We start from the raw sequence: 144,179 nt of genomic DNA, 5'->3' as shown, positions 1-144,179 counted from the left end.
TGAGCAATTGTGCATTGTCGGTTGCGATGACTGACCCTCTTATTTTGCAAGTTTGACACGTGAGCACCAAATTTTAAGTTCAGATTCGTGATTAGGAGCCCTAATTTAGTGAGTATGCCAAATTTCAAACAAAATGGAGAAATTCCCGGTATTGTAAAATCGCTCCGACATTTTTTACATGGATCGATTTTTATTTACGTGGTAACACTTTCGTATAGCGGAAACATATTCCTTACTTTTTACGTAAGAAAGTAATTATGCAAATCATTTTCTTTAGCGTTGTTGAAGTTCGGGAATGTAGTTTTGATCCATTTTAATGTGAAATCATTGGTTTATATGTGAAAATATTGTTGTTATTGCTGCTCCCGCCATTTGCTTTCTGCACGTGAGCACAATGTTCTGTATGTTAGCTACATGACGTAACCCCCAGTAAGCGTTTCAAACCTCGCCGTGTTTCCACTATAACATGAAGTGTCGAGTATTTTAATTTTTTTTTTTTAAGCTATGCTTGCCTAAACTTACCGAACCTAATCTAACCTTATGGGAAATGGTTTGCGAGGTATTAGCATAATTTCAAATCTGGGCACGACAGTAGGTATTTTTTGGTGAACAAGGTTGCAACACTGCATAAATCGACACAACTCTCTCACAACGTGCGATGAACCAGTACGCTACCGCCATAATGTGTTACAGAATCAAAATAACGAAGAACAGTAAGTACTCGTAAATGTAAGATATAAGACATTATTTTCGTAAGAAATTCATTATTACAGCTAGAAATGTTCTGCAATGCAGAATAGTACGTTAGCAATGTAAAAAAGTGTGAAATAAATGATTTATAGGTGTTTCACCTATACGAAAGTAGTACCATTTAGGTAATTATGCAATATCGCCTGAACACCTCTCATTCATTTATTTCAGTAATTTTGGCATTGATATTTACCTATTCTGCATTGCTGAAGATTCTTTAAGGTGAAGTTATGCCTTTTTCCATAAAATACTGTCACCTTTAGATATTACGAGTCATTATTTGTAGTCTTTGTTCCGCTTGGGTAACAGACAATATGGTGTGCACTCGTCATGGATCATCATGTGTCGTGCTTGTGTTTTGTAGATTTGGAGTGGGTATGCAGTATTTCAACCTTCATCACCAAAAACTACCTACTTTCGTGTTCATTATGTCATCATAAGGATAGCCCCAAAAACCATTCACGATAGCCCCATGAACCATTTCCGGAAAGGTTAGGTTAGGTAAGCATAGTTAAAAGAAAAAATTCTCATACGAAAAAGGCATGAATGGAGACACTGGCGAGACCACGTGACTTTCGACGCTTGCACCATCTGCAGGTACGTAATGGAAACAACATCATAACCTCAGAAAATGCAAGTTCCTTACATAAAAAGTGATTATTTTTTGTTCTGCAGCATTCTACAGTGAAATTTTCAGTTTCCGCAAAAGAAAATACCTCGAAGAACTTCGACAATGCTACAGAAACTGATTTCAGTAAGTAGTTTCTCCTGTAAATTTGAAGAAATCTGTCTGGGTGATATCGCATATTTACCATTATTAGGATTATTTTCTTCTGCTGGAGAATGGTTTTTCACTTCCGTATACTCACTTAGGTTATATTCTTGCCACCAGCCATTCATTTAAGATTGTCTTGATTATGGACTACTGCAACCATCTAGGTTGTGTGCATAGGGGTTTCTGAATAGGGTAGTTTAACATGAACTTAAGCTATTGTGTACATTCCAATACATTGAGAAATGTTTGCAGATTTAAGAGGTGTGTAATAGATACAGGCTGTGTGAAACTAACATTCCTAAATGCATTCATAATTAGGTTAGGCAGGTTGGGTTTAAAGCCCTTATCATTCAAATAATATATCAATGCTTTCACTCTTAGGCTAGGCAGTTCAGGTTTGCGGATCTTAGCATTCAAACGACATCCCTAAATGCTTTCATGGTTAGCTTAAGTGTAAGGGTTTAGGATTCTCATCATTACAACATGGTCCTAAATTAGCGCTAATCCAATACCACTTTAAACTGTTACTCTCACCGATGCTTGAAAATTGTGATAATTAAAAGTTGGTTAAAATATTGAATAATAGTAGTGGGTGAGTATTCTACTCCAACCTTAAGCATCAAATTACCTTCTCCGTCAAGCACCATACTTTGTCTTCTGATGTCACATTAAATGGTTTCATTGTTAAGGCTAAATATGGTGTATTGGTAAATGTCTGTTATATCAGACACACATTTCTTCCTTTTTACAGAAGAAACTACTTGTGGAAATGAGTTTCTGTAGCATTTTGAAAGTTCGTGGAGGTATTTTCGCACCGTAGAATGCTGCACAACAAGAAATAAGCACTCTTGATATAATAAACTTGCATTTTGTGCAAAGCGACAACATCATGCCGTTGTTTCCATTATGTACCTGCAGATGGTGCGAGCGTCGAAAGTCACGTGGTCTCGCCAGTGTTTCCAAACGTGCCTTTTTTTACAAGAATTTTTTTAAACTATGCTTACCTAACCTAACCTTGCCGGAAATGGTCCATGGTGCTATCGTGAATGGTTTTTGGGGCTTTCGTGAATGGTTTCTGGGGCTATCCGTCAATGGATCGTGGGGCTATCATGAATGGTTTGTGATGACATAATGAACACAAAAGTAGGTATTTTTCGGTTAAGAAGGTTGAAACACTGCATACCCACTCCAAATCGACAAAACACAAGCACGACGCGCGATGATCCACAGCTGTGCGCACCATATTGTATGCTCCGCAACGGAAGAAAGAAACCAAAAGAATTACTCGTAATGTGAAAAATTGAAGTTATTTTCGTGTAAAAAGCATAATGGCATCTTCAACTATGTTCCGCAATACATAATTGATAAGTACGAACCATCCGAAACACAAAATAACAGATTTTAAAGTGTCTCCGATATAACAGACATTTACCGGTGTATTTATGCTAACAGATTTAAACTTAACAAGCCTAACCTAACCATGAAAACATTCCGAGCTTGCGTCAAAATACATGTGACTTACGTGTGATAAGTCATACCTGTAACTAAGACAACAGTAAATGAATGTCTGGTGGCAAGTAAAGAATTATATATGGAAGTGAAAATCCATATTCAAGGAAACGCGCAGTAAGTAATCACTAAAACTGCAGTATGTTTTAACAGACATAATTGGAAATTTAAGGATGTAAAAAATGCATGCCTAGCATAATGAAATCACAAATAAACAAAATGAACTTGGGCCGCAAGTAGTCCTTAAGCTGAAACAAAAAGCATGAACAAAAAAAAAAAATGGTGCATACCATTAGTTCGGAATTAAACAATCAGAACAGAAAACCAGTTTGGCATGCTCATGGACAGGATTAAAATTTGAATTATGTAAAAAGCGTATATGTAGCATGATGTTATTAGAGTTACACAATCGTAACCTGAACCAGATGCACTTAGCATCCATAACATGTGCATGTATATATGTAGCAAATTTATATGTAGAGCAAGGACGATCATCAATCGGAAGCTAGACCTCCCGCATTTTTTTACGGATTATAAGCTTTCGACCCGAAATATTTTTACCTCGAGAATTTTCGAATTCTCTTTCAATAACATATAAGATGTTGAGTTTTTGTACCTTATATAACAAGAATGCACAAAAGATCAAAGACTCGCATAATAAACAATCGGCATGCAAAAAGAAAGAAAAAAAAAAGACATGCTTCTTATTAAACACACAGATAGTCGACTGTCCAACATAGGCCTACTTGGAAAAGTACTTGGTTACATTTCTTAAAAAAAGTAAAAACTATCCTTACATGAAATGTACACTATAATTACAAGACAACACGAATACCATCGCCACGACTAGCTTGCCTAGCTTTCCAATAAAGCACAATGATATTTCAATGCTGATGACTCAAGTTTTATGTCCAGTGAATTACATTCTAATTACTATTTTCAACACTCTAGTTTAAACACAATTGTAATAAATGAGGATATACAATATTTATTTGTACTTTTAACAGTAACTTTTATTTCACTAAGCATATATGCAATGATAAAAACTCAATGTAGAGCACACTATCATGCGTTATTTTTAACACCTTTCCAAGCGCGCAATTTTGTGAAACTACATTATACTTACATTCGACACATCGTAGGGTTTAGAAGATTGTGACTTCTTGATTTTTGTATTTATACGGTCTTTAGCCATTACGTGTACCTTACCAAAATACACTATTACAAATTTTGAACACACATCCTAAAATATTTCCTCGCGACTTTTCCCTTTTCTCCCCTGATTCTCCCTTGCCGAGAAATATGGCGACACTCTTCGTAAAATTTCGTTGGTTCCCGCATCCACGTGACACATGAGGACCATCATGCTTCAAGTATTGAACAAAGACAAGGCTCTGTGCAGACCGCAGGTCATAGTCAAATTGAGAATGAAGTAAGCCATTACACACCCATCGGATATGATGAAATTTTAATTTCAGTAAACGCCTGAATGATGTAATATTGTTTGGTAACACTCCATAAAATGATTGAATTTCCTTCGTCGCCTAACGCTGTCTACAGAGATGGCTTGAGAGTAGACATTTTCCCCGTGTCACACAAGGGTGACCATAGGATTTTTTTCTCGGGGGGGTGGGTAGTAAACTCACACTGGGGGAAACCTGGAGGATGCTCTCTCCAAGTAAAGGAAATCCTCATAAAGGATTTCCCACACATTCCATTTTCTCCATGTTGATATCTACAAGCATACCTATATGCCTATATCTTTTCCCGAACGGGGCAAAGCATCCTCCCCCTCACTAGGAATTTCCACTTTGAATGCTGGGAGGGGGCAGAGCAAGATTTCATATCTTTCCCTTCAGTCATAAAAACTTATATTCTACCTTATAGTATTTTCATTATTTTACAAATCATATAATTGAATTTAAAATACCTTGGCCTTGTTGTCGAGTTCAGACTCGAGTCCACTATTTAAATAGAAACTGGATTTTCCTTGCTTCCTTTTCATAAACATGTATCTAGGGCTGAGTCGATACCACTTTGAACCGATACCGATACTGATGCCCATACTCTCACCGACACCGATGCCGATACTTGTATAATTTCAATTTAAAATAAAAAATATATAATTATATATGTGTGTGTGCGCGTGAGCGCGCGCGTGTGTGTAATTTTTATTATTATTACATTTTATACGCATGCATTTGTGACGATCGGCCATGAATAAATTAACTCACCAAACGATGCTCTGTTGCAAACATGCATCTCAACTTTACAGTATTCTTTTTAGAAAAGTGACAATGGATCAGATGTTTCAAACATGTGAGAAATATTAAGTGCAGCTAAGAGGCAATCGTCGTCGTCGTCCCCATCTCCCCCAATGTTGAAAAATGAGATAATGCCTTTTCAACCTCCTCTAAACGTAAGGGATCATTCTCCCCAAACTAACATTAAATCAACCGTGAATACAAGAATATTTGGCAATTTACCAGCCGTGCACACGACGTCTACAACTAACAGTAAAATAACCATAGAACTCTTGTGCCTAACAATAAAGCTGTAATGTGAAACCAACCTCGTCTCTTCATTGTCCTTTATCAAAAATAATAAAAATTAGTAAACGAATTTTAAGGAGAGAATGAAAACTTGCCAGTTTCTTGCTTTTATATCAGGTGATCGAGGGGTGTAAGGGGTGAGCTTCCACGTAGTACACCCAAATGTCAACCTCACTTCCAAGTTAGTGCACCCTGGACTGAAGACTAACGAGGCTCTGGCGACTGGCCCCATGGCCAGTATAATTTTGTTTGTATTGTCTTGTTTTTTTGTCCTTATGTGTGCTGAGTGCCTCTTTACAGCCTCAGCTTTTAACAGCAGTCAGAACATTTTAAATTTTTTAGTTATGCAACGTTAGAGTTGTTATTTCTAATGGTAAGGGGCTGGCCCCCATATAATGTGACGGGAGCAAAATAGCCTAAGTGCTGACGCTCCCAAAATTTTAAATTCAAATTCAAATCAAATATCAGGTGATCGACTTCAGTACAGTGATATTCCGACGTGACTTTGCTTTCGATGAAAAATGATTTCTAAAGAAATAAATGCAATGTTCTATCGCTTGGAGCTGAAGGAAATCCAAACACGTGACTACACTTCCCAGAAAGTAAGTGCCATAAACTGTCGTTCAAAGAAAGTTATTCCCTTGTCGCCTTCCCTGTGCCGCCAAAACACGCCTGTTGAAATCCAGTTATCCAGGTCTGGACCAAAACAGAGTCTACAGTTGGAAAGGAAAAGGGGGTTTAGTCCAGGTATTTGGATTTCCACGAATATGCTATGTATACGAGGGTCACTATTTATATTTTGAGCCTAACAATGAAAAAACAGGAATTTGGCATTGAAAACTGCTTTATTGTTTTTCGAAGTATTCTCCTTTATAGTCAATACACTTTTGCATTCGTTCGAACCATTTGTCAAAGCAGTTTTTCCAATCTTGTTGAGACACCTCCATAATATGGTTTTTGAACACATCAACGGCGTCTTCCGCCGACGAAAATCGTTGTCCACGCAATTTATTCTTGACATTCGGGAACAAGAAGAAGTCATTGGGTGCCAAATCAGGACTGTACGGCGGATGACCCATCAATTCGATTTTTTGACTGTTCATAAAGTCGGTTGTTAGACGAGATGTGTGACAGCTGGCATTGTCTTGATGAAGAATGATCCGACGGCGTTTGTTTGTTTTCCGTATTTGACCGAAGACCTCTGGCAAACAAATTGTTGTGTACCATTCAGAGTTGACCGTTCTACGTTACTCTAAAGGCGCAGTTGCCACATGACCAGTTTTCCCGAAAAAACAGGCGACCATTTGTTTCGATGTGCTTCGAGCGCGAACAACTTTTGTTGGATTGGGTTCATCTTGAAACAACCATACAGTCGACTGCTGTTTACGTTCCGGCTCATATGCATATATCCATGATTCGTCACCTGTTACAATCTTATATACGTCTTTTGAAGCACCACGATTGTATTTATTGAGCATTTGTTTGCACCAATTGACGCGAGCGTCTTTTTGAGTTTTTGTCAAATTGTGTGGTCAATAATGCCATACGATTCCGTGCAAACGTCAAATCGCGCCTAAGTTCAATCAGTGTTGCCAAGGCTCAAAATATAAATAGTGGCCCTCGTATGTCTGAGACACGTCCACCACTCACGTGGCTGATTGCGGGAGGTCTCTAAAGAGAGAGATGTCCACAATACACCAGGTGCCTCGTTAGCTACCGGAACCTCATTGGGATTATTGTTACACTAGACCGCATCTGTAGGAACAAAGCTTGGTAGACTTCGAAGGAACTCCTATGGGTAGGGTGACCAGATGTCCTCTTTCTTCCGGACATGTTCTCCTTTTTAGTCGTTTGTCCGGCGTCCGGGCGGATTTTTTAGAAATCTTCAAATGTCCTCCTTTTTTGGAAAGAGTATAGCATCGACAGTAGCAAATGTGTTGCATGGAGAATGCTTCCACACATAACGAACATCGTATCACTTTGGACGCATTAAGTATTCGAGCAATGCTCACTTAGCATCTTGGAGCTGAACACTATTACTTTCCCGACTGAGTCATTAGTAGGAGTGTGCGGGATCCTGAAAAGTCAGTACCAGGATCGGTTAAAAAAATGTTCCCGTCCCGAACCCGACTTCAGGAAATGATTTCCAGCAGTGGTGACTCGTGGATTATTTTGGGTGTAGGAAGTTATGATAAACAGACCAAGGAAAATTTTCGAAGGCTCTCCCTGTCTGTCGTGTGTGAAATGAGTACAGTTTTGCCAATTCCAACCTCCTGACAAGATAAAAAGTACTCTTTTAGCTCATAAATTACGCTAAATACGATAAAAGTATGCTGGTGTCTATTATTATTATTATATAATTATTTTAAATTTATAATTTTCTGATGGTTGGAGTAGTTTTAAGTTCAATTTATGCAGTTATTTTGGAGTTGTTAACTGCGTTATTGATTATTTATTATAGTTAACAATATTAGGAATTTCGACCCTTTAATTAAATGGGTTCAGTATAGTGCTTGAAAAAAGTTGAAAAGAAATCGACGACTAGTAACGGCGTCCGTTTGTTTTTATTTGTAACTCACTACTTTCTCACGATTTCCTTTCATAAAATGTTCCTCACTTGTTAAAAGAAAAGAAGAGGCTGTACCGGGGACTGTAAAAGCTTGTCCCTTGGTCGGCATACTTCCGTTTGTTTGAAACAAGTCCGCTAGAAAAGTACAATCAAGATCTGTAGATTTATATATATATATATATATATATATATATATATTTATTTATTTATTTCCCCAAAATAGCTTCATTTTGATTCTACCATTATGCCAAACACAAAGTGTTAGGTGCGAACCAAGTTCAAATTTTGCTAAGTTTAGAACTATTATGCTAGGGTTGGCACCACTGATTTAGGAAGCGACGAGAGGTTCCTCGCGGACTGTATAACTTGGCAACTCCCCTCCCACCCTTGCTCTGCCCCTCAGCCTCACCCATCTGACTGTAGGATGACGAGAAAGCTTCCTCAGACGCTCAGTTGCAGGAAAAGACGGTCGTCTTTGGGCAGCAGAACTAGAAATGTTACGTGGTCCAAATACATAGAACGTATTAGAACGGAGAAAATTTTATAAACAGTATTTTTATTTGCATCAAATTTGAAGTTGTGGGCGGTAATTGACCCCTGTAGGTACACTTGGCAGTCAATGTTTGCCCCCTTCCCCCCACCCCCTAGGACTCATATCCGTCCAAGATTGAGGGCCAATACCACCCTGCCGCCCGCTGTGGTTGCGCCACAGCTTACTTCAGTACCTAACATTCGGCGCTCAATTTGACGACATGACATAATATTACGTTAGTGTTTCCAGTTGAACGTAGGGGGTGCTGAGGGGGGTGCGGAAGAAATTTAAGGGGCGCGCAAGCACCCCCTCGAGACCCCCTGGTTCCGCCCCTGCAAAGAACACCCATGCCCAGGCTGGAATTCGAACGCGGAACCTCTGGCGTTGTGGCACGGTGTACTAACCACTCCGCCACAGAGGGCGGCCAATTCATTTTCGAGTCATACGTACGTGGTACAGAAGCGCGTAGTGAGAATTTTGATTATTAAGTCATATTTACTTTTATGAAATAATGAAGCGAAAGTGTAAATTCACCAATGATCTTGCAAGCTTTTAAAGGATGGAAGAATCCAATATGAGGTAAAGTGTAAGGTGGCTGTCAGTTTCCCCTGCTGTTGAAAGAGCTAGAAATGTTCCTGGCATTAAAAATCATATTTCTTGACCCACTGTTTAAACTACCTAAAATTTAAATTTGGTGTTTGGAAGTAAGTTAAAGAAAGCGAACCTTACTTGTTACATTTGCATTCATTTATGGAGATATTGCATTCTAATAAAAGAATAACATTGATTGATTTGGTGTTTTAAGTCCATTTTATGCACAGTAATGCTAACCGAGACTGGACCTACAGTTTAAAGTGGGATCCGAACCACTTGTGCCTCCACCGGGTATCGAACCCGGGAACCCTTGATTACAAGGCGACGGCGCTACCACTGCTCCATTGGGGAGGCCCTTTTTGAATGTATGTGTCTGGTCACCCTACCTATGGGGATAATTTCACTCCACTAAAAGAATAACACTCTGTGCTTCAAACTATAGATATTCTTAGTTATGATTGTCAAGTGTTAAATAGTAGATTACGAGTTTGCTTTCGTTGCTTAAAGGTAAGAAAAAATTATTGAAAAATATCTTCAGAATTATCTGTGAACAAAGTATTTGTAGTTTATATTGTATATTGATTTAATTGTGAGTAATGGCGCAATGAGTTGCCATTTTTTGCGGTGTCCTCTTTTTTATGACTTTGTCCTTCTTTTTCACAATGCTCTATCCTCTTTTTTGAATGTATGTTAATTTTAATTTGTTGTTTTAAGTCCACTTTATGTACAGTAAGGCTAATTGGGACTGGACCTACAGTTTAAAGTGGGATCCGAACCACTTGTGCCTCCACCGGGTATCGAACTCGGGACCCCTTGATTACAAGGAGAAGACGTTATCACTACACCATTGGTGTATCTCAGGGTTGACAAGTGCCTCCTCTGTCCCCCCTCTGCGGGTGCTCTTGAGTCCCAGAGATCAAGACTTTCACTGGGATCCTGGTGGGAAGATAACGGTAAAAAAAAATCCCATTTCGATCTCCACTTTTCTATTTTCCAAACAGGTAAGTTTCAAAAGATCGCAATCAAAAGTCCATTCTCGATGTTTTCTGTTCCGTAAGCAGAACTGGAAATGGAAACAGACCGCATTACTTTGATAACATGGGGTTGTCCTTTTTTCTGTGATTGCTGGATGGTGTACACTCTGGCTCTGTCCGAAAGGTACAAAGTATAGACTTGATTTGATATATTTATTTCGTCCATGAATCACATTGTTTGCATTTACATGCAGTCATATCGAACATGTCAATTTATATTTACAGTATCATAACTAACTAACTAACACCCTAGCCTTCTTAAACCCGAAGGTTCATGGCTGCAGCAACACAGGCCTTCCATCTTTCCCTATCTTGAGCAAGTTCTATATACTCTTTTCCATCCCTACCGATTTCCCTTAGGTCCATCTCAACGTTGTCCCTCCATCTTCGTCTTGGCCTTCCTACAGGTCTCTTACCATCAGGTCTCCCAACAAGAATCCTGTAAACTCCTCTTTCCTCTCCCATTCATGCCACATGGCCTGCCCACCTAAGTCTTCTTGATTTAATTATTCTAATAATATCTGGACATGAATACAAATTATGTAGTTCTAAATTATGTAACCTTCTCCACTCACCTGTCTCCTCATCCCTTTTAGGTCCGAAGATTTTCCTAAGGATCTTATTTTCAAATACTCTCAATTTATGTTCCTCTTTCAATGTAAGGGACGAAGTTTCACATCCATATAATACTACAGGCAAAATTACTGTTTTGTATATTTTAACTTTTAGTTTCTTAGATATTAAACGAGCAGACAAAAGTTTATGAAGAGAGAAGTAACATGCATTTCCTGAATTAAGCCTACTTTTTATTTCCTCTTTAATATAATTTTCATTTACAGTATCATAGATATTTCAATATAATAGTACAATGAAATACAGTATATGCACACATGAAATATAGTAAAATACGATAAAATAGTCTAATGTGATGAAATACAAATACTGCAATGGAAATGTTACCAATTTCAGTTTCCAATACCATGAGCATTACGACAATAATACACTGTCAATGCAGTGCATGATTACAGTTGAATATAATGGACTATAACAATGAGATGCAATATATGTATACAGAGAAAAGTTATATATATATATATACGTATATATATATATATATATATGTACCATATGTATGTATGTATGTATGTAAAGTAAAGAAGATAAAATAATCAAAAATGAAATTTTATTGTTGCATGCTTAGATATTCATCAAGTATGGCTTGACGAAAGTGACGTCACCTGGTACAGTTCGAAAGCGCCAAGCACAGAAGTACACAAGTGCACAGTTCGTTGCTGAGTACTATCGGATTAAAAATTATAGATACTCGAGTTTGGACTCCAATTAAAAATTAACCAGTAGACTTACATAAAAACGAGTTACATCAAAATTTAGCTTATTCAATTCTGCGTTAATCAATGCTACTTAATTTTTTTCGAGTAGACCCTATACAGGGTGATTATAAAATCTCTATACATTTTAGTGATATCGTGACAAAATTCATTTCTTTTGCTGCTTATGTGAAGCAATGCTAACAGTAGAAGAAATAACAGCCGTTGTTTGTGCCCATCTGCGTGAAATGACGGACGGACTTCACCAGGCCAGACAAGGCTGGTTATCAAGAACCTGCTCAACAAATTCAAGCGAACTGGTTGTGTTGTGGATGAAGAACATCGTGGTAGGCCAGCCACAACACATCAAATTGTGTAAAGTGTACAGGACGCGATCACACGTAGCTCCACCGCATCGACCAGGAGACAAAGTATCCATAATCCCATCATCTACTAACTGTGGTTCATAGCACTGTAGATTGGGGCACACCACACTTACTACCAAACAGGGTGAGGGGCAACAACATTTTTCCATCATCGTTCGGGATCACCTAAACGAAGTTTTCTCTGGTAGATGGATTGATCGTGACTCGGAACGGGGAGTTGACCCCCCCCCCCCTCTCTTGACCTGATTCCCTTAGACATTTTCATCTGGGGGTTTATCAAGTCTAAGGTGTAGGAGGTGAAGTTCCACAGTATTGTCCAGTTGAAACAACGCATTACGGCCACAGTTGCTGAGATTACACCAGCTATGTTGGAGAAGGGGTTTCAGGCTGTGGAGGATCGCTAGCATCTGTGCCTAGAATGGAGGGGTGGTCACATTGAGTTATACTGATTTTGTGTCCTACTGTGATATATGTTTCAGTACATATTGTATATTGTGCAGAAATGTATAGTTGACTTTATAATCACCCTGTATTTTTATCGTTGTGAGAACAACAAGTTTTTAAGTTTTGCAAACTATCGCTCTCTTTGAAATTCTGTAAACATAAACGGTTTATCCGATAGTTGTGAAATTTTAATACGGTGGAGGCCCAATCCTTAATTTTCAGGTTTTCAAAATTTCTACAAAAAAAATATTCAATTTTACCCAAACAACTTTTTTCTTGGTATTGGGTAGTCCTACAAATACAATATTGGTTTTGTTTTGAATCTCTTTGCATCTGTTTTTAAAATGCATTATCATTGTCAATTCACATGGCGAAACCGATTTTATACAGATTTTTATTCAGTGGAGTAAAGCTGAACGCGGAACGTGACAACACGCAAACAGCAATATCCTTTGATCCACGGAAACTGCCGGTGGACACTACGAATCAATGTTCAACCAAACACGCTGTTTATTGTGAATCGTACTGGTTGTTTGCCGATAGGTTCGATAAACACTTTAATGATGCATGGCGTAAAGGGAAAATTAATGATTGGATAGGTTTAAGAAAAACAAATCAAAGAACGCGAAATATGCTGAATTCACTTGAATGCATGTAGTATGTGTGGCATATAGTGACTGGAAAAATCATAAAGATATTCAATCACTGTTGCAACAAGGTCTGGATAAGTGGAGCGAAATCATTAAGAGAATTTTAGATGTAATAATAACATAATCCACCTGTAGTTTGGCTCTCAAGGGACATCGACATTATACACTTGTTAGCGAGGTATGACCAGTGATGTGCGTTTACGCGTAAACAACGATAGTCTACATTCTACACGTAGACTATTTTATACACATAGATGACGTAATCTATGTAAACAACATGGCGAATGGTAATAACTTAGCAAAGGGCGCCGTGGAAGTAAAACAAAATTATACTGCGTAAAAGTTGCTGATGTGTAAGGAGAACTTTTCAAACGCTCCCTTCCAAATTCGAACAATTCCTCACCTAGGAAAGAACCTAACATAGGAAATATTCTAGTATTTTATGGGAGAAAGACTAATTTTGCCTCACGACTGCCATCTGTTTTTTTTTTTTTTTTTGTGCATACTATTCTTCCATAGTTGATGATAGAACAGAAGAGAAATTTTATTGTAAATAAGATTCTATTCAGTTCGTTAGGAACCAATATAGTTGAAAATGTCACTTTCCTTTCATGAAAGCCTTGAAAATTAATGCACTTAAATTGTCTACGTAGTCTATGTAAACTACAACCCAATGTAATCTACGCGTAGAACGTGTAGACAACGTATGTAGACGTAAACTTATAGTGTACAGCACATCACTGGGTATGACCCACTTCTTAAAACTCATGTATTTTCATATGTAATTATTTGCAGTTTGTCTGTTGTCTTAACCTTTCTTACCAGTTTCTGCATTGATTCAAATTACATGTATGTATTTTCATATTTGTATATACCTAATATAAATGTATGCGTTAATTAATATTTTAGAAAGGAGAGCATTTAAAAAGAAAGCGAGTAGGGGCGCACAACTGAAAGTTGCGGGTGGCAGGGGACGCAGAGCTTGTTAATAACGCTACTGGATTTAAACACAACTTTCTCTTGGCTTTATCAAGTTTGTTCAAGCAGTTATCGGTTGTAATTTTCCTTCAACATAATGTAGAGAAGCCGTGTTTTGGCTATTTAGGACATAACTGCTTTTGTTTGAAACAGCCAATGCTTGGAGGCAAGTCAGTCCAGAGTAGATCAGTCAACGTGGTACGGTATTTTGCAATGTTTCTCAACAGCCGGGCTCATATCAATTATATTGGGCGATGAGAAGTTCTGCTTAAAGTGGATGACAAAAAATATAATCCTAATTTGAGTTGTGAGTTTTTGTTTTTTAAAGTCAACTTTATGCATAAATTGACTAATCAAGACTGGACCTACAGATTCAAGTGGGACCTTCACTACTATATGCCTCCACCGAGTATCGAACCCATGATCAATTGATTACAATGAACGACGTTACCGCTAGTGACGGCGCCAGCCTAAAATAAGTGAGGGGGGGCGTACAGATTTCAGAGTCAAATATCGGTTAATAGGTAGTTACGTAATACTGAACTACGGTATAATTTTACCAATGACACACTTTACAGTCAGATCCAAAGATAAATCACTGAGATGTTATGTTGCATTTTGTTCCACAGGCACGAATATTTTATGTCAGATAAAATGCAATAATTGTATTGTTTTCTTCTCCTAAGCCATTATCGAGAGGAATAGTATCACATACTTACTAATCATATGAACAGTAAACAAAATACACCATAAAAATACACTCATTATCAACTCGCTGGATATAGCTACGTATAAATACTACACGTAACACTGTTTCTATGTAAAGTATGTGAGTACTTTTTTATCAAAATAAGAACATAACCACAGCAAGAAACTACGATAAGGTATGTCTGTTTTTATGAGCAGCTACAGCCTTCTTTAAATTCAAAGATTTTGCAAGCTCTCTCTCAAAGGACAGAATTGCCGGACCCTGTGGCCGAGTGGTTAGCACATCGCGCTGCACATCCTTTCTGCCTCAGTGTGCCATAACTCTAAACTGTTCAAATTACAACAGTAGGGAGCGGCGAAAGATTGTAGCTTTTTGTGCATCAGAAAAGCGGCACTAAATTAATAAAGTAGGCATCAAATAAACAAACCACCCTTGAATAGAAAGTATGTTAATGATACCATTTTCTCTGCCATGATGAAATATCTTACTTTTTCTTGTTCAACGACTGAAATTCAGAACTAAGGACTGAAAATGGGGAGGATGCCGAAATGCTGTCCACTTAGGAGGTGCCACTCACAAGGAACAAGAATATTTTTACAACAAATTCACTTCCACCAGGAGACAAATACATTGACATAAAAGCAATGAATAGAGTTGAAACTCTTGCACTGGGCATTTTTATTATTGAAAATAACTGCTGAAGATTTTAATTTGATTTCAGAATATATTGTTCATATATACTGCACAGAATTGAATTAATAGTTTTAGATGTGCTTCAAACATTGATTCTTCTGCACATAATGAAGTTTGTCCACTATTGTGGTACTGCAGAAATTATTTCTAACCTCACAAATTATAATTAATTAACATGTAGGACTAGGATTGCGAGCAAGAAAATTGTCCAAGCCTGCTGATATTCGCACCGTATTTCAATGATTACTTGATTGAATTTGTATTAAGGTCTGTTATATGGACAGAGGCTAATCGGGACGAGATCTACAGCCTCTAGTGGAATTGAATTGAATTGTTTATTGAAGTCCACTCTATGCACAGATACGTTAATCGGGACTGGACCTACAGTTTAAAGTGGGATCCGAACCACTGTGCAATGTGCCTCCACCGGGTATCAAACTCGGGACCCTTTGATTACAAGTCGACGATGTTTCTATTACGCCATAAGGGAAGCCCTTCTAGTGGAATATGAATGACTTAATTAAATGTTACCTCCACCGGGATCGAACCTGGGACCCTTTGATATCAAGGCAGTAATTCTATCGCTAGACAATGGGGGCTCGGAGGCCAATTTTAATAGTAGGTGGGGTGGTACGTTCTGGGCCTGCCCTTTGACCTACTTTCTCACCTTAATGGATTTCTCTCGTAAGGCATGAGCAGTGTTGCCAACTCCTCACTCGAAAAATCACCAAGGTTTTTGTTTTTGGGTATAACCTAACCTACAATGAGAGAAAAATGGATAGAAAAAAGCTCTGGCATCACTTTTTAAGCTATTTTTTATGCTACCTCGCTTTTTGACCTATATTTGAAATGACTTACGATATTTTCCTATAAGGCTGCCTCCCTCTTACTGTAAACCCCCCCTCAGTGTAATCTACTACGACCTGCTAATAGGCTTCTGCTCTCAGCGTAATTTGTTTTACGCACTAAACTAACCTACAATGAGAGAAAAATTAGACAGAAGAAAAGCTCTGACATCAGTTTTTTAAGCTATTTTTTTATCTTCTGCAAATTTTGCTTTTATGCTAACTTGTTTTTTGACCTACATTTGAAATGACTTACGATATTTTCCTATAAGGCTACCTTTTTTTACTGTAAGGCCCCCCCCCCTCAGTGTAATCTACTACGACCGGCTAATAGGCTTCTGCTCTCAGCGTAATTTGTTTTACGCACTAAACTAACCTACAATGAGAGAAAATTAGACAGAAGAAAAGCTCTGACATCAGTTTTTTAATCTATTTTTTTATCTTCTGCAAATTTTGCTTTTATGCTACCTCGCTTTTTGACCTACATTTGAAATGACTTACGACATTTTCCTATAAGGCTGCCTCCTTTTTACTGTAAGGTCGCCCTCAGTGTAATCTACTACAACCTGCTAATAGGCTTCTGCTCTCAGCGTAATCTGTTTTACGGGGCTAAACTAACCTACAATGAGAGAAAATTAGACAGAAGAAAAGCTCTGACATCAGTTTTTTAAGCTATTTTTTTATCTTCTGCAAATTTTGCTAACAATGTTTTTTGACCTATATTTGAAATAACTTACGATATTTTTCTATAAGGCTGCCTCCCTCTTACTGTAAGGTCCCTCAGTGTAATCTACCACGACCTTGCACTCTCAGCGTAATCTGCTACAATGTTTTGTTATTAAAAACTCTCAGGTGTGATCTTCTACAATGTGTGTGTGTGATAATCAAAATTTTATTTTTTTGTTAAGGAAATCCCTGGCCCCCAAAAAAAGAAAATATCCCGCCAGGGGTGCGTGGTGCCCAACACAGTTCTAATGGCCACGGCTAACAAAGCCATGCCTTTGTAGAGTTTCATGGGTTTTTTTTTTAAACCCCCCCATGACTCCCTACAGAGGACCTCCGTGTGTAATGTGTGTGTTTTATGATTGAAGAGAAGAAAAATTTTTTGGTTGAGAATAGAATGTGTAAGAACTAAAAAAAGTTTCCGTAGGGGGTGCACCATCTGAAAAAAAAAAAAATATATACTCAAAATAGTGTACATAATACAAACCCACAGGCCGATGTTCGTCATCAACACCACAAAAAGAAAACAGGTTGTGGTCAATGATCGCACCAACATCAAGGTCGTCTGCGAGTCCCACGACGCGCTGCCTGCCGATACTCTGTGCAGCGTCATCCTGATCGCCGAGAAGTCTTTCGCGTATGACGTGAAAAACGAGAGGGTCACAGAGCAGTTTTAAAAAATATCGCCAACAAGCAAGAATAGCTTTTCTACATTCCCAATTACAAAATTTTTAATCTAAAAACACATCCAAAGCACTCTAATAGGATGCAGAGTGTTTTTTTAGGATTAAATCGAATTTAAAAAAAAAAAAAAAAAAGGGGAGGGAGCACTTGCTTGTAGTTGAGTAGTTATCATCAAAACCTATCCAACAAACCCACAATCATCATCCTAGCTCAATTAGGAGCCGAGAAAATCAATGTCTTAGAAAACGTCTTAAGATAATTGTCTTAAGAAAATTTTCTTGACAGACCGGAAGTAACATCTTGACAGACCGGAAGTCGACTTTCTTAAAGATTAAGATATTTGTCTTAAGACGTTTTCCAAGACGTTGATTTTCTCGGCTCCTATGGGGCCTAGAACCATGTAACTTTGATCTATGTATATATCAGTACTTGCCCAACCCTGTGGCCGAGTGGTTAGCACATCGTGCTGCGACGCCAAGAGTCCCCGGGTTCGAACCCCCGGTCGAGCATGGTTGTTTGTGAATATCTATTCATCCATTTCATCACTCATCCCCAATCTTCGCAAATTAGCCAAAAGGTACAAAACGCAAAGTAAAATAAACTAAATCAATAAATCAATTAATATACCAGTACTTTTCCTACATGTTCACTCACCTTACAACCCCCCCCGATCAAAAAATAAAATTTACCCCCCTGCGCTCATGCGCACATGTATAAATTTAAATATAAGCTCGATATTGAAACAAAATATTATTCCTACAATTATTTGCAATCTTGGCCAGAGAGAGAGGAGGAGGAGAAAAATAATATTTTGGACTGTAGGTCTAGGTCACCCCGAACCGGACAACATTTAAGTTGGTATTTTTTTTTAAGTCCACTTTATGTGCAGTAAGGCTAATCGGGGCTAGACCTACAGAGTTTTAAAGTGTTATCCGAACCACTTGTACCTCCAGCGAGTATCGACCCCTTGAATACAAACCTACCTACCACTGCGCCATGGAGGAGGCCCCAGACAACATATTTGCACTACAACAAGCAAAAAATAAATTCATATCTGTGCATATGGGAAGTCCAATACATAGTTGGTAATGTGTGATGTGATCAGCACCAAACATTTAATTTTTATGTATGTCCGTGTTTGCCCCCGACCCTGTGGCCGATTGGTTAGCACATCGCACTGCGACGCCAAGAGCCCCCGGCTTCGAATCCCGGTCGAGCATGGTTGTTTGTGAATGTCCATTCATCCATTTCATCACTCATCCCCCAATCTTCACAAATTAGCCAAAAAGCACAAAACACGAAGTAAAATAAACTAAATCAATAAATCAATTATTAAGTTCCCGTGTGTTGCAATCATGAAATTAAATTTTTAATTAATTTTTTTTTCCTATCCATCTCTCTCTCAAATCTATATAGCCTGTTCATATTTGGCATGTCGGCCATTTTGTTTACGTGGTAAAAAAAAATTGCAAGACACTTTTTGCGAATGCTCGTTCTGTAGCCATAAGTATAATTGGATATAGTTGTCAGATTTGATTTAATTTGAGGTTTAATATCAATAAGCATGCATAAAAACTAAATATTTTAAATAAAATAAGATTCGAATAACTATGTACTTTCACTAGACTTTGCGATGGCGCAGCGGTAGCGTCGTTGCCTTGTAATCAAGAGTTCGATACCCCCACAACTAGTTCTTGAAACTGTAGGTCCAGTCCCGATTAGTCTTACTGTGCATAAAGTGGACTTAAAACATCAAATCAATCAGTACTTCCACTAGCCTCTGCGATGGCGCAGCGATAACGTTGTTGTCTTGTAATCAAGAGTTCGATACCCGGTGGAGGTACAAGTGGTTCTTGAAACTGTAGGCCCAGTCTCGATTAGTCTTACTGTGTATAAAGTGTACTTAAAACATCAAATCAATCAGTACTTCCACTAGATATCAAAAACACGCAACTCTCCTCTATTTTTTTTTCTTGCTTTCCTCTAACAATTTAACACATTTATTTTTTTTAAATATGCCCCCTTTCCCCCCACACATATTTCCTACCTACCAACAACAGCACACGGAACAAAAAAAAATATTCCAGCTACCAAGATGCATGCTTCAAATATATAAAAGCAGAGAGAGACGTGAAACATCTTCTATATTCTCTCTCTTTTTTGCATGTTTTGTGAGTATATTTTCTTCCACAATACATAAGAGCTATTTGGTTTTCAAGAAGTTATACATTCCTTCCACAATCTCTTATATCTGTTTTGGCTAGTTTCAAAAATCAACTCACAAAAGCAAAGTTATACTTATAAATCAAAGCCATCTCATGCAAGCTAAGAAACAAAGTTACTTACTTTTGGAAAATACTGCAGAAATACTCTTCACTATCGTTCAAAATAAAAACAGAACTTTCTACACCAGTGCTTTAAGTTTTATACGGTTTTCTAATAAGGTCAAAAGTGAAATGTTAGCCAACGCAACGTGGACCAATAGAAATCCGAGACAATCCGCTCTAGAAGATTCTTCCCCTACATTTCAGCCACATTATTTTGAATAATGCATCGCATTGCATTACTGGTATCTATGCTGCTAACTGACGTCACTATATATACTTCCGTCATCCCAAGGCCTACGTATTGTTGAATTTGTGTCATTGCGTCAATGTTGATAGCACGCGAAATCCCCTTTCACATTACAGGTATTTCAATGTAATAAAACAAGCTTTAGAATTTCATTAGAGATAAGAGAACTTGCATCACTGGTATCTATGCTGCTAACTGACATTACTATATATACTTCCGTCACCCCAAGGCCTACGTATTGTTGAATTTGTGTTATTGCGTCAATATTGATAGCATGCGAAATCCCCTTTCGCATTACAGGTATTTCAATGTAATAAAACAAGCTTTAGAATTTCATTAGAGATAAGAGGACGGTATTTCGAAACCAACACAATGCAATTTCCTGCTCATTCTCGTAACCTACTCCATATTCGAGTGAACACTCTCTTGTTCAACATCCGTCTGTCATTTGACAGACTTGACCGGGACTTGGAAAATTGCAATAAAATATATTCATTCTTCCCCCTTCACGCAGCACACTCGATTTCAAATATCGCTACAATACCAATTTTTACATCATGAGGAGAAAAATATCATAACAGGGGCTTAAAATATTGTAGGAGAAGTTTTGTTAGGTTGTAGTTTGTTAGGTTGTAGTAGGGATTTCCTTAACAAAAAAATAAAATTTTGATTATCACACACACACATTGTAGAAGATCACACCTGAGAGTTTTTAATAACAAAACATTGTAGCAGATTACGCTGAGAGTGCAAGGTCGTGGTAGATTACACTGAGGGACCTTACAGTAAGAGGGAGGCAGCCTTATAGGAAAATATCGTAAGTTATTTCAAATATAGGTCAAAAAACATTGTTAGCAAAATTTGCAGAAGATAAAAAAATAGCTTAAAAAACTGATGTCAGAGCTTTTCTTCTGTCTAATTTTCTCTCATTGTAGGTTAGTTTAGCCCCGTAAAACAGATTACGCTGAGAGCAGAAGCCTATTAGCAGGTTGTAGTAGATTACACTGAGGGCGACCTTACAGTAAAAAGGAGGCAGCCTTATAGGAAAATGTCGTAAGTCATTTCAAATGTAGGTCAAAAAGCGAGGTAGCATAAAAGCAAAATTTGCAGAAGATAAAAAAATAGATTAAAAAACTGATGTCAGAGCTTTTCTTCTGTCTAATTTTCTCTCATTGTAGGTTAGTTTAGTGCGTAAAACAAATTACGCTGAGAGCAGAAGCCTATTAGCCGGTCGTAGTAGATTACACTGAGGGGGGGGGGCCTTACAGTAAAAAAAGGTAGCCTTATAGGAAAATATCGTAAGTCATTTCAAATGTAGGTCAAAAAACAAGTTAGCATAAAAGCAAAATTTGCAGAAGATAAAAAAATAGCTTAAAAAACTGATGTCAGAGCTTTTCTTCTGTCTAATTTTTCTCTCATTGTAGGTTAGTTTAGTGCGTAAAACAAATTACGCTGAGAGCAGAAGCCTATTAGCAGGTCGTAGTAGATTACACTGAGGGGGGGTTTACAGTAAGAGGGAGGCAGCCTTATAGGAAAATATCGTAAGTCATTTTAAATATAGGTCAAAAAGCGAGGTAGCATAAAAAATAGCTTAAAAAGTGATGCCAGAGCTTTTTTCTATCCATTTTTCTCTCATTGTAGGTTAGGTTATACCCAAAAACAAAAACCTTGGTGATTTTTCGAGTGAGGAGTTGGCAACACTGCTCATGCCTTACGAGAGAAATCCATTAAGGTGAGAAAGTAGGTCAAAGGGCAGGCCCAGAACGTACCACCCCACCTACTTTTAATATTTCCAATGTTTTAGCATTTAGGAATTATGTGGTTTGGTACTCTTCCATCTTTTAACTTCGTATTTCTTCCTCTCGAATATTTGCAGTGATAAGGATAGGAAGGCTTGTGTTGCTGCAGCCATAAACCTTCAGGTTTAAGAATGCTGGAGAATTGGTTACTTAGGAATATATATAACGATGAAACCAATGAGAGAACATCTCTAACTCTCATGCACTTGTCGGCACTCCAATGAGGAACTGACAAACAGAAAGGAAACATAACGCTTCTTTAGATTTTGAACGTCATCCTACTTATAAAAATTCATTTGTCACACCTGTTAGACCTTTTCCGAAATATAGTGATACGATTTACAGAGGCTGCCAACAACAATCACAGAACAATCACACAGCCACTGAATACGTCCAGCTTCCAGGTAGGCAGATGATTTCGTAGCAAGTTTGGCGACACCTGATTGGCAAATTACTTAGTATCGAATGACCAGTGGCCCATCGATTTCAGAGCACTTCGTAATAAAGTAATTGCGATCTAAAGAACTAGAAAATGGACTTGAACATTGTACTTGTCCCAATGGAAGTTTCATAATGGAAAATGGAAATTTTACTTTTTAAGTTTTCGGTTGAAATGTGTGTAACGTCCTACAAAAATCTAGGGGGCTTCAGCCCCCCCCCTCCCTAGTCCGTCCCCTGTAGCGCCGTCCCGTAATCGAACTATAACTCTTTGTTATAATACAGAATAAATTTTTCAATATTTTATTTCAAGGGACATTTTAATTCATACATAAAATTCTAAATAAAGGCAAATAAAGGCATTTACGAGGAAAACCCTTAGAATCGGGGCATTGAGTTATAAAAAGATAATTTACTGGGCTACTGTCTCAAAGGTTTGAGAGTCACTGCTCTAGTGTCTAGGTCTTTGATTTGTCTAGGCTGGAAATAAAAGCGAAAAGTCTAGCGTATACAGTTTGAGGTCAATCCACATGGTTCATTCATTTTCTCATCGACAACATGCCTCTTCCGAGTTTCAATAACTTGCACAAATTTTACAACATGATTTACATATACCAATGTGTCTTCTTATCTTTTCTCCTGGTGACTAATAAATTGATTAGTGCAATTATATCGATATAATCTCCCGATACCATCATGCGGACTAAGCAGAGAAATAAGTGTCGCTTGCCGCGTGTCGCTTCGGTGTGAAACTCTCGTGTCGCTCGTCGCGTGTCTCCTGTCGCTAGTCGGTTCGGTGTTAAATCTCGCTTAGACAAAATCCCGGCCTGCGTATGAATGTTCTTTGTATGTATCCCGTCATCAACTTCATATCATCACTCATTCTCATCGCCGCGATTAGTCAAAGGAAGCAGAAAAGTGAGGCTTAATAACAAAATTTAAATCAAATTATGCAATAACAAACAAATTTGAAGAATACCGGAACCTTTCTTCCCAGAAAAAAACACTGTATGTGCTCGCATATTTGTGTGTTCAAATTTGCATTAGTAATAATAAGCATTAGTTTTGGCTTGAAATATACTTTACTAATAATAATGTCGAAAACACACACATAGTGATGTGGTTGTGAGTGTTGCATGCTCTCTCTCTCTCTCTCTCTCTCTCTCTCTCCTCTCTCTCTCTCTCTCTGTAAAGAGATGATTAACAGATCTGCACCAATAACAATATACGCACAATAGAAGTAAAGCACATATAACTATGTAATCTAATAAATTTACAAAACCATTTCAATTATTTTGTAATTTATTGAATCTTTTAACCAGTTAGTAAAAGAATTAGTTGGCTACTATATAAGCATCGGATATATATATAAGTAACACGTTAATTCCCTTATGTGTATTTAATAGTAATAAATGTATTTGTAAATATTTAATAATGTACTTTTATATTTAATAACATTATTGATTTATTGATTGATTTGGTGTTTTAAGTCCATTTTATGTACAGTAAGGCTAATCGGGACTGGACCTACAGTTTAAAGTGGGATCCGAGCCACTATGTGCCTCAACCGGGAATCAAACCCCGGGACCCCTTGATTACAAGGCAACGACGCTACCACTGCGCCATCGGGGAGGCCTTAATAACATTATAAATATGTGTATCCTACCTATATATACATACACACATACACATACGTACAATTCAGGGTGTGTCTGTGCATGTGTGAAGATTAATATCTTCCTCCCCCCATAAGTACTCAAAAAATTCGCACCCTGCTTACAAGCAACAAATGGCAGACGAAAGAAATATCGTTCGGTGCTGATGTGCGTGAAATCCGTTTTCGCACACTCCAACTTCCGCGTATGAGGACGATTTCAAGACTCCCCTCGCTCATTGCGCTGTCCATTGTGCGCAGAGGCGGTGGCCATCAGTCGCTCCCGTCCACCGCTGGGAGAAGGACCTTCACTTTCCGTTGCGTTCCTTGTCATCTTCGTCCATAATTATTTTCTACCATTTCGCGGGCTTGGCACGTGCACAGCAAAGCAGTAAGCCCTGTGGACGCCCTCCGCCTAAATAGGTAAGTACTCCTTGGCAGTTGTTACTAGTGCGTTCCATTCTCCCTTGGTGTCAAGTGTCAAGGGCTACTAAAACTTCAACAACGCGTTGGGTCATGTTCTTTCCTCCAAGCTTGAACCGAAATCAAATCAGCTTAAAGACATGGTAGTGTCCAAGTAACAGATAAATGTATTTCGTTTTAGAATAATCTCAAATGACATGAAACATATGTTCTCGCAACATGTTTTAGATGCCTAGTGGATCTGTGTGCGTAACGAAATTAATGAAATAACGACAACAACAGCATATCACTAAACGACCTTATCATCTCTCGGCATATTCTTATTCAAGGAGTCGATTTTCTTTTCTTCAGAAGAACTTCTAATTTTCCCAACGATGTTCGGAAGTGTTTGAAAAGTATAGAAATTAAACTCGAAATGGTATTTATTATGTTAAGCTTGAATAGGAAACTACCTGTAAGATAATGGCACTTGTTTAACAAATGATTGTGGCTTTATGAGCAGAGCGGGCCTCTTACATTGTTTCTGAGGACGTTTTAGTCTCCCCTTACCTTATTAATGTGTTGTTGTTGTATAAGTCCTGTGAAGGTCCCTTTATAACCTTGCACTTGTAACTTTTCTCAAGGGGCTCTTTACACGCCTTTTCATACCTTTAAGGTTAGGATTTTAGGTAAGAGAATTTTTCCTCGTATACTTTCAAAGGTGCAAAATGGCCATATGTGCGGACGCATCCCAAAATTTGAATTCATTCATTCATATATAAAATGCCCTCATCTCTTTCGAGTTTAGTTTAGCGTACCACTTAACCAATTATCAGACCATATGTAACATGACACGTCCTTTCCCATTGCACTAATATTTATTGTTATTAATTATATTTTCTCTTGTACAAATGTTTATTGAACTTTAATCTTAATTTTTGTAATTTACCTATCACTGATAATGTCAGGATAGTGACTAACCTGTATATACTTATCTTGTTAAGAGCTGTTGCCGTGGCAATTACGAGTGTGTTTTGTCTTGACTTTGAGAGTTCGGGCTCGGTTTTTGAATAGAGTGATCAAGTTGAATTATAGTTTAATTTCTTTGAGTGAAATGGATTTTATGTTAGGTATATAAGTATTTAGTTTGCAAAGTAAAATAGACTTCCTTTTTCTTAGTGCAAACTTAACTTTGATTTTTATTTGACGAACTAACAGAGAGATATTACCCATACCTGAGAGGCATCACGCGAATGCTTTCGAGTCTTTCATGTGAACTTATTATTTGCTCTTTTAGTTAAATCATGTTCTTTTGACTAAAGAACGTGTCAAACAACATAATGTTTTTGCTGAGAAAACGTATACTTTTTGACTGAACGCAAAACAGAACAAGAAACGACTTAAGAACGGAATATTTTCACATGTACTCCACGCTGGTGGAGAAAGGCAAATATAGCTGCTGAGAATTCGGGTTGAAGCGTCACGAAACTCCTTTCAACAGGTGGGAACAACGAGGAAAGGAATTTTAAATGGCGCGAGAAAGCAGCGTGTACGTACAAACGGATGTTTTTCTTCCTGGCAACCAGCCTTTACGTAGAAGCTTTAAAAACTACGGAACTACTTTCAACCTACATAGTTAGTCCAAGAATACGAAGGTTTCCAACCAAGGGCCTAAAATCTGAGAACCTACGAACATACAACATCAGATAAACGTAAAGGAAAGCTCCTCAGTGGTGTAAATTGTCTTGTAGGTAGTTTGTCAACGCCATGTTCGGGAAATATTATGTTTAATTATACCTACAAGCATACGGTTTGAAGACAAAAGAGGCACTGTTCCTAGGACCTACGAATAAAGCGGCTGCCTGCCGGGCCAATTATACACGAACAATAACTAGTCAATATATTTTCAATGTAGTTTTGACACTTTAGACTCGGAAAGTTAGATATGTGAAAATATATATGTATGTAACTTTCGTGGAATATTCGGTAACACTTTACTATACTAGAGACGGATTTCTTCAAATTTACAGGAGAAAGTACTTACGCAAATCATTTTCTGTAGCGTTGTTGATGTTCGGGAATGTAGTTTTGATCCATTTTAATGCGAATGCATGTGGTTTTATACGAAAATCTATTTCCGACGCGTTATTGCTGCTGCCGCCATTTGCTTTCTGCACGAGAGCACAATAAGCTCCGTATTGTCCGTATATGCTAAATTGAACGAAAGGAGTGCTAATGGAACCTAACCTAACAGGCCTAACCTAACCTAGTAGGCATACCTCGTCCCCGGGATGGTTTGTGGGGCTATCGTGAATTTTTGGGCTAATGTCAATGGTTTTTGGGGCTCACCGTGGATGGTTTGTGGGAAATAAGGAACAAAAGTAAGTACTCGTTAATGTAAGAAATAGACATTATTTTCGTTAGAAATTCATTATTTCACCTAAATAAATGTTCCGCAATGCAGAATAGTACGTTAGCAATGTAAAAAATTGCAAAATAAATCATTGATAGGTGTCTCTGGTATAGTAAAGTAGTACCGAATATTCTCCAAAATATTTCAAATTAATAGACCACTTGGCATTAACATATCAGAATATATATTTCCACATCAACATACATTTTTCATGCGTCCCTACCTTAGTCAAAACCATTTCAATCTTGACCAACCTTAGTGCCGGATCTACAAACCACGAAACCCCATAGTGAACGGGGGGGGGGGGCGGTTGATGAACAAGCCGTTAGGGGACCCTTACCATGCCCTTTACATACTCAAATATGTGCATGTAAAACAATAAACGTAGTAATTTGTCCAGCACCGCAGAGCAAAGAAGAAAAGGCCACTGCAACATTGTAAGGCGAAAGGATTTGTTGTTCATTTTATGTTGGTTAAGATACAGTAGCTTTCGGTTAATATCTTCTTTCAAGTGCTCCATACCACTAACTGAACATTCATTTCTTTATAACGGCAGCGTGGTGCGGAGCTAGGAGTAGAGATTCTACTGTGCGTACATATGACTTACAGGTGCGGACCCACGGGGAAGGCGATAGGGGCGATCGCCCCTCCCAACTACCAGGCTTTTGGATATATTATGCCTAATATTTTTTAAAACTCAAATATTCTGTCTTTTATCACAAAGTTTAACAGGCTAGATAATATTTTTTAAAGTTTGATTTAAGTCAGCTTTGTGTTCAAGGCACGCTAATCGGAACTGCACTTAGAGTTTAAATGTTGATCCGAACTTGCAATATGCGTTAAAAGGGGGATCGAATGAGAACCCCTTGAGAGAATAGGTTCTTGCTTTATTTGTTCATTCACTTTATTCCTCATATCTAGTCGACCAGTTTACGGTGGCAATAGGAGGAATTATGATAACAACATACACTATAATGACCATCTACTTGGGATCCCGCGTTCGAATCCCGGCCTGGGAATGAGTGTTCTTTGTGAGTGTTCCGTCATCAATTTCATGCTCATCTTCGTGATTAGCCAAGAGTGGCAGAAAAGCGAAGTAAAATGAACCAAATCAATCAAACAGAGTCCCTTCCTATCTTTGCATGCAAAACAATACTATAATCTCTGGACCAATTGATTCCTCTTTCGAGTGTGATATATTGTTCATATAAAACAGTTCAAGTGTAGATTAGAAATGATTCTTGGTGAGGTGAGGAACTCTACTGAAATTTGCCCCTCCCAATTGTAATTTCTGGATCCCCCACTGATGAGTTAAGAGGTGAGACGGGTCTTACTACATAGAAGTCCAAGACGGCGGAGGAAGAGACGAAAATCGCGTGGATATGACGAAATTATTACTTACTCTGGGGGCCCTCAAACCTCATTTACTTACCTAACCACAACTGCATACCCAACCCAACGGATAGCAAAAGCAGAGCAATTACTAAAACATTATGAAACTGATAATGGTCCAGCTTAATTGTTGTCCCTTTAAACAGCTCTGAAAAGTGATTTATCAAAAAGTTTCATCTGTACAATATATTGCAAAACTCCTGTATGAAAAGGACAATACAATTCTACCTAGCTCTCCAGAGTTATGCCGACTTATGTGGCGCAGTTAGCATAGCTACGACGGGGGTACCGAGCTTGAATCTGACCTGGGTATGGATATTCTATGTGAGTGTTCCTTCCATAGAAAAGCGACGCTAACAAAAATCAAATCACACAAACGCACACATACACAGAAGGAACTGAATAACAGCAAAAGCTTTGACATCTCCTTTCACAAGTACGTGCATTTTATATAGAAAGGGGCCTTCAGTAGTATTTTTCTGGAAGGCCCAAAATTTGTAGATCCGCCACTGACCACCCTAGTCAATATCCTTCAGGTTAATGTTTATCTTCTTTCTGTTCTTTTACCGCCATTATGACCTCCCCGGTGGCGCAGTGGTAGCGTCATCGCCTTGAAATCAAGGGGTCCCGGGTTCGATACCCGGCGGAGGCACATGGCACAGTGGTTCGGATCCCACTTTAAACTGTAGGTCCAGTCCCGATTAGCCTTTCTGTGCACAAAGTTGACTTAAAACAACAATTCAATCAATCAATTTTACCGCCATTACTTCCTAACAAGGATTTGATTCGACTTTTGTTATTTAGCGTTGCTTTTCTTTCACTTTTGGATAATCGCGACGATGAGGATGAGTGATAATTAATTAAATTTCGTGAAGGGGCACTTGAAAAGATCGCCCAGGCCGGGATCGAACCTGGGACCCCTGGGGTCGTAGCTCGCTGTGCTAAGAACTCCACCACCACTCTTTGTTATTTTTGTTATTTAGCGTCGCATTTCTTCAAATTGTGGTTAATCGCGACGACAAGGATCGGCTAACAAGTCTTCCGTAAACTCATCTGCACACATGCATGAATTAACGGACTACGTCTTCCTATATTCTAATATTTCGTCATGGATGTAAATTATGCAAGTTCACATTCATATAACGTTCCCCACTTACCTGTTCCTTCTATTTTAGAACCAAATATTATATTAAAGCTTTTATATTTAACACTTCTTGATTCGTGTTCCTATTTTGCAGTAGGGAAGCACATTCCACATCCAAATGAGAAAAAAACTCATGCAAAATTAATGTTTTGTGTAATCTAACCTTTAAATTCTTATAAAGGTTTTGAAATGCGTCTCTTGTACCTTTGAGTGAGGAAAGCAGATATTGTAGTTAGTTGTGTTATACATTAGTCAAATGATATGCCAGAATTATAAATTAACGAATAACAGGTATTGTATTTATTCAAGAATAATCTGTCTACGTATTTCAATATGACGGTAAAATCCCGATTTTACCTGGAGGAAGATCCATTTCAGGGTTTAAGCCGTGCTGGATCAGTTGATGAGCCGGCTATATTTCCTAATTCCAATTGAGTGTATGCTCTTACTAATCTCCAATCTTTTGCGTTTTGTCCCATTTTATATTTTATAGACTTTGTATCGGTTTTGACCATTTCAATCTCTTCTGATAAAAGTTTTACTAATGAACAAAACGCACTGCGAAATTTTTGGTTCCTAATCTTTTTGAAGTTTTGTACTATGCTTAAGAGGCTGTTTAAAATCTTCGTAACAGGAACCGTTTTCTTTTTATCAACAGTACCTTGAGGCATCCAGCAAAGTTTGTTTAAATTCTTTCTACCATACCCAAATTCTTGTCTGGACCCTTAAGGGCATGCGATACAATATCCACGGGAGTCTTCCCAAGCCCTTCCGTCCATGGCAGTGTGCCAACTTAGCTCTCTTGGAGCCAGATCTGGCTCTTTCGTGCACTCTAGCCGGACCCTGTGGCCGAGTGGTTAGCACATCGCGCTGTGACGCCAAGGGTCCCGGGTTCGAATCCCGCTCGGGCTTGATTGTTTGCGAATGTCCATTCATCAATTACATCACTCATCCCCATCTTCACAAATTAGCCAAGAGGCACAAAACGCGAAGTTAAATAAACTAAATCAATCAATCAATCTTTCGTGCACTCGTTCGGCTGTGAACTGGGACCCCCCCCCCCCCGTGCCCCACTATGATGCCATTTCTGGTTCCGACCCACATAGACCACCTTTCGTCATAATTATACATTCTGCACGTGACGTGATATTGGGGTCATTCCATGTCAAATCATCCAGAATTTTGTGAAAATGTCACCCACCATCTCCGATTTTGATGAAATTCGGTATACTTATAGAACATTTGATGCTAATTACAAAAATGACAACTTTTTTGAGATTGGTCAAGGGGTTCAGAAATTACGCGATTATAAAAATCTCCGTGTACGCCACATGCGGCTCCACTTTGAATGACACGCATTAGGTTATAAATTATAGTATCTTCCCTCACGTTTGCCGTAGAAACTTCAAGTTTGATTTCTTTTGCTCAGGATAGTGTAAGCTTTGATTTAAATAAGGTTTCTGATCAGTGTATCAATAATCATGTATTTTATGTATAGTTTCATGCATTTTTTTAGAAAAATAAATGACTAACTTCAAGAGCGAATTTCGTGCAATGCCCCCCCCTTCAATTTGACCCAAAATTTTATATACAGGTAGCTGAGAGTGGGTACTAATGCTTCATGGAAAAATTGGGATGGGCGGTTTAGAGACAGGGTGATAAAAAAATCATTTGCATTAAAAGTTAATCTTATTAAAAATACTTATGTATTTAGCACAAAGTCTGAAGTACAATATGTTTTGAGGTATAATATTCAAAATTTCTGTTTACTATGTGTGAAGGCAAGCATAGGCGTAACCTGATGGTGGCAAAAGGAATCATTTTCCCTATCTAAAATTTATAGATTAATTAAAACCTACAAGTTAAATATATTTTGTGAACCTCCTGGCACTTTAGGAACAAACAAAAAAAAGAGTAATTATTGTGATTTTTCAAATGTATTTAGCAAATAATGTTTGACACTATTTTTATGGGACTGAAAACTTTGATTCTCTTAACCAAATATAGTTCCCAAGTTCCCAAGATACGCCCAAGAAGATAGTACCGAAAAATACTTACTCGATTGTATTCTATGCATTGCCAAAATTTCATGCACTATAAATTGTGCCGTTCACATTTTCTGTTCCGAACTGTAAAAAAAAATATATCTGTACCTTCTCTGGATGCTACGTAAAAGGATTTTCTTGGAATTGCTGGCCTGTCAAGGAAGCTATGCTTTGTTGCATGCTAACTTCATCCACGCTTTACTTCAATTTATATCTACTTGTATGTGAAAACTTCAGTGTTTTAGGTGGACTGTCGAGCTAGGAAACAGTCATCGTTGAAGGAGTGGATCTTTAGATTTTGTTGAACTTGGAATGGAGGAGAAAGAAATAGGTGCAAGTGGAATCAATGACACCATATTCAAAATACCGTGGTCAGCATTCAAATGATTTCTTAATTAAAATCGTTCAAGCAAAGTTGATTCCGTGTTTCATCATGTATTTGCAGTAGTACTGTAGGTTTATGAAGACATACGCATTATGTACTAGAAACACAATTTGTAACTTTTACACAAATCAATGATCATTAACTGTAAGTTTCTTTTACACTAACTGTAAAGTAACTCAGTTACTTTCAAAGTACCAGTAACTGTAACAGAGTTACTTTTTAAATGAGTAACTGAAACTCGGTTACTTGTAAAAAGTAACTTACCGAACACTGTAAATAACCTGTAACCTAAGTTCAAAACAGTGCATACTTAATCTTCCTGGTGCTGTTGTATAGTACTTTGCAATCGCTGACACATTGTACTGCAGGTTGTTATCATTTCACCTTACGTGATTAATAAGAAATGTATGACTCTAATACTATTTCTATGGAATTGGTACTTCATTGCTGAACTTGTTACTTGATACTGTTGATGTCTATACAAGTCTTCTAAGTGTTCCAACCACCCCATCACAAGGAGATTTTCTCTGGTATGTGGCAAGAAAAGCTCCATTTGGAAAAACTTCAATAAGGACAAATGTGTATTATTAATTCTTACTTCATATTACGTATCTCCGTGAAGAGTATAAAAAAAATCCATATTGAGACAAAATGCACAAGAAGAAGAATGTTCTCGAAGAAAATTTGCTAAGCTTGGGAATGCTAATGACTATGATTATAATATTTTTAAAAAAATGAAGACAGTTGAAACTAACTTAGACAGAGTGGAACTTCGATTTTACGTTGTTCAGGGGACAAAGCTGAAAAAACTTAGAATGTGAGAAAATGTAAAACCGAGGAAAATTTGCTATGTTGGGACCACGAATATTGAATGTAAAATGCAGGGAAATGTAAAATCGAGGAACTTGAAATCGGGGTTCACCTGCAATTATTATTTGTAGGTTTTAATTAATCTATAAATGTTAGATAGGGAAAATGATTTCCTTTGCCCCCACCAGGTTACGCCTATGCTTGCCTTCACACATAGTGAACAGAAATTTTGAATATTATACCTCAAAACATATTGTACTTCAGACTTTGTGCTAAACACGTAAGTATTTTTAATAAGATTAACTTTTAATGCAAATGATTTTTTTATCACCCTGTCTCTGAACCGCCCATCCCAATTTTTCCATGAAGCATTAGTACCCACTCTCAGCTACCTGTATATAAAATTTTGGGTCAAATTGAAGGGAGGGCATTGCACGAAATTCGCTCTTGAAGTTAGTCATTTATTTTTCTAAAAAAATGCATGAAACTATACATAAAATACATGATTATTGATACACTGATCAGAAACCTTATTTAAATCAAAGCTTACACTATCCTGAGCAAAAGAAATCAAACTTGAAGTTTCTACGGCAAACGTGAGGGAAGATACTATAATTTATAACCTAATGCGTGTCATTCAAAGTGGAGCCCCATGTGGCGTACACGGAGATTTTTAAAATCGCGTAATTTCTGAACCCCTTGACCAATCTCAAAAAAGTTGTCATTTTTGTAATTAGCATCAAATGTTCTATAAGTATACCGAATTTCATCAAAATCGGAGATGGTGGGTGACATGGCCTGGATGATTTGACGTGGAATGACCCATTGTTATATTGGCTGCGTCGCCCCACTCTCTCTTATCTCCCCAGCTGCTTCTTTATAGCGCAATGTTAGACGTGAAATTGACATAATATTGTCGTCAGGGAATTCTTTACTTTCGATTTCATACCACCATCGGTGTATTATTGATGGGCGATGCCGCCGGATCTAGATGTTGAAAACTACGAATAAATTGTCATCAATTTAGAGTTAACGATAATAGCAGTGCCCCACCCCTTTGACAACTAACATTACCCTAGAAGGCACTTTATCCAGCCATCGTAAATCTAGCACCATGAGAGTCAGTTTTAACTCCATTTAAGGTAAAATTTAGTTATTTTATGCCCATCAGGTTTGGCAACACTGCCAGGAGGCAAGGGAAAAAGCATTGATCATATGGGAGTATGATTTGATTCGTTCTCTTGTGAATATAAAACTTCCGATGGAATAGAAAGAGATGTCAAACGAGAAGAAGGCAGTTTGAAGATGAATTTCACCAGCGGAAAAGTCGAAACTTCCATTTGATTAGCCGTAACTTCATGTTGAAGTTGATTCCCCATAAGGAATACATGGGATTCCGAAAATTATTATTCATCATATTATTCAAACATCGTGTCCAGCTTAATAATCAACATAACAAAATGTTTGCACTTGCAACATGGAGAGAAATTCATACTCTTGGATACACCCAGGGTTTGTTTTAGTAGCAGTGCCCATTCGGGAGATACTGAAATAAATGCACAATTGGTGCGTAATTGTATCTCCTCGCCTTAAAGAACTTAAAATAAATTCACAGTTACTGTATTAGTTGCGCTATAATGTGGTACTAAGTGCACTAAAATATGTAGTGTTGGGACGAGGGCGGTAAGTGGAAGCTAATCACTAGAGTGCGCGTCAAATTTCCTGGATATAGCGATAGCCAATAGCAGCGCACTGCAGCGGAGCCATGTCGAAATCTCGCACGGACAAGAGACAGCGTGGTTGAGCGAAACGCCTTGTTACGAATTAGGCAACGCCGCACGTCTGTGATTCGCTCGTGCTGTTCAGCCGTTCAAGGCCATATACAGGAGATTTGACGCGCACTCTAATATTGTGGCTGCGATAACTACGTAAATTTAAAGCTTTCTAACTGAAGTTTTTGTAGTATCTAGATATCTCTGAGGACCAGAGCCGTAGCTACGGGCTGCCGAATGGGTGGTAGCCCCGGACACTCAAGTAATTATAAGTAGGAGAAGAAAATTCGAAAACGTCTCTTTCCCCCCCCCCCAAAAAAAATATTTTGGTCCGTCCCCTAGAACATTACCATACCGAAATATTCGTTCTTGCCATTTTTACTGTCTGAGAAATGTAATGTGTGTTTATTTTTATTTAATGTGGTACTTATTGGTTGATTGATTGATTCAATTTATTTTATTTCAATTTTCGGACGCTTTTGGCTAATTGAAGATAAGGATGAGTGATATGATGAAATTGATGAAGGGGCACTTACAAAGAACACACATACCTAGGCCTGGATTCGAACCTGGGACCCCTGGCATCATATCGTGCTGTGCTAAACATTCCTTCACGGAGGTCGGCAGAGCAGTACGTGTATGTATGTACGTATTCATGTATGAAGGACGTACTTAGGGGGGTCCGAGGGGTCCGGACTCCCCCCGAAAGACTTATGAAGTACTAAAATTAAGTAAGTAATGAAAGTATTAGCATTTGTTGCATAATCGATGGTTATTAATTTCCTCTGAACTTTTTAGAAGTCAAGAATTATATTGTGATCATATTAATCAGAAACTTATATTTCTCCAACTACATATAACATCATTTTTGTTATACAATAAATATTCATCTATTTGACATTAACTTCATTGCCAGGTCACTTGTTTTTATGTAAATTATTCCGATCTTAACTACAGGTAAGCTACGTAATGAACATGCGCTGTTATATCTCTATTCTTATTGTCTTTTTATCTATTCGTGCAATAATAATATAATATTAATTTATGTATTGTAATTAGTATTAATTTGATTTAATATAATTATTTTAAATTAAACATTATTATAATTATTACTATTATTATTACTATTATTATTATTACTACTACTATTCCTGAGACATTTGGTTCGGACCCCCCTCCCCCCCGAAACATATTTCTAGATACGTGCCTGGCATGTATATAAGGGAGAGTCAAATTAAAACCTTCATTTGTTTTTGTTTCTTATCTAGTAGATTTCTGTAGGTAGGGTTGCACAAGTTTGCTACATTCTAGCACAGACCAATTGCTGATCTACATATATTTCGTCTTTGAGTTAGTGCCTGTTTCCTTTAACAAGAATAAATCTTTGAGGTCCACGTGCAGTCACTTATGAGCCACTGCAAAGACCTTTCCACCCATCTGCCTGCGAACTGAGGCTATTGTCGAACTTTCTTACCCATTAGTAAACTTACTGGTATGGTAAGCATGATTAGAGATAATGAATATTCATTTGCCGAGAAATTTCTCTAAGTTTTAGGCTGACAGAGGGCAAGAAACCACTCTTCTTCATTGGTGCAAGTGTGTGCAGGAGGTGTGATCAAAATAACAAAAATGGCGTTTTCAAGCTTACTTGACTAGTGGTGCAACCTTAGGTCGTTTTGTAAATAACAGTTGATACCTCATGTAAATTTGAACTCTTTACAGTCTGCCCAAAAATGTTTATTGGACTTTTAAGGTTTTTGATTTGACTCTTGTAATCTCTACTCTCTAGCCTTCTTAAACCCCATGGTTCATGGCTGCAGCAACACAGGCCTTCCATCTGTCCCTATCTTGAGCAAGATCTATATACTCTTTTCCCTCCCTACCGATTTCCTTTAGGTCTATCTCAACGTTGTCCCTCCATCTTCGTCTTGACCTTCCCCTTCCTACAGGTCTCTTACCATCAGGTTTCCCATCAAGAATCCTGTAAACTCCTTTTTCCTCTCCCAATCGTGCCACATGGCCTGCCCACCTAAGTCTTCTTGATTTAATTATTCTAATAATACTCTTGTATTATATATATATATATATATATATATATATATATATATATATATATATATATATATATATATAGGGCGTGTGTGTGTATGTATATACATTTACGCTCCAGAAACTGCTCATTTTAAAGCTACGCCCTTGTTCCCCTTCGTACTACGTCCAATAACTACGGCAGCGACCAAATTAAGAAAGTTGGCTACTTGAAAAAAGTGCCTGTTGCTAAGCTATCGTCTACAACCTACGATTCTTGACGGAATGACTCGCCCAATCGATCCGAGCTCTCATTGGCTCCCGAAAGTGAAGAAACGAGACCACCACTCGGCTACTGTTCATTGCTGACAAATTGCCCCTGCCACAGAAGAGCTCTGCTTCTCTAGATTTTACAGGCAGAGAGAAATCTCAACCAATTGAGAGAACCAAGAAACCCTTTTACAAAATGTATGCGCCTTGTAGAGCATTAATCTATGCTCAATTCATCACAATGTCCGTAAAAGGCTGCAAAGTAGAAGCGAATATACAGGGTGATTCATATAAAACTGGCGCATTTCATTATCAATGCATGTGAACAAGAATAAAGCTAGCAATACGTTATTACAAATGAAATGCAGCATAGATTGATTGATTCAAAATTCTTACGTGCGTCGGCACGCATGGCCATTTTGCTCTCTTCAGTGCATGCAGGGGAAAATACCCTTTTCTAAAACTCTTACCTCAAAATTTGGAGAGGTGTGTAAAAAGCCCTTGAGAAAGGGTTAACATGAAAGTTGTAAATGGACCTGCATAGGACAAACACAATACATTAACAAAGGTATGGATGGTTTAAAAACTACCTCAGAGACAGTGGAAAAGACCTGTTCTTCGAAAAAAAGCAAAAAACATTGGCTAAAACAATGTCATCGTCTCGAGAAGAATGTGCCGAACACTTTAAACAACGTTGCAAGTACGGCAGAACGGATGGTCCAGATATGTGAGTTTACAAGCCTTTACATTACATGCTGAATTTGCTCTTCTGCAGGCATAGTTTGGCATGTCGTGCTAAATCGGGTGATCTTGGTGCCCATACGTTTCAGGAAATTATCTGGTCATCTAAGAAATTTGGATCAGGCCCAAGGACTCATTTGATGTATGGCACGTGGCGCCATCCTGTTGAAATTACTATTGACGGAGCTCTATATCATTCAAATCCTGTATTGCATCTTCTCGACGACTGAGGCAATATGGCGACGACAACTACCAAACCCTGTACAGTTGCACTCTCTATGAATCTCCAGATGTCCCGCATCATCTGAAACTAACATGGAATAATACGATATATTCATGTTGAAATAAAACGTGTTAGTTTCATGTGAATCACCCTGTATTATCATTAAGTCAATCGCAAAGGTACGATTCATCCATCATTAGATTCAATCGTTTTGGATTGGTACATGAGGATGAAGAACCGAACCTTCAATGCACAGAATATCTCCTATAGACAAGCGGTTCTTAAACTGTGGTTCGCGGATCCCCAGTGGGTCGACATCCCTGCGAAGGGATCCTTGCAGCTTTGAAGGTACTTGTAGCGAAAATTAGAGAGAAATGAATGGCCAATTACTAAGTTAAGCGATTTAAAAATTATGTATGATTCACCCTTTGCGAGAGGTGAATAAGTGACAGTGAGAACCTTCGTGAAGTAGTGGTTAGCACAGCATGCTGTGAAGACAGGGGTGACTGATTCGAATTCCGTCCTTGGCATAGATGTTCTGTGTGACTGACCCTGCATCAATCTTATCATATCATCACCGATTCTCATCGTCGTGATTAGCCAAAATTAGCAGAAAGAGGAAGTTAAAATAACAAAAATCAAACGTGGCCGTATTTTTATGGTATTATTAATATTATAGATATAATATTAATTACAATTAATTTATATTATAATATAAAACCTAAAATACACAGATTATCGTTAAACTGAAAATAACACTGTAATAAAATGTATTGTATAATTGTAATAAAAAAACATTCATGAGCTATTTTAGATAAATACGCGTATTAAATGCACTTGGGACAAAAAATATTGAGTTAAATCTTGAAAGTACGCAACGAAGAAATATAATTTTAAAGAAGGTTCGTCGTACTAAGTGAGAGGCTACTAACGCCTATTCTATTTTTTATTTATTTCTTTATTTACGTTAAAGAACACAACAGGCTATTTATTGATTTCATTGGTTGATTTTGTTTATTTTTCTTCGATTTTCTGCCACTTTTGGCCAGTCGCGAACCTAAATATGGGTGATAATTTATTTTATACAGCGTCAGCCATTTTACATTGGAACGAATTAACAGAACATAAGGACAAAAATAATAACATAAAACAATCAATATGATGATATTGATGAAAGGATACGCACAATAAACATAAGGGAATCTTGAACGTGATATACAGGGTGGTCACAATTAAAGTTCCCCTACTCAGAGGCTTCTGGGGCCCGCCGTTAAAAACATCGGATTACTGTTAAATTTGGCATAGAGGCTATGGAGAAGATGGCGAATTCTGAGGAAAGAAATTGTTTAATTTTCCCCACCAGGTCAAAAATATGGCGCTCAAATTTGGTAAACAGTGAATAATATCCCAGGAAATGCTTCCAGCGACCAATGATCACGCTGTCTTACGTCTCGAAAGGGTCATTCGGAATGATGGCTTGCGTATTGAACACTTCTGTACTGACATAAACTTAAAATAAAGTTTTTCGTGTCTGACTTCTGGTTTGTGTTATTTAAGCGCCACATTTTCACCTGGTGGTGAAAATTTAAACATTTTTTATCAGCATTCGCTTTCCCATGATCTCCATAGTCTCTATACCAAGTTTCAACGCAATCCGATGCTTCGAACGAGCTCCAGAATGCTCTGAGTAGGGGAACGTCATGACCACCCTGATTTTGGAGACAAAGTGTGCTCCTGCAAGTTTATTCGTTTGAGTCCACTCTGTGTACAGTCACCGGCAATAAAAATGGGACACCTAAATCTTGAAATACTTGCTTCCCGGCAAGGTATTATGTGTGCTGCCTAACTCTACGGCGGTTGTAGAACTTGCCACTGAAAATTTGTTATTATAATCTACTTATCGCCGTATAGTCTACGAATGAATAGCGTAACCTGGTCATGAAAACCTACAACAACGACTGGGGTTCGTCGTGCTGACCACACGTCACCCCTTAACAGGTTGGATGATCTCCCACCTCCACAGGCAGTCGGTAGATAGGCCCTGGCCCTCACGGTCTGCTGTACCGAGTTATGCAACACACATAACGCCTTGATATGAAGGGAAGCAAATATTTCAGGATCTAGGTGTTCCATTTTTATTGCAGGTGACTGTACGTATACCTTAATCTGGAGTTGACCTGCAGTGAGATTTGAAACACTATGTGTTCGGAGGACTTGATTAAAAGGCGCGACAACTACCTCGCCTTCGTGAAGGGCTGGTGGGAAGTGTCAATGAAATTAAATTTCTCCTCCTCTCGCACTCCCGAGGAAGCCACACTTCAACTACGTTCGACAACTGCTTGGAAGAGAAGGGCGCAAGTTCCAAGAAGCTTTCAAAAATAATTAAGGCCATGTTTCAGTGTGTCAAGTTGGCTTGTAACAAACTGACTGAAATACTGTCAGGATCGATAGTGTAAGGAATTAAAGTCCCTCTTTGCTGTGACCTCTTTCGATGTGACTTATTTTCCAGCGAATGGTGGACAAGGAAATTCATGTATTTCTCTCCTTAATTTGCTTCGAGCTTATGGATCTAAACTCCAAGAGCATATCCAGTATGGAATATTGTATTTTCTTTTGTTTGCAAAGAAAAACAAAAACTTCATAAATACGGCCTTCCTATTTGTTTGGGTTATACTGTCCAACGTTGCCAATTGTTACCAAGTTGTGCTTTTGTTGTTTGTCTTTCCTCTTTCTATTTTCTGATCTTCTAAACACCAGTCGTTAATATCAAGTTCAGCTTCAGACAACGCTTTAATCTTCCCAGCTGCTTATCATCCATCTTTGGAGGTGGGGACACTGTTTTAACAAATGTTTCTAGCTTTTGGAGAAGAGCGAGCCTTCTACACTGCTTCTGAGGAAGTTCTTAGACTTGCACCAAAGACTAAGAATAAATGATTTTAATACTGGTAATACCGGCATTTATTTAAAAAAAAAAGCTTAACATAATGGTCGCACCCAATTTTTTTAAAAAATATGGCATAATATCTGCGACCATTATATGCTGAAATACGGCAACTTCTACAGTTCCTACTCTCTGTATGACGTCACTGCTCACATGGACCTGATCTGAGTGAAGGGAGAACAGACACAGCCATTGTTTTCTCCCTAACAGTTATTTAGGGACCTAAGTCTCCTAATTTAATTTACGGCATCATATTTAAGGAACTATAGTACCCTTAGACGTAAGCCGGAATTTGACCGTCTACACACCAAACCGTAGTCCAAACCGGACCCCACTGGAAATTAACATCATTCATTTATAGATACAAGAAAGTCGAAAGTTAGTTACTCTTATCGTTAAGAACAGAAATAAAGTTCATTTAGTTAGTATTCGAACAGAATAATCAAAGTAAAAATGCATTGGATCGAAAACATTGAGTGAAAAATAAAGCAACAAGATTATATTCTACCATTTCATCCAAAAACCAAATGGTTCCACAGTTTTTAAAATTCTAATAATTACAGTTGTAGGTGAGAGGTCACACAACAAATTGTGAAAAACAATTCCCCCTAACATTTAAAGACTTTTCTTGAACGAGACGTGCAAAAGTTAATATCAAAATGCATTTCAGATACTAACTGCATAAACTGCAAAGAAATAATGGAAAATAGTTCTTCTGTTTTTCATTCGTTTGGTGGATAGAGTCTCCCCATTTATATAATAATAATAATAATAATAATAATTATTATTATTATTATTATTATTATTATTATTATTATTATTTCGAATATAATTTATTTTTGTTAGTTCATAATATTTATTATTTTATTGTATAATAATATTTATAACAGTGGTAATAATACTTATTGTTTTCCTACTATTCAACTTTTATAATTTGCCTGAACCCCCCTGCAAAAAGTTTTGGCGACGCCCATGCTCTATAGGTGCCCGTAATTTGTAATACATGAACAAATTGTGTGCTAAACAAGAATAAAATTAACAATGATGGGTACACTGACAAGGCAGAACAATATTACATGAGATAATGACGGTTACCATGGACAGTTACATATATTCCACCAATTATAGATAGGGACGTGAAGTTTCATTTTATTTTCCCCTAAGTTTTGATGGTATATTTTACTGCTATTCAGTGTTATTTTTCGCGGTTTAGGGCAAAATTTGGTGTTATTAATTTAAAATCGGTTATTTATACATCCATTTGTACTGTTCCTTCTATTCTTAAGATTTTCACATTGTTTTAGTTCTGGAAAATTCAGACAGATTTTCGTTTTAATGACAAAAAAAATATGGCTTATATTTGTAGGAAATGACCAAATTTCTTCCATTTGGAAAACTATTTCATCTCATCAGACACTAAATATGAAATGTTTATTGAATGATAACATCCAGATCTTTGAATTCAATCATGCTCATCACATTTCCCTAACAATGCCAAAAAAATCCCTCTGCGACCTCATAATTCCGTTTTGTGTACACACACACATACACGCCTCCCCCCTGGAAACACAATAGGTGCTTCTCCCTGAAAATTTTCCTGCTTCCACAAAATTTCCCTTCTGGGAATATCCTCCCGAGCGAATTCAATTTCAGGACGAGGTTACACACTGTCAGTCATGTCTGCGGCAAACTGCAATAAATGAGGGGTGACAATCTCTCTTGAATGGAACTATCACCAGCTGGGCTACAAATGACAGACCTAATAGCGCTTGAGGTAGTTCTCTTTCAATGGAAGAAGTGTTATCCCCAGTTTATAATGCATTTTGCGGCGTTTCTCACGTTAAAGTGCAAAATTCAGAGTTATTCTGAAAAATGTCATAATTCGCGTTATTTCGTGATTCAGAAACACCGAAATCTAGCCTCCTTAACCTACCCAATTCATTTTAAACACTTCATATTGCTTTCATCAACTTTTAGGTGTTATCGACAAAACTAAAACATCACATATCTAATTATAGAACAAAAACTATACGTATTTTATGAAAGGGGATGATATAGCGCCAAGGCACATTGATTTTCACTACACCTCCGCAACATTTCAAATTAAATGAGAAGTAAGTCAATTACAGACATTATCAAGACATGATTCGAAGCACGAGCGGCAGAAGATATTTCGAAATCTTATCATGAAGTGGATATAACTATTTAATGCAGGCATTTTCCAGAAAAGGAGTCTCAGATTTGTAATTAGCCATTAACCAAATTGCCTCCTCGATGGCGCAGTGGCAGCGTCGTCGCCTTGTAATCAAGAAGTCCCGGGTTCGATAGCCGGTGGAGGCACATAGTGGTTCAGATCCCACTTTAAACTGTAGGTCCAGTCCCGATTAGCCTTACTGTGCATAAAGTGCACTTAAAACAAAATTAATCAACCATTAAGTAAATTAGCGAACATATTAGAAACTTTATAATTTCAGTGATATTATTAGTAAATTTATCATTCTACACTGGTCAATACAATGGTCAATATTCGATTGCAAAATAATAAATTAATGTTTTCTTAACTTTTATATTAAATATAAAAAAGATAAAGTGCTCCCCTGTGCAATGCACAACGCCATGAAGGCGTATAAGTGGTGTAGGGTTAGGGCCTTACACTTTCTTGATCACGGCCGAAGATGGGGTTGATGTGGCTGCCTTTACCCCCAAGAGTTTCCTCCAGGTACCCACTTTATATGACGCTGGGTGGGCGCCGGAGCAGCTTGAACAGGTTGAAAAAGTCCCGGTTCTCCCCCGCCGGAGATCGAACCCGGGTCTCTCGCATAGTAGCCAGACGCCCTAACGACTGAGCTACAGCGGCTACTTTATGTTAAAGGTAAAGTTCCATTTCATGAATACAAACATTTTCAACTGAGGAAGCGAACTTTTAGGTTACCACATTTGCATATATTATTTTTGTGGGTTTTCAAATTATCTCAGGACGCAGATCTGCAGTTAATTAACATCTGATAATTTTTTTGTAACGCCGATGGGGTTTTTACTAAAGCATACTTAAAAGGGATAAATGTTCTATAATTAGTAATCACATGAGCCTACCTCCGTGGCGTAGTGGTTAGCATAGAGCGCCACGACGTCAATGGTGCCAAATTCGAATTCCTGCCTGGGCATGGGTGCTTTTCGTGAGTGTCCCTTCATCAATTTCATCTGATCATCACTCATCGCCGCGAATAGCCAAGATTGGAAGAAAAGCGACGCGAAATAACAAAAATAAACAATCAATAATTACGTGAGCATTTTTCTCTGCACAATGCTTTTGTGCAAAATTAAACACTACGTTATACTGAGTGGAAGCTAACACTGAAGAAAATATTAAGAAAGGATGATACTTTAGTAAAGCTGACGACCTTTTCAGCTGATCTCTGAATAAACTTCAGATATGAACTAACCTGACAGGGAGTGATGAGTCTCTCTGCAGCGGAATTCCTAAAGACATTTATTACAATTTCCGTAAACCCTATTGAAAAAGCCAGATTAATTCACAAACTAGTCTTTGTTGCGTTAAATCTGTTTTTATCCCTCCAGCAGGTTTTATTGGGTTCTTGCTTTGTGCATCGCACGCTGCTCCCAACCTAATATTGAAATGAAACCGTCAGTCTTTAACGTTATTAAGGTTCCTCGACGTCACCTTTGCCAAAAGAAGAACAAGGGGGGAAACAAGAGATGCGAGGTTGATCGTTGGAGATTCTTGATACGAGCACCCAAGTACAATGCAGTTATTAGCATCCCCTCCCCCTTTCCTCACTTTGGACAACACCGCCGACGCTTTTGACGCGTGGCCTCAGTGTGCATCGTCGCCCCGTTGCCTTGGCGACCATAATCGCCTGTGCTGTTGTCACTGGACGCCCACGAGGTGCCTTTGCGCGTCCAACGGATGGAAATGTAAAAAGAACAATATACAGTAAACTCTCTTTAATTCGAACTCCAGGAGGACGCGAAAAAAATCGAATTTTCCAAACTTCCAATTAAGGCGAAGAGTGACAGTGTCGCACTAAAAACAACCAAATGAAAAAACTAAAAGAAAAAATAACACGGACTATACAAGAGAGTATGAAATTCTCCCCACGTTGCAAGAGAAGACGGAATTTTCGAGTTGATTATTAAGCTAGACACGATGCTTGAAAAATATGATTAATAAGTATTTTCAGAATCCCATGCATTACTTATGGAGAAGAAACCGCAACAACTTATGTTACGGCTCATCAAATGGAAGTTTCGACTTTTGCATTCGGAATAAACTCCATCACCCTGCTCGATGCTTACTGGCCTTGCGGTGTAGTGAACAGGCGGAAACCTCGCACCGTACGGAGCGCTCGCTGGCCTTCACAAGTGGAAGGGAGTTGCCCAAGCTTCTTCTAGAGCATTCAAGTAAATCTTTGTCTGGTTTTCTTTCGCTTTGAACTATTGTAGATATCTGTGAGAAAACAATGGCTTTACCTACCCCAGGAAACTATTATGGCAACAACCTATATATAATTCTAAAGCTAAAAAGAATTTCCATATAACGTCTGCTTGAACATTTTTCATGTCTTCAAAAAGCTATTCTCAACCTAAAATTATTTTCTATCACAAATATATTTTCCATTTTGTTCTGAAACTATTAGAAACCTAGAGAAAAGTGATGTTGACATTTTTATATTTGGTATAATATAAGAAAGAGAACCCGGGTTCGACTCCCAGGGTGGGTTATTTCAGGTGTTTTTAGCAATGTCCTTGAATGGAGTGCTCTGGAAACTCCCAGCCTCTAATGAATGGGTACTTGTGACGGCTGAAGCGTGATGCTCATCACATCATCTCTACACATGACTGGGATTGTGAATGAGTGGGTCCTACCTCCACATCCCCCCTCCTCCCTGGTATACATTCGCGGCATATTGTGCAGGCGGTACCTTTTGCAATATTAGGAAGATTTTTTAAAAATTAAAAAATAATGCAATAAGAGTTATGACGAAACATTAACTGAAATAAAGAGTACAAAAAAACTGAGCCATGAATTATGCTACGTGCTAAATTTAAATAGATATTTTTTTTCCCGGAGTGAGAAATCTTAAACATTTTCAGGATATGTGCAACGAAGAAGAACAAGAACATTGCCCACCTTATTAATTTTGTATGCCTAGAAAGAAGATAAACCCTGAAATATATGCAACCAACAATTCTTATGGCTCTTTTTGGTTGCATAAAACCTAGGATAAATTTAAGTTTTGTATAAAAGAGTCTGCTACAATTATTTTGCTCCAAATTTGTGTTTCGAAATGGCTCAAAATTTTTTAAAGTGTATTTTGTAGTAAAACCGTAAATTTTTTATAATTACTAGAAGTAAAATGTAAATAAATCTGGAGAGGGATTCGTGAAAAATAAAATACCCAAAAGAAAACAGGAGAAATTAATCTATTCTATTCCTATAAGAAATTTTGATAAAGCATAATTCGTCAACATAATATAAAGACCCACAACAAAGCAAATTAGTTCAGTTTATTTATTGTTACTAATTAATTAGATTAATTAAGATGTCGAATGTTCACTTTGACTGTTCGTTCTTTCCCTGTTGTTCTGCCAACACTAAAGCTATTTTACTTCTCTTTTCTGGAATTTTATTTCTTCCTAGCTTGACCTTGAACGAGGTGAGATATTTTTACCACGAGCGCCTCGTTACTCCAAAAATTACGTTCACTTTATTTACACACAATTCAGAACACATAAACCAAAACTTTCCAATTGCTTTAAAACAGTCGGGGTTATAGCGCTAAGTTTGGGCCATGTGGTATCTCTCTTTCTAAAAAAAAATAATAATAATAAATAAGAAAATAGAAAGTAAAGCTGGAAATACCTAAACTTCAGTGTTGCTAACTACATTTAAAAAATATGTCATCAAAACGTTCATCTTTCCTCTACCTTTGAAAAAATATTAAAAAACGATCAGAATGTCATGTGATTTCCGTGGACTATTGGTTAAAGAACATGTACTCAGATTCATGACATATCATTCGTGTATGTTTTAAAACTTCCTCTACTTTATTTGATCGTTCATTGATTAACATCATCTTGGATAACTCACTACTTTCGGATATACCGAAAACAGAAAAATACAAATCTTTGCCTATATTCAGAATCTGTAATAGTAAAGTAAAGTGCCCCCTATACTTTGCACCACGCCATGAGGCGTATAAGGGGGTGTGGAGTTAGAGCCCCACACTTTCTTGATCACGGCCGAAGGTGGGGGGTGATGTGATCAGCACCATGTCCGCCGGGGAGAATCCGAATCTCTCGCATGGTAGTCAGACGCCCTAAACGACTGAGCTACCGCGGTTCAAAATCTCTCCTACATACAATAATATTTCGACAGCACATGAAAATTTGGATTTCAGTGTTCAACGTGCTTGGTATATAAAAATATTAAGATCAATCCTTGAAATAGCATAGTTGTATATACGTCTAGTTTACTCTTTATTATTAACTTGTATTTTCTATATTTTGCTCTTTTTATATATTCATAGTAATCATGTCTGTTATACAGAGCATTCCCTGACATTCGCTACGAGACTCGGCGGGAAGCGGCCCGGCGTCAGAGATTGTCTTTCCCGGTGAACGGTGTCCGCGACAGTCGCACGCTACAGTCTGTTTTTTTTCGCTCTCTTTCCCTTTCTGTTGACGTTACAGACTGACGCCAGTATAATCCTCCCTCGGAAGTTGTGTTGTGTCGTGTCCGTGTGTTGAAGATTGAAGATTGTGGCTTAATATGGCACACAAAAGTTTACATTACAACAAAGGATTTATCTTGTCGATTGTTACTTCGGAAAGAGGAATTGTGGAGAAGTTCGACGACGTTTCGCAACGAAATTTCCTGGTGTTCCCGTTCCACATAGGACCACTATATTAAACCTCGTAAAAAAGTTTAGAGTAACAGGGTCAGTTCTGAATAAAAGTGGAAAGAAAAACCCACGTGTACTTACTGAGGAAAAACTCGATGAGTTAGGACAAAGGTTAGAACAGTCTCCTCGGAAATGTATCCGCCGCCTCTCACAAGAAACAGGTGTTTCAAAAACCTCTAGGTCCCATGATTTCTCAGCCTGCGATTTTTATTTATGGGGAAATCTGAAAAATAAAGTATACAAAGACAATCCGCACACCATCCGTGAGTTAAAAGAGAGTATTGTATGAGAAATCGGGAGAATTACAGTAGACGAACTTTCACGTGTAAATGCCAATTTCCTTCGGAGATGCCAGGAATGTGTTGCAGCAGAGGGATATCATTTTTAACACCTTCTGTGGTCAAGGTTAGTACAGAATATGAAAACTGTAATTTTAATAGCAGACTCTACCGACTGTCGCGGACCCCGTTCGCCGGGAAAGATAAAGGCTGACGCCGGCCGCTTGCCGCCGAGTCTCGTAGAGAATTTCAGGGAATGCTCTATATTCATTACATATTTTGTTATTATTTGTTTCCTTTCAATATTAAATGCTGTTACATCCCAACGATATATTGTGTCTCTATGCTTATGGTTGACAGTGTTTCATGCAAAGTTAAGGTTATGTTATAGGAATTCTTACACTCTGTATGTGCATCAGGATGGTCATGTTCTTTTTGTACAGTTATGTATGCTTACTTCATTATCGTATGTAAAAATATGTTTGTGTGTGCGTGTGTATGACTTTATGTATGTACATTATTTAAATACAAAAGTGTATAAATATCGCGATTGTTTTTAATATAGTACATACTAAAATAATATAATTAAGTAAATGATAAAAATTGCAAATATATTTTTTACATGCATTAATGTGCTTTGAAAAATGCAAAAGTTTTAAATATCTTGGAACATTAGTTACCATGGATAATAATATTAAGGACGAAATAAAAGCAAGAATTGCAGCTGGTAATCGAAGCTATTTCTCACTGTTAAGAGTTTTCAAATCTCGCAGCCTGAGTAGAAATTGGAAAATCAAAGTATATCAGCTAGTCGTAAAGCCAGTGGTGACATATGGAGCAGAGACATGGACTTTGGTGGAAGCAGATGAAGAACTTTTGCGAAGATGGGAAAGAAGGATACTGAGGGAAATATACGGGTCAGTAAATGAGAATGGACAATGGCGAATAAGGAGAAACGATGAAATTAGAGCACTCTACAAAAAACCAGATATAGTTTCCGATATAAGAAGCATGAGACTGAGGTGGCTAGGACATGTGGAAAGAATGCCTGAAGACAGAGCGGTTAAAAAGGTCTATAAAGGGACACCAGGAGGGAGAAAATTAAGAGGAAGGCCAAGGAAAAGATGGTTGGAGGATGTTGAGGAGGACCTTAGGAGGATGGGAGTAAGACGGTGGAGACGTCGAGCAGAAGACAGAAGAGAATGGGCTATCATTGTGAGAGAGGCCAAGGCCCTTTAGGGGCTGTAGCAGCCAAGGAGTAAGTAGTAAGTAAGTAATGTGCTTTGGTCATCTTCTCTCTTACACGATACAATACACCATTTCGTTCTTAATTTATTGGTAAATAAATATTTTGTACTTGATTACTTGTGAGCATACAGCATCGTGAATGGCTCACACCGATCTTCTCCAGATGGTATAAGAATAAATATGTAGCAGGACGTATTCTCTATATAACTTACGTGTGGTTACGATCGCCATTAAAAAGAACTGTCCTGGCAAGGAAATTAATGTCCAAAAGGTAAAGAACGAATATTTATTGAATAACAAAAAAATATGTTAGATCCAGTTGACGAAACTAATATTCCTGATCAATATTTTATTCATGGCGTAACAGTCCGTGGGGGCCAGTACCTACCTACCGAATGACCCCATTTCAAGTAGATGAAATCATCTTCCGGAAAGGAATTTAAAGGTTTACTAACAAAAAGATATAAACTTCTTGTCTTTCAATATATGTAACTGTGAGTGTAGAAAGTATTTTACCCAATTTGAAACAGGACTATATATCGTAATAATTTGGCATTTGATTCAGACCTCATTCTACAAAATTTTATAGTTTAATTTATTTATTTATTTTATCATCCAACGAGTTACGGAGTGACTTGTGGTGAGCACAGTCGTTGTTGTGGGTTTCCATGACCGGATTATACGTCTCTCAATTTCCTCGCGATGGTGGGTGGCCACCGGTCCCATACAGTGGCAGAAATCTCAGGGGAAAAGTTGTTACGGTTCCCCCAGGAGACTCAAACTTGCGCGTGTCCCATAGTCCGAGCCCAAAGCTTGCACTATTACATGGATATGTAAAAAAGTACGGTATTAGAATTTAGATATAAAAACACGTATTCTTTATGTAGCTTGCGTGTAGTTGCAGTAATATCTCTAATTTTTGTTGTAAAACAATTCCCTCGCAACGAAATTAATGTGAAAGAGATAAAGAATTGAACACATATTTAATAACAGAAAAGGGATAAGTAGTAGTGTGCATAAATATTTTTTGTTACTGCCGACCACCGTGGGGGAGTGGTTAGCACAGCACGCTGAGATGCCACGGGCCCTGGGTTCTATCATATCATATCATCACCACTTATCCTCATCTTCGCGATTAGCCAAAAACGGCAGAAAAGTAGATTTTGATTGATTGATTTGGTGTTTCTAAGTTCACTTTGTGCACATTAAGGCTAATCGGGACTGGCCTACAGTTTAAAGTGGGATCCGAACCACTATGTGCCTCCACCGGGTATCGAACCCGGGAGCGGCAGAAAAGTGGAATCATTCATCAATTAATTTTGGTACTGTCATTCAAAGCCGTATGATCCCATCGTAATCCTTGCCTTCCAGTAAGTTCGGCGGAAATAGCCCTCGATTATACAGGAAATGATAAACCAATAAATTTTCGTTATTTAATTTTCGTACTTGGTTAGTCTTTCGGCTAGAATCCCTCTACATACGTTCTTGGTTAAAAGCCTTTCAGCTGAATTCGTATGGTAGCTAGATACCACAAAGGACTGGTCTGGTATTGCACAAGAACGAAATTGGCCCAGTCGTTACCAGACGACTAACCGTAACAAAACTTGGGAAAATACACTTGGAGCGGTTGATGCGAAGAAGAGATATTTTCCTGTCAAACGTTAGCGTTTATTTTTACACGAAGCGAACGAGACTTTCTACGCATGCTGCACGTTTTCCTCGGAAATTCAGGATTCAACATGGCAGAGAAATTCCTCACATCCCTCCAGGCGAGGTTGGAGGTCCGAGCACATTACTTCGAGCGTTAGGCGATCGCCTGCACTTTGCCTACACGCCTGCTCTCATCCAAACAGGCCAACCCGTTATTCATGCGTGGAGTTACTTTTTCCCGGCGGACAGGGAAAACACTTCCTGAAACACCGTCTGCTCGCGTATTGACGTAGTTACCAAGGCAACGTGTAGCTTGGTGCCTCTAAATCGCTCGACCAAAGACGCGTTGACGTAAGCAAACACTACGCAACGATTTCGCAACGCAATATTTCCAATGGCGTTCGATATATATATTTTTTCTAGTAAAATAATAAAAACTCATGTCTGGATCGAACCAACGTTGTTTGTGAGCGTTGGAAGACTTTGCCATGAAAAGTTCAAACTGTATAATTTTAGGTACAGTCACCGGCAATAAAAATGAAACGCATAGCAAGGTGTTGTGTGTGTTGCCTAACTCTAAGACGATAAGTTATTGAACATTTTGTTATTATAATCCACTTATCGCCATATAGTTAGGCAACACGCACAACGCCTTACAGAAAAGCGAGTATTTCAGGATCTAGGTGCCCCATCTAAGAGATTCAGCCGTATGTACAGATACCAAAGGAAATTATGTATATTAGAGTATAGGGTTCAATCACTTTCTTAGGATAATAGCCAGCAGAAGTAAGAGAAAATACTCATGTCAGATCGTGTCCATCTGTTTCTCTGTTTACATGGATGTGGAAGCTTTGACTGTGAAATAATCAAAATTTAAGTTTAAGTAAGTGATGATGTAATGATATTGATAAAGGAACATTCACAGAAAACACCCATGCCGAGGAAGAGATTCGAACCCGGTACGCGCTGTGCTAACCACTACGGCACGGAGGTCGGCGCCCTTTGTTGCTTTGTCATTTCATTACTCTTTTTACTAGATAGACGAAAAACAATGCCTGCATTTGCTTCTTGCTTTATAGCTTCGTTGTGTACATATTCGATTTTCTCTTCCAAACGTTGTATCTATTTCACTTCATTTCCTTCTGCCATTGTTTATTGCTTTCTTTCCAAACACACTCTCTGGACTTTTATGTCCTGTATTTTCCATTATAGACAATGAACCCTTTTTCCGTGGCAGACAACAGGCTGTCCATAAAATGCATATCGCATTTCTTCTCTTTGTCTGTGGGGACCCTAATGGACAAGTTCTTCCGGTGAGTATATATGTTACAGTATAAGAGCTGGTGTCTTCTTCGTCGTATCATATTACAACTCCGAAAAATACAGGCGAAAGCGTGGAAATAGATACCGGGTGATCCGTTTGAGATGTCAGAAATGTAAACCTTTATATACAAGAGGTTAATGTACGTATCTGCGAGCAGCTTGTTGCTGACTTCAGCTGCGTGGCGGCAGTAGCATGCATGTAATACTCGATAATTTCGCATACCATACGACATACTGTGTGCACTGTTGTGACGTGATCACCACCTTTGTTACCATGCACATTACATGGCTGAAGTCTGTAAACCTCCACTCATTCGAAACTTACATCCTTCTCGGAGATACGTACATTAACCTCTTGTGTATAAAGGTTTACTTTTCTGACATCTCAAACGGATCACCCGGTATTTCTATGTAACCGAGAACATGAGCAGCGATGATCTGTTAAAAATTGTACCAGATCTAACTTGACATTTCCAAGTTAGATCAAAATGTTCGGTGTGGTATTCAGTTTTTTAAGCTAAGAAGGTACATTAACGAAACTAACGGATTCATATCTTCAAATATTTTCTCACCCGCCTATTACCCTGTGTGTGTGTGGGTCTCTCCAAGTCTCGGATACCAATTCGTGTTGTCTAGATTTTACCTAGGTCTGTCTCGTTTCGACAAGTCGTTCTCGTCTCCGTTTTGAGAAGGGTGTCTTGTTTCCAGGGCCGGCCGTAGGTGAGTCGGTGCCAGGGTTATGTAATACAATATTCGCGGGGCCTGTAATCAAAATTTATCAGATTTTTTATTCCTTAGTCTGAAGTACAGGTGTCCTATATAATCATAATATAAACATTAGAGCTGAGCCGACACCACTTTGAACCGATGCCGATACTCTTACCGATTTCCACCGATGTCCAATACCGATACTTGAAAATTGCAGTAATTAAAAATTGTTCAAAATGTTGATCAATATTGGTGTGTAAATAACCTTCTCCAATTACATGCATGAATTTAACAATAAATTTGCTTTATAATATTCAAGAATTACGTCAGAATACTAAAATAGATGTTATGTAATCAATGAATACAGTTTTTTCTTGCATAATTTGAGCAAAATAAAAAGAAAGTTTGAATTTTGCATGTTTCTCAAGAAAAGCGAAAGCGTCAAACGCCATTTTTGAGGAACTCGTGAAAGAGCAAAATGCAGGAAAAGTATCGGCTGGTATCGATAGATGAATTCCAACCGATACATCGGCATCGGCATCGGTTTCGGTTGTTTGTTTGATTGAGTGTTTTAAGTCCACAGTAAGGCTAATCGGGACTGGACCTACAGTTTAAAGTGGAATCCGAACCACTATGTGCCTCCACCGGGTATCGAACCCAGGACCCCTTGCATCGGTTTCGGCTCAACTCTAATAAACACCATTACATTTAATTTAAATATATATATAATTCGTATTATTATCTAAGAGCAATAAGCAGAACATGTTGAAGGTTAAAACTGAAAATAATGTGAGGCTAATAAAAGTTTCAAAATTATTGTTTCAAACCTGTTGTACTCCTGGTGCAATGTTCACTATATTCAATTACAAAACTGGGTGTGTTATTTTAACTATAAAAGTTGCAATATTTGATCACATCCAATAACATAATTCTGTTTCTTTTTACTTTTCATTGGTTTTTGACGCTGTAGTGAATTTACACTGATTCATTTCAAACAATATTGCCACACCATAATTTCATTCAATACATATTAACTATTTTTGATGCAAATATTTAAACATGATTTTCATGTATTAGCCTACTTTGTTTGGAAAATAATTTCAGTAATTTTGGATATGTTTAAGTATGTCAAAATAATCCATGGATGCAGGCTATATCACATTAGTTACTTAATTGGAAGCACCAGCTTCTGATAATGTACAGTTATTTTAATCTAGCGTGGGGCCCCCTGAAGCGCTGAGCCTCGTGCGAGTGCCAGAGTTGGTACCCCCTGGGGCCGGCCCTGCTGGTGTCTGTGCACTCGCCAATAATAATGTCGAGGTGATGAACCTATAACAAGAAACAGCTTCAGACGATGAGTAGTTTTAATTCAAACTGAAACTTAGAGGAGTTCTGCTGGCGGAAGTTGCAATTTCATCCATCGACGGAGACAAACATCCTTTGCAGGATACGTTGAGAAAGAGTCCAGCTCTTCATTAAACTCGAACCTTGGAGGACGGGAAAAAACATTATGCAATCAATTTTGAATTTTTTTCCTTCGTACGATATCGTGCACTCCCCATGGTCTGGCGAACTCTCTTTCCTCCTTTTTGGAGATGCTTTATTGATCTCCGGAGGCAATTACCGAACCAAAGAAGTGATTTCGTGCCGTCTGGAGAAGGGATGTTGATCCCGTGTCTCACAGGCCATGTTCTACGTCGTTAAGGCTTCTCCCCTTTCCGCAAACGAAAATGAAGAAAATGGTGGTCCGATGCCTCGCTTTATCAAAATCCACCATCTCAGGGATGTGCAAATCATAAACCCCTAAAGGGAGAGAAATTTCTGGATTTATCTGATTTTTTCCGAATAGACTGTAATTCTTCTTATCATCATGAACCCTTTGAGGAAATATCTCTTGAGTTAAAAAAAAAAACTCAAGTTGAAAGAAATTGGAAATATCCACAAAGTCAACATAAGAAATATTAACGGGATGAGGTTCAAAGACCAGAATTTTCAATGTTGTAGATGAAGTAATTATAAGTACGTTTACCATGAATTCAATACTACTTGTTGCAATGATGCCAAACGTCAAAATCCTAGCCAAGAGACCTTTCGAAAACCTTGGAAACGTCTGGCAATGGAAGTGGAAGTACTATAGAAACTTCAGAATGTTGCTTGAATATGTGAAACGTTTCACAATGTTCCTCACATTAGTTGGTAGATTGTTGTTGTGGTATGGCGATTTGTCGACGCCTATGGTTCGTGTCTTCCCTGTCATCGTTCCAACTATCAAATCTTAAAAACTCCATATTGTAGCTCAATAGAACACGAATTAATTAGTCCGTCCTGCCTTAAAAGACAACAATACATACATGGCAATCTGTCGTCATCTCGGAAACTAGCAAATCTGCAGACATGAAAAGTATAAAAATCATAATCTATCAAATGATATTTTAAAGTGCTACAAATTATTTCGATTCGTAATTCAGTCTAGCTATGCCAGTAACATAATTAAGTGTAAACAATCTAATTTTCAAAGTTGAGATACGTTTAAGTTGCAAATATAGACCTTATGGTTTGGCATAGACAGGGTCCACAGAAGCACACAAGCTCTGTAGCTCAGTTGATGTCAACCTCCGTGGCGGAGTGGTTAGCACATCGCGCTACGACGCCAGGCGTTCCGGGTTCGAATCCCAGTTAAGACATGGATATTTGTGTCCTAAATGAGAAAAAATGACAATTGACAAAAAACGATATGCGTGAAAATAGAGAAGAAAAAGAGGGTCGGGGAAGCTACCGCTCAGGGGCTTTCCTTTTATATATATAAAAAGTTGATATAGCAATGGCACGGTATGCCAAAGACCGCGGTTCGAGTCCTGATCGAGCCTGGATTTTGCACTTAAATTCCCACAAATGTAAAGCCTGACGAGTTGAAAGAATATGTATTTTATGTTAATTGATGCGATATCTACGTATCTTCCTTGGCCGATCCATTTGCCTGCTATGCTCGTAAACAATAGAACCAATAAATATATGTCCATTACTCAGGTATTACTCCAGACACAAATATGTGACTTAGTGGACTGATGGATGTATCTAGTACTCTCTTATTCGGTCGACATGTTCGTATTGCTATGGAAACCAAATAGTAGAAAGTTAACAACCGATATATCTTGATACTTTAACTTCATTGATCTGGTCAAGCCAACAATAAAACTATTCTAAAACCTGTTGATTACTCACATAATAGAACAGCTACATTTGACCTTTTATGGACTGAAGGAACTACGAAGTTTATGAATAATAGAATATTTACAGTCATATATCCATAGGTCTGCATATTTGTCTACAATTTCAATTCAGGAATTGACAGTAACAAGCTATACTATAATGACCTGTGCTAATAAATAAATAAATAAATGCAGAAATAGTTCTATTAGTGGCCGCGGTGGTTCAGTCGGTAACGCGTCTGACTACCATGCTAAAGGTCCCGGGTTCGATCCCCGGCCGGTTCAAATCCGGGAACTTTCCTAACGATGGAAGCGGCCCCGGCGCTCACCCAGCGTCGAATAACATGGGTACCTGGGGGGAACCCTGGGGGGTAAAGGCGGTCAGGGGCGTGATGCTGATCACATCACCCCACTCACGACCGGATCAAGAAAGTGTGGGGCGTTACCCCCACACCCCCTATACGCCTTCATGGCGTGGTGCTATGCACAGGGGAACACTTTACCTTTACCTTTACCTTTAGAAATAGTTATATTGCAGGGGTTGCCGATAAAATAATATGTACTTGCATTAGACATTAGTTTACCCGATTTAGCTATTTAGGAAATTACGTGAAATAAAACTATAAAATTTTGTAGAATGAGGTCTGAATCAAATTATAAATTATTACGATATATAGTCCTGTTTCAAATTGGGTAAAATACTTTATACACATTAAAAATATATTTAAAGACATGATGTTTATATTTTATTGTTAGTAAAGCTTTAAATTCCTTTATGGGCGATGATTTATTCTACTTCAAATGACTTCATTACTTTAGCTTTCTACTCTTCGATGATATAGCCACAAAATTGCATAATATGCTTAACCGAAAAGATGAGGTGCAACTATTGTTTACTAAGTGGCAACTTAATCCAATATTTGTGAATTTCAAGTGCCTTACACCAAACAGAAATGTATATGTGTCTTGACATAAGTTTCTGTCTGCAATTACTTATCCAAAAAATAATAATATTTTTGAACTTAGAGAACAATCTTGTACTTGAACATAATGTAAACTTTAAAACTTTTAATCATTTCTATAGTTAGATGTATCCAATTTTCATATAACATTTCACAGTGCATTTCAAAATTATCAACAGTTTCCTGTTTTGAACTAGTATGTGTGCCTATGTTCCCATGTGAGCTCGTTCTTCTTCTATGATCATAATCCATCTAATGGCTTCGAGATGTTGTCTTGTAACACGTGATAATTAGTGCAGGGTGTGGTCATGAATATAAAATCTTTATGTCCTCTGTAACGCATATTTACATGCAACAGACGCACATGACAACACCCACACATTGTTCCTTGTAATGAAACAAATTAGAAAAGCGTGACGAATTAATTTACTTCAACTCTTGTTGAAGTTCCACATTTCCTATTAGAAAAGTTCAGCAAATGAAATATTCCAAGAAAACATCGCATTACCTAGCGGCAACATCAAGGGAATACTGTGTAAGCAGTGATTTACACGTATCCACCCCCCCCCCCGCCAAAATCCACTCCAAATCGCCCAAATTTTACTCAACGCCCCATATTTTTTTTCACAAAAATACAATTCTTGATCCTTTTGGCTCTAATGTTACACTTACATACTCCTAGATATGAACTTACACACGCTGCTACATGAGAAATGCTGGAGATATCCCTGTGCGTAAAGGAAACGCACAAGAACGCTACTTCCTGGTTTATTTCTGCCAGGAGGCTGCTGTTGTGATCGAAATATTAGAACTATTACTGCACATAGGGTAAATGGTACGCACACACTAGTTCTGCGTTAAAGGAAGTGACGATGGTGAAATATATAGGTGCTTTTTTATATAATTACAGGAATGATGATTGAATAGAACAGTGGTTCTCAAACTGTGGTACTCGTACCCTTAGGGGGTACGCAATCAGCTCGGAGAGTGGTTTCTAATCCGTGGTGTACCTAAGAAAGCAAGTACCGAAATAGACTAAATTTGGATCCGAATCTCCGCTTGAAAGTTTCAAGTGCACAACCAGACATCAAGATACTGTGTCAGGCTATGCAGGCACATCATTCTCACTACTAACTCCGGGGATTTACAATAAAAATTTCCAAAATTGTGCTTGGCAGTTGCTTTACAAACTTAATCTTGTTCTTTACTTTTTTTTAAATAACTCTGGAGAAAAATGAAAATTAATGTTTTTTTATATTCTTCTTAGCATACACATTTTAATTTTTCTAACTAATCATAAAGATTATAAACGACAATAAAATAATAAACGTGGGATACTGATGTTTATCTCTTGACTATGTTTACACATGCAGCCCGAATGTCATTTTCCTCTATTGCAGATACAAGCCTCCAACATATGAAAAACGCCCATCAATCAAGCACCTAAAAACATTTCCTCAAAACCCACTATTCGGAGAAAACCCTATGGTGTGCATAATTTAGATGTTTAGTTAAAACTAAAGGGCACAATCAGAAAAAAAATTAAGAACCGCTGGAATAGAACAATGCACCCGTGGAATAGAATGTAAATAGTAGGATGTTATAAAATGTGTATTAATCTTCTCCTATATCGACGATATACTCCCTACTCCAAGATACAGCATTTGTCAATTGAGTTTTTTCTGTAATATGTTATTGTTGAATTTATACACGAAGAAAAATTGTATGTTATGACGTCTTTATGGAACCCTCCGGTATTAATCTTCTCTCAAAGGTACCGAAAGGTGGAGGTTTAAGCGTGGGGAGAGAGATTAAAGGATTAAGGTAGAAGGTTGGTAGCAAATATAAATCATCGAAAAGAACTAAGTGAAATGGACGAAAGATGCTACAAACTGAACTTGTTTCTTTAGACTTTTAATTCCTCCAATTTTTATCCTTCTTTTCTTTAAAACTCTTCACACTGTTTTCGAATATCGTTAATATAATTTCGAAATAATGGCCGACCTCCGTGGCGGAGTGGTTAGCACATGGCGCTACGACGCCAGAGGTCCCGGGTTCGAATCCTGGCCTGGGCATGGATGTTTGTGAGTGTCCATTCATCAATTTCATCATATCATCACTCATCCCAATCCTCGCAAATTAGCCAAAAGTGGCACAACAAGCAAACAAAATAAAGCAAATCAAAAAATAATAATTTCGAAATACAAACTGATCAAAATCTTGATCATTCTTCGTGTGATATAATAAATTTTTCATTCGCATTTTCATAGCGCAGGATCAATGTCGTCATCTTGTTATCAAGGAGTGACGGGTTTGATCCCGGTGGGGGATCAGCTGCAGACTCTCAGTCCCAACTGAGTATAAAGTGGACTTAAATCAAACTTTAATTCTCATTTTCGTTCCGGAAACAGATACTACTTGTCACTTGTCACTCAATCTAGTTTGTCTACATTACATACAGTACTTCTGACAAGGGCACACCACACCCAAGGTGAGTGGGGATATAGGTATCAGACGGCTCTGCGAGTTTCATTTTCATGAGGAGGACGTATTTAGGGAGGGGCAGGGGATCCGGACCCCCAGCCCCCGAAAGACTTATCAAGTACTGAAATTAAATAATGAAAATATACTTTTTTACCATTTGTTGTAATCGAATTGTTATTTATTTCCACTGAACTTATTGGAAGGCAAGGATTATATTGGGATCTTGGTTGTGAAGGGCAGTATCAAAGAAGATTTATGCGCACTGGTACTTATAATAACATGCATAAAATATTAATCAGGAACTATACTTTTTTTCTGCTGAATCTAACATCCGCTTTTGTTATTCAATAAATATTCAATTTTTTATCTATTTTACATTAATTTCCTAGCCAGAGCAGTCGTTTTTATACATTGTTTGCGTAAGCTAGATAATGAATATATGCTGTTATATCTTTATTCTTATACCGTCTCTTACCTATTGATATAGTAATAACAATACATTATTAATAAATTTACATATTTAATTAATGTAATTAATTTAATATATTATGATTATTATTCTCGAGAGACTTGTTCGGACCCACCCAGAAATATATTTCTAGGTACGTACCTGTGTGTCATTAATTCACTTCATTATCCTATTCATAATAGATATGCTAACTGTTCTTTCAGCGGTTTAGCCCCTTTAATAAAACTCCCACATGCGCATATGGCATCTGGTATGTGTCATCTTGGAACGTAGCCGAAAATTTGAAGAAGAATTGAAAAAGGAACGGAAAGAAACTCTACGAGAAAATGTCAGAGGAAAGAGCACTTTGGTACGACGTCGTCCATTTGAGTGCAAAAATGACAAGAAAATTACCCGCCATGCAGCAACAAGATTGTCTGCTCCCCGTGGGGGTGCTTCCTGAATGTGAAAGGTCGAAGCGGAGCGAAGAAAGAAAGCGGATGGCAGTTCTTCAACCACCGAAGCACACGACGCCCGTTCAGGAACGGCCATTTACCTCTGCATCAACTATTTCTCAACCAAATTACGCGAGTTTATGGCGTCGTCGCCGCAGGAGGCTGTTTAAGTGGATTTCTGCGTTTGACCGGTGCGAGAGTTCACAGTCCGTTAATTCTGGTGGCAAGAAAAATGGAGGAGAATCAACCTAGATTCGAATACAAGAGGAAACCACTGTACGCTTTATTACTTCTGCTTATATTGTGCATTACTTCTGGGTTTGGAGAGAAACGGGTCGTTGAATTAATATGATAGTCTGCTACTTTCTGTAGGGAAGAACTACAGGCGAGGTAATCTACATATTCAGAGTTGATATTAGGATAATCTAATATCACGCACACACACACACATATATATATACACCAGCAGCGTATACTGAGTCCAAGAACTGGGCTATCTCACTATGTCACGTGGTCCTAGGCTATGAATGGAAATAAGTGTACCAACTAATAAGAAATCAGGTTGCTAACTCATAAGAAATCAGATTGCCAACTCATGAGAAATCAGGTTGCCAACTCATATGAAATCAGGTTACCAACTCATAGGAAATCAGTTTGCCAACTCATAGGAAATCAGGTTGCCAACTCATAGGAAATCAGGTTGCCAACTCATAGGAAATAAGGTTGCCAACTCATAGGAAATCAGGTTGCCAACTCATAGGAAATCAAGTTGCCAACTCATAGGAAATCAGGTTGCCAACTCATAGGAAATCAGGTTACGAACTCATAAGAAATCTGGTTGCCATCTCCAGAATCAGCATCATGAATAATTATATTTACAATTTCTGATCTGTTTTCCTCCTGTATTTTTCTCTAGACTTCAGGCTTCGCAGATAGCCTAGCTAACGCTCCTGATACACACACACACAAATCTTCACCGTGCAATGAAGCCACATTTAGGGGATTTCGGGGTAGGGCCCCACACATTCACGAAGTCGGTAATTTTGGAGGTGATGTGATCAGCACCACGCTCCGGCCTCCTTTACCCTACAGGGTTGTCCCAAAGCACCCATTGATTTGAGGCTGGGTGAGCCCCAGAGACGATTTATGCGAGGACAAAGCCGGAAAAATTCCGACCTTAAATCACCCAGCCCGGGAATCAAACCCGGGTCCCCCGTCAGAATCCCTATCTACTAGACAGCCGCGTGTCATATTATACATGTATATATATAAGTATACCAGCTGTGCCGGTTAATAATTCTTATTTCGTCGCTGGATGGCGCTGGAAGCAAGGGTTGGTGCACAGTCTCAACTGTTACGTCAGTGTGTTGCCAGGACAGTACCTGTCAAAACGGCGTGGATGTGCAACCGAGTGCGAGTGATCGGTAAACATGTTGACCTTCAAACCAAATAAGGAGCATGTGCGGCACGTCCTGCTTTTCTCGTTCAATCAAAAGAAAAACGCGAGTGAAAGCCATCGTATCCTTGTGGAAACGTACGGTGACAATGTCCTAACGCAAGACGCGTGTGTGTGTTGGTTTCGACGATTCAAAAGTGGTGATTTCGACTTGAAAGACAAAGAGCGCCCGGGCCAGCCGAAAAAAATTCCAAGACGCCGAATTGCAAGCACTGTTGGACGAAGACGATATGTAAACGCAACAACTGGCAGAGAAGTTAAATATTGGTCGCCAAACCATATCTCATCGTCTTCATGCCATGGGAAAGATCCAGATTGGGCGACAAGACACGGAAAAGTTATTTTGCAGCACGACAACGCCTCATCACATACAGCAAAAGGCGTCAGAGGCACCATTTCTGCACTTGGCTGGGAATTCTTGCCCCACCCGCCATACGCACCAGGCTTAGCCCCTACGGACTACCACTTGTTTTCATCGATGTTTCACTCACTTTCCCAGCAACACTTCAACAATTACGAAGATGTCGAACAATGGCTTGTTGACTGGGTCACCTCAAAATGTCAACGATTTTTCTGGTAAGGCATCCACAATTTGACGGACAGATGGGCAAAATGTATAGCTAGCGATGGCGCATACTTTGAATAAACCATTTGTTACCTTTCTCCACAGATACACTTGTTTTCTTTCGGATCAATTACGAATTATTATCCGGCACAATTGGCATTAATTATTGTATGATATACATAGTGAGGCTTCCCCGATGTCGTAGTGGTAATATCGTCGCCTTGTAATCAATGGGTCCGGGTTCGATTCTCGATGGAGGCACATGGCACAGTGGTTCGGATCTCACTTTAAACTCTAGATCCAGTCCCGATTAGCTTATATGTGAGTAGTGTAGTTGGTGCTACTACTGGGACGAGAAATGATGAACCCCCCTCAGGCAGATTTGGCTACACTTAAAACAAGCTCAACATGCCCATATGAGCTTTTTGCTCAAGTGTGGAACCCTGTCTAATCCAAGATTTTTGTAAAAATGCCCTCGGGAAGTTCCTGTGAAATGATGAGCCCCCTCAGATTGATTTGTCCACACTTACAAAAGGCACTTCTGTCAGATTGTTGTCCATAAGCTTGTTAAAAATATGCCTCTTTTGATATTGTTTTGGTTACACTTGAAATTAAGCCAAGATGCTCATAAAACCCACATACACCCACACCCACCCACACCCACATATATTTACTTCCGGTTTAAGTTCAATTGAACACCAGCCTCAACTTGCATATCTAGTACTAAGACAATGTAATATGCAGAGACCCTCTAGAATTGCTCTGTGACTCTCTCATTTCTTACATCATAAATATATGATTTTTCACCTATAAGAATAACACTACATATGGTGTCATCAGGAAGTGTATCATGGAATTCGCAGATAATTTTAATGTTTGTCCTGTCATTAACCACAACTTGTTTCCTTTTTGAAGTGTTGATGACAAACATGGGTCTCTGTGCTTTGAATTCATCTGGTGTGTAATACATGTCAGTATTACCAGTAGTGACCCTTTTGTATGCTGTAAATGCCTCATATAATTTAAGAAAATCATCCTTGGACATGTCTAAATTATAGTTTTCTCTAGGAAACACCTCATTTCTGCCATTTTTAAGATATATGTTCTTGATGTTGCAGTTATCAAATTTACTTGAATCTTTTTCCTGATTATTGTGTCTTCCAGTCTGAAACAGTACCACCACAAAATCTGGCATGTCATATTGTATACTGGAGAATGAATTTGTAGCATCAAACTCATAATAGGTACCAGTGGCAGGCTTCTGTACACATTGATGTGTATAAAATTGTAAAGGTACCTGTGGATTTTTTAGGATATCAGCTTTGTATTTAAGAGCATAACTGGCTTCATATTCAACAACTGGAATTCTTAGCTCCATAGTCTGAATAATGCATTTGCCTTCATCAGGTAGGGTATTAGGCAGAGCTTCCCCGGTAGAGTTTAATGTACTGTACCTCATCAAAGCATTATTATCATTGGCAGCTCTTCTAAATGTAATTCTTAAACCACCCTTCCACATAATATCTTTGTAATCTGAGAAGAATCCTGGCAACAGGCGCATGGGAAATAGTACAGTGTGGCTTTTAGATAATATTTTATCACCAGCCTCAAATCCACCTATTTTGTAGTAAGAAGCCTCGGTCTTGGATAATTTTAATGTGGCCAAAGCTGTAGAGGTAATTCCGGGGTAATCTACTCTGTTTATAACAACACCATGTTTTCTGATCTCAATTTCAGAGAACATATGTGGCACAAAATTGTCTACCAATCTTATATTTGAATTTGTCGGATAATCTGTACCATCGAGCTTTACAACATCAAATTTGATGTATAGATCTGCTCTGTGGGGGTGTATAAAGCCATCCCCTACATCAAGATCAACCTCAATCTCTGTGTTGGGTTGATTTAAATTTGCAAATGTCCTCCTGTTTGGGGGGAATGATTGTAGCTCATAACTCTCAATATTTTCCATTTTTTTGTATGTATTTTTATTTAAATATTAATCTCTATGATAGCAGTTGTTGTGGCTCCAGCAAAATCAACTAATTCTTCTTTTTCATTAGTGACCATCAACTCAATGTAATCTATTCTATTATGGCACACAGGAAAATATAATGTTGGTGATGGAGTGTAGATGATCGGCTCCATGAATTCAGAGTTAGGTTTGAATGTTGCAATGATGCCAGTTTGTTTGTGAGTGCCTATGCCATTTGATTTGGTGATCATACCCTCCGCCACATTACAGTGAATATTCAGAGTCTCTATGGCTAAGAATTTAGGTATATTCATAGCAGTGTGTTTGATGGCTGGTTCTAGTTTTGTGTTGTTCTCAAATCCTAACAGCTCTCCTATAGTACCCAGATCCACTGTTTCTGTAGCAGATACAATCTCTACTCTGTGACTGACAGAATTTTGAGTTAATACTATACCTCTGGGTAATTGAGCATTTAGAGTGGACAGATTATACTGCCCTGGAGTGATGACAATTTTTTGATCACCAACTGCAATTTTGTTGTTGTGGTGTGTAATATTAGGGATCAAGTACATGCCATAAAATGCTCTGAGAGCTATTGTTTTCGGATATACTATATCATCATGTAATCTAAGTTTCAATATTGAATTTTGGCTGGTGAGATGGAATACCCCCATGATGTTTTAAATACCACAAGGCTTTTTGAAAATTTTCAATTGATGGTTTATTTATTTGAGACAGATATCTAAGAACAGATAAACACAAATGTCCACAATTAACATCTTTGAAATTTTGAACACGGGCATTATTGTAATAAAGATTAGCTGATTTTAGATATTTTATTAAATTTTCAGGTGGAACACCTCCAAATGAATCAAACACAAATGCCTCATTGTTTAAATATTTAAGATAACAGATCCAGTGAGTGCCCTGATTTTTGTACTTATCCAAATTAACAATGCCACACTCTTTGTTGAGTGGTTGTTCTGGTAAAGAATCAGACATGTACACACCTCTAAAATTTTTGATGCCCAGTGGCTTCATTAAAGCTTCAATATCTTGGTTTGTAAGCGGCTCTTGTTTTTTTTAAACTTATTCATGGCTCTCTTAACATCTTTGCCTTGTTTCTCAATGGCCAGGTTATGGCGCTTTAATTCATCTAATTCTGCCTTATTCTTTTTGGCATCTATTACTGTTTTTGCTATGGCAGCTGATCCCCCAGCCAAGCTCCCAACAGCCCCCAAAGCTGCTAAGATGGCCGGGATAGTAAATATAAAACCCCCTGTATGCAATTTTTTTCTAGATTGCTGTAATTTTTTTAATTGGGGGTACTAAGCAACAATTTCATACCATGGCCCTTGGCAAGACAAGAATTTTTTTTCTTGCGCTGCTTTTTGGTTAAAAGACTATCAATAGTTTATGACGACGGGAAGTAATAAGAATCAGTTTCCTTGACTTACTCTTTATTCAATACGAACACGTAATTACAGGTATTACGCCCCGTACAAACGTCAAGGCACTGCTCGGTTCCCAGTCCGACGTCAAGCGATCTGCCGTTTCAACTACTAGCACCGCCCCCTTTCCACCTCGCTCGAGCCACGAGGCATGAGGAGCTCTGAGGTAGTCTACCACGTCACAGCGACGATCCTACCTCAATACACTCGAGTACAAAATTAATCAAATAATACAACTGTCATAACTCCCCTCTCTTGGGAGAAAAATTTCCTTCAAGTGAAATTTTTACAAAATAAAATACCCATTTATAATTTACACATCGTTATGTTATCTACACTCATACTTTGTGTAGTTACAGTTAAACTGGTATACATCATGATCAAATATACTGGGTATAATCAATACAACAACATTTATGTTAAAGAAAATATAAATAATTTTAAACAAAATCTTTCTTTGATCTACCCAAAATAAATGTTTGTACAATTTTGGATTTAGTTTTTCCAATTGGCTTAAATAACAACTTCTCTTTTCAATGGTACAATTCCAGATTTTTAGATTATCACTGTGATGGTTACCACTGATATTGCCAGTTTTCAAATCTATTACAAAGTATACATTAGTTGCTTGTTTGTCAATTACCATATACGGCCCTTCATAGACCTCGCAGTACTTTTTAGTGCGATTTTCTAGGAGGCTGCTAAGATAATGGGTTTTTACAAATACCAGGTCTTTTATTTTAACTTCAGGTCTATTTTCTTGTTGCAAGTTGTACCTGTCATTTCTTTTTTTCCTTGCTTGGAAACCCTTTACAAAAGCCATGTATAGTTTATCTTTCCACAGAGAAATTTCACTAGGCGGTAAATTAAAATGATTCAAAATACATGAGTTAAGATCTCTATTTAGTTGTAACTCGGAGGGAGCAAATCCTAGCTGTGTGTGTACACTATCATTTAATAAGCTTACAACTACATCTATATATTTCGGCCAATCCTTGTGGTTGTTTTTACAAAACACACGCATAAGCCGGTTGAGTTCAGAATGAATTATCTCAACTAAATTAGAACTAGGGTGATATATTGGGGTATACGCCAATTTTATACCTAAGCTTGTTAAAGTGTCCACATATTTGTTAGAATGAAACACCGTGGCGTTATCACTAACCAACCTGTGTGGAATGCCAAAATGCCTGACATATCCTTCTAGCAAGGCTTTTACAATACTGTTGGCTGTACTTGACCTCATTGGATAAGCGAACAGATATTTAGTGTTAGCATCTTGTAAGGTTAGAAGAAACCTTTCTCCTTGCGAACCTTTAATTAATGGTCCTTGTATATCTAAAAACAAAATAGTTTCACCTTGGTTACAATGTTGTTGGAATATGCCCTTGGGCGGATGTCTACTCGGCTTCGTTCTCATACATAGTTCACAATCTTTGATATAACTCAGAATACCTTTTCTCATACCAGGCCAAAAGTACAATTTCCTAACTCTTCTGAGTACTTTTTCACAACCAAAGTGGCCCATATTGTCATGATAATTCCTCAGTATTACCGAAACTAAAGATTGAGGTATACATATTTTCCAGATGTTCTCAAAGTGAAAATCTCTTATCATCAAAATTCCATTGCATACTTTATAAAACTTTTTCCAATTTCTACACCTTTGAGGTAAACTTACATTTACATTTTCACAATTGTTCAAATAATCAATAATAGGTTGAAATAGCTTATCATTGTACTGTTCTTGGACTAACAACTCTACAGGTATATCTAATACTTCATTTTTAAACCTTACATTATTGTTGATGTGCATCAAAATCGGCTCTGATTCTGAAAATTGTCTGGACAATAAGTCCGCTAGACCATTGTCAGATCCTTTGCAGTATTCTACAATGAACTGGTATTTTTGAAGTTGAAGGGACCAACGCAATAAGCGAGGGTTCCAATTCTTCGAATGGTTCAGCCAAGTGAGACACTTACGATCACAAACTAAAGTAAATTCTTTACCCAAAAGATATTGATTACATTTCTCAATACAAAATAAAAGACTTAAACATTCTAGCTCGGTTATGGTGTATTGTTTCTCATAACCTTTCAGTGTACGACTTACATAACTTATTATTCTTTTCTCGCCATCAATTATTTGATACAAATATCCTCCGATGCCAAGTAAGGAAGCATCTCCCTGGACATAAAACCTTTGATTAAGATCAGGATGAAATAGTTTAGCATCATTAGAAATTTCTTGTTTGAGCAAATCAAAACTCTCTTGTTCCTTCTTAGTCCATATCCATTTCTTACCTTTCCTTAACAATTCATATAAAGGTGCACATATGGTAGCAAAGTTTGGAATGAATCTTCTCATCCAAGAGAAACAACCTATTATTTTTTGAAGTGTCTTTACATCCTTCGGAGTAGGAAGATTAAGAATAGCCTCTACTCTTTCTGGATTTACTCTTATACCTGTTTTGTCAATAATGTGACCCAAGTACAATAACTTTTCTTTACAGAGGAATGTCTTTTTGAGACGTACAGTCATACCAGACTCTCTTAATTTAGAAAATACACTTCTTAAATGTTCTATGTGACTTTCTAAAGATTCACTTCTAATGCATAAATCATCAACATAAATGATAACATTCTCTGACAGAATGTCGCCTAATACCTTGGTCATTGCCATCGTAAATGCTTGTACTCCATTACATGTACCAAATACTAAACGTTTGTATTGGTATTGTCTACCTTCAAACAAAAATGCAGTATACTTTTTAGATGACTCCGACAACAAAATCTGGTGAAATCCAGAGGACATATCGATCAGTGATACATATGGTCTACCAACAAATCCTTGTAATGCCTCTTCAATATTAATAGGTCTAATTTGACTAACTTTTTGGTGTTGATTAATATTCCTGAAGTCGGTACATACCCTTACACTTCTATCAGACTTAGGAACTATTACTAGTGGATTTAAATAAGGTGAATCAGAAAGTTCTATAATGTCCCACTCAAGTAATTTTTGAATATGATCTCTAACATTTTGTCTGTAATGATAAGGTATTCGATATGGCTTAGAAACTAAAGGTTCTGTTGTATCTAATTCAATATGATGTTCATATTTAGTACATAAACCAGGTTTTTCATCAAACAGCATCCTAAATTCAAGTAACAAATCAAACAGTTGCTTCTTTTCATCTTCATCGAGTATTTCAGCTTGCATAGCTTTTAATTTAAGATCTTCTACACTAGCAACAGTTATTTCCTCTTTTGACTTTTGGGTTACATTAAGACAACTACTCTCTGCCTCTTCACTCACATCAAAAGTTGGACAAGATATAGGTAATAATTTAACTAACCTTTCACCTTGTTTGGTGTGTAACAATAAAGAATTTTCCTTGAAGTTTACAAGAGCCTCTACATTATACAAAAAATCTAAACCTAAAAGAATTTCTACTGTCAAATCTTTGACGACAACAAACTGAACAAAAAACATAATATCTTCAATTTCTATATCAACACAAAATTTTCCAAGTACTTTCTGTTTTCTTTTTCCAGAATAGTCAACCAAAATAATATCTTCTATTGGCTCTAATTTAGGTCTGGTGACTTCGCTAGTAATACTTTTCCATTTGATCTCTGACATCAAACAAATGTCACTACCACTATCTACTAAGCATTTACTCTCTATCCCATTAATATTTGCAAAGATAGAAGTTGTATTCTTGACTTTGTTTCTGAGGTTTACGGGTAACATTAAGTTATTAGAACTATATTTCGCTTCATCTTCTAACAAGTCTTCATAAAAATTAATATCTACCCTACATACATTTTTAAGGCATGATTCACAGTTTGATTTACTAGAATTTTCATTACAAAGTTTGTTTCTTAAATCTTCAGTATTAAGATTGTCTACTGACACAATATTCTCATCTTCGTCTATGCTATTCTGTGTCACAATAACAATAGACTCACTATCTAGTTTAAAGGTTGTTCAGGCACAAACCAGGGCGCATTCACCCTAAGTGAAGACCCACCATTACCATTTTCTATTTCTTCCCTAGTACTAGATCTAGGTTCACTTCTTTGAGGATTGTTTTGAACATCATCGTGTGACACAGTGTTTGTACTAGTATTTCTATACCTAGGTCTACTATTATCAGCATTTATACGATTTTGGTTACTATAATTGTATCTACCTCGAAAGTTACTATTTCTATAGTTATTACCAGAATATGGAAAACGGTTTACTCTCCAAGATCTCTGACCAGATCTACTATCATTACTACTATTATTATCAGTGGCATATCTCCTGAAATTACCAGAATTCCTTACATTAGTCTCATGGCTTGCGTTAGAATTTTGCATATTGCTTACTCTAGATTGATTATTTCTTTTAGTTTCATTAACAACTTGTACTTGTCTAATACCAACAGGCCTTTCATCTCTCCTACTTTCACCTTCAGCACTTGCATACAAAGCTTCATGACGCGCAACCAATTCCGCAGCGGTACCAAGACTAATATTAGGTTGATTTAAGATTGCTTCTCTAACTCTATTTGGTAACTGTTGGGCTACTAAAATAGTTTTTTGCTGTTCTGGCATGTCTGGCTGAATGGAATTTAGTAAATTAATCTGTGACCAGAAATAATTTAACAGAGTTTGTCTACTTTCTTTGCTGTATCTCTTGCACAAAACATTTGCAAGACATGTTGACTTCCACGATGCACTTTCAAAGGCATTAAGGAAAAGAACCTTAAAAGAACTATAATCTACAATGTGTAGTTTCTCCTGAGAGAACCAATTTTTAGCAACACCTTTCAAAAGCATTAGTACATACTTCATGTAATCTTTTTTGGGAACATTTAACATATCCAAGCGATCCTCAACCTCTTGAAGAAATTGTGACGCCAAATAATCCATCCTAGTTGCAGTAAATTTAGGTAACCTATCTAGATCAGAGTACTTAAGTGTACTAGGTACAAACTTCCTTCTGTAACTACTACTTTTGTGATCAGTTCCACTTTCCGAACTACTATCATGAAATTTATCTCTTGACATGCTTTTTGTAACTCTACCTGTCTTATAGCTACTTACAGATTTACGTTTAAGCCCCCTTAACTGAACTTTAGTTTCAGAGTTAGAAGATTTTACATCTGAATCAGATTCTCCTTTACGTAATGGTCTTTGCTTTCTAAACGTGATATATTCAGTTTTTTCAATGGGTAAAGAAGCTTTCCTTGCTTCCCTTTGCTGTTCAGACAATCTAGGAACATCAGGACTAACTAAGCCTTGTACTCTAGTTTTTAATCCTAAAGAAGATTTTACCGGTTCAGCACTTACTCTTAAAATGGAAAAATCATTCGTTAAATCTCTAACTTGATACCGAATATTCTCCAGCTTATCATCTAGAACCTCATATTTGTTAGTAATCTCTGTAAGTTGTTGTAAGCAACCCTTAACAGTAATGTCATTACTAGATATTTTCTGTTGAACGGTTTGAACGCTCAAGTTTAGTTCTTGAATAGTTTGTCCAGACTTAACACTAATTTCGTTAAATTTACTATTCAACTCAGCAATAGCAACTTCATGTCCACTAATGTTATTAAACAACTCCTTCATACTACTTTCATTTCCATGTACAAGGTTGACTAAACTTTCAAACTTCTTTTGATTTATTTCGAGTGTTTTCTTAATTTCTACGCATTCATTTTCTACCTGTTTTACATGAGAATCGAAAACCTCTCTCAATTTTTTATGTTGATTTACACACGTAACAGAAACCTCGTTTATCTTCTCTTCCAATTTCGTGCTCAAGTTGACCACTTGTTCCTTTAGTTCATGGGCGCATTCCTTTGTTTCGACCAAATTATCAGACACCTTCTTTTCGACTCGTGCTTCCAATAATTCGAAGTCTTGCCTTAAGAGACCTATGCTGGTGCCTACATTACTTACACTGGCCTCAACGCTATTAATATCCGCTTTGACGTTACTTTCAACACTGTTAATATCAGCTTTGACATTAGCTTCAACACTATTAATATCAGCTTTCACACTACTAACTTGTTCCGCGAGTCTAGCTTCAAATTGTTTAAAGAGAAACTCCAATTCCTTTTTTGTAGCCATTTTCAATTTCCGTTACTGCTAGCTAAGAATTTTAGTCGCAGTATTCAGTACAACTATTTTATAGTTTCGGTGCTACAATCACAGCGCGATAAAGTTATTCGTCATTCTTCTTTTCCACATAGAAAAAGTTCAGTACTTACGTTCCAACATCACAGACGAAAAAGTTGAATTCTTCCATCTAACAGCTACAACCAGATTCTAACGACGTAGACGATCGAGTCCTCCTGTTCGTGCGCCATACTTATGACGACGGGAAGTAATAAGAATCAGTTTCCTTGACTTACTCTTTATTCAATACGAACACGTAATTACAGGTATTACGCCCCGTACAAACGTCAAGGCACTGCTCGGTTCCCAGTCCGACGTCAAGCGATCTGCCGTTTCAACTACTAGCACCGCCCCCTTTCCACCTCGCTCGAGCCACGAGGCATGAGGAGCTCTGAGGTAGTCTACCACGTCACAGCGACGATCCTACCTCAATACACTCGAGTACAAAATTAATCAAATAATACAACTGTCATAAGTTTTAAGAGATTTAAGACCTGCATAAGGTATCTGAAGGCCCCTTGGCCTTCATCCTAGGTTTATTATATACATATTCACAGCCCCCACCCCAGTTTTTGTTTGGTGTTCATAGCTATGGTGGTCCCCAATGCTGCTATTCTTTCACTAAAAGAAGCATCTTTACTTACAAATCTACCAAATGCAGCCTCTTCTAATTTCTTGTCTGCAACATGTCTCTTGTCAAGATCAGAATGTGTGTTGTATGCTATGTCATGGTCTCTACAAGCAGCATCTAGGGGATTAACACCAGGATCACCTCTGTTTAATCTATGGTCCAATTTTGTACCGGGACCACAATACTGATAGCCTGGAATATGTTGTTCAAATGGCAGCTTGTTTATGATGTCATTAACCAGCCCCCGACCCTCAGAGATATTCCAAAATTTAGGTGGTAGAGTATTAATAATTTTTATAAGATATCCAATCCCCTTAGTGTCATTCACTACAAAATTAGACAATTTTGTGCTTATCATGTCCATAATTCCAACCTTTTCATTGTAAAAATTGTGGTTGCCAGCATTTTCCTCCCCAGCTATCACCAGCAACCTATCTACAAGTTTCCTGACATCATCAACCCACACAAATTCTTTAGGCAGGGTGTTGTATTGTTTGATTCCACTACCTGTCTTGATCTGTGACCATATGGGCTTGATTAAATTGTTGTATTTTGCTCCACTGCTAGACTTGACTCTTTTTTGTGTGGGATCATTGTTCTGGTATAGAGCATCTGATTTTATTAATATTTCTTTGTAATGCTCATAATCTTGATCTGTATAGCTGCCAGGTCTCTTCCTAGTCATCAGTTCCCACAATCCAGGTGTGCCAGGATATTTAACAAAACCACCTTTTTCTCCAAGATGAGATTCTGAATATACAATTAGATCATCTCCCATAAATGTTACTCTGAAATTGCCAATTCTGTGTATGATGCTACCATCACGCTCTGTGTCAGCATATAAGCCAAAAACCTCATCTTTGTTGTCTTTAGGTGTGCTTAAATATTTTTGAGCAAGAAGACCCAATTCAATAGGATCCTGAGTAGCTTCAATTCTTCGAGGACCAACAGGACTAGGTGTATGAATACTAGAAAGTGGGGTGATTGGATAATCTAATATGTTCCTTGCAGCTACAGGTACAAGCTCTGTGATCAAATTTTGATTTTGCTCTGTAACAGTTTTGATATTTTTACCTAATTCACTAATAGCATCAATAATAGGCTGTTCTGTTTGCTTGTGTTGTTCATAGATTCCTCGGTTCTCTGATTTCCATCCCTTAAACCTTTTTACAAGATAATCTCTTAATTTAAGATCATCAATGATTGGCCTTTTCATGGTTATTTATATATGTTTCAATGTCTAGAAAATTGTTGATTTTATTTCTGTATTTGCCAGTATTGGCTTTCCTTGTCATATCAATTGTGACAAACCCATAGCTGTCCTGATTCCAGCACCTACTGCAAAACTTGGAAAAATCATTGTAGCTCAAGTCACCACCTACATATTCATCATGTATGTGTTTGAGGTTGGTATGATCTTGATGAAACACACATATAAAATTGCTGTTGTCTCGGATCAGCTGCTTCGGTATTTTAGAAAAAGTCTGTGCCAGGTAGAAGCAAGCAATGTTTTTGTGCCGCCCCTGTGTAAAGAAATTTCTAACCATGTTTTGATTATCCAGTATAATGTCATAAAACACAACAACAGAATTATCGAGACAGTCATGGAGTGGCTTAACATCTGGTTCAAAAGTGGCTATATCCAATCCATCATATAGCTTCATCAGCTGCTGATATTTTAATTGTTCCAAGCTCTTAGAGAAAACATACAAGTGCCTGTTTTTCCAGTCTAACCAGTTGGGTGCTAATAAAAAATTATCAATCATTAGTGTAGTTTTACCACAAGCTGATGGCCCAACAATAAGACATCTAATATTATCAGGCAGCAACTTGCCATTTCTCTTAATCTGCTGTTCAGGTTCTGGCAGCCTTTTTATAACATCCCAGGTGCTCATATTATCACTTTGTCTGCATCGATCCAGCTTTGTTCTGGAAGTCCTAGCCATTTCACCAGTATCCTGTTGCCTTTTCTGCGGATGATTTTTTCTATGAGATATGTGTCAGGCTGCTTAGTTTTGCTGAGTTCTTCTTCATAGAATCTGCCTTTGAGAATTTCTCCTCGGTGATCTTTTATTATATATGTGTTAAGGGTCCCAGGTTTAACTTGAACCACTGTAAATAATTCAGTGCTCCAGTTTCTTGTAAAGCCTCTTTTGAATAAGTGCTTATATTTGCTGATTCTTACTTGATCACCCACCTTGTATTTGGCTTTTCTTGTTGTTGGCTGGTATCTAGGATAATAAACAGTACTGATCAATTTTTGCTCATCAGATGAAGTTACTTCAGAGGGTTTCATGTTGATTGTGGAACGGACCGAGTTGTTATATTTATGTAGAAGTTCCGGAAGAATATTAAGCCATTTATAATTACCTTGCAGGGTGAATTGTTTATACATATGATTTTTTAGGGTTTTGTTGAATCTTTCTACAATTGAGGCCTTGAGATCACTGTAACTCGAGTAATGTTGTATTGACTGGCTTTTAATAAATTGTTGGAACACAGAATTATAGAATTCTTTGCCATTATCTGTTTGCAAATAGCGCGTTGATCTTCCACTCTGATTGATGATTGTCCTGAAGGCTTCTGTAACACATGCTCCAGTCTTGGATTTGAGTGGCACAGCCCAGGCAAATTTTGAAAATGTATCTATGACAGTGAGTAGATACTTGTAGCCCTTGTTGATTTTATCTAAGTTTTTCAGCTGTCCACTTGCCATTTCCACCAAGTCTCTCTGCCATAAATCATCTATGCCCTTTGTAACCACAGGCAATCTCTTAAAATTATGTCTGGTTTGTCTGTGTAATTCATCAACAATAATTTGTCTAGACATGGTATGTAAACAAGAATATTGCAACTATGGGATGTTCAGCAGCTGATACTACAGGATTTTCTAAATATAATTTGTCTCCTATTTGTATTTTAAATTCAAGAGAACCATCATCTTCAGCATAAGCTGTTTCTAATGTATTGGGGTCTGTAAAATCCTCTAACTCTACACTGGTGATTTTTGCTTTGTTCTCCGCATTTGTTATTGATAAGGTAGTTTAGTGGTGTGCCTGTGGTTGTAGCCAATATTTGATCTTGATTGGTCTAAGTGTGCCCCCAACAAAAAATTGGTAATAAAATTGTGCAGGGGACAGCATATATATTTTGCCTCCTGGTGTAAATGGTGAATCATATTCTTTGTTGGGGATACTGTTCAATTCAAGAATTACTGTATGTTTAGGATTCTCGATTAGGCCAGTTATTTCTTTTTCTGCTGTAAGCAATCTGCTTATTACAGATTCAAGGTGCTCATTGATAGTCCTAACAACATCATCATGGCCTGGCTTGATCTTTATGTCCACAACAAGTTTCTTGTATTGTTGCACAATCTCTTGTAGCTGGGTGGCAAAAACAGACAAAGCATTTGCTTGATTGGATTCCATGGTCCCTAGCTGTTGCTTGATATTAGCTACAATTTGCTGTAAATTTTCAACAACTGCCAATTTTGAATTTTGAGCAGTAAGATCATGGACCTGTCTTCTGATATCCTCAAACAGGGCATGCAGTTCATTAATATGTTGATTGGTTGGTAGAGTGGCCACTGTCTGAGTAAGGAGTTTGATCTCTGTTTGGATATTCTTGATATCTTCTGATTTCAAGATGCGATTCACAGCTCTCTTAATATTTTTAAGTTCCTGTGATGTAGGCAGATTTGATACAGTATTCTGCAAAGATTCAAGTGCCAATTTTACATTGTTTAATTCAGAACCATCAGCCACACTTTGCATAGCATCTTGGAGCAGGGCTATATCTGCCTGAGTAGGTGTTGATTGTTGTAAAATTTCAAGCTTTGTTTGGATATCATCGATCAAGTGATGAAAATGAGATAGCTCAGATTCAGTGTTGAGGTTTTCAAGTTTTGTGATCTGTTGCTGGACACTGACAAGGGTATCTACAATACCAGGCAGGCGGGATTCTAGAGATTCTTGTACATTTGTCAAATCACTTTGCACTGCTGCTATTGTACCCTCAAGATGGGTTATGATACTTTGAATTTTTCCAAAATCTTCATATGTTTCAAGTTGCAGCTTAATGTTGGCAACACTCCGAGTTATTGCACTCAAAGCATCAGAAGATGGCAAGTTGTTCATAAAATTTTCAAGTGTCTCAATTTTTTCTTTAACCTCGGCTATGGCATTGTTCAAGGGGTCCAGATTAGGTATCTGGAGTGATTGAATCTGTTCCTTTAGAGTGGAAATCACTAGATCAAAATCTTCTTGTGATTTTATGCTTTTGACAATTGTTTGGAGCTGTGTCTGGACATTATTTATCTGCTCTTCCAATTGCTGTTTCAATTGCTCAGAGTTGGTGGCCTGGGTCTTAAATTTGGCTTGATGAGCTGCCACAGCTTCTTCTAAACTTTGAAAATTATCCAATGTGGCCAAATCAGTATATTTCTGAAGCAATAATTTGAGTTCTGAGTCAATTTTAAGAAGAGGGTCCATGCATTGTGATTGTAAATTTGTAATTTCTAGTTGAAGACTGGCATTGAGTGTGGTTTGTAAAGCTTGTAAATCACTTCTTAATTTCTTGACTCTGACATCAAGCATCAGAATCTCATCACTGTGATCTTCATGTCTTGTATGGCCAAATATATCATTAGGCATTTTGTTTTAGTGGTTATTTATTATTGAATATCTGATTCTTAATTCTATAAAAAAAGGTATAAGCTTGTCATATGATCCCGGGACCTCAATATATAAGCAGTCACCAGCAGAAACAGTATATACAGTGCCAGAAACCATGTTTGAGTGCTTAATTCTATAAATATTTCTCCCTACTGAAATCTTGACATTACCCTCAGGGGTTGTAATAAATTGCAATTGACCACCTACAGGTAATTGGTAATAATTTAAATTATTGTTAAATATGTACAATGTTTTACCTGTTTCATCATCAACATCTGTAAGTATGCTGTTCAGATGAATAATTAACAAAGCACTTGGTTTAGATATTATATCAGAAGAGTGTTGTGGTGTTGGCAGGTCCATAAAAGCCTGTTTTTTGAACCCAAATAAGTTCATAGGCATGTTTATTTATTTCAAATCATGCTCTGTAATTGGGCATTGATTACCACTTTTCAAATCACAATAACCCCATGGTAGAGTATGTATGCCACATGATAAAATGCATCTCTTATCATCATGTGGGTCCAGAGCCACTTTTCTTACAATATTGCTAGTCAACAAGTGATTTTTACTCTGAATTCTATTTTCTGATGTTCTGATTAAACTCTGGGATTTGAGACAATCTTCATAATCTTTAAATTCAAGCTCTTTGTCAACAGTTACTTTGCCAATGCCCTTGGCCTTTTTTGCAACAACACCACTACATGTTTCAAAGCTGTACATCTTGGCCCTTAACCCAGCAAATGCCACAATAACATCACCAAGTGTCTCATCTTTTAACTTGCCAGGCACCTTTTTGTTGTGGGGTTGAATCTTTGTATGTTCACTGGTATCAAAATATTCAAGCAATGCAGGCTGGGACATATCTTTATAAACATCTTCTGTTTGAATATCAAGGATAAAACTATCTGTGTCCATGTACATCAGTTTTACACAATCACCATAAAAAGGCTTCAACACATCATAATACAATTTTAACATGTGTAATTTGGCCAATTCCAATATCACAGCCCCTACATAAATAGGCTTATCAAACTTAATCTTTGTTTTTTCATGTTGAAGAGTGCACTATTTTCATCATAAATTCTTCTATAATTGAAATTAGGCTTTGCAATCAATTTTTTGCTCCGGCTGGGGTCAGTAATTAATTTAACATCAGTATGTTTTCTGACATTTTCTATGGTTTTGCCATACACTGAATTTACCATCAATTTAAACAAAGTTTTATCAAATTGGCTCATTGCAGATGTTCGAAGCTCTGTGTTTGTATCAATATATGGTTTCAACCATCTTGAGTGCCTGAACCTCAAAACTTTTCCAACTTTGGTCACTTGAACACCATGATTCATCAGGAACTGGAGGTTTTTGTAATATATGACATAATCCTGTTTCGGCTCTAGAGTCATCATCAATTTCTTCTGTTTAGAGCGAGGTGAACACTTAACCTCAGGAATTGGGGGCAGATCAGAAAATGTGTTGTGTAAATCATCAGGAATTGTCAGATCAACTTCTAAGAACAGCCCATAGTCATTGTCATCAAAATCCTTAAGATCTTCAATGTTGAAATCTTCAACCCACTCAAGCCCTGCATATGGCAGTTTATCCATCATAGCATAACCATACAGGCTATTTGCATCCACATAAAGTATATAATTTGATGGCAGTGCTGGGTCATAATCGGGAATATACTTGTTATTTGCTCTGGCATATCTCTGAGAACATTGCACCATGCCTCCTCTTATACATTGTTCCATAAACAGATACATGTCCTGATCTTGGATCAGATCCAATTGCATTTTAGTGTTTAAAAACATTGCAGACCATGCTAGGCCCGGAGCACTGTAAAAATACATTGGATCCAGCTTATAATTTTGCATGGAAGATTTTCTGAATGCCTGCAGTATATCAGCTAAGAGGGTCACATCAAGTTTTAAATATGCCTTGTGATAATCACCAAATTTCTGGCATTTTAAATTGTTCCACATCAACTGGGCATGGTGATAATCTTCATCAGTGATTCCAGATGCTCTGATTTTGCTGTAAAACTCTTGTTGTGGTGGCAGAGAACACTCATCAAATTTAGAAAAATCTGTAACATAATCATATGGATATACACCCTTCCGCCTAATTAATTTCAGGTCCTGATTTGGAAACAAAGCACATGTGATTTTGAATTGATCATCAGATAATTGAGTGGCCAGTGTAGCCAGGCTAGCAGACAGAATTCTGTAAGAATCAAGAAATCTTAAGTGAATAGAAACACCATTAACTTTAATTATTTTGCTAATGGCAATATATTTTTCATTATTTTCTGCTAAAATATTTAAATTCTGCTTGTCAAACCCCTCGTACCTGATCAGATGATGAAAATCATAATTGGATGCACCATGGCAAAATATAGGGACAAATTTTGGTCTCTGGATCTTAATATTACAGCTATTACACAGGGCCATTAAGAATTTACCATCTGTATGAGAATGGTGTTTCACCTTGATATTTGTATCTGAAAATTCAGAATCACATACCGGGCATTTTTCTACATTGTTGAAATCTTCAATCTGTTTCTCTGTTAAAGGCAACATGGGTTTTGATTTTAATAAGATATTAGATGCTATGTCATGGCACTCATTTTCTATTCTATGTGCAAATTCTTTGATGGCATCTGCTCCCATGTATAAATATTCTTTACTAACAACACCATCCTGTACAACAACATAATAAAAACTAGAAGGTTCATGTAACTGGTATGGTGTAATTGAAGATTCGTCAGGATCTGGGCTACAGAATGCAAGAGGTTTGAGATTTGATTCAAAATCACACACTATATATGCTGGGTGTTCCAACAAAGCTTCAAATTTTTTGAATTTGGCATTTTCACTTGGTTTAGGCATCACCATATGAACAGGTTTATGGTTGCCACAGTATTTCAGATGCTCAATTAACTTGTCTTTAGCAATTTCTGTATTCATTTCCCGAACCCCTTTCACCATTTTTCTACCATCAAATACAGTTAAACATCTTCTACACAACTTGAATATTCTATGAGTTGTCTAGTTGTTTTCTGACTAAAGCTTCAAGATTATGTATCAGAGTATAATGGTGTGTATCATCCCCTTCAATTAAGAGCAGATCAATCGGAACAGCAGAATCATCATCAAATGTACTGATTCTGAGAGGTGCTATCAAGCAATTGCCACGGCCAGTAGAACAAATAAATACATTAATAGATAATTGTTTACCATTAATATCCCTGGCCTTTTTTTTCAAATTTATCAATATTCTGAACAGACATTGGATATTCTAAACCCTCCATTGCTTCATCAAAATCATTTTCATGTTGTTTATAATAACTTATTCGCTCAGGATGCCTTGAAACTGGATACAAAGCAGCTAAAATACACCACAAAAAGCATTTCTCATCATTATTTTTTATATTAACCACGGCTTGTTTGTTTTTAATATTGGCAGGTAATGGCAAATATGTAGATCCTTGTAATGGGCTGAATTCAGAAATATTAACATAGAGCTTGTGTGGAGATCCGCATAGGGTCCATCCAGACTCTTTTCCAGCAAATTCAGAGTGTTTAATATTCAATTGATCTATCAAACTGCTTATTATTTTGTCTGAATTTGTATTTGAATATATAGCTACAGTTTCTGTTATGTGGGGCTGTGTAAATTTTGTGCCATTTGGTTTCTTATATTGTGTAAACAATTTGAGGGACAGCTTATAAGAGCCATTTTGTGCATTTAGAATTTCCTGCACATCAGGATTTATACTGTTCAAAAAATTCTTAATGTCACATCTTGGCTCTGATACAAAACGGTGATCCCTTAATTGGCCATTAAAACTGCTATGGATGGGTTCATAGCGTGGCTGCTTTGCTGCTCTAGCATTAACAGGTGCTTCATGCTTTCTTTTCAGACCAGATGTAGATGGTTGTGGGGGCAATGTTGATGACTGTGCAGAACAAGTACCTTTATGTTTATAAGTGAAGTATTCCATGCTATATTTTCTATGGCATTTGGGGCATATTTTTGTGGGAGTTCTGCATTTGTCTGGATTACAATTCCTTTGATGCCTAGCCCAATTGGGGCTGGTTATATTCTTATTGCATTGATTACAATATTTTTGATTTGGCATTTTTGTTGTTTATTATATAAAATTTCTTGGGGTTCAAATCAAAATTCTATGCTTAATAAAAAATATCAGTTGGGTTCAGCAATGTGCTTTGTATACTTAGTGTGTGTGTGTGTGTGTATGTGTGTTAATATTTTTGGCTTTGGTATTTATATAAAATTTCTTGGGGTTCAAATCAAAACTCTATACTTAATAAACCTATGACAGGTTGTACAGGATAGCCTACATGCACAAAGATAGAATAAGTATTGATCCACTGAAGCACTGACCTTTCACAATTGCATGTCTGCACAGGCATGTCGTGATGTGCATGGAAAGGCATTGACCTAATACCATGTGTCATGTATTGATCTTGTATAACAAACTAGGGCAAATATAAACCCTTTGTTCAATATATTAGAAAATTCTATATATTGAATCAAACAAACCTATAATTCAATTTATACAAATCTGCTATATTTTTGTGCTTTTTTTAAAAAAAATAAGAGGAGCACTGCAACAACACATCTGTACTCCTCAGCCACTCTCACAATACTAACTGATATGTAATACAAAAACCTCTTGCATCATAATTTGTTGCACAACATAATGCAAAAGCTCTTGCATCATAATTTGTTGCACAATGCAAAAACTCTTGCATCATAATTTGTTGCATAATACAAAAGCTCTTGCATCATAATTTGTTGCATAACATGATGCAAGAGCTTAGTTTTAGGTGTAACCAAAACAATATCAAAAGAGGCATATTTTTAACAAGCTTATGGACAACAATCTGACAGAAGTGCCTTTTGTAAGTGTGGACAAATCAATCTGAGGGGGCTCATCATTTCACAGGAACTTCCCGAGGGCATTTTTACAAAAATCTTGGATTAGACAGGGTTCCACACTTGAGCAAAAAGCTCATATGGGCATGTTGAGCTTGTTTTAAGTGTAGCCAAATCTACCTGAGGGGGGTTCATCATTTCTCGTCCCAGTAGTAGCACCAACTACACTACTTATGTGCATAAAGTGGACTTATAACAAGAACCCAAATTCAAAGTCAAACTATGGGTTCATGAAATGGAAGATTTTAAAGAGCTCTCTAAACTAGCACGACGTTGAGAATGAATGATGAATTGATAAAATAGACAAGAGAACACGTGTGAGCTTTACCCAGATTCATTTAGTCTTCTGACTTCGCATACCGTTGCCTTAACCACTCCTCCTTCGAGATATAGCTCAACTGATGGAAATGCCAATTGAACCCAATTTTGGAACATTATTGTTCCTTCTGAAATAATGAGCGTTGATTTGTTTTCCTTCCAATGCAAACGGAAGTTGAAGATTCATCGTCAAAAGAACGCTAAATATAGCTACCCTTGCGTCATCCGTCCAGAGAAATTTCACCTATTGATCGTTTTATGATGTGCGACACTGCTCACAGTTGGTGCAGACTAGAGAAGAAGCGGGATGAGATTCTATGATTGCGTTACGCAGGTGGCTCACGCAGGTGCCGAAATCCACAAACCAGTAGCGACCATATGTTGCGGCTAGGCAGACGAATGTCGCGCCTATGAAACGTTATATCTTCAATTCTGAGAAATTTTGCTGCCCACATCTGTACAGAGAATAAGGTGATCTTTAGAATGTTTTGCGTGAAATAGAACGCTTTAACATAAGCTATTGTAAATCAAGGAGTTTACGATTCTCAGTCTAGCCGTTTACTATCACCGACCTACGCGGCGGAGTGGTTATCACAACGCACTACGGCATCAGAGGTCCCGAGTTCGAATCCCGGTCTGGGCATGGGTATTCTCGTGAGTGCCCCTTCATCAATTTCAAATCATTCATCCTCATCTTCGCGATTAGCCAAAAGTGGCAGAAAGGCGAAGTAAAATAAACCAAACCAATCAGATCTCTTCTATAGCCTATCACACACTTCCATTTTTATAATGTAAACTCGCGTACCTTCGACGTGGCCTTTGGCCACGTCTTGTACATTCGCATGCGTGACCTTCGGCCACGTTGTGGTCGCAATCATGTTATAGATGGGGTTCTTCATAGATCTTAATGACTTTGAAAATGTCTGCATGTTCTATTGGATGATGGGGAACATATGTATAAGTTTGAAAAGTTTAGAAAGTAACTTTATGTGTGTATGGGCTCTAATAAGGTACAAATATTCAAACTATTATTGTCTATTTTCTTAATAATGAACTGAGTAAGTAATAACCGTTTCAAGATAAGTAGTTGGATGTTTTGCATTTACGAATTAAATTGCGACACTAAATTGAAAATGTTATATTTACTTCTTTTGTCATTTTCACATTTTTGAACGTAATTGGATAATAACTGTTTTCCGTCATTCCCCTCTTTTGCCTACCTTGCCTCTGTCATAAATTCTGATGCTCGCATTTTGAAATTCGAAGAGTCTAGCATAATTCCCTTACAGTAGTTTTCGGGGTGAAAATAAACTTTCTTTAAGTTCCCTAGCAACGTCCGTTCCCATGGACAACAACAGGCGCGGCAAGCTCTAAGGAATTGCATGTCATTATACCCCCTAAACATTTAGTTGAAACAAGCACGATGTAGATATTTACGCATTGATTATAACAATATATACTTAATTGTATCTGGGCTGAAACTCCTTACTATGTAGATGTCACCCTTGTTTCACGCACCTTTTCAAAACCATGAGTTCATTCATCTGTGTGCTATTGATCTGTGAGAAATATAATGTAGCTAGACAATTAAGAATTGAAAGAAACAATGTGTGCTGCAAAAAATGTCCGTGGCAACGGTTGCTAAGGACGTGAGAAAAGGGCATTTTCACCCTTAAGGAAGGGCTAATTGAACGATTTTTTAATTTTCTCGGCTTTTTGGGACGATTTCATGGGGGGTCGTAATCGGGCGTTTTTTGCCTCCGGGGCTTCCTTCATGGAGAACATTTATGTCAGTGAGTCAGTGGGATTGGGGCTATATATATATATATATATATATATATATATATTGGATGAGAACATACGGGATAAAATGTATTCTATAAAAAGGACTTACGTAAACACGTGGCGAGTTTATTTTTACCTGTAAGGCTCAATAATTTGCCCCGTATTGTTATTATATTTTAGAAATAAAGTCTCCTCGTTTAACCAAACAAACGGTTTCACAATTATATACTTAAGAATTCTCAGAACTTAATTACTGTTTATAATAACTTGTTATGTCTCTAATTTGATAATTTGCCAGTGTTCTATATTATTTACACTGTCCGTGGTCATATTGTCATTGTGCAAATAAGAGAGGACAATGGCTTGTGGCACGGGGTATGTGGTTCATACATTTATGCACCAAATCTCTAAGTACAGCCCACTCACATTTTTTCAAAAGTTGGCGTCAATGTAGTTTAAAATTAATTTATTGTGCAGTTTCACTGTTATATAACTTCGTTTTAAATTTGAAATAGTCCACTATTTTCCCATCAAGTTTATTAGAGTGAAGAAAATTTTATAAACACAGGTACTATGAATTTATAGCTACAGTCCTAACTAACTAACTCTCTAGCCTTCTCGAACCCGAAGGTTCATGTCTGCAGCAACACAGGCCTTCCATCTGTCCCTATCCTGAGCAAGATCTAAATACTCTTTTCCATCCCTACCAATTTCCTTTAGGTCCATCTCAACGTTGTCCCTCCATCTTCGTTTTGGCCTTCCTACTGGACTCTTACCATCAGGTTCCCCAACAAGAATGCCGTAAACTCTTCTTTCCTCTCCCACAGTCCTGATACAAATTATCCTCATTAGTACTTCATTAAAAATTGTACAACGAATGAACTAATGTTCTGATTAGAAGGTCTACCCATAGAGTACATATATGGCGGTTTTGGAGTAAATTCAGTAGCAACTTGTACGTTTTTTTGTTCCTTGAAAAAATCCATATTCAATGAATTTGTTGTATAGTCATGGATACTTCTGGGTTGTAACGATTCCGTTGAAAGTCAACGGGTTATTTCCAACCCATTTGTGTCCATGAAGAAGCTTCTCTTAAACTAATCTGATTAATAACAGAACATACGAGACATTTGAATTCTAACAATAATAAGTTGTAAACGACAAATGTCAAATGTCTATATATATATATATATACTGGGTGATTTTTTAAACTGAATAATTTGAATATCTTGAAAAAAAAAATCATCCTATAAAAAAATGTTCCAAATAAAAAGTTGATCGTTTGGAGGGGGAAGTTTAGTGGTGCAACAAAAGAACACCCCCTCCCCCTCATGTAGGTGGGGCGGGGGCAACTTTGAAATTTCAAATAGAAACCCCTATTTTTTATTACAGATTCGGATTTTACGGGGAAAAATACATAAGTTTTGTCTGAAACATTTTTTTCGATTCGTGATAGATGGCGCTATAATCCACAAATTTTCATTTCTTGAATGTTTACACTTTAAAACCAATGTATTTCATTTCCCAATTAATTTAAATTCAAAAATAAAACATTCTCGTGCATGAACTTTGTACTAATTCTTGACAAATCTTTTGAGATTTCATTAAGCTGGTAATTCGCCTATTTACAACATTTAAAAGTTACATTCGATATTTGTTTATTTTTTTTATTGTTGTGTCAAAGATGCTTAACAAAGCTACAACAGAAAAAAATGAAAAAGAATAAAACAATGTCAAGAAACAGTTCCTTTTTAGACTTTTCCTGTTAAATCATTGTTTGTTTATCATTGTTTGTTTTTCATTGTTTTTTAGATCACAAGAATGATCTGCGACAAGAGCGATTAATTTGACTAAGCTGTTGATACTTTTTAATATCAATGGATGTATTAACTGTAGAAAGAAGAGAAAATAGAAATGGTTCTCGTGTATGGAGAATCTGACAGGAATCTCCGTCAAGCTGTTGTTGTTTATGCTCAGCGTTTTCCAGACAGGGTGCGTTCTTTCGCTTCGTTTCAACGTACAGTCAATCAATTTACTACTGAAGGAAGTGTTAAACCTAAACAAAGGACCCGTCGAAGAACAGTTACTGGAGAAGAAAATGAAATTAATGTGTTAGCTGCTGTGGCCAATGATCCTCATGTCAGCTCGCGAGAAGTAGCTCGAAATTCCGGATTGTCCTAGAGCAGTGTTTTGAAGATTTTACAGCGTCATAAATATCATCCATATCATGTGCCACTGCATCAAGAACTTCATGGCGATGATTTTCAAAATCGAGTGACGTTTTGTCAGTGGGCACGTGAACAAATACAAATAAACCCAAATTTCTTTCGTCTGGTATTGTTCTCTGATGAGTCATCTTTTACAAACCACGGAACGGTCAATCGGCATAATATGCATTACTGGAGTGTCGAAAATCCGCACTGGCTGCGCCAAGTTCAGCATCAGCGTCCACGGACTGTAAACGTGTGGTGTTGAATTATTGATGACAAACTCATCGGTCCCTACTTCATTGATGGAAATTTGAATGGTCAACAGTCAACAGACATTCTTCAAAATGAACTGCCAATATTACTTGAAGATCTTAACCTGGAACTGAGACAGAACATGTGGTTTCAGCAGGATGGATGTCCAGCGCACTATTCGAGAGCAGCACGTGAAGTACTCGACCCTGACTTCAATGGCCGATGGATCGGCAGAGCTGGTCCTGTAAATTGGCCTGCCAGATCACCAGATCTTACTTCACCAGATTTATTTTTGTGGGGCTACCTAAAAGATAAAGTGTATCTAGAATTGCCAACGATGGAGCGAATCCAAAACGCTTGTGCCATAATTAAAATATAAAGAGAGGTTCTTTATTATTACATAGTATGTATTATATTAAATTAAATTACTTTTGAGTTGTGTACATTCATTCGAAGCGCGGATCAATAAATGTATTGAAGTTGAAGGTCACAATTTTGAACACTTAATGTAATTGAGAAGTGAATGTAGTTTACTAGCCATCGAGATATCTAGAGCTAAGAATTGTAGAGTAATTTTGTATTTTCAAAATAAATTTATTTGTTTTACAACAATTTCAAGTCCTGGAACAAAAATGTTTTATTTTTTGAATTTAAATGAATTGGGAAATGAAATACATTGGTTTTTAGTGTAAACATTCAAGAAATGAAAATTTGTCGATTATAGCGCCATCTATCACGAATCGAAAAAAATGTTTCAGACAAAACTTATGTATTTTCCCCCGTAAAATCCGAATCTGTAATAAAAAATAGGGGTTTCTATTTGAAATTTCAAAGTTACCCCCGCCACACCTACATGAGGGGGAGGGGGTGTTCTTTTGTTGCACCACTAAACTTCCCCCTCAAAACTATAAACGTTTTATTTGGAACATTTTTTTGTAGGATGATATTTTATCGAGATATTCAAATGATTCAGGTTAAAAAAAATCACGTTATATATATATACAGGGTGATTCTAAAGGTATAGTACAAACGAAAACCACAGATACCTCCCATGAAATAGAGACGAAAGTTCCCCTTCCACTTTGCCGAAAGATGCCTCCGTGAGGAGCTAGACAACGCCGAAAACGTGTGAAAATGAACTTCACACCTCTGTACAGCCAGTACCAGTGAAGATAGAAAGGCGGAACAAACGAAGTCAAAAGGAACACCAAAGTCGCCCATCCGAAAAACACTAGGCGGCAGCTGCGCAACGCATGCGCATGGGGTTCCACAAAGGAAATAGGAGTGTCCCGCAAGACAAGTGAAGGGAAAGGGTAGCGATCGACAACGGTAGGGAGAAAAGAAGCAATGAAGCATGAAGTAACAATTGCACAGCGGGAAACAAACACCATGACTGAAGCAGTGCAGTCGAGAAAAGTAGTGCGGGGTTGCAGAACCACGGCAGGACGACGTAGGATGTAAAAACACACCGAGAATGCAAGCAAAGTGGTCCGTGACACTCGACAGGCAACAGACGCGTACATGGTTCGGGGCAGAAATGGCGGCGCTGGCGGTGCAGCGCAAGGGGAGTCCCCAAAACACAGTGGGGAGACACCGCAGCAAGAACAAAGCACGGTGCAACAAAAGAGAAAGAGGACCGGACGGGGAATGGTACCTGTCAAGGAGACAACAAATGCGGGACGAGGGATTCCCCGTAGCAGCACCGAGGGGATGTCACAAAGAGGTCGTGCGCCAGCAGGACAAACACAGCAACTACGGGCACAGTAGGTTATTGCTAACGAAAGGTGCACGTACAAATAGGACCACGTACCCCGTACTGACGTTGTAACAAACGTCGTGATGGGGCCCAATCAGCCTCTTAGAAATGAAGCCGGAGGCACATCGCTGGGTGGGAGCGGGCGAAAGGCTGCTGGAGTGTCGTACGGACCCCACCACTCCGTACGGTGGACGACACTAATGGACGAGGTCGGAATGTTTCCATCCCGATCACCAGGTACACCGTTCCCAGACCTGACGCGGCTGCTTGCTTCCGAGCGCAACCCCAGCCGAACAACTCGAGTCCCTCCTCGGCCGCAGCCTTCCGCTCCGAAACCAAGCGTGGCCTCACACCACCGCAGCCGCACTCTGCCGCGTGTGTGTGAGACCGGGCCGAGCAAGGCTGGACAGATAAACTGCGTGGGACATTCGTGTAATGAAGCTACGTGGGGGTATGCACGTCTGTTCAACTGCTGGGTTACCCCACATTGGTGTACACAAACACCACACGATCGTACGTAGTGCTCCCCGCCGGCTCGAGCAAGACGGACGAAGTACGTGTTGTGGGTGAATGGGGCAAGAATGAAGGACGCTACATGTGTTCCACGATGACAAGGCCCCAGAGTACATGGCCCCACCTGACGGCAGTGGTCAGGTAGTGAAGAGCACAGGCACGGGTGGCTCAGGAACGTCAGCTGATTGTACCACAGCGCCGTGCGGACGTGTGGGCTGATTGGAAGTGCAGCGTCAGGGAGCGTGTCAGTGAAAGAGCCGGTGCGGTGGTGGTGTGCTTGACGTACGACAATTGAGTACGTTGTTTCGAAGCCGTTGTGACCAGTGTGTGTGTGTGTGCCACCTGTGCACTGCAGTACAGTATTCCATAATTGGCACTATCCTCACCGTACCATGGAACGCTACACATTTGTAGAGCTGAGGGACATGCATTTTGTCTACGGCCTTGCAGATGGCAATGGCCGAGCAGCTGCACGCCTTTATCGCGGACGGTATCCGGAGAGGCGACAACCCGACAGCAGGTTGTTTTCGAACGTGCACCGTACCCTTGGTGAATCGGGTGTGTTACGTGCAGGCCATCATGTCGGTCACCCAAGACATGTGCGCACCGCGGCGGTCGAGGAGGACGTATTTGCTCGCGTGAACGACACACGTCCACTAGCACCCGTAGCATTGCACGTGCAGTGGGAGTATCACAGTCGAAAGTGTGGCGTGTCCTTCATGATGATCTGCTGTATCCCTATCACCCACAGCGAGTCCACGCGTTGCAGGCTGGGGATTACCCACGACGTGTGGAATTCTGTCAACGACTGTTGCAGTTTTGTACCGACGATCCCCGTTTTTTGCGCCATGTGCTTTTCACGGACGAGGCAACATTCACCCGTGAGGGCATCTTCAATTACCGAAACAGCCATGTGTGGGATTATGAAAATCCACATGCAGCAGTCGAGGTGCACCATCAGACCCAGTTTGCACTGAATATCTGGGCAGGTATCATCGATGAACAGATTATCGGTCCATACCTGCTGCCACCACGTTTAAATGGCCGCCTCTATCGCACCTTTCTTGCATCAGTCCTTCCAGAGCTGCTAGAAGATGTACCCCTCAACGTGCGACATCGTATGTGGTTTCAATTGGATGGAGCGCCTGCACATTTTGATGGCACAGTGCGAACCCTTTTGCACCGTACCTACCCACAGCGCTGGATCGGCAGAGAGGGCCCCGTCCCCTGGCCCGCCCGTTCGCCTGACCTCACACCAATGGATTTCTTCTTGTGGGGCCATGTGAAAACACTCGTCTACGAGACCCCGGTGCCTGACAAGGAAACATTGGTAGCGCGGATACTTGCAGGATCGGCCGAGGTGTGTACCATGCCAGGGATTTTTGATAGGGTTCGCCAGAATTTCCTGCGACACTGCAATGCCTGCATTAAATGTGGTGGTCGTCAATTTGAGCAACTTTTGTAACAACGTCAGTCCGGGGTACGACTACGTACTACGTACTATTCCTATCTGTAAGTGCACCTTTGCGTGGCAATAAACCTCCTGTGCCCGTAGTTGCTGTGTTTGTCCTGCTGGCGCACGACCTCTGTGTGACATCCCCTCGGTGCTGCTACGGGGAATCCCTAGTCCCGCATTTGTTGTCTCCTTGACAGGTACCATTCCCCGTCCGGTCCTCTTTCTCTTTTGTTGAACCGTGCTTTGTTCTTGCTGCGGTGTCTCCCCACTGTGTTTGGGGACTCCCCACGCGCTGCATGTGTTTGTTTCCCGCTGTGCAATTGTTACTTCATGCTTCATTGCTTCTTTTCTCCCTACCGTTGTCGATCGCTACCCTTTCCCTTCACTTGTCTTGCGGGACACTCCTATTTCCTTTGTGGAACCCCATGCGCATGCGTTGCGCAGCTGCCGCCTAGTGTTTTTCGGATGGGCGACTTTGGTGTTCCTTTTGACTTCGTTTGTTCCGCCTTTCTATCTTCACTGGTACTGGCTGTACAGAGGTGTGAAGTTCATTTTCACACGTTTTCGGCGTTGTCTAGCTCCTCACGGAGGCATCTTTCGGCAAAGTGGAAGGGGAACTTTCGTCTCTATTTCATGGGAGGTATCTGTGGTTTTCGTTTGTACTATACCTTTAGAATCACCCTGTATATATATACTATAGAACTATGTGACGTAAGTCATTACAAATACCCTACACAATATATATCTTTCTCTTCCAGAATCCTTCTTACATCTACTATGATGCAAAGGGGCTGAAGACAACCTGAGTGATAATTCGGGATGAGAAAAAGGTGAGAATAATTATAGTTAAATAGCAGCTGCTGTTGTTCTTGTTGTTGAAATTGTAAAGGTTGGTATTAAGGAGCTATGTTCTAGTGAGAAGGGGCACGATACTCAATAACATATTTCGTAATTACCATTTTTAGTCTTAGTTTTAAGGTCATTTTAGGGTAATTTTAAGCGGGTTGTATTTATCATTTTGTTTCCGCAGATCTTTACTGCCTTCATTTGGAAATTTTGATATTCTCAAAACTTTGGATAGGGCTGTAGCCCCATCAGATCCCCCCTTGCGGACGCCAGCTTATGTACAGTCACCGGGAATAAAAATGGGACACTTAGATGCTGAAATACTCGCGTTATGTGTGTTGCTAACTCTACGGAGGAGGTGGAAGTTCCATTGAAAATTTGCTATTAAAATCCACTCATCGCCGTGGAGTTAGGCAACACACATAACACCTTCGAGAGAAGAGAGTATTTCAAGATCCCATTTTTATGGCCTGAGACTGTACATTAGGTAAGGTAAAGTTCCCCGTACACTTGCACCATGTCATGAGGGTGACGTAGGGGGAGGGCTCCACACACATTCTATCGATCTCGAACATGTTGTAGGTGAAGTGACCAGCACCACGCTCCGGCCGCCTTTAACCCCCCAGATACCAATTTAATTGAAACTGGATGAGCCCCAGATCCGCTTTATGCGGGGACAAGGCAGGAAAATTCCGAAGTTAGGTCACCCACCCAGGGACTCCCGCGTGGTAGTCGGACGCTTTATGACTAGACTACCGTGGCTCACGTGACTGTACACTCACCGTCAATAAAAATGGGACACCTAGGTCTTGAAATACCAGCTTCCCAGCAAGGCGTTATGTGTGTTGCCTACGTCTCCGGCGGTGGTACAAGTTGCCATTGAAAATTTGCTATGCAAATCCATTTATGCAGCACACATAATGCCTTGCAGAGAAGCGAATATTTTAGGATATAGGTGTTCAATGTTTATGGTCAGTGACCGTACATACTGCAAATAAAATTAACTTTCCTCCCACTAGGTGAGAAGTTATTCTCTGTTGAAAATGTAGTAGTTCCTTGCATCTTTGGTTTGGTTTGAGTTAGTGTTTTAAGATCACTTTATACACAGTAAGGCTAATCGGGACTGGACATACAGTTTAAAGTGGAATCCGAACCACTATGTGCCTCCACCGGGTATCGAACCCGGGGCCCCTTGTTTACAAGGGAACGACGCTTCCGCTGCGCCATCGGGGAGGCCCTGCTTGCATCTTTCCAAGTGCGTCATGAAGAATTTCCCTGTTTCCCAGAACTCTCTCTCCCCATGGAGTTAATATGAATCCTAAGAGAGAGCATTGGATAAACCTCTCCATCTGCATCAGAATCTTCCGTTCGTCCTAACAAGCTTCCTCGTCTCCATTTAAACACTTTGCCATTTGCTTCCTCGTTGGCAACAAGCGAGGGTGAAAATTCATTGGGATCCTTCTTCCGGGGAATATCCTGGAGGATATTGTGTCGTCGTGGATGCTGGAGGTGAGATTTCCTCGAGTGTTATTGCCCCTCACGGCGCTCTTCTCCTCAGTGTTGCCATCTCATGTTTTCACAATAACTTTGGTAACGCCACTGTAACCAACTACGTATAATTACTAAACAAATAAAATAAAATCCATTGATTTGAAGAATACAGAATGTTTGAAATGTTGTGTAAAGTCCACTTTATGCACAGATAGGCTAATCGGACCTACAGTTTAAAGTGGGATCCGAACCACTGTGCAATCTGCCTCCACTAGGTACCGAACCCGGAACCCCTTGATTACAAAGCGACAACGTTATCACTACGCCATCGGGGAGGCCCGAGAATGTTCTATGTGGAAGAAAGGTTGACATTTAGGTGATTAGGTGTGCTACGGTGCGAGGGATTTGTGGTTCGAATGCAGGCCTGGGCGTTTTCAATTTAATCATATCATCATTCACCCTCATCACCGGGATTAGCCAAAAGTGGAAGAAAAGCGACGTAAAATAAAACGAAGCAATCCATTAAACGTGAAACTAAAGACTAATCGTAAAATGAAAGATACATTTTAAAACTTTACTGGTTTTATAGGCTCAGTCGGTAACGCGTCTGACTACCATGCTAAAGGTCCCGGGTTCGATCCCCGGCCGGTTCAAATCCGGGAAGTTTTCTAAAGTTGGAAGCGGCCCCGGCGCCCACCCTGCGTCGAATAACATGGGTACCTGGGGGAAACCCTAGGGGATAAAGGCGGTCAGGGGCAAGAAAGCGTGGGGCGTTACCCCCACACCCCCTATACGACTTCATGGCGTGGTGCTATGCACAGGGGAACACTTTACCTTTACCTTTTACTGGTATAAAGACTCAAAAGTATGAAAGGATAAGCAAAGAGAAGTAGCAGAATCTATGCTTAATCGCACCTGCTCTATGCCTGCTAACCAGTAACTTGAAGTTACGATAGTCGAGGCATGTCTCGAGCACTTAAAATGATTTAATCAATAAATCAATGTTATCACCCCTAGCTACTCTAGTATGAATCGGCGAAGAAAGCAGATGAACGTCCGAGCACGACTGGAAAGAAAAGGCCTCATGTTCCACTGCACACAAAGTTTAATGACAAATAATCGAAGTTGGAAACCCCTCTCTCACGAGCCACCACTCGATGGCGATAGGTGCTTTCCTGGCAGGGGGCGAGGGCAGGGAAGGAGGGTACGGCTGTCGTCATGGCAACGGGGCCTTTGATGCAGCTGCTCAATCCAAATACAACTTTCATCAAATGTTGGCTCGCCTAAGTCGTGGCCGACGCATTCCGTGAACATGATGGGCACTCGGTGAGATGCTAGGGAAAGGTTTCCGGAGAGAGGACAGACGTAAAACTGCGGAGTCTTTCACGCAAATCTGTTCTAATGTTGAGTGGCATCCAACAGGATACCACTCATACGAATGGGGCAGGGATCACCCCTCAGTAGCCAAGGCAATTGCTTCCTCTAGAGGCAATCCGAATAATGGACTCCATAAAAGCTTTCTATTGGAGTCAAGTAGAGGATTTAGCAACGACGTCGATAATCTTTATGAACTCCTGTTGTCGTTGGGTGTATCTCGAAATGCTTGTCTGATGTGGGTTTGATTTGGTTTATTTTACGTCGCTTTCCGCCACTTCTGGCTAATTGCGAAGATGACAATGAGTGATTTTGTTGTTGTTTTAAGTCCACTTTATGCACAGATAGGCTAATCGGGACTGGACCTACAGTTTAAAGTGGGATCCGAACCACAATGTGCCTCCACAGCGTATCGAACCCGGAATCCCTTGATTATAAGCTGACGACATTAACACCACGCCTTCGGGGAGGCCCAAGGAGGATGAATGATTAAATTGATGAAGAACACCCATGGCCCCTGGCGTCGTAGTGTGCTGTTCTAACCACTCACTCACGGAGGTCGACACAAAATGCTTGTCATTTCCCACATATAACAAAGGGCGTTCCGAAAGAGGGAGGGTTGGGTTCAAATTCGACCGAAAAACCTTAGAAACAATAATGTTAATTATGATTGATGGAAAATGAACTTCGTGGATTAATGATCTAGCAAGAAAGAATTGCAAAATCTTTCACGTTTTAAATGTCTTTTCAAGAAATGCACTGTTACCTTTATATGCAATATTATTCATCAGTCAACACAAAGTAACAACATATAGTATACTATACAACTAGAGACAAATACTGCGTTTGTAGAGATTTAATCACCACATCAAGCCTAATAATGAAAAAGCTTTCTAACTTTCAGTAGAATGACAGCATTTTGTTCCTACGCGTCAGCAAAAATTTGATGCGCCTGGTGTTAAGTTACATCCGGTTGTAGCGGGCCACGAGTGATTTTATTGTTGAGTCAGCAGAACGTGTCTGATCACCTTGAAGACATCGGAAGCGGTGGGGGGAGGGGGGTCAATGGGTTTGTCACGTTGTTTCTTGATGTATGCTAAACTAACACGTGCGTATGTTTGTGTGTGTGTGGAGGAAATGCGCGCGCAACCATTGCGTATGATTCAAAGACATGAAGAAATGATTTAAAGATGGCGCCGAAGGTGCTTTACCCCCGAAAGTTTAGCGGCTAAGGTTATTGCTCTGTAAAACAAGAGGCGTCGAGGGTTCGATTCCTGGTAGAGTCAATATTGATTGGTTGATAGATTGAGTTAGTTTTTTTTAAGTCTGTTTTATGCACGGCAAAACTAATCAGGATTGGAGCTACAGTTGAAAAGTGGTGATTCGGACCACTATGTGCCTCCACCGAGTATCGAACCTGGGACCCGTTGATTACAAGGCGACGATGTCAATATTGAATGGTCTCGATTAGCCTGTGTGTAAATAAAGGCAACAAAATGGTTGAGTTCGAAAATCGAGTTGGGTTAGTGGTTAATGTTGTCACCTGGCAATGAAGAGGTCGCGGGTTCGACTCTCTAGGTAGTTAAATTAGGCCAATTGTTTTGCCCCGCCATTATAGGTCCCGATTAGTCCATCTGTGCATAAATAGTATTTGAATAAAATCAAAATGGCGGCCGCGTTTTGTGTTTAGCGGCGGCGGCGACCGGGGCGCGGGGCGGCGCGGGGCGGCGCGGGGCGGGGGCGGGGCGGGGGGTGTTTTTTATTCCGCGAGATGTTTTAACCAAGTGGTTGAGGGTTCGATTCCCAATGTTGGTGAAAATTGGATATTCAATTGTATTTGTTTAAAAGTTCCGATTAGCTTTTTGTGCACAAAGAGAAAATGAACTAATTGGAAATAGGATGTTTATGCTGTAATGAAAAGGTCCCCGGGTTCGATTCACAATGTCAAATTGGCTGATAATGATGTTGTTTTTAAAATAAAAAAAAAAGTTGTGAATAAATTAGAATCTGTTGTTTTGCCGTGTGGGGCCCCAGTACCGATTAGCTTAAATGCATAAAGAGTAGGTAAAATAACCAAGATGGCCGTCACTATTGTTTTGTGATCAAAGAGGAGTCACAGGTTCGATTCAATCAAAGGAGGCAAGATTCTATGTTTCAATTCCATGTAAAAGTCTAAAGTTATGTTTCGATTAACCTCAATGCATAAAGAGGAATTAAACAAAAACAAGCAAAATGGCGACAGATGTGATAAAAGAAAAATTGAATTAGTTTTTTATAGTGACAAGAAAAAATAGCGAATCATTGTTAGAAATAGAATGAAAATAAAGATATTTGCCTTTGCGTGTCCAGCGCTGTGCAGAAAAGCTCTCAGTGGTTAGCACATCGCGCTGCGACGCCAAGGGTCCCGGGTTCGAATCCTGGTCGGGCTTGGTTGTTTGTGAATGTCCATTCATCAATTTCATCATTTCATCACTCATCCCCATCTTCGCAAATTAGCCAAGAGGCACAAAACGCGAAGTAAAATAAACTAAATCAATCAATCAATCAAGAAAAGCTCTCATGCTTTATCTCCGACAAGTCCACAATACACATTTTTTTTTTATTGTATAGTTAATTATTAATGTTGTTATTAACACAGATTCTTACCAGTGTGAAGAAAAGCTCTCATGCTTTATCTCCGACAAATCCACAATACACACTTTTTCATTATATAGTTAATTATTAATGTTGTTATTAACACCGAGTTTTACCAGTGTGAAGAAAAGCTCTCATGCTTTATCTTCGACAAGTCCACAATACACACTTTTTCATTATATAGTTAATTATTAATGTTGTTATTAACGATTGTTACCAGTAAAAATATAAACCATGAGGATTTTTAAAGGGGGTGCTAAGTGAAAAAAAAGCCAAGACATATATTTTATCCCTGTTTATTAACAATATTTACAAAATTCAAAAGAGCCGCACACACACACACACACACACACACACACATACATATGTAAAATGTTTATATTGTGTCACCAGTTTATCAGCATGTTATTTAACAAGTTTTTATTCTTCAAGTTTGTTCACTCACCCACATAAGGAATTGTGTCACTATCATATCCATTTTCTGCTGCAACCACTGAATTAAAATGTTTCACTATTTTTTCCACAAGCATGTTCTCGCAAAAAACAAACACTTCTTTGGAAAGTCTTTTTCCGTCGATGTTTTGTATAGACAAAGGCTCAGGTTTTGTACATCCATGTAGATGGGAAAGCACAAACTTCTCCTTATGACATGCATGGACAGGGGAAATATCTGTGCAACCGAAACATTGTTCGCGAAGGTCGAGAATGCAAGATTCCACACAGTTTCCAAAATATGATTTCAGATACGGCGACACTGTTTCACACATAACTTTCGCATGCTCGATGCACACAAATATCTTCATAAAGTTCCGCCACGAACTTTCTGCGATGAACACTATCTCCAGGGAACCGTAAGCTGGTTTCTTCCTTATAATGATCTGACGGCGATTGTACAGTGTGGTTATCAGCAATTCATGTTGCTCACTTAGTGGGTAGGAAACACGAGGCTGCTCACCTGGAATAGCGATGTAATTGTCGATTACTGGAAACAATTCCTGAAGAGCGTGCCACTCCTGCAACTGTAGTTCAACACCGGCCGCCCCGCTTCTGTGTAGCCTGACCACAGGTTGGAAATCCAGATGAGAGGAAAGTCCGATTGAGATAACTTTTGTTTTCGAAGCATTCAAATAGTAGACGTGATCAAATAATAGCGACTGGCGTATAAGACTAGTTACTTGTTTTTGTTCTTCAGGTAAATGCTGATCGCTCTCTTTCTGAAGAACCCCCTTGAAATTAGTGTACGGTTGAAATCTTTTTTTTCAGCGGCATCGAAATAGAGGATTCCATGACTAAGAACTGCGAGATACTGCATGTCGCAGCGTGCAGGTATACATTTGAAGAAATGCGTGGGTGTGTTTTTGAGACGCATGCGCGCGTAGCAAACCAAGCATGTGCTGGACAAAAAAAGGTGGAGGGGGCGGGGCATTACAAAGATCAATGGTGAGAGAAAAATCAGCAGAATATCATAAACGTCATATTGAGAAAATATTGGATAACAAATATTAATTAATTTAATTAAAACATCAACCGCATTGTCGATCTGAAATTAGGTTTATAGACAGGGGGCAAAATGGAAAATATCGACGATGTTCTAGTATTGGATTGTTTCTGTATTTCCATCGGTATAATCCTCCACCACATTTGAAGCATACTGTTTTATCCTCTTTTTGAATGTAAAATAATCCTGCTTCGGACAGAGCTTCTACAAACGGGAATTCTTTTGATTGCCAGTTTCTGAAAGAGGACAATCTAGCATTGAAAGATCCCATCTCTGGATATTGCGTCATTGTTCTGTAAAGACACAAAACAAGATAAATATTATAAGTAAGCTGTTGTAAACTGTAACGCTACAAAATTATTAATATACTATTAGGACTATATGTAACTTGTATAAAATTTCAAACAGTATTTACTGTCAATATTTTCTAGTATACGTACCGAGTATTATCAATTTAATTTACGAGTCAGCAAATAAGTTGATATAATATTGTCGTTTTTTATCGGTACTGGGAATAAAATTTGAAATTTATGCATGGGTTTACCAGAGGCTCTATGGAATAAATACAGAAAACAGTAATGCCCACAGTACACAGACCCGTAACTTTGTATCTGATGAGTGTTGTACGTATAGAATTTAGAGTTATTTTCCAAAAATCGCAAATGGTTATGCACATGTGGAGGTTTTCCGTAACTATCAAAAAATTCCCCCCGGGAGTTACTGTCTATGTAAATTGCTACCCAGTGCTTCCCGGGGCTATCTTTGGGATCTGTATTTACAATCAACGCTGCTGGTAGTTCCACATGTACAGGTAATTCATTAGCTGCGAAAACACCAACATGATGATTGTCAAAGGCTCTATTTGATATTAACCCGTGAAGCAAATTTAAAGTCGACAGCATTGCTGGACACTAAATAGTAATATTGTGCAACTCACCTTTTTATACTTCAAAGTAGACGGTACACGTTACAGTAGATTCCAGAACCAATTTGATCTGGGTCACCAAGCTGTTTATCGTTGTTGAAACAATGGAGAGCTATCTAACACAACGCAGATGCTCGGAATATGTAGGCGGGGTTTACAAACGCGCATGCGTACAATGCTATCTGGCATTTGATGTGCTGTTGTAAAATGAATTTTGTACTATAAGAAAATTGTCTGTATGTGTGTGTGTATATATATATATATATATATATATATATATATAATACAATACAATATAATATATATATGTAATTTGAAGATACAACATATCAGTAAAATCTAACAACTAGCAAAATATTCATAACATTCGACTTTTATATTATATGTAATTTAAAACATTCTTCACAGTTTGAGAAATGGAGTGCTTGTGGAAACACCCGTTCTCTGCAATATTGGCTGGTCCATCAGGATGTGGAAAGACATATTTTGTGAAGCATTTTCTCCAGTGTTTACCCCAAATGGTAAATGTAAAATTCAACAATATTTTGGTGTGCTACGGGGAATGGCAATCTGCATACAATGATTTCCCTGGTTTTGTACAATTTCGGGAAGGAATGCCTAATATTGACCAATTTGTGCCAAATTCTGGACCTCATCTTATTATTATCGATGATCAGATGAGGGAATGCGATCAAAGAGTCACAGATTTATTTACAAAAGGGTGTCATCATCGTGATATTAGTCTTTTCTTTATCACTCAAAATCTATTCCATCAGGGAAAAGGGAATAGGGATATATCTTTAAATAGTCATTATATTGTATGCTTCAAAAATCCAAGAGACAGAGCCCAAATTAATTATTTATCTAGACAAGTATACCCGGAGAATCCAAATTTTATAAAAGATGCATATTACAATGCCACCGCTGAACCCCATGGATATTTGCTGTTTGATCTGAAGCAGAACACTCCGGAAGAAGTACGTTTTCGGTCGCGGATATTTCCCGACGATGATATCAATTATGTATATATTCCTACAAAAAAAGCAAGCATAATCACTAGTCGTTTATTCTGTCATCATGGCTCCAAGAGTGAAACACGCTAAAGTGCTCCAACTTTTGTCGGATGCTAAACCAGCTCTTCGCACAGCTATATTACAAGCTGCTGATTCTTCCTTAGTTAATTCAATCTGTGAGTGTTGTTACAATGTTCTAAAAGGGAATGTTCCTCTTTCAACACCTCAGAAAACAAGATTGAGCCGGTACAAGAAGGTGATACGTAATCTCTCTGCCAAAGGACACTCTACAAAGCAGAAGAAACAGATACTAGTGCAACACGGAGGATTTCTACCTGCGTTATTAGCCCCTTTAATAGGAGGTGTGTTATCAAGTTTATTTAAGTGAAAAAAAATCTGAACATGGAGCATGCCAAAAAAATGGTTATAATACCTCAAGAATTTATGGATAACATGAGACATCCTGTTATGTCTGCACCGTCTACATCCTTATCGCAATTGGATCAGGATATGCAAGTAATTTTGAATCTCAAAGGTCTTTCGGATGATGAAAAATGGAATCGTTACAGTATTGTGCTCCAAAAATTTCTGTCTATTACTCGAAAACAAAGAGAACCTGTGTCGCTACCGATTACAGAATCTACTGAGAAGTTGACTGATATGAAAGAAGAAATTCTAGCTGCTACACCTAGCATGTATCGTAGAAAAGCCGAACTGTTGTATGAACGTCTTTTACATAATAGTAATATTGATTGGGATAAATATGGGGCAGTTTTTATTAACAATAATAAAATTGAAGGCTCAAATATTGTCGATCTAGTATCGGATATAATTCGACCACGAAAAACAAGCAATCCTGTTGGGTGGCAACTATTCAATAGAGTTCTGGCGTTATCTAATATCCCTCAAGAATATATTGGAAACCCCCGGAGACAGGAGTTTATTCAACAGATTGTTTTTGGCAACCCCGGACGCCATGTTCCGCTGTCCGGAGCTAACCAAGAAGAGGCACAAGAATTAACAGAAGCAGAAGAAGAAGAAGAAGAAAAGGAACCAATTTCTTTTGTATCATCATTTCCAGGGCACAAACGTAAACGTACTGTTCCAGTTTGGTCAAGATACAAACCATGAGCGAAAAAATATTAGAGAATATCTGGTACAATCCATCTCATCCAGCATCCTATTCTACAGCTTCAACACTATGGAAAGCTGTAAAAAAATCCATACCATTGTCAACAATCAAACATTGGCTGACAAAGCAAACTGCATACACTTTGCATAGACCTGTAAAGCGTCGATTTCCGAGAAACTTTTATTTTGTGCATAATATCGATGACCAATGGCAGGCTGACTTGAATGACATGCAGAGTTTGCGGAATCACAACAAAGGGTACAGATATATACTCACAGTTATCGATATTTTTATCAGGCATGCTTGGGCTGTCCCTGTAAAAAATAAAACTGGTGTATGTATAAAAAAGGCTTTCCAGCAAATTTTCAAACAAAGCAAAAGAAAACCTTTGCAATTACAAACTGACAAAGGCCGTGAGTTTACCAACAGTATTGTGCAGGAATATCTCAAAAAACAAAATGTAATTTATTTTACAACAAAGAATCCTGATATTAAAGCTAGTATTGTTGAAAGATTCAACAGAACTTTAAAGGAACGCATGTGGAAGTATTTTACTAAGCAAAGAACCAGCTGTTATGTTAATGTACTCCCAAAGCTTTTGAAAGCTTATAATCATAAAATTCACTCGAGTATTAAAATGGCACCAGCAGATGTTACTCCTGAGAAGGTTCTGAAAGTATGGCACAATATGTATGACAAAAAACTCAAATCTGATTCATCTCCACTATTGTCATTGAAGATGCCATTCAAAATAGGAGATACAGTGAGAATAACAAAAACCAAAAAACGCTTTGACAAAGGTTACATGGAAAATTGGACAAGAGAAATATTTGTGGTGGAACGTATTTTGAAAAGAAATCCTCAAGTGTATGAATTAAAAGATCTACAAGGACATAAAATCGATGGAACATTTTTTTATAAGGAAGAGTTGCAATTGGTCCGCTTACCGGATATGCATGAAATTGATAAAATCCTTGCGACCAAAGGTAAAGGAGCCAGTAAAAAGTTGTTAGTTCATTGGAAAGGTTACTCCAGATTATTTGACAGTTGGATTAGCGCATCGTTTTTGGAGTCAAAAAAAGAGAGAGAGAGAGGCATAATTTTTTGTAGGTATTCTCATCAGTGGTACAAATAACCTTCATAACACATCATGAGAAAAGCAAACGCTTTCTACCTTACTTTGCCTAGTAACAGTTCCATGAAATATTTCCCAAGTAATACTCTAACTAATTACACCACAAAGCTTCAGAACCGTGTGGAGTTGGACACCAACAAATGGGAGATGGCATTGGTAGAAGTGCATTATCCTTATTCAATACTAAACATTACAAGATTTAACAACTATATTCAATATAAATCTATGGATGATGTCAAATGGAACGAACTTCGAATATCCGAAGGCTATTACGCATCTATAAACAGCATTGTTGCAGAAATCAATAAATATTCTGAAACATTAAATTTTAGTCTCCGAAATCATCCTGCGTACAAACATGTGACTGTTGATATATCTACCAAGCAGAGAAACATAAATGTACGATTGTCACCTCAACTGGCTCGGATATTAGGTTTTAAACCGACCGATGATCTATCAGAAGTAAAAATTGGACGCTCGCCTCCAAATGTTGTGAGAGAAATTCCTTCCCAGATGTATATTTACACAGATATTGCGGAATCACATATGGTGGGAGATGCTGTCGCCCCTCTATTATGTATTATAAACATTAATCCTATGGAACATACTTTTGGAAGTGATGGTGTGCAAATTTTCGATTCACCACATTACATCCCAGTGCAGAAACATAATTTCGAACAAATAGAAATTGACTTAAGGGATAGCACTGGTGCACACATCCCATTCTCCTTCGGACTAGTGTGTTTGAAACTTCATTTTAGACGTTGTGGTGAAAAGCTCTGATTATGAATGACCCATATTTTCAATACTACCATCAACAAGCTGGATCTGGTGTGGGTAACATATATTACGGTGCTGCCTATCAAAAAGGACATGGCATTGGAAGTTTTCTTGGAGGACTTTTTCGGTCAGCTTTGCCTCTTATCAAAAAAGGAGCGAAAGCTGTAGGGAAAGAAATGTTAAAAACAGGGGTAAATGTGTTAGGTGATGTAGACAAAACACCCCTAAAACAGTCACTACAATCCAGAATTTCGGATGCCAGATCAAATCTTAAAAGAAAAGCTGAAACAAAGCTAAAGGAAATGATTGGTTCAGGTTATCAGGGGCATAAACATTTCAAAAGGAATCACTCTGCTTCGGGACAGCGAACTGGAAGCATCGCTCAGAGAAAGAAGAGATCCAGTGCCAATACAAACACCAAGAAAACAACCAAGCGCAACCGTAAAAAAAATTCAAATAACATCAGATATTTTTGATTAGATATGGCGCTAATTAGGGAGAAATCATGTGAGTGTTTTAAAAGTGAATTGGATATTTTCTCGGTAAAACCTACTCAGACAAGCATCTTAGAACACCACACCATCGGATACAAACCTGTTAGTTCTCTGGCAGATAATGCCCCCACCGAGTTTGTAATACCTGGACATGGTGATGATTATATGGATTTAGCACACACAATGTTGAATATAGATGCCAGAATTGTAAAAGCGAATGGTCAGTTATTGCTACCCACAGATAAAACAATTGGACCTGTCAATGATTTTCTCAATGCAATGTTCAGCGAAGTACAAATCTACTTAAATAACAAACTCATCTCGTTTCCATCTCACATGCACCCATACAGGTCTTATTTTGAAAAAGCACTGAACTATGACATATCTGCAAAATCATCTCATCTCCAAAGTGCATTGTGGTACAAAGATACAGCAGGCGCTTTTGATAACGTTTCGGAAGACAACAAAGGCTTTACAAAACGTAACCAACTAACAAAACAGAGTAAAACATTTGATATGATTGGTTACTTGCATTCTGATATTTTCAATCAAGAGAAATTTTTGATCAATGGAGTGGAAATGCGAATAAAACTGATTCCTTCGAAAAACACTTTCTGCTTGATGGGATTAGATGACAGTGAAGGCAAAGTGGAAATTCTGGATGCTACACTATATGTGAGAAAAGTATCGGTCAGTTCATCCATCAAACTTAGTCACAATCGCATATTGCAAAAACATACAGCAAAATACCCTCTAACAAGAGTACAACTTAAAGCTGTAACTATTCCAAAAGATATTGTTTCAAAAACAATTGACAATGTGATACTTGGACGTCTTCCGAAACGATTAGTTGTGGGGTTTGTTACCAACGATGCATTCAACGGCACTCTGTCTACAAACCCATTCAATTTTCAACATTTCAATTACAACTTCTTTACTTTATATGTTGATGGATTCCAAATTCCCGGCAAACCACTTCAACCAGACTTTGAAAACAACAAGTACATAACAGCATATCACACATTATTCTCTGGAACAGGGATACACTATATGGATGAAGGAAACAATATATCGCGTGAGGAATACCCCCAGGGATACGCATTACTTGTTTTCGATATAACACCAGACGCAGCTGCAAGTGCCATATCCCACTGCAGTCTTCAACGGCAAGGGGCTGTTAGCTTGGAAGTCCACTTCAAATCGGCTTTGGAATCTACTGTGACTTGTGTTATCTACTCTGAATTTGACGCTCTCATGGAAATTAATAATCAAAGAGATATTCATCTGGATTAATTGTATAACAAGGTGAGTTGCACAATATTACTATTTAGTGTCCAGCAATGCTGTCGACTTTAAATTTGCTTCACGGGTTAATATCAAATAGAGCCTTTGACAATCATCATGTTGGTGTTTTCGCAGCTAATGAATTACCTGTACATGTGGAACTACCAGCAGCGTTGATTGTAAATACAGATCCCAAAGATAGCCCCGGGAAGCACTGGGTAGCAATTTACATAGACAGTAACTCCCGGGGGGAATTTTTTGATAGTTACGGAAAACCTCCACATGTGCATAACCATTTGCGATTTTTGGAAAATAACTCTAAATTCTATACGTACAACACTCATCAGATACAAAGTTACGGGTCTGTGTACTGTGGGCATTACTGTTTTCTGTATTTATTCCATAGAGCCTCTGGTAAACCCATGCATAAATTTCAAATTTTATTCCCAGTACCGATAAAAAACGACAATATTATATCAACTTATTTGCTGACTCGTAAATTAAATTGATAATACTTGGTACGTATACTAGAAAATATTGACAGTAAATACTGTTTGAAATTTTATACAAGTTACATATAGTCCTAATAGTATATTAATAATTTTGTAGCGTTACAGTTTACAACAGCTTACTTATAATATTTATCTTGTTTTGTGTCTTTACAGAACAATGACGCAATATCCAGAGATGGGATCTTTCAATGCTAGATTGTCCTCTTTCAGAAACTGGCAATCAAAAGAATTCCCGTTTGTAGAAGCTCTGTCCGAAGCAGGATTATTTTACATTCAAAAAGAGGATAAAACAGTATGCTTCAAATGTGGTGGAGGATTATACCGATGGAAATACAGAAACAATCCAATACTAGAACATCGTCGATATTTTCCATTTTGCCCCCTGTCTATAAACCTAATTTCAGATCGACAATGCGGTTGATGTTTTAATTAAATTAATTAATATTTGTTATCCAATATTTTCTCAATATGACGTTTATGATATTCTGCTGATTTTTCTCTCACCATTGATCTTTGTAATGCCCCGCCCCCTCCACCTTTTTTTGTCCAGCACATGCTTGGTTTGCTACGCGCGCATGCGTCTCAAAAACACACCCACGCATTTCTTCAAATGTATACCTGCACGCTGCGACATGCAGTATCTCGCAGTTCTTAGTCATGGAATCCTCTATTTCGATGCCGCTGAAAAAAAAGATTTCAACCGTACACTAATTTCAAGGGGGTTCTTCAGAAAGAGAGCGATCAGCATTTACCTGAAGAACAAAAACAAGTAACTAGTCTTATACGCCAGTCGCTATTATTTGATCACGTCTACTATTTGAATGCTTCGAAAACAAAAGTTATCTCAATCGGACTTTCCTCTCATCTGGATTTCCAACCTGTGGTCAGGCTACACAGAAGTGGGGCGGCCGGTGTTGAACTACAGTTGCAGGAGTGGCACGCTCTTCAGGAATTGTTTCCAGTAATCGACAATTACATCGCTATTCCAGGTGAGCAGCCTCGTGTTTCCTACCCACTAAGTGAGCAACATGAATTGCTGATAACCACACTGTACAATCGCCGTCAGATCATTATAAGGAAGAAACCAGCTTACGGTTCCCTGGAGATAGTGTTCATCGCAGAAAGTTCGTGGCGGAACTTTATGAAGATATTTGTGTGCATCGAGCATGCGAAAGTTATGTGTGAAACAGTGTCGCCGTATCTGAAATCATATTTTGGAAACTGTGTGGAATCTTGCATTCTCGACCTTCGCGAACAATGTTTCGGTTGCACAGATATTTCCCCTGTCCATGCATGTCATAAGGAGAAGTTTGTGCTTTCCCATCTACATGGATGTACAAAACCTGAGCCTTTGTCTATATAAAACATCGACGGAAAAAGACTTTCCAAAGAAGTGTTTGTTTTTTGCGAGAACATGCTTGTGGAAAAAATAGTGAAACATTTTAATTCAGTGGTTGCAGCAGAAAATGGATATGATAGTGACACAATTCCTTATGTGGGTGAGTGAACAAACTTGAAGAATAAAAACTTGTTAAATAACATGCTGATAAACTGGTGACACAATATAAACATTTTACATATGTATGTGTGTGTGTGTGTGTGTGTGTGTGTGCGGCTCTTTTGAATTTTGTAAATATTGGTAATAAACAGGGATAAAATATATGTCTTGGCTTTTTTTTCACTTAGCACCCCCTTTAAAAATCCTCATGGTTTATATTTTTACTGGTAACAATCGTTAATAACAACATTAATAATTAACTATATAATGAAAAAGTGTGTATTGTGGACTTGACGAAGATAAAGCATGAGAGCTTTTCTTCACACTGGTAAAACTCGGTGTTAATAACAACATTAATAATTAACTATATAATGAAAAAGTGTGTATTGTGGATTTGTCGGAGATAAAGCATGAGAGCTTTTCTTCACACTGGTAAGAATCTGTGTTAATAACAACATTAATAATTAACTATACAATAAAAAAAATGTGTATTGTGGACTTGTCGGAGATAAAGCATGAGAGCTTTTCTGCACAGCGCTGGACACGCAAAGGCAAGTATCTTTATTTTCATTCTATTTCTAACAATGATTCGCTATTTTTTCTTGTCACTATAAAAAACTAATTCAATTTTTCTTTTATCACATCTGTCGCCATTTTGCTTGTTTTTGTTTAATTCCTCTTTATGCATTGAGGTTAATCGAAACATAACTTTAGACTTTTACATGGAATTGAAACATAGAATCTTGCCTCCTTTGATTGAATCGAACCTGTGACTCCTCTTTGATCACAAAACAATAGTGACGGCCATCTTGGTTATTTTACCTACTCTTTATGCATTTAAGCTAATCGGTACTGGGGCCCCACACGGCAAAACAACAGATTCTAATTTATTCACAACTTTTTTTTTTATTTTAAAAACAACATCATTATCAGCCAATTTGACATTGTGAATCGAACCCGGGGACCTTTTCATTACAGCATAAACATCCTATTTCCAATTAGTTCATTTTCTCTTTGTGCACAAAAAGCTAATCGGAACTTTTAAACAAATACAATTGAATATCCAATTTTCACCAACATTGGGAATCGAACCCTCAACCACTTGGTTAAAACATCTCGCGGAATAAAAAACACCCCCCGCCCCGCGCCGCGCCGCCCCCGCCCCGCGCCGCCCCGCGCCGCCCCGCGCCCCGGTCGCCGCCGCCGCTAAACACAAAACGCGGCCGCCATTTTGATTTTATTCAAATACTATTTATGCACAGATGGACTAATCGGGACCTATAATGGCGGGGCAAAACAATTGGCCTAATTTAACTACCTAGAGAGTCGAACCCGCGACCTCTTCATTGCCAGGTGACAACATTAACCACTAACCCAACTCGATTTTCGAACTCAACCATTTTGTTGCCTTTATTTACACACAGGCTAATCGAGACCATTCAATATTGACATCGTCGCCTTGTAATCAACGGGTCCCAGGTTCGATACTCGGTGGAGGCACATAGTGGTCCGAATCACCACTTTTCAACTGTAGCTCCAATCCTGATTAGTTTTGCCGTGCATAAAACAGACTTAAAAAAAACTAACTCAATCTATCAACCAATCAATATTGACTCTACCAGGAATCGAACCCTCGACGCCTCTTGTTTTACAGAGCAATAACCTTAGCCGCTAAACTTTCGGGGGTAAAGCACCTTCGGCGCCATCTTTAAATCATTTCTTCATGTCTTTGAATCATACGCAATGGTTGCGCGCGCATTTCCTCCACACACACACAAACATACGCACGTGTTAGTTTAGCATACATCAAGAAACAACGTGACAAACCCATTGACCCCCCTCCCCCCACCGCTTCCGATGTCTTCAAGGTGATCAGACACGTTCTGCTGACTCAACAATAAAATCACTCGTGGCCCGCTACAACCGGATGTAACTTAACACCAGGCGCATCAAATTTTTGCTGACGCGTAGGAACAAAATGCTGTCATTCTACTCTTTCAATTAGTAATTTTCTTCAAATTAATTGAATCTGTCTCGTCTCGATACAACTCCTGAAATATAAAGGAGTAGAAATCCTGAGAGTACTTGAATCCCATTTTAAACTGTAGGTTCGGTTACGATTAACCTAACTGAGCTAAGGAGTCGTATATGAGGGCCGTATTTTCAAAGAAGAGATGTGCAAAAAAAAAAAAAGTGCGTATTGCGAGCTGTGTCACTGTCATTTCATAATTTTCTATGCAACAAAGTCAATATCAGATACGCTTGTCATTCGAAATGCAACTTACATCCCCGTGTTGTTTCAGAGATAGAAAGAGAAAATCACGGAATACAGAAATGCATATTAGTAGACAATACTTGTCAACTTCAGGTAATTCACCTTAAAAAGTACAACTTATCCTTCATTTGTCCGCCAGTAATATTTCATTTTGGAGTCAGGACGACAGGAATTGAACACGGATCAGAATCATAGCGCAGATGTACAGACACCGGTATAAAATGGGACACATAGATCCTGAAATACTGGCTTCCCTGCAAGGCATTATGTGTGTTGCCTAAGTCTCCGGCGATAAGTGGATATTAATAACAAACGTTTAATGGAAACTTCTGCCACCGCCGTCGTGTTAGACAACACACATAACGCATGCCAGTGAATATTTCAGGATCAAAGTGTCCAATTTTTATTGACGGTGACTGTACTTGCAGTCAGATGCGAGAGATACTGCAGAAGTTTCTCACCGCGTTGATTGTAGTGTATATTATATTTCATTGCAGACGCGCAAGTTGTAATCCCCAAGAAGTGTTCTTCATAAAAAGAGTACCAGTCGATTCAAAGTACGTATAATACAAAGAAGGTGGGTGAGGCGCGAAAGAAAGCTGCTGTTTCTCAGGCTCCGAGAGCTTCAGCTGGCATCTGCCATACATCCCGGCAGCCATAACAGGGCGATAAATTTCAGTTTACAGACAACGAGCAGAGATATAAACCCTTTCTCTAGGGAGCTTATAACCTTCAGGAAAAGTCATATCAGGATAATCGCAGCAATAAGCAAGCCAGATTCGTCCAGCAGTCGGAAACAGATGTAGAGAGAACTGAATGTGCGAAGATTCCTCAGAAGCGAGAACCGTTTGTCTTGCCTGAAATGACTAAATACAGAAACATTACTTTACACTTACATTACCGGAAGAAACTAGTGTACCTTTTACCACCACGAAATCTTTAGCAACCACTTAAGACCCACTTTCAGTGGAACATCATGGTGTTAAGGCATATTGGGCTTTTATTTGGTGTGACTACCAGTCCAACAAATTTTAAATTTAATCTTCTGATACTTCCTGAGATACCGATAGTTGACACGACCGTTGCATTAGGATACTTATAGTATCCTAAAATGTAGTTATCAAGTAATTACATAATGAATTAAGCAAATTCCATGTCCCTAACATTTAGGAATAGGAGAAAATTTTCGATTTATTCTCACAGGTAAGCCACAGAACCAATGAAGACGCAGAATTGTGAAATAATTAGTTTATTTACGTGAGTTATATTTGTGAATCATACAATACATAGCCTATATTAAAATTCACTTCATGTTAGAAATACGTGCGTAAAGTTTATGTATGCTCTTGTGCACCTTGTATGTTTACTATCATGAAATGCTGAACTGTTAAATGCAGAACATTCAGGATACTTCTTTAAATTAGGCACACACACGAGATGTACTCGTAAAAATGCAGGCTCGACCAGGACTCGAACCCGGGTTCTCTGGCATATCGTGCCATTGCTCCAGCACTGAGCTACCGAGCTGGCCTGGCCTGGCCTCGCCTGATTTTTCGCTATCGCTGTTTTACCTAGGTGGAATCGTCTCTGTCTACGATTCAGGATACTGTTCATAAATGATCACGCATCAACTGTTTTTTATACATACCTAGATACGTACATGGAAAAAAGTAGTGTGGATAATCCTCACATAGAACGGATTCTAATTGTTTAATTTTGACAAATTCTGGAATAATGAGAAGCAACTATATGAGCGTGTGTGCGTATATCAATGCGAACGCAAACTACATGAAATCGGTGAGACATAACAGCGGATGATGATGATGTCTGTACTTTTTAGACACTAACACCGAAAAATTAATTTTGTAGTCCATTCAGGCCCGTAGCTACAGAAGGTCGTTCGGGATCTCTGAGGACAATTGTGGAAGGGTGATAAGTTCATGAAAACCCATGTCGCCACCAACATTCATGCTCAATTGGAAAACCAGCATTCCGCGCTATAGCCCGGCAAAGTAATTTCCATTGCAACAGACTTTTCCGAAGAGTTATCATGTCCAACTTTTCCCACTCCTCCTGACAGGTTTTCCAGAGGCCATTGAGAGTGCGTGGACGTCTCTTTCCTAAGGCCCGTTTTAAGAGTTCAAATGCACAGAAGTCCATGGGTGACCCATCTGGCGCCTTGACCGGAATGTCGCTGTAAGGAATTCCATGGATGACAGTTTCCACCTCCATTCGCTGTAAGAACAGACGAGTCGAACGGGAGGTATGGCTGGATGCTTTATCTTGATGCACCCAGACCTGGTTTTTGGGCCCCCCATACAGTGCCGGGATATCTATGTCATAAATGGGTGTTGAAACCTCATTCTGATAGTACGTGGAGTTCACCTTCACATTATTAGCTACACGGCGAATTGCTAGCTTGCCATTATAGCAGTATCCAGCGATGATCATGAAACCCCGTGGAAAACTTTCCTGGCATTCTCGATACAATGTTTGATAATTGTTTTTTGTCGCGAAGGCGATAGTAAATCGCATGGGGTTTGTGACAGTCACTAAGGTAGACATATGCTTTGTCTAATGTCACCACATTTTTCCGTCTCTCCCCTGCGAGATAGGTCTCATAGAGTTTTCTAGCGTTCGTGCGACGTTCCGCAATGTGACGAGGCAACAGCTTGTGAACTCGCCGCTTATGCCGCATTTTTATTTGCAGGTCCTTCTTGATTATGGTGTTCACTGTTGACACAGACATTCCCAACTTTTGTGCGATACTCCTTTGGGGGCAGGGTTACCACCTGACACGAGGGCCTTCACTTTTCTCACTACGTCCGGTGTACGACTCGTAGCTGCTCGTGGATTTGCCTGTTTCTTCCCCTGTGGAATTAGGCCCAGTCGGCCTTTGCCTTTTTTGATCAATACCGCACCGATCCCGTTCTTCGATATCACAAAATTACACTTCTTGCACATTCCTTTGATTGCCGAATAGCTATATTTAGCATCGGAAAGGGCTGTTATGTAGCCCTCCCAGTATGGTTCAATTTTCTTCGGCATCGTTGTTGGTAAATGGCACAACACTCTGCACACGCGTTCTCGGTACTGACGTGACTTAGCATGCACCGTTTGGACGGACTGATATTGATAACAGCGCCACCAGCGGCTTTCAAAATCGTCACCAGAGATCCCGAACAACCTTCTGTAGAATTGATCTCCGGGGGGGGGGGGGAGGGGGTCACGAGTTATCAGGGGGGGCTTTGTAAACAAAGTCCATTTTTTAAAAAAATATTAAATGAAGGTAAATTATGTGTGGGGGGGCGCTCATTCATTTATAAATATCATATACTACACAAATACTACCTTTTTCTACATCTTTTAAAACATCTCTTGAAGTGTTAATTGACTGATACTGAAATTATCCCTTACACACCCCATACTATTTTAGATGATACAGATATCTATATCACACAAAAAACGCACAATATTTAATCACAGTGCCTACAGTATATTCCACCCCCGCCCGAAGCAATTAAACTCCCCTTCCTTCCCAAAACTTGGGAGCTGCTGTTGACCTTTGAGGCAGATGAGGAGGGAACTTGCATGATGACATCAAAGTCACAGATTTCTGTCTAAACGGGAGGTTGCAACAGGGACAGTGAAGGTACAGATAAAGAAGCTCCCCTATGACAGAACTTTCTGAAGTTTAGAGAATATTCTAAATACTTGCAGCTACTTCTGCTCATGAGCCAATGTAATAGATACTGCTCATATTCTGTGGATTTATCCTTAAAGTTGTGAGTTGTCTACATTTTCACTCTTCACTGCAAACAAATTATGCAAGATAGTTTACCTAATGTACAGGGGGGCTGATGGCAGTGCCAGGGGGGCTGACGGCAGTTCCAGGGGAGGTTGCCTGGCTACGGGCCTGAGTCCATTTATCAACCTTCTACATAAGAAGTGAGTCCCCCACTATGGTCCTGCGGTCTAAGCTCTAAGGCGTCGTGCTTTGGGCTAGCACGTAAGTTAACTGCAAGTTAAATCGACATTCTATTTAACTTGCAGTTAACTTACATGCTATATATGGGCCTCCGGCAGGTTCGAGTCTCCTGGGATAAGCGTAACAACTTTTCTGAGATTTCGGCCTATGTAGGACCGGTGGCCCTCCACCATTGTGAGGAAATTGGGAAGCTACGAATGGGTAGCACAAGCCGGTCACGGAAATCTACGACTGGGGGTTCGTCGTGCTGACCACGTCACCCCGTAACTGGTTGGATGATCTCCCACCTCGACAAGCGGGAGAGAGGCCGGTAGTCGGTAGGTAGCCCCAGGTCCTCTAGGGCAGTTGCGCCACTGGTTATTAACTATATGTTAAGTTAGAAGTTATTACTGCAGGAATCGTTACGAAACATAAAAATTATTGCATTTGTTAATTATAATACTTTCACCTTGGCTGTACAAATCTTTAGTTAATCCTTTAAATATTTTGCCCTTGTTTTCTTGCTTAATCTTATATATTGTAGTACTAATGCCAAATCCCAGGAATGTGCAAAATCTTACTTTTGAGATGAAATAATTATAATATTCAAGATCTCGGACAAAACAGGTTTTAAAATTGGATAAATAACGTCATCGATAAAATACGTACCTACGTATGGCCGTCTATTAGGTCATATAAGTTAGCATAGGAATCTATCAACAGAAAGTAGTTAGAAACTGCACTGGATGAAAAAGCCATATTTTCCACATTCGTGGTTTCGGCATTGGTACACCGAAATACTATACATATATGCAGCAACTTTATACACTGGTTAAAAAAAATTAGGGGAGCAAGCAAGAAATCCCAAAACCAAAGTTGATAAGTCAAAAGTAGCAATGTATTTTGATTAGGTGAGTGTGTCCTCAACCAGTACAATACATGTCTATTGAGTCATTAGCACAACAGAGTTCTAGGGGTGCTTTCTGCAAGGATCTGCACAAAATCAGGAGAACAGCACGGTGATAAGACAACAGAAATGGACAGATACGCAACAGATCCATACCTCTAATAAGGCGTGTGGTCGCCATGAACTGCTATGACAGCTGCACATTTGTTTTGCATGGAACCAATAAGGTTATCAACGACAGCCTGCGGGATATTCACCCATTCCTCCAGAAGGGCCATTTCCAACTGTTGCAGAGTTGTAGGCGGCGCTGGCCGAGCAGCAATGTGTCTTCCGAGTGTGTCCCACACATGTTCAATGGGATTCAAGTCTGGAGAGGACGCTGGCCATACCATTCGTTCGATACCCTCATCCCCTCATCCCCTAGCATGGCGTCAACCAGACGTGCTCGGTGAGGTCGGGCATTATCGTCCACAAAAATGAAACGATCACAGATATCTGCAGCCATTGGGACAATATGAAGCCTGAGGATCTCATCCCGGTACCGTAAGGCTGTCAAAGTACCGTTCCGGATAATGTGCAGGGGGGTACGTCGACCAACACTGACCCCTGCCCGTACCGTTAAGCCACCGCCACCATACTGAGACACTTCGCGCACATGTGCGGGATAATTGCGAGTCCCACGTTCCCTCCAGATGAGAATGCGTCGATTATCTGACTGGAGACTGAAACGCGACTCATCCGAGAAGAGAACTGAACTCCACTCTCCATGTCCCCACTCACGATGTTCCACAGCCCACTGTCTGCGGGCCCTACGGTGTTGGGCATTCGGAGGGACACACACCATTGGTCTTCTTGCATAAAGACCCCTTTCCCGCAGGTGATTTCGTACAGTTTGGCCCGAGACTCTTCGTCCTGTTGCCAAAACAAGGCAGCGTTGCAAGTCAGTTGCAGTTTGCTGCCCATTCCTGCGAGCCGACAATGCTAAGTACCGGTCTTCCCTAACTGTTGTTGACCGCGGGCGACCTTGCCCAGGCCTCCTTCGTACTGTACCTGTCTGTTGAAATCGTGTCCACAACCTGGAAATGACACTGCGTGACACACCAAGGGCTGCAGCCACCTCACGTTGTGTTTGCCCTGCTTCCATCCTCCCAATGGCTCTCCATGTGCTAGATTCCCCTAAATCGTGTTGTTCTGCCATCGTTCCTATTCAACACTACTCAACTGAATCCCACCTGCACTTACGGTCTGCCAGCACCAAACAACCGGTGTTCCCAAGTGACCTCGTGATTGCTCCTCATATCACAAATTCTGCCACGTGCCTTATCGTGTCACTAGAGCTCTTCATGCTGATGATTCATCACAGATGAACTGTACTGGTTGAGGACACACTCACTTCATCAATATACATTGCTACTTTTGACTTTCCAACTTTGGTTTTGGGATTTCTTGCTTGCTCCCCTAATTGTTTTGACCAGTGTATTTGCATATTTTAATGGACCATATATATATATATTTTTTTTTTTTTTTACAGATCCGTGCAATGTCATGCAACAAAACCCTATTTGAGGCCTTTAGTACAATGGCAGGAGATTCAGATTCTGTATCCCCGGTGACATTGAGTTCAGACTGGAGCCTGATGGCTCGTCTCCTACTTCTATCAAGTCTAGCAGTCATTGGTAGTGTAGGAAACGTATTTATGATTAGTGCAGTTATGATTGAAGATTACTTAAAGAAAAGGGGTAAGGTATACATTTATATTGTGTTAATATATCAAAGATTTGAAACTGAAATATCATAATGGGTAGAGTCACAAGAATCTTTCTGATTAGAGGGATATAACGAGGCATGTACTATGTGTGTGTGTGTGCATGCATGTCTGTGGTATTCAGGATATGAGCTGAATTAATTGAAATACTGATTGATATAAATATTTACTTCAAATTTCAGATAGTGCTCCAACTCACTTCGAACCAGTTTCCAACTTCCACCTCGTAATATCTCTAGTCACAAAGCAAAAACAATTACAATGAAGAAACTCAACTTCCCCTTCCTTCACTCTCTCTGTATCAATTACAGTCAAAAGCCATTAAATCCATGTTTGGGATGAAAGCCTCCTCCACCAAAACAAAAGACAAATATGTATATTTCAGTTACTTTTTGTATTGTCATAAATTCCAACAAAGACCCAGGTTAAAATATATTATTAGGCTGAAGTTGTCAACCATAAAGGTTTCAATTCATTATTTTCCTCACATTATATGAAATACAGAATAAAGAGAGACTCTTGAAATAAGAGTAATTGGCAATAGTAACAGAGAAAATGAATAAATGATGTCCAAATGTCCCATTCAAATCAACATCTCATGAATAATATAATTGACAATCACTTCCACTAATTTTTTTAGATTGAATGTTGTTATATATTCACCTCCTTCGCCTGACCCAACCTCACTTCACCACAGAACAACTATAATAGAGGTATTCCATGTGAAAGAGCCTCTGAACCTCAGTTTTTAAAATTAAATGCAGTGGTGTAACTTTATCTATCTTATGAGCGAACAATCTAAAATTGTCATTTGGATAAAAAATTCATTATACATAATCAAGTTAGAAGGTATTTTAAATATTGTTCTTTTATTTTAACTTTTGTTTTATAGGTTTATATTGTGTCCCACCCATGACACCAAAAACCAATTATTTTCTCCTTTAACTGTACATTTCCCCCTAAACTCCACTAGAATATTCAAAGGTAAATTACATTCTCTCTTTGTCTTAAATATCGTTTGAAAATTCACAGAAATTAAAATAAATTTCTATTCAGTGAAGAGGCAGTGTTTCGTCTGTCCCACCAGTGACACAAAATTGTTCACTTATACTCTATGTGATCAAAAATATCCGGACACCAGTCAAAATGTGTGTTGCACATAGTAGGCCACTCTGTGGTGCCATCTACAGCGAGGTGAGGCAAGCAAGGGACCACTGCAGGCAGTATAGTGCACGAGACAGCAGAATGGGTCGGTCGAAGGAACGTACAGACTTTGAACGCTGGTGAAGTGATTGGGTGCCACAGGAGTAACAAGTCAGTGCGCCAGATATCCATCCTCCTAAACATCCCGAAGTCCACTGTCGCCAATGTGATAGTAAAGTAGAAACATAATCAGACGTGTACAACCGCAAGACGTTATGGCCGAGCTCCCATGTTGACAGACAGAGACCGCCGAGTGTTGAATAGGGTAGTACGAGAGAACCGGCAATCAGCGATCGCCACCATCACACAGGAATTCCAAACCAGGGCAGGATGTAATCCTATCAGCATGACTGTGCGACGTGAGGTACGACGACTCGGTTACCATGGACGAGCGGCTGCCCATAAGCCCCACATCACCCAACGAAATGCGAAGTGCCGCCTCGCATGGTGTAAGGAGAGGCGCAACTGGTCATTAGAACAGTGGAAATCCGTCAAGTGGAGTGAAGAATCACATTATACCATGTGGCGATCCGATGGTCATGTATGGGTGTGACGAATGCCTCATGAACGACATTTAGCATCCTGTGTTGCGCTGACAGTGAAATTCGGTGGAGGTGGGGTGACAGTGTGGGCATGTTTCTCCTGATAGGGGCTTGGTCCCCTCGTTTCTTTGCACGGTACTGTCATGGCGCATCATTACGTTGACATTTTACAAACGTTCATGCTGCCTACCATCGAAGAACAGTTCGTGGATGATGATTGCGTGTTTCAACACGACGATGCACCCGTCCACACTGCGGGCCGTGTGGGACAGTGGTTTGAAGAGAACAACGTCCCACTTTTGGCCTTGCCTGCGCAAAGCCCCGATTTGAATCCAATTGAACATCTCTGGGATGTTTTGGAACGCCGACTTCGTGCCAGACCATGAGGACCAACATCCACTGCTCTTCTCATCTCGGCACTCCGCAAAGAATGGGCCTCCATTCCCCAAGATACCTTTCGCCACCTGATTGCCAGTATGCCTGCGGGAGTGGAGACTGCCATCAAGGCCAAAGGTGGCCCCACATGGTATTGATTGCCCGTGCATCCGATGGAGGATGCTTCGAACTTCACGCCCTAATTCCAGTAAGTGTCCAGATACTTTTGATCACATAGAGTAGCTACAAATCTGGGAAAGTATTTTAAGGGTAATTATGTTGAATCAACAGTGTTAAGTTTCATATTTCATTGCACAGAAACTGTAACAAAAATGTCGCTTAACTAACAGTAGAATAGTTACTTTAATATCAAAAATGTAGTCCATGTGTCACACCCGTGACAATGAAATGCCCCAATAAATGTTTACTCTCATTGACCTTAAATAGTTTTTTCTAGGATATTGCAGCAAGAGAATTATATCTTCAAATTCAACTCATATCAATTCCAATCATCATATCATCACACATCCTCATCTTTGTGATTAGCGAAAAGTGGTAAATAAGGAAAGTAAAATAAAACAAATCAAACAATAAATTTTGCACTAAATTCATTATGTTTGTTCTCCTTTGCGAATCACCCAATTTGAAATCCATGTAAAAAGGTAAAGGTAAAGTGTTCCCCTGTGCTTAGCACCATGCCATGAAGGCGTATAGGGGGTGTGGGGGTAACGCCCCACACTTTCTTGATCCGGTCGTGAGTGGGGGTGATGTGATCAGCATCACGCCCCTGACCGCCTTTACCCCCCAGGGTTTCCCCCAGGTACCCATGTTATTCGACGCTGGGTGGGCGCCGGGGCCACTTCCACCGTTAGAAAAGTTCCCGGATTTGAAATCCATGTTCCAAATAGTAAGAGAACCTAAACATGAATAGTTTTAGGTGAGAAAAGTGTGATATTGAAAACAGTACAATCCTGTAGAATACTCAAATAAAAAGAATGACATGTTCACTGTCACTTATGAAATGTACAAGGTAATTTATGAATAAGTGTCAAAAATTTAGCTATAAAAATTTTTATTTTGTTTTATGTATCACTAATTGTAATATGAACTTTTTAACTAGCTAAAAGCCTGTGAATTCACTATAAAATATAAATAATAAGTAACTAAAGAATCTTAAGACTGAATGCCACTATTAATTTCATTATTGTTTAAATTTTTTGAATAATTTTAATAAATCATTCTTCAATGTTTTTCAAACTTGAAATTACTATTATTTATTGGTCTAGTATACATTACCGTCTGTCTAGTAAGGAAAATTTGTTTTCCTTTGCAGGAAATGCATTTCTTGTCAATATTGCACTTGCTGACCTATTGATCACAGGAACTGTGATCCCTGCATGCATCATAGTCATCCTAGCTAATTTACAAGATGCCATAAGCAACGTATGCTACTTCCAGTGGTTTATGGCTATCCTTTGCTGCTTTGTCTCCATCCTTACATCCACTGCTACAGCTATCGAGAACTACATCCGTCTTTGTCACCAAGAAAGCTATGTATATCTTACACCAACACGTATCACTATTACTTTGTTGTGTATATGGCTTGTAAGTGGATCTGTCGTGACGATTCAATTTGTGTTTAATCTTGGAACTGATTACTGTAAGCGAGAGTTTAATGGGAGTATACCATATCACATTTCAATTGGTTGTGTGCTGGTGCTTCTCCCGGTTGTGACTACCCTTACTTGTTACATAAAAATCATATGTAATGTACGTGATGCAATGTCACGACCAAGCTTTAAGCCGTCAGCAGCCTTCATTTGCGATTATGAACTCTTAAAGAGCAATCTCACTAGTTTCATAGCTTTCATTGCCTTGTGGTTACCATTTGGAATAATTTTTGGCATCGGAACTCGGCAGCATGTACCTTCCAAGCTGTTCTATAACTTTTCATGGCTCGCATTAAGTAAATCATGCATTAATAACTTTATTTACTGCATCACAAACCGCCATTTCCGAGAAGCATACATAAGCCTTTTCCATTATTGCTGTTGTAAAACGAGTGTTTCCTTTTCTCGACGCCAGAGGGCAATGACCAACAGACCAACAGCTGATGTCAGAGTTCATATCATTCCGGGATACAATATGTACTACCATACACGTCCATCATGTAAGTTTGCGAACAGGCCAATAGACAAATCTGCACCCAGAGAAGGAGATATTTACGAGCTGTGATCAGTCATTCTATTGTGTATATATTGATGAATTTTGAACACCACAAAGGAACACATAAGCACAAAGAGGAACTACCTCTTGCACATCACAATTATGTGCATCTTTTTAAGAAAATTTCATATTTGGGGAAACTGTTATTTGTTCATCTAGAGTGACTTAGTTAGAATTTTTGTCACCCAGTGTCACCCAATCCTGTGTTAGAAATGATAATTATACTGTAGAAGTCTGATCCAATTTTGAGGCAGACAGAAGAAGTTTCTACTACCACAGAATTGCCAATTATAAACATTAACAAAGCAGTACATGTATGAGTGGTTAAGTACCCCTCTCTTCAAAATTGTATAATACTCTTTTACAAACAAGGCTGGTATTCTAGGGATTCTCTAAGGTATCCTCCAATCACAATTTGTCACAATGTGCATTAGTTGGGAGCATAGGTATTGTTCCTACGTCATTTGTTCTAGTCAGAGGGTGCTGTGCCCCTGTTCTATGTATTTTGATTTCAGAGTGTCAAGTATTTACTTTCTAATATTTTTTACAAAAGTGAATAAATAACAGATTAAGGAAAATTATGTAAACAAAATAAGAACCATACATTTTGCTGAGTAATAATAAAATAATCATGAAATTATGAGTGAACATGTTGCCAGCCATGTGGGTAATGGCGTTACAAAAATATGACTTGCACGACAGAATAAAACAAGCAAACTGGTGGTAATGCTTTTAAAAATATAAAGTAAACAGTACAATTGTTTAGCTTAACCTTCCATTAACTACACAATAATTTAGTCTTGCTGCTGAAAATTAATGCAACATACATCATGTGTCAGAGAGCACAATGCTGGCTTCACATGTAATGATAAGGCACAAGTGGCTCGGATCTCAATTTAAATTGTAGGTGCAGTCCCGATTAGCCTTCCTGTGAATAAAGTTGACTTAAAACCAAAACTCACACTCGAACTTAAACATGTAATGGTATTATGAAAGGAGAGCATGCATGTACTGCAGTGTTAAGCAAAAGAAACAAATTGTAAATATACTTATGAAATATCAATTTTCATATCTTTTGATTTTTTGCAAATGAAAATAAAAAATTATGTCCATTTCAATGTTAACATATTGGAGCTGGATCTGCAGAGTGACCACAAAGTGGGTGTACCCCCCCTTTATTTTTGACACTACAATGGATGCTTCATATGGACACATACATACCTGATGGTTTAAGAGTATGGAACATCGCTATGGAAACAGTCATTTTTGTAGCATAGTCGAATTCTGAGCCACATTCTGGCACACTTCCTGTTACAAGTGTGTAATTATCTAAAGACTTTTCCTGGGCAAGAAGTTTTGAAGATCACCTAGCTCCCTTAACATAACTTCCAAGAAGTTCCGACTGCATCTCTGGGGGTTCATCAATTACAGTGTCTGAAATAACCAGTATCACACAACACAAGAGTTACAAGCAGCTGTGAAAGATGGGTGCGTTTCGAAAGTCATAACGAAACGAACGAATCGAACAAAAGTAACTGGGCTCGTGAACCTGGTGAAACCAGTTATTTTACAGATTTATGTTCCGCTCTAGACGAAAGCGCAGGCGCAGCGTTAAGATTATAAAAATTTTCCGCATGGTGTCCAGCGGAAGGCATTTCCTTCTGACAGAAATAAACTCTACTGCGGATACTGTTACTCATTTTAATCACATTGTAAGAACAGTTGAGACACACTCATCTTGTCCATGTTGCTTCATAACGCTCTCTGTTAAAATTATAATACAATTCCCGAACTAGTGCAATTTGAAGCCATCATGAACACGAGTTGTCTGCAGGTAGCAGACGATTCTCACTGAACAAACCAACCTCCTGGCTCGTGCTTTTGGTGAATCTCGTTCTCGCACGAGACACACGGAATGAGACTTTTGGGACAGCATAATGAACCTCACGAAATGCACGGAAGCACTTATGGAATGGCCAGTTGCCATAACTCGTTTAACGCGTTAAACTCTTGCGACTTTCGGAACGGGCCCGATGCCTTCATGCATGTGATCCCATATTAATCTCTGCAAAACATCTTCCAAAACATGGTTCAGTATTTGGCTGTGTTATGAAAATGACTGTCACACCGATGTTCTGGACTCTTAAACCATCATATATGTGCCCATAATAAGTATTTAACCAAAACCACAATAGTGTCAAAGATAAAGGGGGAATACACCCACTTTGTGACCACTCTGTACAATGAATAACCATATTATGTTCCATCAACTTAATCAGTAGTCCGAGATATTATTTATTTTCTACAGATTATGAGTGGTGCATTCAAACATTCAAGACACAGATTACTTCCAAGATTAGAAAGTATCAATTATTCTTTCTACCCTGTCTTGCCATATTTCACACTTTTTTCAGAACCATTAATGTTTTTTACACCTCAATGTCCTTGGATGCACTTGCATCTTTTAGCATCCAGGAATGTTCATCCCCCCCACTACACCCCCACATCTTTGCTAACTACAATCTGGACATCTATTTATATTATTTATTCATGTAGCAACATTTAAAAAAAACTTAAATGAATTTGCAAAATCCTACAGTCTTCAGAGAAACTTGTTCATTTGTCTAGGATAAATCACACACACATTCGATTTTCGCATCTCATTCATGGATGATTGGAAAGTTAATGAGTCAAGATTTCATTAATGACTTCAATAAGTGTTCCTTCCTTATATTTTCTTCACATATATATCAAGCATGTATTAGATAATACATGAGCATCATGTCACCTGCATGTTACATTATAAACCTCAAGGGCCAACCACGAAATTTATAGTAATCGAAGGTTCAGAGAAAAGCATGTATTTCTGTATTTCTGTTGGATATTACCCCATTGTATAATTGTAGCTAGAATAGTCTCTACTGCAATGTATTTCCTGTTGGCCTGAAACAGGTGTGTATTTATGTGCTGAATAACTGTATTTGTAATGGTTAGCAGAAAAGAAAGAGAAAAATTTTAATTTCAATATTTTATATTTTTTGGTTCAAAGAAAAGTCTATGTCATACAGTGGCATGCCCAAGGGGGGGGGGATCAGAACCCCCCCCCATTGGCCCAGTATTTCTAAAAAAAAACGTTAAAGGTAGGAAAAGATGTTAAAATGAGGGCTGAACCAGAAAAAGTGTATGTAACCCCTCCCTTTTGAAAATCCTGAGCATGCCACACATGTCATATACGAGTATATACGTATATTCAGAGATCCATATTTTAATCTGGCAAATGTCAGAAGAAAACAGCTTATGGAAAAATAATGAGTTTAGAAGATTTTTATACCAACTATGAATTAGGGATATGCTATTTCTTAATATTTAATGAGGGTGCTATTACATTATATAGTTGAGACTGATATTCATTAATTTCAAAAAAATGTTTCTTGTGAATGTAATATTGAGTATAGATATACTTTAAATATCTTATCTTAATACTAAATCTTAGATCGCAACCTTGTATTTTATAACATTATACGTTTCAAAGAAAATAGTTTCTCATCAAACAACAAATTTCCACTTTTTTCTACTTGGAATTGTGGTTTGATTAACTTTTCATAATCAATATTATACAAGTTAAGAAAATGTAATTTTCACTACAGATATTAGTTTAAACGAGTGCAGATATGAATATTCTATTTATATACAGTAGATATAATTATTTTGTACTTGAAATTTACTTTTCGTAATATTTTTACATATCATCCTTTTAACTAAAAAATACTAAACCTTTTCTGGTTGTATGAAGATAATTTCTATGTGTACAAAATGGAAAATAAATTAACCCCTTCTGACTGAGTATATGTATGATATACAATCTGTTCAAGGGATGACTCAATGCCAGACGGTCACCACATAGCATTATTAACAACTTATAGCAAATTGTTTATCCTTTAAAAATTACCCATAGCTGTAGTATATAGCATTCTGATTATTGTATGTGTGTCTGTACATAAAGCAAAGTATATAAAAAACAATTGGGTTCACAGCTATACTGTGAAGATGAAAATAACTTAATCATATTTAAAAGGTGATCCTAGTGTGCATGGATACATTCTCATCAGGATTTATGCATTAGTTTCTCAGGATGGACTTCACATTTATCCTGAACAATTTATTAAATACTCATTAAAAAATATTAAATATAAATGTTCAACGGATGGTCCCTAAATGAATAAATATACTGAACAAAAACAAACCTACGACAATATTAAAAAATCTGACTATAAATGGGCCAAATAATTTTTTCATCAGTTCTTACTTTGGCTACAGATTTAAGCATACAACCAGAAAAGATTTGTGTGAATTACAAAAACTAGTCTATAATATCTAAAATGTTTTAAGCTATCAATAAGAGGAAAATATCCCATTCATTTATTTTATAAAATGCAAATTGAACTGAAAATGTGAGATATATAGATATATATATATATATATATAGTAGGTAGTAATTACAGAAAAAGAAGAGATATGTAGTAAGTAGTGCAATTCTTCAGAGCATTTTATATATACATATAAACATATATGTTTAGATAAGAATACACAAACTATTGTAACAGACTGTTGTTATTTGTTATGTGTTTATACACACAAACAGAAATATGACTGTGTATGTGTATTTATGTGAACATATTTTGTAGAGAACAATTATGTAATATATTGAACCTAAGTTTTAAAATCTAATATTTTTCAGACAATGCCACATGATTAGTGCTTTATATTATGTATATCCATATGTGTGTGTGTATATAATATACAAAGCTGTAAAATTATTCAGAATGATATTATACATATAATATATTATAATATGTCATATATTTCATAACAATATGTAAAATAGTCTTAACAAAATCAAGTATGAACAACAGAAATAATTACCTTAATTCTACATAAACAAATGAAACAATATAAGAACAATGTATGGTCTTACCTCAGATGGCCTCCTTCTACCACTATGTCACATTATATGTGTGAATACTGTCATTTTCACACATACACACGCACACACAGTTAGTGTGTACGTGTACATAGATATAAATCAACTTTGTAGAATGTCTTGCTAGTCAAGACATAAATGTACCTGAAGAATGTGTTCTATTTTGATTTGACGCAACTGTGTACCTGGAATAAACTGATACTATCTAGTTTGAATGTGGATAAAATGTTACACACATTAACAGTTAAATCCCTCATTGACTACAATTGAAAGTTGGAATCTTAGATCCACCAACTGTTGGTTGAGGGAAAGAAGCAGTTAAGCCAAAGAACAATTCTAGCTCTATTGCAGGGAGCCAACTTATATGGGCCTGTGGGGCTCAAACCCACCCAATAATTTGCCTGTTTTTGTATTTGATTTTAGAAATAAAGTCCCCATGCTCAGTGGCGTGCCCAAGGGGGGGTTGGTGGGGGTTATAACCCCCCCCCCTTTGGCCCAGTATTCCTAAAAAAAAAAGAACGTCAAATGTAGGAAAAGCTGGCAAAATAGGGATGACTACCAAAAATAGTGTACATAACCCCTCCCTTTCGAAAATCCTGGGCACGCCACTGCCCATGCTAAAGAAAACAGAAGGTTTCATCATTATACACACAAAGAATTCTGACAACTTAAGTACTGAATACATGTTATCAAAATGTTTCATAAAATTTTTATTACATTTCCAATATGATACTTTTCAGTGTTCTATATTATTTATACCATCCGTGGTCACATTGTTATTAGTAAGTAAAAAAAAAAGGTAAAGTGTTCCCCTGTGAATAGCACCACGCCATGAAGGCGTATAGGGGGTGTGGGGGTAACGCCCCACACTTTCTTGATCCGGTCGTGAGTGGGGGTGATGTGATCAGCATCATGCCCCTGACCGCCTTTACCCCCCAGGGTTTCCCCCAGGTACCCATGTTATTCGATGCTGGGTAGGCGCCGGGGCCGCTTCCACCGTTAGAAAAGTTCCCGGATTTGAACCGGCCAGGGATCGAACCCGGGACCTTGAGCATGGTAGTCAGGCACGTTACCGACTGAGCCACCGCGGCCACTTGTTATTAGTAAGTAAGCGAAGATAAGGGCTTATAACCAGGATGAGGATCAACATGACTAAAAACTCTCAAAATAGGGAAACTAAAGAGCACCGAAAAATCCAAAATAGGCAACAAAAATTATATTGACAATTTTTTTGTCATTTTGCCACATTGGGCAGTCAAAAATCAGTAATATGCGAAATAGGAACTTATGACTAAAAAGGCAAAACAGTCACTATAAAATTCATGTATTTACCTCAGCAATGGCCTGAAATGGATTTTAAACATAAAAGTCTACATTTTCTGGTCAAAGAACACAAAAGGCATTTTAAGGCAAATCCCCAGCCTATTTATGATGTGTATTATTGCATAAAATCATAAAAAAAATCTCAGAGTTCGGCTCACCCAATATTTTTCAAAAGTTGGTGCCACTGAAATTGTACACAGCCGTTGAATTCACAGGCACAGCTGTTGAGTGCACAGATATCAATAGTGTGCTTTTAGCTGGTCCCTCAGATTTTTTTGTGGTTGGCGTGTCTTATCTTGGTGATATATTTTCTCAGTTCTTTTGAAATGCGTAACTAATTGGTTTCATCAAGACTGACAAGAGAGAAGTTGTTTCTGGTCCACTTGTAAGCAAATTAATACATAAAAACCCTGCTTCAAGGTTTCCTTGGAGTTTATGAAGGAATAAAATACATCTAAGATAAGATTTCTCATTGTTTTTATATCAATATGTGGACATGTGAAATTAAAACCAATACTGTGAATAAAAAAAAATTGTATTCGGGTTTCTTGCCTTTAGGTATGTGTAAGTGAATTTTGTATTGCAGTTCAGTGAAAATTTAAGCCTCAATATATTTAGACTGAATATTTCATCAACAATTAAGCAGAAGATTTGTCTTCACACACAAATAAACCTTTGTATACCTAATTTATCAATAAGAAATGATCTAAAAGAAAATGATTGATTGATTTGGTGTTTTAAGTCCACTTTATGCGAAGTAAGTATAATTGGGACTGGACCTACAGTTTAAAGTGGGATCTGAACCACTATGTTCTACCACGGGGTACTGAACCCGGGACCCTCTGATTACAAGGTGATGATGCTACCACTGTGCCATCGGGGAGGCTAAAAAAGAATGAGCTGATACTGATGCCGATGTATTGGTATTGGTGGCCGATACCAGTGGTATCGGTATCGGAAATTATCGGTTGGAATTCATTCTACCAATACTTTTGTGGCATATTGGTCTTTTATGGGGTCCGCAAAGATGCCTCATGACACTTTCGCGGAATGTAATTATCCTGGAAATTATGTAAAATTCTAACTTCTTTTCATTTTGCACAAAAAACTATATTTTGTAATTGCATAACATCTATTTTCATATTTTGATCTAATTCTTGAATATTCTAATGCAAATTTCTTGGTATTTTGAATGCATGCAATTGCAGATGAATATTTACATACTAATATTGATCAATTTGAACAAATTTTTAATTATTGCAATTTTCAAGTATCGGTATCAGTGGGAATCGGTGAGAGTATCGTTATCGGTTCAAATTGGTATCGTATCAGCCCTATGTATATATGCAATGTTAGAGAGAACAAAAGTATTAAAACCAAATAGAGGAAATGTCATGTAAACATGGAATTATCAATGCATTAAAGAAAATAAGGCATATTAAAAGTTTTTTTTTTTAAAAGGGTTTAGTCACATTATATTTTTGCCTCTTTCAGGAAGTTGCAAGTACTGAATTAATTATTACAATTTTTGTAATTCATCTATTTTAGCTACCAATTCTCAATTACTTCTTAAACAGCATTTCCAGGACTACAACAGATATCATCCACATATTACTGTACATAACGCAATGGACTATATTAATGTGGCGTCACATTGAGATCAAACAAACCCGTCACGTGTTGCTCTGGCATCCAATCTAGGAACCGCAACCAATAGGAGCCATCGATGAGGTAACGTGAGGCTGCTGTGTTCCCAGCAGATATCACAACAGGGACGGAACGTGCGAGAGAGAATGGGGCTACATGGACAGGGGCAAAGTGACTGCAGTGTTTGAGTTTCGCCCATTTCTACCTTGTATCTTAGCTTCTCGAGACAGCCAGCACCTGTCTTTCATGCTCACAAGTGGATAATTGTTTATTGTCAGGTCCGTATTCAATCCAAGTTGCATATTGTTTCATTTCAATACGGAACTTCAACCCTATTTAAACTGATTCGGAAAAAAAGGTTCTCGGAACGTATTTAAATTGATCCTGGAATAAAGGTTCCTGGACTGCATTTAAATTCATTCAGAAAAAACGGTTCCTGGACCGTATTTAAAATGATCGGGAAAAAAGGTTCCTGGACCAAATTGAAATACTTTAAAGATAAAAAGGTTCTTTACGGTCCAGAACCCATTTACGCTTTCTGATTTTCTCTCCTGGACCAGAATTGAGTTTATTTAAAATTCCTGGACGTTTAACAAACCTGCCTTATGCCATATTTTTTCTAACACTGCAATTCCAGTAGAATAAAATGTTCTGTCATGCTCCTGTAACCACCCCTTGAAAGCCTCTATGACATCAGAATCATTATGAAATTTCATACCATGCAGCTCTTTCTTTAGTTTAGGAAAGATGTAGTCCCTCGTGGCCAGATCTGGAGAATAATGTGGATGTCACAAGTTTTTGAAGCCAAAGTGTTAGCTAGCCGCTGTGGTTACACCTGCCATGTTTATGAACATCTGTCAACATTCGAGGCACCCAACAGCAACTTGCCCTTTTTAATCCCAAGTGATCAGTTAAAATGGTATGAATGCTACTGTTACAATGCTACAATGTCAGCAAGTGTCCTAGTGGTGAATCTCCTATCGTGTTGATTAGTTGTTGCATACCATCGATAGTTTCCTGGATAATGGCTGTTGATGGACTTCCGGTACGTTATTCATCTTCACATGACTTATGATCGCAGCTGAATTCCCTACACCACTTAGATACCATGGAATATGAAGGTGCTTTATCCCCCAATGTCTGCACCATATCATTGTGGACTTCTTCAGGTGATAGACCTTTCAACTGTAGATACTTGATGACAGCTTGCAACTCGGAAGACTTCATTTTCCAAAATAGCCTCACCTTCTGTTATGCTTACACCCGTAACACAAAAGGTTTATTTGATACATGCTTGAAATTTGCAACACATACAATGAAAGGATACATGAGTAATACTACAGAATTTGGTTCATCGGACAAAACCAGAAGTGGGTCAGGGCACAAACTTATTGTATGCCTCTTGTATATGTATCATTGTCTGCAAACCTTTTCTTAGGACATCTTGTACATAGATGTACTGGTACAATATGACAGCAAATAACACTTCATTTCTTCAAAACTACAGATGGCAGAGTTTCATTCTTTTTTTGTTCATTTATATACATATGAAAGTGTTACATACTCAAATTACAATGTAATATGTGTATTGTCTGTCTGTAAAAAACTGTTTTCATTTGTTTATTGATTCAAATTTAAAACATGAGCTTTCCCAGTATGTGGATAATGTTTCAAAAAATTGTAAAATGAGAGCTATTTCATGGAGAGAGTTGATGTTTGTTTTATTTTGGATGAAATTGTCATGGGCTTCAATAGGAAATAAAACTTGATATTCCATCTTGATACAGGGACAATTAGGAAAAGAAGGAAAGTGTAACTCACTCAAGAAACTCCTCTTCTGGAAGCACAATAAACCAAAGTGAATAGAAAAATTATAAAATATAGTACCACTTGTATCTACAATTCTGCTTAGTTGAAAATTCTTCCATCGTCTATCGGGGGGAAAAATCTTCAATGCTGCCACCACAACCCCTGCATTTTGGGGGTTGTGAGAGCAGTCAGTATGACACTACCAGAATATATTACAATTTTATATTATAGTCCAATGTTGAATTTTAAATATTCATATCTGAATCAGTCCAGAATGTATTTCTTTATGTTTTTATGGACTAAAATTTGGCAGATTTGGTAACATAACCTTTCAGTAAATGTCAAAGAACATTTGAAACAATACAAAGGAGAACCCCAATTCTACATTTCTGGATTTAACATTTACCGACATCATACTTTCAATCTTCATAGTCCTAATTTAGGAACATATGAAATATTTCCAGTTTTTACTTTTTCAGACATTTCAAGTTTCCTCATCCTGCTCTCTTTAAAAATACAAGGACCAAAAAGCAATTCCTCAGCAATATGTGCACTGTTTGTCACTGGTAGAAACAATAAACCATGTATTCAGATAATGGCTTTATTTCTGCCTCTACACGTGGCATGTCATAGTTCCACAGATTGACGTGGGGTGGCAGCACCGAAATGTCTACAGCCTTAATTAGTAGATTGCTCTAAAACAATGTTTAACAATGAAAATTAAAGTTGCACGTGGAAGAACTACCATTAAGTGTTACAAAGAACTTGCACCAGCTTGTGGTGATGAGGCAGTTCTGTATGTAACAGTGTTTCAGTGGTTTGTCATACCATTTCACCAAGACCACAAAAGTTCCAACAGCGCCCAGCAACATTAAAGTGATGCTGCTTGTTGCCTTCGACTACGAGGTCATTCTCCTTTGTCAAACAGTACCTAAGGGAGTTAGCGTGAACAGTGAGTATTAAATTAACTTTATGGAGAAGCACTTCATCTAGCTATTGTCGGAAATGACCAACACTTCTGGCAAGACATCCAATTGAGCTGCACCACAAGTCAAAGTAAAATGTTACAAATTCAGTGAGGCAGTTGGCAACTGCTCTGCCAGTGTGATTGGGGAGTGATAGAGCACTCCTCTGTAGTCTGGAGATGAGTTCTTGCAACTATGGCTTCTTTCTGAAGCTAAAATATCCTTTACAGGGACGTCACTTCAAGACCATCAATGACATAGTGCAGGCTGTAAGGGGGTCTCTCAGTGCTATACAAAAAAAAAAAAAAAAAATCTGCTGACGGTGTACGAAAATTACCAGTAATTTGCAAACATGTGCTATACTCAGCAGACTGTTACGAAGTAATGCAGTAACTTCATCCCTCACAATAATATAAATAGAAAGTTACAGGGTTGCTATGACTTTTTGATTATGAAATTCCCAGACATTTCCAAGTTTTCCAGTCCAAAAATGAAATTTTTCCAGACACGTTTATCATCATGATTTTTGCTTTTGGACCTTGTGTTTTTCAATTAAATATATAACCCATTAATTATTATGAATATTCACTTTCACAACTTTTTTTTTTTAGCAAATTTCATTCTACACACACAAGAACACTTGAAAATTTGAAGAGTAAAATTTAAAATTACGGTGGGCATCAAATGTATTGGGTGCTATAATCACGTACATCTAGTCTTCAGGCTAAGGTAACAGAGGTACATTATTTCACCACAACACATCTCCACAAAAACAACAGAAAAAGTTCATAATCCGTACACAATTATTCATTTTCTGATGGATTTATAGTGTCGTAGAAAATGCTGCTTTTTTGCTTACATTTATAAGTGCACAGCATCTTGAGAAATTTTTGTTGCATATACAAATTTTCTATACGAAATGCCAACAAGACTAAGATCTATAAAATAATAGACAATAACCTCATCTTCACCAACCTTTTCGATAACTATGATCATATTGTCAATGCACTTTAGTTATCAATCAGATATCTGGATTGCAAGTTTTACTTTGATATTCTTTCTAAAATTAGTGAATTATAAAAGTGAAAATTTATTACAGAAATTCGAAGGAACCATAATTTTGCACAAGACAGAATCATAGGAATGAAAGAAAAAAGTTTCTAAACTGAATCCTTTTTGGGAGTGGAATCACAAGAACCGAATCCAAAAGTGGAAGTGAACTGCTTGTTCATTTTGCAACTTTTTCCCTTGGAAACTCCAAAATGCACTTAAATTTCAGACGATCTGCAAAATTCCCTGACAAGCCAAATTCCCAGGCATTTCCCTGTTTTCAGTTGCCAAGCAACCCTGAAGTTATGAGCACGTAATCACTTATTTTTTTTAAATGATCCTTGTATAACATCGAGGTTCCACTGTATTAGGAAAGGGTACGAAACTGCAGATCACATGACAACTCAAGCACAAATAAAAAAGTAAAGGTAAAGTGTTCCCCTGTGCTTAGCACCATGCCATGTAGGCGTATAGGGGGTGTGGGGGTAACGCCCCACACTTTCTTCATCCGGTCGTGAGTGGGGGTGATGTGATCAGCACCACGCCCCTGACCACCTTTACCCCTCAGGGTTTCGCCCAGGTACCCATGTTATTCGACGCTGGGTGGGCGCCGGGGCCGCTTCCAACGTTAGAAAAGTTCCCGGATTTGAACCGGCCGGGGATTGAACCCGGGACCTTTAGCATGGTAGTTAGACGCGTTACCGACTGAGCCACCGCGGCCACTTTCTATATAAGCACAAATAAAAATTATATGGAAATATACATATCAATAAATTATTCACTACATACATAATCATTGAAACAATAGGATACACAATGTAAAAACATTTAAGAACAAGTGAATTTTCAACTTTACAATTTTTCTATGCAGTTCTTTGTCTTTATTCAATATTTTGTAACACAGAATTCTTGCTGAATCTACACACAGATAGCTTATATGAAAAAGTCTGCATACATAATGTTTATCAAAATTATGGGACCACATAAAAATATTAAAGTTGCTGTAAATTTATTTATTTAAAGATAGATCTAACAATTTTGTAACTTTATTAGTAAATACTTGAATTTGAAAACAATGTCTCATTGTAATATGTGTGTGTGTGTGTGTGTGTGTATAGGAAACAGAATATAAAGATGTATGTATGTTTAATGGATGTTGTTACACAGATTTATGACAGTGACAATGTTTATTGTATCAACCGCATGTGGCTCTAAATCTCAGACTGATATAACCAGAATGCTATTTTGTTACTTCATTTTGAAGTACTAGCAGAAACAAAAGTGAACCTAAATTCACATCATTTCTTTTCAAAATGACTTCTGGTCCATTTTCTACAGAAATATATAGCAGAATGGTTTATCTTAGTTGAGCTGAAATACAGCAATTATTTATCTTTTCAGAGTTAATGATAATGAAAATATAATTGTAAATGTACGAGTAATTGTTATTAAAATTGTATAGGATGTTAGAGAACAATTTGACATTTTATTTGTCACATTATGTATTAATAATTTCAGAATACTCCTGTACCTAATGTTTCTTTTTATATGTAAAATTGTAGAATTTAAATTATAACATTTGCTCTGCATAATTAACATTTTCCATCACATTTTTTTTTTATCTTTTAGCAAATTAAACAGTTACTTAATCAAAGAATGGGACCAAATTAATTGCTTCTTCCTTTTCAATGTTTATTTAGAAATGTGTTGCAAAATAACTGGTTTGTGAAACTCTTGTTCACTGTGACATATGCAATGTATTAATTAACAGTATGATCCTCTTGTCAAAAAGTTTGTTAATTCAACTTTTACTGTACTGATGAAAATAAATTGATATTTAAATCGGGTTTTCATGTTTCAAGAAAATGATAAGCTCAATGAAAATTTAAGTGCAAAACACACACTTACCTCATCCATGCATCTGTTTATTTGGTATTCCATTAATATACGAGGGTCACTATTTATATTTTTAGCCTAACAATGAAAAAACAGGAATTTGGCATTGAAAACTGCTTTATTGTTTTTCGAAGTATTCTCCTTTATGGTCAATACACTTTTGCATTCGTTCGAACCATTTGTCAAAGCAATTTTTCCAATCTTCTTGAGACACCTCCATAATATGGTTTTTGAACGCATCAACGGCATCTTTTGCCGACGAAAATCGTTGTCCACGCAATTTATTCTTGACATTCGGGAACAAGAAGAAGTCATTGGGTGTCAAATCAGGACTGTATGGCAGATGACCCATCAATTCGATTTTTTGACTGTTCATAAAGTCGGTTGTTAGACTAGATGTGTGACAGCTGGCATTGTCTTGATGAAGAATGATCCGACGGCGTTTGTTTGTTTTCCGTATTTGACCGAAGACCTCTGGCAAACAAATTGTTGTGTACCCTTCAGAGTTGACCGTTCTACGTTCCTCTAAAGGCACAGTTGCCACATGACCAGTTTTCCAGAAAAAACAGGCGACCATTTGTTTCGATGTGCTTCGAGCGCGAACAACTTTTGATGGATTGGGTTCATCTTGAAACACCCATACAGTCGACTGCTGCTTACGTTCCGGCTCATATGCATATATCCATGATTCGTCACCTGTTACAATATACGTCTTTTGAAGCACCACGATTGTATTTATTGAGCATTTGTTTGCACCAATTGACGCGAGCGTCTTTTTGAGTTTTTGTCAAATTGTGTGGGATCCAACGAGAACATACCTTTCTCACAGCTAAATGATCATGTAATATTTTATATATGCTGGTGGAACTAATGCCTATGGTTGCCTCAATCTCACAGTATGTCACATGACGATCTTGCAGTATTAGGTTTTGCACAGCATCAATGTTTTCTTGAACAATAACTGATTTTGGACGACCTTCGCGAATCTCGTCGGTGAGCGAATGGCGGCCACGATTAAATTAGTTATACCAGCGTTTCACAGTGGCAAAGGATGGGGCTTCATCGCCAAATGTGGAAGTAAGTTGATCGATGCACTCTTGTCTTGATAATCCACGTCGAAAATCGTAAAAAACCATCGCACGAAAATGTTCACGAGTTAATTCCATTTTATTGTTGTCGCGCAATCTCCAAGGCAACATAAACAACACAAATGAAGCTATTGACAAAACATTTGAAGTACGTTATGGTCAATAATGCCAGACGATTCCATGCAAACGTCAAATCGCGCCCAACTTCAATCAGTGTTGCCAAGGCTCAAAATATAAATAGTAACCCTCGTAAGTGGCCTCTCCCACCATTCACATTGAAAATTATTGTTTTCACTGTTAGTGAACTTCCAGTATGCAAGTTTTCCCAATACTCATACCAGCATATTTCTCTGCTCGGATAATCTGCTTTTGTCAGGTTATAGTTTGCTGTAATAATGCAATTCATGCAGGAGCACAAAAGAAACATAAGTTATTCAGCTCTAAGCATATGCATAAGGATGTTGCACTGATTTTCAGTCGCTGTCAGAGACACTGCGTTTGCCACAGTACCCTATAGTGCATGCCAGCAGAGAGACAGACAGTTAGCTACAAGCTGTCAGAGATGATGGATATCTGCGATCATCATGTCTCCGGAAATTAATCCTTTTTGGGAGGGCTATATCATAACTCTTTCCGACGTAGGATATAGCAAAATTTAAAAAAAAAGAAAAAGATCAAAGGTTTCACAGTGTCTGATACATGCAGCAATCCATCATAACAAGAATTCACCCTCCAACGACACAACTCCTGGTAAAAAGCCGCAGAAGAAACAACCAGCTCCTCAATGCAGTCAAGACGTCTTTTCTAAAGTATGGCATTATGTGACCAAAGAGAATCCACCAATGTAACGCACAATAGCGACATGTGTCCGACAGTCACCAGCAAATGTTAATCAGATCATGCCCTAACACCAGCGCACATTGCTTAAAGGAGAGTGGCATGCAAACATCTGAATGAGCGCTACCTAGCAGGTGCCAAATGGTGTTATGTCATCACCGTAGATGAGGTGTGGGTCTATTTGACCGGGTCCAAGCAGGTATGTGCAATTTACTACCGCCCTATCGATGGAAAGGATCACAAAAAGAGGATTCACACATGCAAGGAAAGTTTTCCAAAAGAGTTGATGGTAGTGGCAGAGTTCTGTTCCAAAGGGAACCCTCCTACTCACCGGATGTAATCTAATGTGAAGGTTAATGCTGCATACTACATAAGCATGTGTTAGACCCCATATGTTGCCAGCATGCCCCTGCTTTGTATTGTAATGAGATGGCCAAAGTTCACATCCAACAAGATAAGGTCAGCAGCCATGCTGCCTAAACAACGGTGGCCTACATGGATAGTATGGGACAGGATACAGGTATTAAGGCTATTCCATTTAGAGACAAACCTGTTAAATTGCCAGATGCATTGCTCATGGACTTCTGAAACTTTGGACTACTAAAACAGAACATCCTAAAACATCAAGCAACGAGATTTGACAGACTTGCAAGGAAGAATGGGCTGTATCAGGATGTGCTGAATAGAAGACTCCTTCAATGGAAGCTCCGATGTCATGCAATAGTTCATCCAACAGGGCCATTACATTGAACATAATCGGTGGTAGAACAGAGGTTTTACAGCCTAGGACAGTTGAGTAAATATCACTACCACAAGGGTGAAACAACATTCTGTGGAGTAAGATAAGAAAAAATGTAGAAGGTTTTGCTGAAAACAAGGAATGTTGATCTGATGCTTTCATTCCTATATGGTGATAACCTCTCAGGGTGGTTACAGCCAAGCAGAAATGAAATTATCTGACTTTTCCAGGTTTTCGAGGACAAATTTTGCATTTTTTCCTTGACAATTTTAAACTAAATCCACATATTTGTACAAACAACGGCAAAGGTAATAGTAGACCTCACGCCGAAGTGGGTTAGAAACCCTGCGTGCTTTAGGGCAGCTTTGATAAGGCAACTGAATTGTCTCGAGCTGAACCAGGAAGTGAGCGATCTTTAATCCTCAAGGCCATTCTGCAAAACGAATGCCAGAAGAGGTTTGCGTGTGGATTTGCTGGGTGATGATAAGTGTGTATGTTCTTCTTTTATGTTTTTGTTATTTTATGTTGCTTTGCTACCTCTGGAATTTGAATGACGAATGGAGTGATTTGATGAACTGAAAACCAACCCTGTGGCAAATTGGTTAGCGTAACATGCTTCAAAGTCGAATAGCTGGGTTTAGAACCTGGTCTTCATCCCACCTTCCCCTATCACATCTTTAATCTATATCATCGCAATTAACGGAGACTGGTAGAACAATGGCGTGAAATAAAAAAAATCTAACCTTCAGTGTCGGCTTCTGAGCTTGAAGCATTGTTATTTCGTCAATCAATAGCAACGATAGACCGTGAGAGTGAAATGAAATAATTCTTATTTTCTAATGAATAGTAACAAGAGAAGAGCGATAGGTATTCCTCGTATTTTCGCAAAAAACTAATTTCTAGTCTATGGTGATAATGAACTTTATTTAGTGTCCCAAATATGTTTAAAATGAATTTATGTTAATCGATGCAGATGTAACCCAATACGGAGGGCCTTCACGATGACGTAATGATAACGTCAAGCCTTGCAATCAAGGGGCCCTGGGATCTATACCTGGTGGAGACAATGAAGACTTGGATCCCACTTTATACTGTAGGCCCAGTTCCGATTAGCCTATCTGTGCATAAAATGACTTGAAAGAAAAACTCAAACTAATTAAGAACTTACTGTAAAATGCTGCCTTTATCAAGAATGGTAACAACGAAAATTATTTCGAAAAGCAACAACACGCAAAGCACTTCATATCCCCACTGGCTTACAACATGATTCTATTCGTCACATAAGAATTATTATTTTAGAGTTCAAACTCTTACATTTGCAGAAATTTGCAGCCTTGAAATTCATTGTTTCTCTCAATGATTAAGTACTTTCTTTGCTTTGCATTGCTCTGGCTTGCTCAGTCGCTATCTTTGTGTGAGCTTAGATTAAATGTGTATCGTCAATCCTTCACACAACTTCGCTATATGCTACAGGTTTGACATCTTAACAGAACTTCTATCGAACATCGCTCATGAAATATATCTAACAATCAGCTCTTAATTCACCTTTTAATTTTCACATTTATTTTTATTTTTGTTATTTAGCCTCGCTTTTCTGCCACTTTTGTGCAATCGCGACGATGAAGATGAGTGAACATATAATGAAAAGAACATTAAAAAATGACACCAATTACCAGGCGGGTATTCGAACCTGGAACCCCTGACGTAAAAGCGTCTAGTGCTACCACTCAGTCAATTTTCACATAGAAACTTACACGTACACACCTCTTCCTTACATATGTATTTTGTTTTACCTGCTGCACTTCTCTTATGCTGAATCCTAATCCCTCATTTCAGGTTTATTTCAGGTTTATCTCATGTTTATAGATATTGCCTTGTAGTGAATGATACTTAATCCTATTAAGCCCTCGTGAATCTTATTCCAAAGAAAACCCTGTTAGAGGATTACGTGTGAAGTGTTATTCATAATATATAATAAAGTATGCTTTGGTCAGCATTTTTAGTGTATTTAATGAAAATTGCATTTTCATTTCATGTTGAGGCACATTTTCGTCACCCAGATTTTGCATTTAAAAAATGTAGGTCAAGTATATATTAGTCATTGTAAATTCGAGTCAATTGCGAGATTATCTATTAGGATAAAATTTGGACATAATGAATGTAAGTAGAGAAAATGCAACTTGTATATCAAAATTGCCATGTCCAAATGATCTCCGAAAGTAGTGTTTAGAACGTGCCGGCCGAGTGGTTACACATCGCACTACGATGCCAGGGGTCCCGGGTTCGAATCCTGGCCTGGGCATGAATGTTTGTGAGTGTCCATTCATCAACTTCATCGTATCATCAATCATTCATCCTCATCTTAGCAAATTAGCCAAAAGTGGCACAAGAAGCGAAGTAAAATAAAGCAATTCAATCAATCAATTCAAGTATAGTCCATGATTGTATCTGGTATATGACGAGATGTGTCCCTCCTCTGAAACAATACGTGGCTTGTACCCACCGAACGAAGTGTGGATTAATGTCACTTAGCCAGTTCATGGCCGGGAATTATTGACGGTCTTCCCCAACCTATCCGCTCTAGATTCCGGGTTCGAGTCCTTGTCTGGCAATTTCTTTTTTAAGTGTCCCTTCATCAATTTAATATGATTACCATCAATCTTCATAGTTGCGATTAATTATAAAAGTAACATAAAAGCAAAGCAAAATAAGATCAAATAAAAATAATTGTAAAATGACTACAATATCAGAACTACATTTGAAAAATAAAATGCTAGTAAAATATTCATCTTCAAACAGGCGTTTGGGGAGAACTGTGTAGACAGACAGCACGCTCCCGAAATTTGCCAATCCACGTGTAGCATGACCTTCGATACTGGAGCTGTGCTTTTCAGGAAAGTTTGCTCGACGCTCCTCAAGTGCCTTCTCAAGAATGCCTCGGTGTTCGCAGCATTGCCAACTTATTTTCCGTTGGGAAAATCTTTTTCCTCCTATTTAATTTGCCGTTGGCTGTACCAGGTGGTTATAAATAAAGTGACGGTGTTCAGAGTGGTACAGCACGGGCTGTAATGAGAGTAGCAGTCTGAAACTTCGTAGATATGCTAATGAAGCAATGCGCTAGTGAATTATGCAAAAAAAAAAAAAAAAAGTTCCAATTCTCGCCACTAGGGTAAAAAATGGTACTGTAAGCAGTCAAAACTTGGTACAGTTACAGGAAAAACACTATAAATCACAGAAAACAATACTCTTTGTAATAAAATATCGCTAAAATTTCACTATTCGAATTACATGAACATTACTAAAGGAAAAAGCAACAAGCGTCACCAACAACAACCAGGGAGCTCACACAATGGTTAGGCAATGTCACCAACTTTGACGTCAGAGTTACGGAAAATTCCACGTTTTGACTGCTTACAGCACCATTTTTTACCCTGGTGGCGAGAATTGGAACTTTTTTTTTTTTTTTTTTTGCATAATTCGCGAGCGCATTGCTTCATTAGCATATCTAGGAAGTTTCAGACTGCTACTCTCATTACAGCCCGTGCTGTACCACTCTGAACACCGTCACTTTATTTATAACCACCTGGTACATGCAAATAATACACTCATGCAGCTTCCATGTGTGGATTGTTTTTGTATATTAGCTTACAAGAAATTGACATCCTTTCTCTATGATTTATATTCAAACTAGCCATTACCAAATTTGGAAAATTATTGCAATTCAGAATATATGGAGGGGCTTTTAGAGGAACTTTTTCACATGGAAACGGGTTTAAATAAAGTATTTGCTTATTTTCTAGAGTTACGACTAAATGAGATTAGACGGAATTAGTTGTTTTTAAGGAAGAAATTTTGTTATGTAGCATTCATCTTTCCTGTATAAAGCAAACAAAAATGTAACCCTTGAAAACATGAGCGAGATATTGCCATGGTGAATTCGTGCCTTGTTTGATGTACACATGGCAACACACAGTGTTTGCTTGGCACCCAAAACCCTAAAATCCCTTAGGGAAAATTAACACTGAAGAGACATGAGACACACGTCACTTATAAGTGAACCCTCAGTAATCAAAGCAACCTTTCGAACAGAAGAGACACAGCAAGATGCATGTGTCGCCTGTCTCTCGGACTGTGCAGTTTTCTCAATACCGTGCATCGTGTCGCCTCAGTTTGTTGTTAATAAAGTATTGATATGTACAATGTTTTAAGATTTAAACACAACGTTCTATTCACTTTATTAAAGTTTTTTGATGCAGTTATTGGTTGTAATTTGCCTTCAACATCGTGTAAATGGGTAGTATTTTCCCCAATTACGAAGTGACTGCTTTTATTTGAAAAAGCCAGCATATGGAGGCACTTTAGTCCAAAATAGATCAGTCAACATAATAAAGTACTCTAGCAAATGACAGGCTGCGACCCGATACCGTGCCCTTGTATCAACCATACTGAGCTCAGAAATGTTCTGCTGAAAGTGGTTGACAACTATCATAATCCCAAAATTATATTTGAGTTGTGAGTTTTAGTTTTTTAAGTCCATTTTATGCACAAATATACTTATCAGTACTAGACCTACAGTGGAATGCACGCCACTATGTGCCCCACAGGTTATTGAACCCAGGATCACTTAATTACAATTATCATTAATATTATTATATTTATCAACAATCCTTCACACGTAATCAAATTATTATTACTTTTTATGATTATGCTAGAATTTATTTATCAATATTTTATTTCATAGGTACATGTTAATTCATGCATAAAATCATAAATACTGTAAAGATTTACGAGGAAAATTCTTGGGCTAAGAGCACTGACATAAAAAAAAATACTGGGACATGGTTTCAAGAAGATTGATTGATTTGCTTTATTTTACTTCGCTTTTTGTGCCATGTTTGGCTAATTTTCGAAGATGGGGATGAGTGATGATTTGATGAAATTGATGAATGGACACTCAAAAACAACCATGCATCGTAGCATGCTGTGCTAACCACTACGCCACGGAGGCCTGCTCACAAAGGTTGAGAACCATTTCTCTACTGTTTAGGCATTCGCTTTATTCAGGCTGAAAGCCTAGCGTATACAGTTTGAGGTCAGTGCATATTATTTCTCAGTTTTCTTATGCAGAACATGCCTCTCCCGAGTTTCAATAACTTGCACAAATGCACTTGCACAATGCAATTTAGATGTAACAATGTCTCTTATGTTTTTTGGAGTGACTAATAAACTGATGAATGCAATTATACCAGTACCAGCAAAGAGACAAGTGCCGCGTGCATCTTTTCTCTTCAGTGTGAAACTCTCATGTAGCGTCTCACTTCGGTGTGAATTCTCCCTTAAACTCAGGGTTGGCAAAATTTTGTGTATTTTTGAAAGAAACAAATAAAACCTTTTCTTTTTTTGTATTAAACAAATAAAATGTTCAAAATGTAATGTCAAAAGACTTATTTTCCAAGAATAATTTTTAATAAGGATTATATTAATCATCCAAGGAAAGACTGTATTTCTAGTTATAAAGTAAACATTTGAGTAATTTCTTAAAATATCTATATATGTTAGTTTTAAATCTCGCATGTAGGCTGTTCGAGAATAATCAACTAATCCACAGTTGCCAAGTCCCACTTAGTCCATGTGATAACTATACTCTGTTCTTCGAAATACAACATTTTATCTTTAATGCAACAAAACATGTACACAACAACCATGCGCAGTATGTTAAGTGTGAAACAAAACTGTTTCATCCTTTATACTATTTATTTATTAAAATGTTTTGAATGCTTGTAAAAAAAATGCTCTTAAGCGGACGCCGGGAGAGATTTACCGAAAGTTGTGTGAGGTGTAAGAACTGGACATCATAAGTACAACTGATCGGAAGCACGTTCTCTTTCACCATTTGAAGTGGGAGGTCCGACCTCACGAGGACCGACTTTTATCTCTTTCTTCAGCTGAAGAGGTTTCTAGCAATACATATGTTTTGACAGATATGCTATTGTACACTCTTTGGAGGCAGGCACATGATACGGGCATACAAACTTCAGTGCCACTCTACAACAAATACGTATCTCAACAACAGTGGCGGACCTGTGGAAAAGTAGGTTAGGAGTCACTGTAACTAATCCAATAAATGTCAGTTACTGCCAATGTTCTTGTTTTAATTTATGGCTAATCCGAACTTACTTTCTGGACACTCCTGATAAAAAGCTCAAGCCTAATAAATTCAATAAAATCATAAACAAAAAGTGAAAATTCAGTATAGCTGCCAGAGGAATATCGATTACTGAGGAAAGTTATATGTTTTGTGATATGTTTTTAGGATTGAATAATTTAAGCAGGTATTAGTATATTAAAATATTTACCCATTTATTATTACCTTATTTCACAACATTGGACATTAATTTCCCTCAATGGTAGATTAATCATCTCCTCTCCTGATGTTAACAGGATGGCGAAGAGGAGGTGACTTGCAATGTGAGTGTAGAAGAAAACTGAAGATGTCAAATTTCTATAAGAGTCCAGGTGCATATGTCAATATTTCTATAGTTCGTGGGTTTTTGAATGAAGGGAATATATGACTACCTGTAATATGTTGCAAGTGTGGTACACAATCATATACTACCAGGTGTTTTACCCGCAATTGTGGAAGAAGGCCTCAGTGAAGTCATAAATCCAAGATGGCTACCGATTCATGCACTAACTAAGCAAATCCATCATAACTCTTTTAATAGTGGTTTTGGAAATTTTTATTATAGATACATGTTTTCTTCAGGATTTAAAAAGGTACAAAATTAATTCTTAAAGAGTTTTTTCCATATCTCGCACTGTAATGGAGATATATCCAGTGAAACTATTTCGTGCCCTTTTCTGCAAGGATTCTATGCATATTTTACACTTTACTTGACATTCTGGCATACAAAGGGAAAACATTACTGCCTGTGATATTTTGTTGATGCCTACTATTGTGGCAGTATTGCCTGTGTGACATCATACATCCAAGATGGCTGCCTCTGCACACATTAACAAACAAGGGTAGAAGGTTGGTGTCTTCTTTTGCAGCACGTCCAATCCAGCGATGGTGAAGAACACGATTAAGAACCTCTCTCACATTCCTGTGAAAATGGGGCGGAGCACCGTCAAGTTGCAAAATGTAATCATCGTAATTGGTGTTAAGCTGGGGTAACAACCAGGTTTCCAACATGTCTAGAAATGATTCACCGGTGACTGTTGCTTCTTCGAAGAAAAATGGGCCGTGCACTTGCTCCCGGGAAACCGCACAGAAAACGTTCACTTTTGGAGAGTCAAGCTGATGCTCTA

General features: G+C 38.3%; 2 protein-coding genes across 2 annotated transcripts in view; one reads left to right on the top strand and one right to left on the bottom strand.

Annotated features, from left to right (window-relative positions):
• Nup153 (nucleoporin 153) overlaps window positions 1–4,376 on the bottom strand; it is a 41,090-nt gene extending 36,714 nt beyond the window's left edge. Inside the window, exon 1 of the mRNA XM_083122196.1 lies at window positions 4,161–4,376. Within this exon, the coding sequence (XP_082978322.1) occupies window positions 4,161–4,229 (69 nt within the window). The 5' untranslated portion in view covers window positions 4,230–4,376. The remainder of the gene's footprint in view (window positions 1–4,160) is intronic.
• Window positions 4,377–24,517: 20,141 nt separating this feature from the next.
• On the top strand, window positions 24,518–120,983 carry LOC145988222 (melatonin receptor type 1B-B-like). The gene is made up of 4 exons (XM_083123069.1): window positions 24,518–24,643; window positions 91,416–91,487; window positions 115,954–116,161; window positions 119,641–120,983. Exons 3-4 carry the CDS (start codon window positions 115,963–115,965, stop codon window positions 120,540–120,542), a joined length of 1,101 nt encoding a protein of 366 aa, XP_082979195.1. The 5' UTR covers window positions 24,518–24,643; window positions 91,416–91,487; window positions 115,954–115,962; the 3' UTR covers window positions 120,543–120,983.
• The last annotated feature ends 23,196 nt before the right edge of the window (window positions 120,984–144,179 follow it).

This window comes from Lepisma saccharinum, chromosome 5, assembly GCF_977018435.1.
Source record: "Lepisma saccharinum chromosome 5, izLepSacc3.1, whole genome shotgun sequence".
NCBI lineage: Eukaryota > Metazoa > Arthropoda > Insecta > Zygentoma > Lepismatidae > Lepisma > Lepisma saccharinum.
This window is presented reverse-complemented; position numbering and strand designations above follow the sequence as displayed.

Excerpts from the sequence above, each read along its gene's own strand:
- LOC145988222 (XM_083123069.1), top strand. The coding sequence starts at position 115,963 with ATGTCATGCAACAAAACCCTATTTGAGGCCTTTAGTACAATGGCAGGA. Across the intron at positions 116,162-119,640 it reads AGATTACTTAAAGAAAAGGG|GAAATGCATTTCTTGTCAAT; the intron begins GTAAGGTATACA and ends TTTCCTTTGCAG.